Genomic DNA, 144,179 nt, shown 5'->3' on the forward strand with positions numbered 1-144,179 from the left:
TTCAAGATTGACCTGGCTGACCTTTAAGGGACTGTGGGAATTGGGTTGAGCTGGTGTATGTCTAGAAGGTGATAAATTGATCTCTACGTAGCTCTGCGTACATTCCGGAATCCCTGAATCTCAATGAAGTTTCCTATCCCCGCCAGAGCTGCTGATGGCTAAGGCACTGATGATGTAATGCTCCACTTCTCCATCCCGGCTGCAGCGAGGGTGCCCTATACTCCTACTCGTGTTTCCCTCTAGTAGTACGCAGGTGTAGCCAACCCAGTTATCTGCCTACCCAATAACCATTCCTCCCTTCTTGCTTGTGAATCAGCCCCTAATTTGCTCAGTGCCTATCCTCCTCCCTGAAGCCAGGTCTTTCAAACAGGACTAGCCTCAGCCCAGGGCATGAATCTTGGTTAGACTTTATACTCAACAGCTTCGGACACGTGAGCCAATCTGGACAACAAGGGGGGAGGGAAGGTTTGCCGGAACAGGGTACCTTCGAGGAAAGGTTCTTGGCTCCTCGAGAGACTTGAGGGAAACAGTGTCTCATTGCTACCAACAGAAAGTGGTGTATGAGGATGTATTAGTACCATAACTGCTACAGCCATTGTTTCAGCTCTATTGAGGTTTTCCAGCCATCTCTCAATCATGAGAGAAGGTATCCAACATGCCACGGTTGGCAAATTGAAAGATGGAAAGAACCCGGATCCTTGATAACAACATTGAGAAATAACCATCCCTGCAGCTTTCCTTATGTGGTAGATTCTCGTCAGAGGAGATGATGAACCCCTTATTGTTTAAATCCTTTTGAGTTAGATTTATCCTTCCTTGTAACCCAGACCGTCTTAACTAATACCACTGTCTTTGATGGGATCTTGGCTTCTCAGCATGTTGCAGGGATGTGGCGAAACCACTCTTTTAATCCGTGTGCTCTGGGCCAGAAGGCTGCATGAAAGACGGACAAGGGAAGTACTCAGAATCATCCTCTCCCCCTACTAGTTCTCTAGAGTGATCCCCACTCCTTACTCAGGCTTCCCTTGTGGTGTTATGCTCAGCTAACTCCTTAATCCCTTATGAAATTAGACCTCTTGTGGGTCCGCCTCACTCTTTCCACACTTGCCTGGCCTTTTCTGGGGTCTGAGGTGTGGTGGCTGGGCTCCGTTTGGGAATATTAAAGCCTAACCTGTCACTGTGGCAAGACGACTGCAGTCTCAGACAGTTGACCTGATGCTTGTCTTCTATTGCTTTGGAGTTGCCTCTGACTGACTGCCCCACAGGGCTGTGTGCCCGTATCAAAGGCCAGGCTTAAAACTGCTTTGCCTGGGTCAATAATTCTCGAGGCGTAGTCTCCGGACCAGCAGCGTCACCTGGAAAAGTTGCAGAAATGCAAGCTGTTGGGCCCCATCCCAGATCTGCTGAATTAGAAGTTCTGGGGATGGGGCCTGGCTATTTGTAGCGGATCGATTGCTCCGGGAGATACTGACGCACGCGTTGGAGAACCACCACCCTCGACCTCGGCCACTGCCAAGACTGCTCACGGGGGTGGAGGCATTTCCTAGGGCTCTGATGTGATTATATCACACTGCAAGGGTCCCATTTCACTCTGCAGTTATACTTCCTTTGCCGTGACTATTTGATCGTCTGTCTCCCTCTCTAGTGGCGAGCTCTGCCAGAATGGTCACCACGTCTATTTTGCTTCGCTATGGTATCCCCGGTGCCTGGAACGGTGCCCGGCATATAGTACGTACTCTGTCGACGTTTCTGGAATAGGAAGAAGGACCCCTGCGGGCCACATAAATGATCGGATGACATATATTGCTCCATACTAAATTCAGCAAAGGTCATATCTAGCGAAGACGTTCCAGTTGTGCAACGTTCTCTCTCTGAACTGGGTAAATTGACTTTCAGGTCTGCCCACCTTGAAGCAACGAGGACGCCTTCAAATGACTCCAGAACGTGACTTCTACTCAGCAAGCTGTCGTGCTGGAGAGCCGCGGATATCGGCTATTGCTCATTCCTTTGTTCACTTTTCCCTGCAGCCTTGACGCTGCAGAACACTGAGGACCCCAGGGCCAGGATAAAAGGAAACACGAAAAAGGCCTAAGAGGCCCGGCAGGGCGTTTTGTTGGTGCCAGCCCAACGCCACTCACTCCCCGCCCTTCCAAGACCACATCGGATCCTTCGGGAGAGGACAGATGGGACTTGGCTACCGGGAGCCACTTCTGCATGGCTTTCTCCCTTCTCCCTGTCCGCTCTGGAGCTTTGCTATGTGACCAGGAAGGGGGAGGCATAATCAGGGGGATCGAGGGGCGCTCACCTGAGCGTCCTCCTGCCTGCCTCCTAGGAAGGAGGCTCAGTGCGTGGAGTTTCTCCCCCCTGGCTTCACCGGTGGAGAGGAGAAAAGAGGTGTGTTTTCAGGGTGTGGAGGACGGCGGATGGGTAAGGTAAAGGGACCACTGGGCGTTTCTCTTGTTTTCAACCTTTAAATCAGAATCTGTCATTATTAGACACTTAGAATCTTCTCTTGTCGGGAAGAAGCAGGCTTCGCACTCCCATCTGCTCATCTTCTATAAAACCCCAGCCATACTTTGATCCAAATGCGGCCTTCCTGCTACCACTTGGCAACGGCACGGCGGGTGTACAGGCCCACTCCATTCTACATGTGTGCAGTGTGTGGCCTACAGAGTGGGCGCCGAGAGCGCGGAAGGGGCCGGGGTCCATCTCAGAGTTCCGCAGCTGGGGCTCCTTCCTGCCCAGGCTGCAACCTGTGCCCGCTGCCGGAGGTGAGCTCAGCGGCCAGGCCTCAGGAATGCGGTCATCCAAGTGGTCACGGAGCCCGGCGTGCAAGGCCTTGTCAGACTGCCCCTGCCCTGGGCAAGGCCTCGTGATGGGGCAGCTCCTGGGGCCCTGGTCCCCTAGAAGGCCACTTCTTACCTTGGAACTCCATCGTGTTTTCCGGCTCCCAAAGTCCCGGTGTGTGCGTCTTTCCAGCATTTCCTCATAACCACCCTGTGCCACCCACAGGGCACAGAGACACCTCATTTAAGAGGAAAGCCCAGAAAGAAGTGAAGCAGCTGTGTTGTAGTTTTCAGACTGTGATCTAGGTCACCCAAGGGGTAAGGTCACATAAGCTGCCTAGGATGGTTCTGCCCCTTTCACCCCCTCTTCAGAGGACTCCCTCCTTAACCTGATATATATTTGGCCCATTCATCCTGCAGGCTGGCTGCCTAATGCTTGAAGTTTCCCATCTCCCCTAAAATCCCAAGTCCCTGCAGGATGGCGTCTGGGGAACCAGACTCCGGGGATCCTTCCCCACGTTCCTCTCCAGAACCAAGAGGCCAGAGCAGAACAGAGTGGCCTAAGATGCCTGGCAACACTGGGATGTCTGCAGGGGTAGGGCTGTGCGGATGGGCTGGAAGCAACGCTTGAAGAAACGGAGAAGACACACCCACGTGGCTGGCCACAACCCAAGGATGTGACAGTGTGGGAGGCTTCGAGGACCGCTTCTAACGTATCTGAGTACACTGTTAGCCTGGACATCCAAAAAGTGCCCCTCGTGTGGAACTGGAGTGCCTTTACCAGAAAGCTCCCAATCAAGATGGTCTGGGGGATGTTAGGGCATAGGAGGTGTGAGAGGCGCTGAGCCCCTTCCGGATGCACAGTAGAGTGCTCGGCACGGCCAAGCCCAAGGATAACCCTGTAGGATCCGTGCCACATGCTTCTTAGTTCATATGTATACACCCGGGTCAGCATGTCAAGGCCTGTGCAAGAATTTCCATCAGATCATGCCCATTTGAATTTTAAATTACCTTGCCTAGCTTTTGAGGGTTTCATACTCTGATCCCATTCTTCTCTAGTCCTGTACTAACAAATATTCACCTCCATTCATTATTATGTTTTTAAAATTTTATTTATTGAAGTAATCTCTACACCCGATGTGGGGCTTGAACCCATGACCCTGAGATCAAGAATCTTATACTCTACCGACTGAGCCAACCAGGTGCCCCTTCACCTCCATTCTTTAGACACATTGCTTTTCCACCCCTCGATGACCCACATCTGTCCCGCACCTGTCCTTGGGCCAGTTAGTGCCACCTGTCAGCCCTTACTCCTTCAATTTCACAGCTGCCAGCATCTTACTGGGAGGCAACCCGTGGCACCCGAAGAGTACTAAGAACGGAGGATCGGTCCTGCCCACAAGTAGTTCACAGAATTCCCTGTCCTCCTTTTGAAGTCCAGCTAGAACCCTGCCCCTCCCAGGAAGCCACCCCTGCCACTGTGGTGTGCTGCTCCCGCTCGATCAGCAGGGCAGCTAAGAACTTCTGTAATTCACTGGCATGTTTCCCGAGTGACCTCTGTCTCCCCAGTGGAACTATGGGCTGAGAATGGGTCTCCCCTTTATACCCTCCTTCATCTTCCCATGCAGAGACCAAGGCCAGCCATGTCATAAATCATAATACTGCCAAGAGAACACTTATCATGACGAGCAGTGAGTAATGAATAGAATTGTTGAATTACTATTTGTACACCTGAAACTAACATAACACTGTATGTTACCCATACTGGAATTCAAACTAAAAAAATTTTTTTAGGGGCGCCTGGGTGGCTCAGTCGGTTAAGCGGCCGACTTCGGCTCAGGTCATGATCTCGCAGTTTGTGAGTTCAAGCCCTGCATCGGGCTCTGTGCTGATGACAGCTCAGAGCCTGGAGCCTGTTTCAGATTGTGTGTCTTCCTCTCACTCTCTCTCTCTCTCTCTCTCTCTCTCTCTCTTTCCCTCTCTCTCTCTCAAAAATAAACATTAATATTTTTTTAATAATTATAAATTTCGAAATAAATAAATAAATCATATGACTTCCTCAAATCCCATGTGGTTCTGGAAACCCACACACCCAGAGCCAAAGTGACTGTCATTAGCAATCTCTGCTAACCAAGGGCTGGCCTCTTCAGGTACTTCTTTGGAGTGTGTTTCAATATGACAGGGACCTGCAAATTTTTCAGATGTAAACTACTTCTCCAAAAGGGAGCTGAGTAGAAAAATTACGCAACGCGGGGCACACAAGGGTCCATCCAGCCCTGATTGTGTGTGGGCCAATGGCCCAAGGGGCAGGTTGAAGAGTAATACCAATGTCTGATGGCTACCTCAGAGGATGCCTCCCTTACCACACCGCCCTCACCCGCCCCTGGAGTCCAGGGATTTTGTTCATATCAGCTGGTCACCATCAGCCTACAGCATCCATGGTTTAACCAATTTCATAAGTCACTACTCGATTCCCCAGGTGTGTGTTACATGGTCAGACCAGTGAGGCATCCCTTGCCTTTCTTTCATTTGGAGGTAGAGTCCACAGCCCCTGCTGGTCTCACAGGTGTCTCTCTGGACCTTGGATCAAGGTTGGGGTCAAACACGAGTCTGAGTACCGGTAGAGCAGGACCTTCCCAATTGTTTTCAGTATATACCACCTGATGGGCATGTGTTCAGAGGAACAGTCAACAAAAGCTCCCAGGTTCCCTCTCTGGGTAGGAAATGGCAAGTCAAACTCTCCTGTCCCTCAAGCACACGTTTTGTCTTAGGATGTGGTCTTTTCTGATGTGCACGAAGACCAGTCCAAGAGAAAAAACCTGGTACTACACTCCTCTTCCACGGCAGTGCCTATGAACTTGGTTCTTTGTGTCCAACATCTGACCCATGTCTAATGTTTAAGGTGAAATCCTGTTGAGGGTTCTTGAAGATGCCCGGATTATAGTCACAGGGTTCTATTTATCCCAAGATGTATTTACCTCCTTGCAAAGTCTAGATGACTAGGCAGGTTATGAATTTTCCGTATGTAAACCATGGTGTTTTTCTTAACAGACTGTGTTCGTGTAAATGTTCAGCAAGTTTACCCTTTCCAACGATGCCGCTGCCAGGGCCACCCCAAAGCCCTTCCACACAGGGTCACAGGAGGCTGTCCTGGAGAGGGCGGACAGAATCACTTAATGCCTGTTCTTCCAAGACCAGCACAAAGGCCACAGGGTCCCTATGCACTATCAACTGAGCTCTTCCTGCTTCGAAGTTCACTGAGCAAGGAGCCACCACGTGAGGTTACAAAACCTTTTTATCAACGTGTGTTTCCGAAAAGAAGGGAAAAGAAGAGAAGAGAAGAGAAGAGAGGAGAAGAGAAGAGAAGAGAAGAGAAAAGAAAAGAAAAGAAAAGAAAAGAAAAGAAAAGAAAAGAAAAGAAAAGAAAAGAAAAGAAAAGAAAAAAGAAAAGAAAAGAAAAATACCATACTGGCCCTGCGGAAGGCCAGGTTAAAGGTCATGGCCAGTGCGGTTCTAATAGCGGCAAGCGTGACAAATGTGTCCCTTCCTGATGACTGACACGACAAAGTAAGGAGAAAGGAGTCACGGAGGGAAAACTAGCATTTGGGGAAAAAACAGAAACAAAAACAGAAACAAAACACCAGGCTCTGGTGGCCAACCAACCTCTGTTCCAAACCTGGTTCTTGCATCTCTTACTGTACGTCACCCTTGGAAAAGTAACCCGAGTCCTTACACGCAGGTGCAAAACGGAGCGACTTCTGCTTGTGGGACCTTGGCTGCGCCTTGGCCTTCGTGCCCCGCGCACAGGTTTGTCCTGGCTCCCTGCTCAGTCGGGATGTTTACGGGGGCCCAACCAGCCAGGAACTTTCTTTTCACAGTAAATACGTTCAAATAACTTTCGGCTGCTGCGGCCGGAGCTGGTTGCAAATTATTCCGCACCGAAACGAGCTTTTCATTGCATTTTACAAGCGAGGTGAGGGCGGGGGCACTCAAGACCTATAAAGGCACGTACAGTGAACGGGTTCAGATCCTGATGCCAGGCTTCAGAAAATGACTCACCGACCGGAGTTCCTTCTTTGTGGCTAACCCGGCACCAAGTGCCCAGCGTGGTGAGTCACCGAGAACAGTGGGCTGCAGTCAGTTCTAGGTTATCAATGTCGGCGCAGAAAAGCAAGTCCCGGGCTGTGGTAAACCTAAGCAATTCTATCTGGAATGCATTTTATATGTGCACGCGTGTATTTTTTTCTTGGCCGGAGACTTACCTTCCTAATGATGTTCCCCTTAGGCTATCATTAAAGTTAGCCCGCGCTCCCCAAGCACACACCGCCGACAGCAGGGGGAAGGCAGCCCCGTAAGCGACGGCGGGTAAGGTCGGCCTGGGACGAAGGGTTCGAAAACACACAAACGTGCGCGGCAGTACGTACGTGTCTGTGCGCGCGCACAGGATTTCCAGCTGTGCCGCGGGAAAAACACGGTCCACGGAGTGGCAAGGAAGGTGCTGCGAAACTTCCCCAGCCACCGGAGAACAAAAGCGTAAAACCCTTCAGAAAAGCATCTTGGCCTTGGGCCTACCGGTCGCCTTTCATCAGCGCTCGCCGGGTATGCCTGAGGCGCGGCGGCCTGTTCTTTCCAACAATCCGGTGCTTATTTTTTCGGGATGCCGCGCCGATGTTTAAGAAGCGTCCCAAGGAGAGTGAGATGTGCACTTACTGCCACGTGTGGACACTCCTGCTGCGAAACCGAGTCCTGTAGAGTCTACGGACCAATGCTCGAGTCTCTCCAAACGCTGATGGATAAAAGTGCAACTTTACACGAAGACTGAACCCTGACCCTCGTTTTGCGTATTCGAATGACTCCTTGGCAATCGGACAGACAACTTAAGGCTGACTGGGAAAACCCAGGTACGCGTTTCCAGAACGCTCTCCTCTCCATCTTTGCATGACGGCGGCCGCTGCTTCGAGGCCTCTGGGCTTGAGGAAACTTTTAAGAGCACGAAATGCTAGGGGCCCCTGGGTGGCTCAGCTGGTGAAGTGTCGGGACTCTTGGTTTCAGCTCAGGTCACGATCTCACGGTTCGTGGGTTCGAGCCCCACATCGGGCTCTGTGCTGGCAGTGCGGGAGCCTGCCTGAGATTCTGTCTCTCCCTCTGCCCTACGCCTGCTCTCTCAAAAATAAACTTAAAAACTAAATAAAAAGAATTTTAAAACGTATTCTAATAGAGTAGGAATCATTCCCAGGGTACATTTCCTTTGAACCATTCTCACACATTAACAGTGGTGTTCATGTGCGGTGTTCTAAGAGGATCTTCCCAATTGCTTTGGCCAGTCAGTACCTTCTTCACTGGTGACGATATGTTAACAAACTACCAGGAACGAACTTAACGTGAACAGACAGCATCCTAATGATGCACTCCAGGATTGTAGCACTATCATGACTGTTCCTCGTTCAATTCGACACTTGTTTCTTGAAAAAAAAAAAAAAATCACGTAGATCCATCTGGGCCAAAATAGTCAAAATCCCAAATGGGGTACCACTGAGAAGCCATGCCTTTAGAATAGGAATCTGTATCTTTAGGGATCCCTCCTCTCAAAGGTAATTAATTAAAAAAAAATTAGGACACTATATGCTACCTTCCATGTAAAAAAGAAAAAACAACAAGGAGGGAAAAACCTCTATTCATACTTGCTTGCACATCACGAAACTTTGGGAGATATATTTATAAGCCAACTAATAAGTTTAGAGTGTGGGGGTAACTGGACAGATCGGATGCAGGAACGGAAGGGAAACTTCCCCTGTATACCTTTATGTAGGTTTTGGTTTTTAAACCCTGTCAAGGTATTAATTACCTAATGAAAAGCTAAACTAGATAACTTAAGTATTACAGGGATTTGCCTGACGGATGGCCTGGAATTCCTAGATTACTGTAGGTTATCTCCCAGGGAGTTTTCACATCTGTAAGGACTTCCAGAAGAAAGTAACCGGAGGAGGTTAAATGTGGAAACTGAGCTTGTACAATAAAGTGTATCCCAGAATGCAGAGCTACGTTTCCCGCCCACCCCACCCCCCCACGAAGTGCTGAGTTGGAAAAAATGTTCCCAGTGCTTTTTTTTCCTGGTTTCGAAAAAGGCAGGAAAGTTGTACTTGGTAGTTTGGCATTTGCTCGAGGGTGAGAAAGCACACGCAGGCCTCCTGTAGCAGATCCGGTTCTGAACGTACTGCACCCTTCAGCTCTGCAAGTGGACACATTCTGCAGACGCAGAAGGCCAAGCCGGATTTTGTGTGGCATCACCTACATCTATTTTTATGCTGGTTCTAGAATCACAGGTGGCAAATTCTACTTCATGTGAACTGTTAGGTTTCTAACACTGAGGGAGGAAAGTTTTAACGTGCACATCAGTTCTCTGTCCTTTGCCTTTTATCAAATAATAGGTGCTGATTACAGACTCTTTTCTGAAATGAAATGTACATCTAAGAGTCGTTAAAATGTTTTTTTCTTAAGGTACAAGAGTGGTGAAGTACTGGGAAAGAAAAAGAACTTCCAAATGACTTTGTAAAACACAAAGTCACATGCTATTAACGGAGACTCTGGAAAAGTCAGGTCTACTAACAAAGCTTTTATTCTACCTCATACTCTGAACTCTTAAGATTTTAAAATATTCGACTTGCCTTTATTCTTTTTTGGTGGGGGGGGGGAGGAAGAGTGGGGTGCAAGGGTGAGCCTGCCAGCTGGTTAGAAGCCAAGCGTTATCCAGTCAGATCTGAATGGAAAAATCTATGATTTGTTTATTCCATAGTTCAAGTTCAAAAGCAAGAGACAATTTAAATAATAAAAGGGTAACAGGGAAAAATGCAAAGAAAGAAAACAAATCCGTAAGAGTCCAGAAGAACCTTCAAGAATATTTAATTCGGAAAATGTTATTGGTGTAGAGAACTTGACTGAAAGAAAACAGCTGGGCAGAGTTCAAGGTTTTAAATTAAAAACAATCTAACAAGGTCTACGGGGATAACTCTTTGAGCCACAGTTTGGAGACCAGATTCATTTCTAACCAAGTAAAAGTAATAGCAGTCTAAGCTAAAAAGGAAATTCCTCACAACTGAGGTAGTTACTAAGTATCAGCACACTTTCCAAGTTCTCACAAGGCGGCTGAGCTATTTACAATCCATTTTCCTCATACATAAATGGAGCACCTTTTCAATTTTGTCTTCTGTGATTTGTTTTAAAAAAAAAACAACACTTATACACACCAGCCAGAATATGCCTATTTTATTAACATCATGCTTTAATAAATAACTGGCTACTTCTAATAAAATTAAGCCTCTGTTTACAACAGCCCCCAATATTCCATTTGACCATTCTGCAGAATTTGGTGTAAAAAGTTGAATGAAATGTAGACCCTGAGCTATCAAGTAATTATGTTTCAATATAAAAATAGAGAATTACTCTTACAACTGAAGATTGAACAAGAACACAAACCACCTCTCTGTGGGTTTTAGCTTCTGTGGAATCGGTTGGGATCTTAATGGCTGTCTAGAGCAGGAAGAGACTTGCAGAATTTTCTTTCTGAAGACTTTCGGGAACTCCTTCTTAAAGTGATTTGTTACATTCTCATAGTTTTATGAGCCGTCATTTGTGAGGATACAAGCAACGGGTTCCTAAGGGTCACCGCTAAGATACCACCGTCTTCTCAGATCTATCTCCTCTCTCCCATCCTCCTCCAAAAACAACATCACATGAAAAGATTCCCGACACTCAGATCCCCCCCCACTCCCGCCCCCGGTGGACGTCTTGGCTGTTAGGGTGGCACAGCGCGGTGAACCACTGCCAGTCCTCTGTCTTTTTCATCAGAGAGGCCTGGGCAAGAAGACTCAAGCAGGACACCTTAGAAATCTTTTTTACACAAACTGGAATCCAAAACCAAATGCAAATGCACAGACACAGACTTTTTGAATGTTGACAGCTATCCCGTGAGCCCAGGCTGTACCCTGGTTCTGACTAGCCCCCAGACAGCTCCCTCCACTATATGGCTGGGTTTGAGATCCGGCACACCATAACGGGGGGGACCAAATGAGCTTATCGGTCACTTATTTCGGCCATCGGGGTACCAATTCAAAGCAGGTCAGCGTGGACGTGAAGACCAGCATACAGCGGCTTGCTAAACTCGCCCGGATAAAACACAAAAAGACAAAAACCCACCCCCGAACTAAGTGTGAACATGTGGTAACTGGGACACCCTGAATGCCTTCTATATTTCCAGGGAGAGTGTATTCAAAAGAAACCTTCTTCTAAATGGGCCACACTTTAAGTGTAAACGGGTTTAAGGAAAGGACCGATCTGTGATCTTAGTTTGTGTAACTCAGTTCAGCCAAGATGGGTATAGTCTGCAGTCTCTTCCGGTCCCTGGCCATAAACGAAGCACAGCCTTCTTCTTGTACTGATACTCGAACACACCGAACGAGTGTTTCAGAAGCCCCCTGTACGGCCTTCGCGATCTGCCCTAACTTAGTAAAAAACAAAATCACATCCACTCGTCTCCAGATAAGGCAACTAAAACAACAGGGATAAATGGAAATTTCACTGCTTGTTGGGCTTTTCCTTTTAATAAGATAACATGTACAGCTATTTAATATTTCAGAAATACGTACATGTTACATGCCAAGAAAGGACCCTGGTTTTCTTGTAAGAAACAAGGTGAGATCATAATTGAAGGAAAAAAAAAAAAACCCACAAACAAAAAGAAAAAAAAAAAAACAACAAACAAACAAGAGTGATAAAATCACAAATGCACAACTAACTACAGTTCTGTACCTACACTGTTAGCCACGTTTAACATGATTCCAGGGGAGCAGGAACTGACTTGACATCCAAGTCCCTTTTCCCCGCAAAACTGAATGAAAACACAAAGTCAGCCTTTTTGAAACCAGTGGCCACATAGTAAAAACTGTACATCGTTGTCCATTCATTTAAAAAGCAAAGTCACTAGGATGGTATAAAAGTGATAACCGGTGCCTCCTTAACTTTTTGACGGAAACCTTTTCTCGACAATTAAGAATTATCTCCACTCTCTCTGCATAACCAGGAACAAGATGCAGGAGACAGCGAGGAGGTAGGGCTGCGCCCCAACGCGGGCACCGGTGCCGCCGGTTTTATCACTGGCGCTCTTCCCCGAGTGGTCAGTCGCGTTGTACTCCAACTCCGAAGGGCACTGCTGATACTCACAACCACTGCCGCTTCCCTCTCCGCTGCTCTCATCGCCTAGTGGTTAAAAAAACGGAACAGAGGTTTCATTCTGTTTGTTCTCGTCACAAGGCGCCCAAGGACGAGGTGTGAATCTCAAACCGCGACAAACGCTTACTGATATCAAAGAAGTCCACGTCATTCCCGTTGTACGCGTTCTTCATTTTGCTGGTCATGACCCGAAGGGCCATGATCTGACGAAGGATCAACATGTCCGTTTTGCTGGTGTCGACCTGGACCTCTGGGTTATTGCCCTGGTTGGCTAACCCGTTCCCCGTCACTGCGAACAGGTATCTGAAATGAGAAACGACCCTGTGAAGATGATCGGTAAAACAGAAGGTCGCCAAAGATCACCAGAGAATCCTGCTTGGAGTCTAGTTATTTCCGCGGAGGGCGATGCCCCGGAAGTTCTTCTGCTTCTAAAGAGCTTGGATTTCTCCTTTTCCCAGGCAGGCATCTTGTTTCTCCAATTTGATGGGAACCTTTTGGGAAGCAATGGAGGTTGGTGGCTCAGAGTCAAGTGCCGATACGGAGGCTACGGAGCAAGGTTACTAAGTGTCTAGGGGGAGGGACGCAAGACGTCACCCGAGAAGAGCACGAGACCTTTGGAGAACTGGTGCTTTAGGAGGCGAAGCTGGTGGGCAAAGACCCACAGGGACCGAGTACCATAAAGACGAAACTACTGGAACGGCCTGAGCCCTGGCTGCAGCCCGCACGCGGGGTTGGAACCGCCGTCACAAACTTTGGGCCCAGTACTCTTTGTAAGTAGCCGGGTGCCTTCCCGATGCCTACGGGGTAAAGCCCATTCCTCAGAACGTCCAGAAGCCTTCCACGTCACTGCTACCTACTGTGAGATGCTCCAGGATGCCTCCCTCAACTGACAACAGACAGACCCCCTCTGGAGCGCTCCCGGGGCTGACCTGCTCTTGCCTCTCCCGTTCCAGCAGCCATCCTCGTTGCCATTCCCAGCGGCCATCCTCTCGTCGTTGCAAACGGTGCTGGGCAGAGAGGACCAGAACTTTTTGGCCTCTTTCAGCTTCTCCTTGACATCGGTAACCTAATGAGGTGGGGGGGGGGGGGGAGGGGAGAAGCAAGCGCTCTGTAAAAAACTCACGGCCACCTAAACGTGTGTCTTCTGATCATTTCTAAAGTAGCTCCAGAGTGCTATGTAATTCATTTTCAACTTGAGTCACAAGAGAGAAATGCTGATCAAATGTACACAGAAAAGAACAAGATCACGCCCATGAACTAAGAGTCGAAATGCAAGCTCTGAACGAGTTGCCCGGATCCGCTGCCCACTCGACCTCTTTATTACAACTACCAACTGCCGCCTGCCAGCCTCCGTGCCCTGTAGATACAAGGAGAAGACACCCTCTCTTCCCACCAGGCTTTTACACTCTGGCTCAAGCATCTAGAGCAACCCCTCTGTGAAAGCGAGTGCCTGTCATCACGCCCCCTCCTCCTACTGTATGCACAGCCTGCTGCCATGTGCTCCTACTTCCCGACCGTCCCAGCGCTTACTATACACCCTCTTTGTCACTTAAGCCTGGGATGTCGGCTTCTCCCTCTTTGCTGGGGCTGAGAACGAGGATGAGTCTTACCGCGTCCCTATAACACGCACAGCGATGGGCGCACGGTACACGCATCACGTTTCCTAACTACGTACCGACTTTATGAGCTAGAAATCAGAGGCAGATTTATTGACATCCACATGCAAGTTGCTTGAGAAGTTGCACCTGAAAGACCCGCACTTGAAAGCCTTCCAACTAAAAATGCATTCGGAGCAAATGTTTTCAGTTCTTTGCCATTAAACGCGGCCGTTCCTGCCAAACTGCTCACCAGTCGGTCCAAACTAGTGCCGGCTGCTGTGGTTGGGCGTTCCTCAGGGTGATATGGTCTGAAGCGAGCGCTGAAGGCACCTTCAGAGATGGAACGGGAAATCCGGCCGGCCGGGAGGGGCTTGGGAGGTCCACACCCCTGGAAAACCTGCATTGAGGCAAGCACGAGTCACATTAGGGGAGTCGTGTCCCAAGCTGGAGCAGGGGAGGGGCTCTGCCCGTCCTCTCCAGTGTCCTGCCTTCATTACCTTCTGGGACACTTGCACACTGTTCTCTTGCATATTCATAATAGCATCGGAAATCTTCACATCGATGGGGTCCATGACCGATTCGATGTTGAAAGGGCCCTCGAGCCTCTCCGCCACCATCAGCATCGCGTCTAACGTGACGTTGGGGAAGAACAATACAGCATAAACAGTAAATCGTCAGTCTGGCCTTGGGTCATCAGTGTGGTTATTTTATTGTCTCTCGTTTCGGGGGGTGGGGGTGGGAGGAGGCATGCATCATAATTCATGTTTTTGTTTCTTTTTAAAAAATGTTTTATTTATTTTTTGAGAGGCAGCATGAGCAGGGGAGGGGCAGAGAGGGGGACAGAGGATCTGAAGCGGGCTCTGTGCTGACAGGCTGACGCCAGTGAGCCCGACGTGGGGCCGGAATTCACAAACTGCAAGATCATGACCCGAGCCGAAGTCAGTCGCTCAACAGACTGAGCCGCCCAGGCGCCCTTTACAGCTTTTTCTATTACACCGAACTGCTTTTAGTCACTATGCATTGCTAGCTCTCTAAAGTGTGAAGTGGCCAGGTGAATGCTCTATTCCACAGCAAGGAAACCCAATCAGGAATGTTCTATTATACTGATTACTCGTTCCTTCGTGTGTCAGTGGCTGTCACTGTAAGGCTGTCCGACTCAAAAACGCAAATCTGTTAAAATCCCGGCGTATCACTTTCTTGCTTTCCTTTTTGAAATGAAACCCTTTCAGATCCCTGAGTACACACCTGCAAAGTACAAATGACAGTGTTCCTAGGAATTCTAATGACTTTTCAAATAATGACATTTTGAAAAATGCAATTTTGTGCGAAGATAAACTTCCCATTTCAAACACAAGGGCCTCGAGTTAAAGCAAAAAGATGTACCTCCTTTTTGTTCTGGTGAAAAGACAACACAAGGCCACAGTACACAGAAAGCCACGTGCTCACAGCGTGAGTCTTCACGGATCAGTCTGCGAGTTACTTTCACATTCTGGAGGAGTCTAGAAGGCGTCAGCACACACTCTCTTAAAATACGCTGTACTTGTTTGTCTGCCGTACGCGTTCGTTGGGATTATGAGGCTTGGTGTTTTCAGTGTCCTCTAATTTTCACCAAGAAATGTCAGGCAAACTGGATGTCCGAATGGGAAAAGGACACTCCTGACAAGCACTGAACTTTTCAACTTGTTCTCTCCCCTTTCCACTCTAGTGCCGAAAGCACGGCAGAAGGGTAGGTAGGCCCACGCTACCCACAGTCCTCAGGTAGGCCAAGGACAGCTCCTAGAAAGGAGGGCTAGTTTCCAGAAGATTATTATGTGCCCTTTTCAAAGAAGGCCGCAGGCCACCGCGTGGATCTCCTACCTAAACTTTCCAGTGCAAAGGAGTTTTAGCATCAGCATATCAATGAGACCAAATTTGGTCATCAACCTTTCACCTTGAACCTAGGACAAATACAACACACCGTTTTAAGGCACGGGGATCATTGCTCTCAACTGCAATGGCGATGTCACAAACCACAAACAGATTTCCGTGAAATGCACTTTTTTTTTTTTTAAGTAATAACAAATGAAGTTTCAGGTTGCATTGTGGTAAGCGCCAATAAAGTGACGCTTCCAACCTCTAAGCAAAGGCTGCCGGCATGAATATACCATTGTCCTAGAGGAGGAAAAATGCTTTTGATGTGCTAGCAAAAGGAGACTTTTGTAAACAAGTGGAGCACAACTTAAATGTGTTCATCATTGTCAAAGCATCAGGGCTGGCACGTACAGAAAGCACATTCTTCGCCGAAGAAGTCGCTTGCTCCAAATAAAAATATTATGAATAGACAGATAATAAACATCCAAAATGCAGAGCTTTAAACAAGAAAAAAAACCAGCGCGTTTTGAAACTACTTATTCCCCTAGTGGCGAGGAAAGGCCAGATCACTAATGTGTTTGTGAAAGACTGAAAGGAAACATAAACCCGATTCTTCTGGCTGTTTGGCGTCTTTGTAAACTCTGGGAATGGAGGGAAGCCGGGCCTTTGTTGGGGCCGGTGCCATGGCGCTGGGCGCTGCGCGGCTGAAGAATGCGCGAGCTGCCTCCCACCCCCGGGGGAGTCACGGTCGGCCGTCAATGAGGCTCTTCCGTAGGAGCCCTGATGTAGAAGCCCCAAGAGAGATCCAAAGATAGTTGGTTTGGTGTTTTTTCTTCCGGCTGGTCTAGGCTGCCGGGCCTCTGATTTGCGGGGTATCTGACTGGTTCCTGCCTCCTGCCAGCCACCCTAAGACCCCAATACAAAATTCATGCTGGCAGCAACGTGTGACATGAATAAGGCTGGCTAGGAGTCAGATGACTGTTAACGCAGCTACAGTAGGTGATGGAAAACGAGGCGCAACCAAGCATCACTTACGCTTTTCCAGAAACTGACTTTGTTTTGCGGGGGGGGGGGGGGGGGGCGGCGGTGGGGGGTAGTATTTGGCTGACCTCTTGAACCAACCTCTTCCAAAACCAAGTCCAGGGCACTTCAAGCTGCTTGGATCCATCTGGATAAAGGCTGACAACACTGTAGATGCAACTCAGGAGAAGGAAAAGGAGGACGTGGCGGCCAGAAAGCAGATGTGGAAAACCTATGCTTAGTGTCTCCAAGGGTCTAGACCAACTGCGGGATTTCAGTGCTCAGGTTATTTGGCACTGGGTCGGCCCCGCCCCATCAACAAAGTGTCCCCTTCGTGCTAGGCAAAGCGATTCCTTTCACGCTGTGCCGCCAATGATCAGAAACCCACACCTTCGGCCTCATGACTGACTGGGAGAACAAAAGGCAGTTTCCCCGACTTAACCCCAAGATCTGATTTAAAGAAGTGGGGGTGGGGGGAAGCCCTTGACCATTCATTAACTGCAGCCGTTTAAAGGGGAAAGCAAAATTCTTTGCAAAGAAAGGAAAAAAAAAGAACTTATAGCTGAGGCATGTAAATTGGGAGTGAATTCCACAACCACAGAGCAAATTAAACCCTGGTGAAAATTCATACAAAAAGCACAGGGGATGAACAAGGTCTATTATTCCCGGCCTTTTAGACAGAAAGAATAAAATACCCATTAAAAATTAAGTTTAGATACCATTATACACCTCATCCCTCCAAAAAAGGATCATTCCAAATAACTGAGGAAAATTGATTCAGAAATCCTATCGATTTCCACTTGGGTTTAATTTGGTTTCTTGAAAGGGAACAGATGTAATTTTTAAGACTCTCAACAAGAATAACAGCGGCACCTCAGCCTCACGGTACCTGGCTGAAAACATTAATTAAGCCAAGCCAGAGGACGGTTTTGATTTGATGTGGGCCCTTGGAAAAATATTTTGTTAAAAACGGGGGAATTTGTGTTTTAATGCCACGAGTTACAGTTTCTGCCAGACGTGTTCGAACAAAGGAATAGTGCAAGGGACACGCCCCCCTCTGCACCTTACTCCTAACGGATCCGGACACAAGTTGGCAAAACTAGGTGACCGTCACTGTACGTCGTTGGTACCGTATGGCGAATTCTACTCCTTTGCCCCGAGAACTAGTACGTGAGGTGTTATAAAAAGGCTAACCAACATTACAAAAATGAAGTCAGCAAAACTGAACTGCAAATGTGGCATTCGGGTGTGGGGGTGGGGGTGGGATTAAAAAAATTGAGAGGGAGCAAAAGCATCAACTTTAGATCTGGAAATGCCACGAGCTTTCCTTGCCATGGGAAACAGTCGAAAACAACCGTCTCCCCCCTGGCTTCATTCGGGGCATGATGCGCCATTTGTCCGCGTGTTGCCTTCGCTGGTCTTAGGCCTTCCCTTTCATGGGATTCGGCTTTTCTGCACGTAGATTTTTTTTTCCTCAGGTCTTCTAGCTTTGAGCTATTTAGGCTACAATTGTGCCGAAGTGCTTAATATTCACGTCTTTTTTTTCCCCCTGTGTCAGTGTGCTCAAGAATCTGCTGGGGCCAATTTATTGATGCATTTTCAAACAGACTTAATATGGTAATTAGCTCTCATGCAGACTAGAAAGCATTCTCTCCCACTCCAATCCCCCCCCCCCAAAAGTGCCAGCAAATTGTATGCACTTAAGTTCTGCAATTACACAAATGTGACTGGGGGTTGGGGGAAGAAACGAAGTTTGCTTTTGTGAGCTGTTAGTATGTGTATTCGGTGCCACTATCACAGGAACGTCCATACTGATGTTTTAGAACTAAGCTATGCATGAAAAGCACATCAAGGGAGTCGATGACTGGACATTGAAATTAGCCTTCACTTGTCCTTTCCCACAGATGTCGATTAACCCTCTCAGAAATTGGGTCCTTCGCTTACACGGCGGTCTGGATGCCGGGCTTCAGGTGCACGTTGAGACTGTTTACCTCTAAAATGACTAGACCAAGAGCCCCTCCGTCCCCACCAGAGCGGTCTGCTTCTATCAAATCCTCTACAGAAACAGAACTCCTAAATTCTTACAACTGGATTGCACTTCAAATACCCAAGGAGTATCCGTCCAGTATGCAGAAGATTTGGTCACAGTGTGACAGGTGTAATGATTCAAAAGCTCAGCCAGTGGGGTGCCTGGGTGGCTCAGGGGTGGATTTCGGCTCAGGACATGAGCTCATGGGTCGTGAGATCAAGCCTCGAGTTGGGCTCTATGCTGACGGCACCGAGCCTGCTTGGGATTCTCTTTCTCCCCCTTTCCCACTCAATTCTCTGTCTCTCTCTGTCTCTCAAAATAAATAAATAAGCATAAAAGAAAAAACAAAAAGCTCACTCAGTGATGGCTGTACTCCAGCATCTACATGGACACAAACCTATCGTGTTTAACGAAAACTGACCTTTAGGAGGAAAATGTCAAAAAATCCCATTCTCATTATTAAAACTTGCTACTCATCGTGTCTAATGTCTTCTACAAGTAAACGAACTTGTAGAACGGTATGAACTCTGAGCACAGTCAGAACCCTGGCAGACAATAAATACTGAACAGAACTTTCACAGATGACAATTACAACATTCCGTATGGCTGGCGTTGACACAAATACTTCCCTCGCTTACTCACCTATGAAATTGTTCCACTCAAAATCAAGATCCCCTTGGTGGGCCAAACAGCCTCTCATAATGTTTGAGCAGTAGTTGTAACATGGCTTCACGGTCACGAGCCCCTGGCAGTGGGAGCAGTAGACCATCCTCAACAAGGCGTGGGTACACTGGGCAGTGGGGTTCACCTGGTTTGGGAGAAGAGAAAGACAATGGTGGGGCCAAGATAGCACAGAAATTCCAAGTCCATCAAGCTGACCCTGAAGGTTGGGCCACAAATTCAACTTGAGAATGAGTTGTGACAGACCATGCTGAGCCGGCCTGGCCTGCTTCTTCTAGAGGAAGATTAGCTAAAAGGAAGGAGGGAGGCTGGGAACAAGGGTGGAGGGAGGGAGGAACAGGGCTTAACCTTAAGTCATCAAGGTGCATGGATTTCCCACCCTGTAGACTCCCATTCTTCCTCCCTCCCAGTCCTTCTCTCTCTTAAACACACTCACTCGCTCTCATTTTCCATGGCTCGACTGTTTCAAAGTCCTCTTACAAGTAAATCTCCGGGATCGGCCACGAGACACAGCAGAGGTGACCTCCTCCTGCCCGCCATGCCTGGCCTGGGGTGGCCTCTGCCTTGCCAGACTGGGACCCAAGCGTATCTTCTTCTCAAACACACAGACCACAAGACTGTCCTTTGAACCTTAATCCCCCAATCAAGGTTTAGAAGGGTACCCAGTCTGTACTCCATTCTGTGCCAGTAGCGATGCAGAAGGGGAAAAACAACAAATACTCTACAGACGTGAATCTGAGTAAATGTAAACGTGGGGTGAGGCGGAGGCCTCCCGAGGCCCAGGAGCAGTACAACACAGTGTTCAGGGAAAACCTGATGGAAGAGAGGAGGCTTCAGTTACATTTTGAAGAAAGGGTTGGATTTAACTGGCCAAATGAAGGGACACCATCCAAGCCGGGGAGGGGGAAATGAACACGGGCTGTAAGAGGGCGTACCGAGCGTGTGGGGCTGAGGAGGTGCGGGCACTAAGACTGAATGCCAAGGAAGGAGGGTGCGTGTGGCCAGGGCTCGAAGGCACATGAAGACCAGGCAGACACGGAGATTCCATGTGGCACGACACAGGAGGTGACTAAAGTTCATGACGAAGGGGAATAGCAAGGATGAAAACGGTACCCAAGTCAGACTGGACTGGCCGTCCACTTAGTGTCTGCTTTATACTTATTTTTTTGATTTATTTTCTTTAAAAAATTTTTAATGTTTATTTATTTTTGAGAGTGTGTGGGGGTGGGGCGCGGGGCAGAGGCAGAGAGAGAGGGAGACACAGAACTCGAACTCACCGACTGTGAGATCATGACCTGAGCCACTAAAGTCGGACGCTTAACCGACAACCACCCAGGCGCCCCAACTTCTTTTTTTTTTAATGTTTATTCATTTCTGAGAGAGACAGAGACAGAGAGACAGAGAGAGAGAGAGGGGGGGGGGAGGGGCAGAGAGAGGGAGACAGAGGATCTGAAGTGGGCTTTGTGCTGACAGCAGAGAACCGGATGTGGGGTTCGAACCCACAAACTGTGAGATCATGACGTGAGCCGAAGTCAGACGCTCAACTGACCGAGCCACCCGGGAGCCCCTCCTCTTTGTACTTCTATACGGTGATGCTGTCTGAGGCCCGCAAGAGTTGGTTCCACGGGCCATACGTTTTCATCGATGCTTAGAAAGCGTGGCTAGGCATCACTCCCTGGCAGCTGCCCAAAGGTTCCCGTCTTCCATTCTCTCTGCCCCAGCCTTGGCTTTTCGGGGTCACTAGGAGAGGATTAGCGCATCCTTCTCGATCTGCACACGTGAACTTTACACCAGCGCAGGGAGCACATGCTGGGACCCAGGGCAGTCTGGCCGTGCACTTCACCTCCTCCGCAGCGTGACTTCGGATGCCGCTTATCAACAGTACCCTTAGGAACAGGAACCGGGGCAGAGGTCGAGGAGCAGGGGGCCGGGGGGCTGGAACTAGCAGGAGAAAACCTTAACACCTTTGGGCTCCTACCTGATGTATACACACACACACACACCCTCTTATCTTCACCAGACCTCTAGCCTAAAAGGGGCAGGGCGGGAACATCCAAAAACAAGGTGGTACCCGTTTACCTTAAAGTCAACATTCCCGATAAAGAATTAGGACTTTTCCGAAGTCTTAACCAGGCCCATGTTAGTCCTTTTAATTATGTTTTAACGTCCAGCGTAATCTTGGCTCCCCAACCAGTCCGGATAACTAAAAGTTCATTCCTTTGAAAGTCACAGGCGGTTAAGACTTAAACGCCTGCCCTCCCCACCCCCTCATTTTGTGGATGGGCAAACAGGCCTGGAGACAGGAGGTGGCTGGACAAGCCTGGCGTCACAGAAGTCAGAGCTGGAAGGGGCCTTAGAGATCACATAGTCAGGCTCTCACATTTAAGAGATAAGAAAACCAAAGCCAAGCAGATTAACTGACTTGCTGATAGTCACCCTGTACGTCTGATTCTAGAACTGCACCTGACCAAACATTTCCCAGACGGCTCATGCTTCCCTGTTCTTCTTACTACACACCAGACACGAAACTCTCAGCTGGGGCATCAGTTGCTTTCCTCTTTAACGATACTGCTAAACGCCTGTATTTGAGAGACGTAAAGAGTCAGAATGTAAATCTCTACGAGAAATCACAGAATAGCCTATGGCGTTTGTTGGATATTATGCTTAAGGGTTAACAACGTTGGGGCGCCTGGGTGGCTCCATCATCGTGACCTCACAGTTCGTGGCATCGAGCCCTGAGTTGGGCTGCGCACTGAGCCTCGAGCCTGCTTAAGATTCTCTCTCTCTGCCCCTCCCCTGCTGGTGCCAGCGCTCTCCAAAAAAAAAAAAAAAAAAAAAAAAAAAAAAAAAAAAAAAAAGAAGAAACAATGCCTCAGTACAAAAACATGTAGAAAGCTAAAGTGCCAACAAATTGTTACTGAGCACTTATCTCAGCGGTGGGGGGATTACTCTGGAATGTATTTGTGATAAGGGTAGCGAGGCAGGTAGGAATCTGTGTTGGAATATGGAACTTGTTCTAGAAGGCACACAGACATTCCAAAATGGTATGGGCCTTTAGGAAATAAGCAAAATTGAAAAGCCCAAGAGTTATACTCGAGACACAGTTTTTTCCAGAGAGACCTTTTTCTCCTTCTTTTTTTTTTAAACTCTAGGACGTGGTCCGCTGTAGTCTTACTTCCACTGTAAGTCAAATCTGGGATGTAGCAGATCTTGTAGTACAGTTCCCTAACACAGGGACATGTTGGCTCGAGTTTGAAAAACAGAAACTGAAGGAAATGACACAGTAGAGTTTTATTAAAGGAAGATTATGAAGCTGGGTTTGGCCGACTTTTTCCATTTCATTCTCTGGCTAAGCACTGGCTCATGCTCTACACAGGACTGGCGGTCTAACCACTAAAAACGATCACAAGGAACTGAGCTATAACATGCTCTGGAAATGCTAAATACCAGGACTGAGGAGAGGTGGCAAAGTTCTAAGAAAACTGCGATGGGGAAGCACACGCACAACAGCCATGTTGGGGCAAATCGAATGGAATCTTTTGTCTCACAGCCATTAGCCAGACCACTGTGAGGAACTTCACATGAAGGGAATTCAGACCCTGGGAAAACAAAACCCTTGTGTGAGAATGAGGCCCCGGTATAGAGGAGGGTTGTAACACAGTCAGGAAACGGAAAGAAATAGGGGTCCCCTGTAATGCTCATCCCCACCCCCAGAGGTAATAGCAATAATGTGACCACTCCCCAGGCCTTGGGTCCCCCTCTCACCGACCCAGCCAAGCTCAGGATGGTGAACCCAGAGTGCCAAGGAGCAGCTCTCCCTTTGGACTCTGGAGTACCCAGGGGAGAAACAAAATGGAGTAGATTCCTTAACGCCCCTCACCCATTTAGCTCATCCCCCCCCTCCATAACCCCTCCAGTAACCCTCTGTTTGCTCTCCATATTTAAGAGTCTCTTATGTTTTGTCCCCCCCCCCCCCGATTTTATATTATTTTTGCCTCCCTTCCCTTGTGTTCATCTGTTCTGTGTCTTAAAGTCCTCATATGAGTGAAGCCATATGATATTTGTCTTTCTCTAATTTCGCTTAGCATAATACCCTCTAGTTCCATCCATATAGTTGCAAATGGCAAGATTTCATTCTTTTTGATTGCCGAGTAATACTCCATCATTGTTGCGCTATATGCTAACTACCTTGGATGTAATTTTTTTTTAAAAAAGAAACAAAATGGATACCTATCTTTTAGAATCCTCAAGAGCTTCATTCTGGGACTTTATTTATTTTCAACGGAAATTCAAGTTCATTCACATTCTACTCCCTTGTAACCCTCAAAATCAATGACTTCTTGAGTCCCCAAATAACTTACTAAAGTAAGTACTTAGTAAAGTACATTTACATTGAGACCCAAGTCCAAGTGGTAGATTGGGCCACATGCAGAGTGATAAAAGGGGTAAACTATACTCCAAGGGCTTCCTTTGATCCTTGTGTTCAGCACCAAGGGTCTGGGGAGCTCAGTCGGTTAAGTGTCCGACTTCAGCTCAGGTCATGATCTCACGTTTGTGGGCTTGAGCCCCACGTCGGGCTCTGTGCTGACAGCAAGGAGCCTAGAGCCTGCTTTGGATTTTGAGTCTCCCTCTCTCTCTGCCCCTCCCCTGCTTCTGCTGTCCCTGTCTCTCAAAAATGAATAAATGTTTAAAAATTAAAAAAAAATGTTCAACACCATGGTTCCTTTGGGTTACAACTCTTGACCAACATTTGAGGTTTTCCTTTGGTTTAGAAGGGTCTGTTGAACTCTGATGCCAGTAATTTCAGAATCCTAGGGGCTGGGGTAGGAGTGGGAGTAGGGGTTATGATTACTTTGATAAAAGGCACGTTTTCTCAGACCTCTCTTAGAGGAGTTTCTTCTCAAAATGGTATTTAGAAACAGAGAAGGGAAAATTATACATTCTTCCCCTTCCCCTTTGAACCACTAAGAGAATGGATCAATGGGCTCAGGAGAAAAAAGCTTATTTAGCATTTATGGTTTCATGATCATGAAGGTCCTGATGTCAAGGCTGAAGAGTAAAATATTCTGCTCTATGTCAGAATTACCTGTCTACTGATAGCTTTTATTGGATTTTATTAGTACGTAAGATACAGTTATAGAGTACTTACTAGGTGCCAGGCTCTGTTCCGAGTAGTTTACGTGTCTATTAACTCACTTATGCCTCAAAATAATCGTATGAGAGGAGTATTATCATTTCATTTCACAGATGAGAAAGCCGAGGTCCAAAGAGTTTAAGGGATTCACACATGATCGTCCAGTAAACGGCCAAGATTTGCATGGAGGCATTTTGGTTCTAGAATAGGTACTCTCGACTTCCTTGAGTATCGGAATGGCTTCTTTTGAGTAACAGAGAACAGTGAAGGAAACGTGAGGGCAGCACGTGGGGCTGGGCCTTCTCCACAGCTCCCCAGACCCAGCACAGGGTATCCACACACAGGGAGGGGGAGGGATGTTTATCCACATGGATCAGTACTTGACTAGATCCTTGGATGAGAGGACATACTACTTAATAAACAACAAGGACTTATTCAGCCAATGCTATAACGTCACAATGGTTTAAGATGCCACAGGGGCGAAGAAAAAAATATATATGCCACTCACCGGCCCCTGCTCACCAAGAGTTCAACAGCTCAAGCAAACACTGCTGCACATGGAGAAAAAAAGAGCTACTTCAACAACAACAACTCCAGAAAACAATACACATATTTTACCAAAGTTCCAACATTTTGAAAGAACTGTAGCTATGTGGCAGAGATGATCAATTTCTAGTAGGAAGTGGGGCATTACATACGAAAAAGGTTTGACATTATTTATGTAAGAATGAGGTGGTGTGGGTGCCTGGGTGGCTCAGTCGGTTAAGAGTCTGACTTCAGCTCGGGTCATGATCTCACAGTTTTTGAGTTCGAGCCCCGTGTCGGGCTCTCTGCTGTCAGCACAGAGCCCGCTTTGGATCCTCTGTGCCCCTCTGTCTCTGCCCCACCCCTGCTCCTTCTCACTCTCTCAAAAATAAATAAACTTGAAAAAAAAGAATGAGGTGCTTTGACTTGTTTACTTTGCGGGGGGAGGGGGCAGCATGGTAGAAAGGGGACATCAGCTGGACTCAACACTTCTATATGAACTCAAATCAAAATCTGAGTTAGTGACCCATAATGACAATATATTAATAGCCAATTTCCAAGTCTTAGAAAATCCTTCAAGACTGACCAAGGTCTTTCTAAAGGCTAAAGTGTCTTAGGATTTTAGGAGGCAGTCTGTGTTTCATGGTAAAAGTCAATGGGAGGGAGGAAGAACCCTCACTTCCCTTTCATAAGATACTCATTCCTGCCATCCTCAGGATATACACTTGACACTGATATCTGCACACCATTTCTGCTATAAAAAGGCTTTGCAGAAAAGTCCCCTTCTCTGCAAAGACTTTTCTAATATAGATTGCGACTTTCTACTAAATAACCTCCATTTTCCAAGCACCACATTAAAAACTACTGCAAGCAGCCTGAAGAAAAGAAAAATGCTGGGGAGGAACTCTTCACGCAGCCTGGATTTCGTTTCAGTAATTCAGAGCGAGCCTTAAGCCACATTACACAGTGATGGCAGTCAACAAGCTGCACTGAAGTTAAAAACACATTTCCTTTTAGTTTATTCCAGTCCCTGACATACATTTGCTGCAACGTTTTTTTGGGTCTGCAAAGCCAATAGTACTGAACAAACAAAAAAAGATCTAGATTTTATCTGTTGCTTGGTAACATAAGCACCCAATAAAAATAAGGGGAAAATCTTTCCCAAAATTATGGTTAAAAAAAAAAGACAGGGAACCCAAACATGCTGTGAGACGTGACGAGTTTATTCAACAACTTCCTTGAGAACAGGATTTTAATTTTTTTTTAACGTTTATTTATTTTTGAGACAGAGAGAGACAGAGCATGAACGGGGGAGGGGCAGAGAGAGAGGGAGACACAGAATCGGAAGCAGGCTCCAGGCTCTGAGCCAGCAGCCCAGAGCCCGATGCGGGGCTCGAACTCGCAGACCGTGAGATCGTGACCTGAGCTGAAGTTGGACGCTTAACCGACTGAGCCACCCAGGCGCCCCGAGAACAGGATTTTAAAGACGTAACAAAATACATGGAATTAACCAGGACCCACTCGGGAATATTTATAGACACACTGTAGGTAAGACTGAAGCATCAGTTGTATTGACCTCCTTACAGAGGGCTCTATTTTTGTCCTGAGAGTATGCCGCTCAGTTTCCTCAGTCCTTCACACTCCTCCCATCCCACTCCCTTCCCTATTAGCTAAAGTCCTACCTTCCTCTTTGCAATCCTACTGTTTATAAAGATTGTGAGTGAAAACAAATATTAAGTGTTGAAAAAATGTCTACACCCTGCTTCTTAAAAGCTTTTTGTATAGGGGCACCAGGGTGGCTTATGTGGTTAAGCGTTCGACTCTTGATTTCAACTCAGGTCATGATCTCACGGTTTGTGGAATGGAGCCCTCCGTCGGGCTCTGCGCGGATAGCACAGAGCCTGCTTGGGATTCTCTGCCTCCGTCTCTGCCCCGACCCCCCCCCCTCGTGCTCACCCCCTCGCGCGCTCTCTCTCTCTCGTGTGTATGCATGTGCGCTTTCAAAATAGATAAACTTTTTTTTAAAAAAGCTTTTTGTATAGATTTATAAAATTTACATTTATCGTGATTCGGGAAACGGCAGAATAATTTGGGCAGCACTCCTGTATGTGCTGGGGCACTGTGGACACACAAAACTGAAGGGGGAGCAACGGAAATTTGTTTTCAAGGCAGGACAATCATTTAGACATCACAATGTAAAGCACTGATTCCTAATTATAGCCCCTGTAGTTGGGGTGGGGGTGTAGACACAGTCCCATTATGTCAGTGTTAATTGAAACCATGAGAACGCAACTGTCTTTGGCATAGGAGCTATTAATTTGCATGGTGCATGCAACCACTTGTGCGTTCTGGAAAGACCACAACAGACTTCCCCCTTCCAGGCAAAACTGCTGTTATGGCAGGTAAGTACGAAATGCATCACGAACCATGACAAGTACGACGGAGTAAGGAATACGGAGCTGTGTAACGCCAGAGTACTCGGGAACCATTTGTTCCTAATTAAGGGGACTCTTCTGAAGCTGGGACTGTAAATCTCAGCGGAGTGAGCTGCAAGGCAAGTGTCCTTCAACTAAGAAGTGACTTTCTCTTGGAGTCAGTTAAGCCTGCTGGTGCTAATGGCCTTTAAAAAGGTTTCAGTGATCATCAAATCATTGCTACACGTGTACCTACAACGCTCGTGTTGCAAAAGTTAGCTGGAAAAACAGGGCATCCGCTCACACACAGAAAAAGTGGGAACATGTTTGAGTTAGGTATACAGTAACTAGTCCCCAGGACCACAGTGCTTTTCCATATTTGACTTTGAAAGACACCTTTGTAGAGCGGGTGGGTAAGGTGGCAGGCCGGAATTAGGAAATCTATCCTCCACTCTGAGAGGCCTTTCTTTTCCACGCCCAAGAATAATTAATTCTATCGGACACCAAAAGAAGGAATGTCTATTTCTTGGGTTGCTCTAGTTACACCTGCAGACTACCCTTTGACAGCAACCGGCAGTGGTGGGAGCCCATATGAAAAACCAGTGCTTGGGTCCCCAAACTGGTCAAGAAGCTTATCTTATTAACCAAATATAGGGGTCTTTTCCCAGCATGTTCAATTTGGAATAAGGTTTTGATAGATCATTTACTGTCTTCCCTATACCACTGTATATTACAATTTTCTATTTCATAGTCATACTCTAGAAATTAGTGTAATAAATATTTTCTCAAATACCTAAGTATTCCTTGCAGGCTTCTAAGCAACAACATTACAGAGATGAGAGATTTTTTTTTACATATATTGTGTTTTAACTCCTTTAGAAACTGATTTGATGCCCGAGTGTCTTATTATTGTGTAATTTAAATAACATAACCCAACGTAGCTGAAGGGTTTGCTTTTAAGTTAGTCCTTAGTCTACAAGAAGCTCAGCAGGGAAGCACAACATTATCTAAAAAGTTTACGGGGCTTCCGGGTGGCTTAGTCGGTTAACCATCCGACTTCGGCTCAGGTCACGATGTCGTGGTTCGTGGGTTCGAGCCCCGCATCGGGCTCTGTGCTGACAGCTCGGAGGCTGGAGCCTGCTTCGGGTTCTGTGTCTCCCTCCTTCTCTGCCCCTCCCCCACTTGTGCTCTGTCGCTCTCTCTCCCTCTCTCTCTCAAAAATAAACAAACATTAAAAAAAAAGATCTTAAAAAAAAGTTTCCAATTGCAAATACAAACTTTAAAGCAGACATGAAAGAGTATTTTCAACCAAACAAGTGGCAAGTGATGTTTACTCAAAGTAAATCAAGCCCTACAGCTTGTGTTCACTGTATTCTCACAAAACTACGCAAATATCTCTTAGGCAGATACGAGAATACAGTGACCGTAGAATACACATTAACTCTGAAACAAATTTAGGGTTATATTTAGAAAGGAACGTTCTCCAACAACTTAACAGTACTAAGGTACACAGGAAATCTCTTGCTTAAAAAAAAATTCGTACCAAAAGAAACATATCAGAAATGGATCGTGACTCTTACTTTGAGTCACATGCTCCTTACGGCATAGGCTAAGGGCGTTTGGATCTTACATACAAAAACTGATCTTGCTGATTTCCCACCATGAATTCTGAGAAGCAGGTCAAGAAGAATGTGACACCGGGAAACCACAACTGCTTCCTTGTCCCTACCCTGGGAAGTGGGCTGGTGTGGACAATGGCAAGGCTTCTGGCCCTCAACCTTCTCATCGGTGACGAAGGGTCTCGAAATCACTTCTTGTTTTATCTACAGCCTTCTACCCCAAGTGGGAGGTTCTGGAATCTCAGTTCTCTAGGGGGTCTCCAACTTAGCAAAGTTAGGCTAACCAGACTTGTGCTGGCCTGTCCCTTTACCCAAGAATCGAAAGGGGGATGGTTAATTTAAAAGCAACCACTTTTCAGACGCTTACAAAAAGGGCTTTCTCCTCCTTGTCTTTCTCTTCAGCGCGAGTCTGCACACGTGCACACACGTACACAAGCAGGCACACACACTCATTCAAGTCACATAGCAGCGCCTGTCTGCCTATCCAGATCAGGATGAAGCCAAGGACTTGCTGAAGAAAGGCAGATGTGTGAGGTGAGCTACAATGTAAATGACTTTGATCTGGAGTCACTGTGCCTTGTTTCGGGACTCTGACACGAGCACCTACAGGATTCATAATGGATGCTGGGGTTGGCAGAAGTTCAGCAATCAGATTATTCCTTTAATTATAACCACCATCCCCCCACGTGCACACATCCACCCTCCTATGCCTCAACAAATTGTTGCAATTTGTAAGGAAAATATCAGGAGAAAAAGGAGTGAACAGAAACATGCTGGAAATAATTGTTTCCTGCAAATGTATGGCCTGGAGATGAGAGAGAACAAACAAAACTGAAATAATGAATGCAACCAATCAACGAATCCTCGTATCACCCAATCCTAGTACCAAATATCCCATAAGCATCTAATCTTTTACGGCACACAATTCATCAGAATCTGCTCTTTGCTGGGTTAACGCAAGTTTCGTCTCTAACTAGGGTAACCATGAATCCCGGTCCGCTAGGGACAATCCTATTGCTTATTTCAAATTAGTGGCACATGTTGTCTGGGTAGGGCTGTGAATAAGCACCTCTCGGTTTCGACGATAAGCATCCTGGTTTGGACGATAAATTGAATGGTCACTTGAACTCTAGATGAACTGGTAGACAATCAGATTGATATTCCAGTCGTGTTGCTGTTCAGTTTTTATTCTGACCTCTCCTTCAGTCCCCCAAACAGCCAAATGGCCTAAGTAAAAGCTGCTGACCTTATGACTGCAATTTTTTTTAGCAAATGGACTACAATTTAGTTTTTTCCTTTGGAGGCCGGAATGTAATGGCACCAAGATCAGTCCTCCAGAAGGTAATGTGCCCCAGGTTATTCTGTTCCTTCACTGGTATTAAGTCATGGAAGGGTAGAGGTGGAGAGGCCTTCAAATTTCGTCTTTTTTTCTGGGGAAGGGGGAGTAAAGGAGCCATAGAACCATTTCCCCCTCAGAATCCGACTCAATACTCGACTTGGCAAAGGGGAAAGCAAAGCTTCTCCGGTGCAGCCAGGAGGTGAAGTCCCCGTGTCTCTCTTCCTCTCCTCAAGGAGGCCCCTGAGACACCTTCTTAAGGGGCTTCAAAGAACTCAGTCCAATTCCTTCAATTTACAAATGAGGAAACTGTAATATATTCATTCTGTCTATTGGTACGCCTATAAACAAAGCCATAAGTCAAGAGCAGGTGGCCCACACTGATTGTCATAAAAAGCTCTGCCTTCTCAAGAGCATGGAGTACACCTTAAAACATAGAACAAGGAAACACGCAGTAATGGATGCTAAATACTGTTCCAGACTGCAACCGGCAGGCCCAAACCCAGTCACTCAAAGCAACTAAATATGGAACCTGTCTGCTTCTTCCTCTGGAGGGGAAGTAGAATAGGAGGCAAAAAGAGTATGGCGATATTAAACTCAGTTTGAAAATGAAGGTTCCAAAGTGAACATACAATCTGCTTCTAAGAATAGCTACCAAGGAAACCACTGAAAAGAATGACGATGTTCCTCACAGCATTGGTTTCTAACTATACGGCGTACGTGTATCGGGCCAATGTGTGCGAGGGAAAAAGGCAAGAGAGAGTAGAGAGCAGAACAGAAGAAAACCGTTCTCGAGCCCACGTATTTGTCTACCTCCCAAACTTCCTCTTAAAATGCAACAACACAGGGGTGCCCAGGTGGCTCAGCCGGTTAAGCATCAGACTCTCGATTTCGGCTTAGGTCACGATCTCAAGTTCGTGAGATCGAGCCCCACACGGGGCGCTGAGCTGACCGCGTGCAGCCTACTTGGGATATTCTCTCTCTCTCTATATATATATATATAGATATATATAGATATATATATATCTGTGCCCCTCCTCTGCCCACGCTCTCTCAAAACAAATAAACATTAGATAGATAGATAGATAGATAGATAGATAGATAGATAGATAGAAAGAAAGAATGAAACAACACACACAAAAAAACACAGGATGCAGCCAGTGCTTACCACGGACACTTTGCTCACTACATCCCTCGCAACTGCCAAGCCCTGAGCAAAAGTACGGGCTGCTACAAACGCACGGGTGACCTGCAGCTTCAGCTTCCGAGGGACATCTCCAAAGGGCTTCAGCTGCTCGGTGTACTTGCTCACACATTCCAGGTACTCGTCCGTAAAGTGGTACTGGGAGTTCACCAGGCGGAACATCCGCTCCAGAAGGCGAGCCCAGAAGTCACTTAGCATCTCTTCCAGGTTGACGCTTCCCGCCACATAGTAGCGCTTCAGCTCTCCGAAGAGATCTTTAAATAGCTCGGAATTCTGCATGTATAAGCGGCCATATGTCTTCACGAACATGTCATTGAGGGATTTCTCTGCATTTTCCAGCAGTTCTTTGAAGAATTCTAAAAACCAAACAAAAAAAAAAAAGAAGAAGAAGAAAAAGAAAGGGTTTTCAGTAACTGAATAACGGAGGGCTCTTCGGGTCCATTTGAAGACTGAAAAAAAAATCAGAGAATTAAACTGGAAAACATGCTCACATAGGTGGATTTCTTTCAGGGGGATGTGGCATTGCTGGTCGTTTGTCAACGAAAGGAAACCTAGGTCACAAGTCACAAAGTCTCAGGGGGAAAAAAAGAATTTTTAGACCAAGAACTTCTCGGAAGTCAATATAAAACACACACACAGCCAGACATTTCTCTCATTCAGTCACAAGGTGAAGAAAGAACCAGATAAAAATGGGTACGTGAAGTCTAAAACATGAGATCTGCCAGAACTTTCTTACCATAAGACTCTAAACCAAAGCCAATGATGCCTCCGAGTTGAAACCTAACACCAGTGGACAGGTATTTTCAAAACATGTTGTTTTACTTGGACACATTTTTTTTTTCTTTTTCTCCTTACATCTACATGACATGTAAGAACGCTACCCAGGAAATGCTAGCGGACAAGAAACATATGAAACACCCTAAAAGCTAGCACTGAGATTTTCCGCAACTAAGGTCACAGGTATTCCCTGGGACATTAGTACAAATTGGGGTATCCAAGCTGACCTTGGGTTCTTAAAGGATTCATATGGTAACATCATGAGATTCTTGGCGGGAAGTGGGGAGGAGAGAGAGGGAAATGTCTAACAGACTCAACCACAGATCTGGTATATTTATAGGACAACAGGGAAAAACTAAAATAAATAAGAATTCCTGGTTATTTTGGATTTACTTTTTTGGCCTGAGTGTTAAAGATAGTAATCTCTTAAGTACACATGGCAAATTAGTTTCTCCTGAAGCTTTTCTTAGGCAGGTCAGAGAAGAGCTAATGGTGCATCTGTATCAATAATTCTTCAAGAATCTATGGTTGGTATAAAAATAAACACTTCATGACATCAAGTTTATAAGCAGGAAATGTAATAAATACCGAAGCAAAATATAAGGACATCAATTAAGAAAGTGCCTCCAGGGGTGCCTGGGTGGCTCAGTTGGTTAAGCATCTGACTCTTGGTTTTGGTTCCGGTCATGCTCTCGCCGTTTGTGAGTTCAGGCCCCACATTGGGCTCTGCTTGCTTGGGATATTGATTCATTCATTCATATTCTGTCTGTCTGTCTGTCTGTCTGTCTGTCTCTCTCTCTCTCTCTCTCCACCCCCGCCCCGTGCTCCTCCCCGCCTCCCTCCTTCCTTCCTTCTCTCTCTCTCTCTCTCTCTCTCTCTCTCTCTCTCTCTCTCTCTGTCAAAAATAAATAAATAAACTTAACCAAAAAAAGTGCCTCCGACCAAACATGGAGCAGCAAAGAAAATATGGTGCCTCTTTCAAAGCCAGAAGAACATTAACAATCTTATCAAAATGCAATAGGGTGACAAAGCCATTATCTTCTCATAATGGGAAAGCATAATGGCAGGCAAATCAGAGGCTGAAAGCTGCTTTCAAATAGTTTCTCAAAACCTGCACTGGAAACACAGAAGCCTTTTGGAGGGGATGTGTGCCTTTGCTTACTTCCAAGAGATTCCATACCTATGTCCCTAACTCGTCACCACGCATAGCTGTTTGATGCTTGAGGCTGAAGTCCACAGTCTTCTGCATTCCAGCTTTACAAACTATGTGTGTTTTGTTTGTGGGGGTAGTTTTGCACAGAGAACGGCTCTTTCCTTTTCCTTTGGTTGAGCTTTTCTTTCTACTACCATGTATCTTGCATTTCCTGGGCTTTCTTCAAGGAGAGAAAGGAAAATGGATTCTCTCCGAAGAGGTTAAAAAAAAAAAAAAGGTTGGGGGGCCAGGTCAACTCCTCACCTCCATTACAACTGCACAGTCTGGCATTTTTACCAACGTTCTCTCCCTGGAATTAGACCAGAAAGAACACAAGGAGATAGGGGAACTATATGAAAAGCATTATTCAAATCAGGTACCTGAGAGGCCTCTGATTCTCTCCAAAATCCTAAGTGATTCTCAAGTGTGGCCCCAAGACAGGCAAGCATCACCACATCACCAGGATACTTGTTGGAAATGCCAAGTTCTTGGGCCCCACCCTAAACCCACTGGATCCGAGGCCCTGGGGATGGAGCCCAACCATCTACAACCCTGCTTCCCCTAACATGTGAGAACCACTCACCTCTCAATAGGGATCAACACCAGCTCAGGGCTGTGCTAATATGAAGCATGTGGGTTAAGCGTTTTAATTAGAGGAAAATGTCTTCCCAATGAATCGGGTTTTTAAAATTTCTTTTCTTGCATCTTGGGTATGATTTATGATGTTTTTGGGGGGACAAATGTTCCTGTGTGGAAGTCTCTACTAAGTGTGCAGATGCAGGTAGCACTTTTCTAGAATTCAAAGCTGGGGAGTCTTGCGGTAAGAAGAGACCTTAGTACATGTCCAATGAGTTGCACACATAGCTCCCACATACTGGAAAAACAAAGCCTGGTCATTGAGATCAAAATGCAAGCCTTCTGTCAATCCAGTGCTATTAATATTTCACGATCCAAAAGAGAAGATTCCAAAGGTAACCACAGGCCCTTCCTTAATATTGGATTTTTATTATAGTGCTCATAAAATTGGCACACGTCATTTAGCGTAGAAGTAGGATGTTGAAAATTATTTGACTTGTGCTTTGATGACTCACTTAATAAGTAACTCTGAATACTCGCATTTCTAGTGAATGGCATCCACAGGTTTTAAGGGTAGGGGCAGAGTGGCATTTCAAAGGTATTTTAATTTAAAACATCTATAAAATGTCAGAGTTCGTTGTTCAGGCTTCAAAGTGCTCCAGGTCAATGAAATGCTCAGACACTAAACATTTTATGGACAAAAATAAAAGTCTTAGAGTTCGTCATTCAGATCAAAAATCTATGGGTTGGTGGGGCGCCTGGGTGGCGCAGTCGGTTAAGCGTCCGACTTCAGCCAGGTCACGATCTCGCGGTCCGTGAGTTCGAGCCCCGCGTCAGGCTCTGGGCTGACGGCTCAGAGCCTGGAGCCTGTTTCCAATTCTGTGTCTCCCTCTCTCTCTGCCCCTCCCCTGTTCATGCTCTGTCTCTCTCTGTCCCAAAAATAAATAAACGTTGAAAAAAAAATTTTTTTTTTAAAATCTATGGGTTGGTGTAGCTCTGTATAACATAGCTTTGGACTATAAGAGAAATGATCTAATTAAGAGGAGAACCGATTTCAAACCGGCATGCCCTCTGTCTAACACCATCATGGACCTTACTTTGTTTCTCATGACTCAAATCCGGTCTAGAAAGGGTGTGTGTGTGTGTGTGTGTGTGTGTGTGTGTGTGTGAGAAGTACATGCGCTGTGTGTTATGTTAATTTAAACTTTAAGAGATTAGTTTGGCGCTACATACATATTAAATTCTAATTCCTTTGATTGTTCAGAAAATTCATTTCCTTTCCTTCACACTTTAAAGACTCTTTAGTGTGGCTATATAAGTTGCAAATATAAAGATCGTTGGAGTGGGCTATATATAGAAATTCTATAAAACTGATATAACAAGTTAAAATCTGATAATTTAATCCCTCCTAATGGCTATGCAATTTGACAAGTATTTACTGAGTGGCTATTAGGGGCTCAAATCAAAGCACACTGTTTTACCATGCATTTTAACCTTCTTGCCGAATCAGACTCCGATCAGCATTTCCAGAAAGACAAATTTCCTTCATCCAATTCACCTTCACTATACCGCCAACCCTCCACACGTGGTTTTACGTGCCCCAGAGATTTTTAAAGCATCTATAAAATCCTTAATCCTTCGTTTCATATAGCAAGTTTTAAAATATTCGTCTCTTTCACCTATGGAAGTTAACAGAACGAAAGTGAAGGGATCCCAAGAACCCAAACTAATTTCTCTTTGGACTTCTTATGGTCCTGTTCGGTTGGACTATGTGGCCTATGCCATTTGCCTCGGACACCTTGCAAGGATGGCAGGCATAGTTTTAATTCTAAAATCCATACTAAGGGGCACCTGGGTGGCTCAGGCAGTTAAGTACCCAACTTTGGCTCAGGTCACGATCTCACGGTTCATGAGTTCAAGCCCCACATCAGGCTCTCTGCTCTCAGAGCCTGCTTCAGATCCTCTGCTCGCTCTCTCTGCCCCTCCCCCCAAAAACAAACAAACAAAAAAAAACATTAAAAAATAAATAAAATAAGATCCATACCAATTACTAGGCACCTGGGTGGGTCAGTCGGTTAGCATCTGACTCTTGATTTCAGGTCAGGTCACGATCTCACCGTTCGTGAATTTGAGCCCCAGGTTGGGCTCTGTACTGACAGTGTGGAGCCTGATTGGGATTTTCTCTCTCCCTCCCTCTCTCCCCCTTTCTGCCCCTCCCCCCCTCAAATAAATAAGCATTAAAATCCATACCAATCAGGTACAATATCAAAGCATAATAATTTGCTCTAAGGAGAAAAAAAGAGAAAACGGGAGAAAAAGCTTTTACATCTGCTACTCCTATCAAACTAGCAGCTTTCGTAGATTGTTACAGACTTCTTTCACATCCCCTCTCCCCCTTTCCTTCCCAGGACACTTCCTTCTACAATGAGGACTAGAACGTGGATTAGACATTCAGGTCCCGGTCCATTAGCCATCAACGGCAACCTCATAAATGGTTGTAACGTTCATCTCCACTTTTCCCCCATTATTCAGAAATCGGGATCAGGGTCAGAGCTTAACTGCTAACGAAGAACCGCGTAGGCGTGAAGACACCTCGCAGTCATTCCTTCTTAATCATTGTGTCTGAAGCCAAGTGTAAGACACTTCGTGGCTCAGAGAGAACCAGCTAGAGCAGCGTAAACCAGAATTCCACAACGACCAGAAGCTTAGTTAACTGGCATTAGGTCTCCCCTGTGGCAACTGCTTGTATTCATGAAAAATGCCGGGCAGGGAGTGTGTTTCAACTGATGCTACCAGTGGCTGAGAGACAGTCAGAGAGAAGAAGACTGTGTACAAGCGTTGAAAATATGGTATCTGTGACCAGGGTTTATTTCTCCTTCAGCTTCCAGTTTGGAGGCTTAAGTGTTTACGTTCTAAGGACCAAGCTACTCCCAGGTCTCATGAAGGTGCACCTGACATGGGGGTGGAAATAAACACTGCAACGTGCTATACATATCCAACCCGGCGTGACACAGGGGGGAAAGCATGGGACCTCTCATTGATGAGCTGTGTGACCTGGAATGGACAGAGGAGCTAACCTCTCTGATCTTCTGTTGCCTCGTCCATAACATGAGGCGGTCACTACTCATCTCACATGGATGATGGCCAGCACGTAGGAGATGCTCAAGAAATGGACACTTTCTGTCAACTGTGCAGGGCTATTTCGTCACCTTTAGAGTGTCTTCCTGTCTACGATCACTTAAATCTTTCTTTTGAAGCTGGTTTTCATCTTTCCTGGCAGAGTCAAATAGTATCCAGCTCCGGGTACGTAAATGAAGCCAAAGCGGCTGGAGATGGATTAGGAAGACCCAAGGCCTTACACAACTGGGAGCAATTTAGTCAAGGGAAATGCTTAACGGCTCTGGCTTCCAATGCTGTGAAACATCTCAGACATCTACGACGGTGGCAGCTGCCACTGAAACACAGCAAAGAGAGAAACCTCAACCCATCGAACAGGTTTTGTATTATATTAGGAGGGAGTATCACACACACCGCACGTAGATAAACACAGATCAGGGCATTAGAGTAAGCCAAGAACTGGGGAAAGGAAAATTAAGAAATAAGCGGCAGGTCGGTCCCCAAGCCTCCCCACATATGTCATTTGCACACCGCCTTCTTTTCCTGGAGTCTGCTCGGTACATTGAGCTGGGGGACTCTAAGTATTTTCCAGCTCTAAAATGCGATTATCCTCATGTCAGGAGTATCACTTTAACACGGGAAAAACTAGAATGAGAAGGCAGCTTTTCCATACACGAGTTTCCTCCATAAATATCCTGTCTTTTAAAAGAACGAAAAAGAACATCATGTACAGCCACTCGTCTTGCATCAAATAAACATTCAAAATTCTCGAAACAGGTCAAAAGGCCCCCGGTTCTGCTGTTAAATGCCATTAGTTACCCCATTATAAACAATCGACTGGCCATTGATTAATGAGCTAGAAAACATTCTAGAACTAACCCATGACCTACAGAGGCTGGAAGCCCTTTCTATTCAATCCGTTTGGCGTGGTGCTATAAATTACCACCTTGTATTTATATTATTATGAAGCTGCTTTTTACACAGATGGATTAATTTCCTCTTTACTGTAAAGACTGTATTTCACAGCCCTGGTATGGTGTGCAAACAGTAAGTTACCACCTCGACGAAGTTCCTGAGAAAAGAAGCCTGTGAGTGCTACAAATCATACCTCTCGCACTGTTAAGAAAACTCCGAGAGTTCTATTCACCCCCTCACCCAAGATCACGCGTTAATAAAGAATGGTTGACATAAGCATCTATAAACGTCAGAGCCAACGGAAATTAAAAAAGCATCTTACGGACTGAAACCAAACTGAAACTCTGGTCTTTGACCATCTCCTCCTGTCTTGCTTTTTCAGTAGTCTCTGTATTTTAAGTTTTCGGCCGGGACTTTCCTCTATCCTGGCATAATCTTGCACTCCAAAAGTGCCTGGGAGGGCATGGTGTACGAAAAGGACATACACATGGGGCACCTGGGTGGCTCACATCCAACTCTTGATTTGGGCTCAGGTCATGATCTCATGGTTTGTGAGTTCAAGCCCTGCATCAGGCTCTGCACTGACAGTGCAAGGGCCTGCTTGGGATTCTCCCTCCCTCCCTCCCTCCCTCCCTCTCTCTCTCTCTCCCCCCCCTCTGTCTCTGCTCCTCCCTTGCATGTCCTATCTCAAAATAAATAAACTTTAACCAAAGCTTTTTTAAATAAAAGGACATGTATTTGACTAACACTCATCAACCGGTGGCATCTCGATAGACCTCTCCTAGGTTGATGACAAGACAATTGCCAAGTGCAGGCCTTACTAGGGGCTGCGAACATATGAAAAGGTGCTAGGGATCCTGCCAAAGTAGGTTGATCTTCTTAATTAATGCATTTTGAAGGCTACAGCTCCTTATGTTGATCTCTCATGGCCCCTGTCTCATGCTACTGTAGCCAGAGACATGGGACAAATACTGTAAGGCCCCTTGTACTGGACCTCGTCCCATCCATACTAAGGGTCTACCCAACACCAGCCAGTTTCCTTTAACACCCATGTTTCTGCTCATTCAAGTGCCCACAGAAGGCAGAGGGGATGCTGAAGCTACCCCAGGAGGGTAACTTCCATATACTAACCTCTATGTGGATCTACTGTATGGCCTCATATACAAACCTCATCATACAGTCTAGGTGCTCATGACCTAATATCAAGAGAAAAGTCAGGACAAAACGCAGCATAATCAGTTATGATGCTAATTTGCATCTACCTGCACAAAACACGATGAGGTAGGGCCAACGTTGACACAGACACAAAGGGACCTGGGGTAATTTTTTTCAATAGACACTGCTCAATTTTGAGCACCCAAATCATTCAGTGATATTTTATAGCCAGAAAAATACTATACCTTCATGTATCCAAACATTACTTTATTTCCCTTTATTCTATTCATTTAACTTAATTGCTGGAAGTTTCCATGCATTTTTCTGCGGTCTACAAATGGCCTACAGTGAGCACTGATACTTCAGGAGAAAAAAAAAAAAACATTTTCTTCAAACACCACCAAAGCACTTCTTGTATTTTTCATAAAAATGATTTTTTTTTCCTATCAAGTATCCCTTTCAAATTATTGCAATTTGAAAGGTACGGAGAGGTATGAAAAAAATATAAATAAATTGCCCACAATCCCACCACTAAAAGAGAGCAACAATGGTTTATCAAATTACCTCTTTTTCCCCATGAAGATATGCATCACCTGCTTGAGATCATACCGTATTTGTACCCTGTTCTCAGGTAACACCGTATGGTTAACGTTTCCTATGTGATTAAAGATTCTTCAGAAACATCACCTGTGGGGCACCTGGGTGGCTCAGTCGGTTAAGCGTCCACCTTTGGCTCCGGTAATGATCGTGCAGTTCATGAGTTCAAGCCCCACATCCGGCTCTGTGCTCACGGCTCAGAGCCTGGAGCCTGCTTTGCATTTGGTTGTCACTGTCTCTCTCTGCCCCTCCCCCACTCACGCTGGCACGTGCTTTCTCTCAAAAATAAATATTAAAAAAAATTTTTTTTAAAAAGAAACATCGCTTTGTAACAACTGCGTATACATGACACCGTACGGACAGGTCACAATCGTTATGGGACCCTTAGACCGATTTCCTGTTTTTCATTATTATAGGTAATGCTGTGATGAACGCCCTTGTACATCAATCTGCACGCAGACCTTTCTGTCCCTGAGATAGATACCTACACGTGGAATTAGTAAATCAAAGGCTGGGAATGCATTCGAAACTTCTGACAGACTGGCCTCCAGAAAAGGTGTGCCCACGTGGCACTCCACCTGAGTCACATGTCTGAGTCATATTTATTCCGAGAGTTTCGATGGCTTTGCTAGTTCTTTCAAGCGAAGGGGGGGGGGGGGGGGGACGGAGACGGGAAGGGACAATAAACAAGAAAGGCCTGACCGGCTTGAGAATTCTCCCAGTCAATCAGTCGGGAGTCAGTGCTAGATCAAATACGCCCCTTTCTTTGCCTGGACAGACAGCCGCCCGCAAGAGGGTGGGCAGAGAGGAACAACAGCGTTCTAAACTCCCAGGCTCAGAGTGCAATGAACCAACAAAGTAGATAAAAGCAGTTCAGCTGAAGCTCTTCCATTTATTTACTTGCCTCCAAACAGATCAGCTGCTTCTTGCTGCTGCCGTGACTTCTAAAGAAGTCAAAGCTAACAGCAGAGGCCCGCGGCGAAAGCGCCCCGGGCGGAGGGATCCTTGGAAGCTGCACAAGTATTTGCAACCCGCCCAGAGCGCCAATGCTACGGCCACGATTGGTCACACTTCAGATAACGACTCAAAAGGCAGAAAACCTTTGTCAATACAGAAATGTGTGTGTTTTGTCTGAGCTCTTGATTTGATTACAGTAAAGCTGGCAGTGGCTCTTTTTCATCAAGTTTCACAGAGAGATTATAAAAGAGTTAGCAAAAATGCCGGGCATTTTAGTCTCCTCCGCATGGAAGGAAAAGAAAATAGAATCGTAAAGGAAAGGGGAGTGGGGCTTCCCAACGAAATCAAAGACCATTACTATTATGATCTGGAAAAGAGCGCTACATTTGCAGGATGGCCAGAAGGCCTCGGGTCTCTCTCTGTAGTTTTGTGGCTGTGAAATGTTGTCCACTGCACTGTGGCAGAAGTTTGAAAAGGCAACACATTTCTTAAAAAGGCCTTAACGGATGAAATCTGAGGTGAGGATGAAAAAGCGACCCTAGGTTGTATGTACGTTAGACATTTCTTTGACACATTTATTTTGAGGATATTTAAGACTTTAAACAAATGTTACTATTTATTTGAGAGGGAGAGAGAGACAGACAACGTGGGGGAGGGGCCCAGAGAGAGGGAGACACAGCATCCGAACCAGGCCCCAGGCTCTGAGCTGTCAGCACAGAACCCGATGCGGGGCTTGAACCCACGGACAGCGAGACCGTGACCTGAGCTGAAGTCGGAGGCTCAACCAACTGAGCCACCCAGGTGCCCAAGACTTTTTTTTTTTTTTAACGTAAAAACCTCCCAGGGGGCCTTTGGTTAAAGTCAATATGGATGTGCAAAGGAAAATAATAAAACCATGCAGCTGAAAAAATAAAGTCAGAGGTCAGGGCAATTCCGGAAATTTCAGTTTGGCTAATGGCCATGAAGCTGGGTTGGACGTATCTGCCTTTTAAGGTAAGCGGCCAGCTTCCTCCCACCGAGGTCACCGCTTTCGTGGGCATGTGAATTCTAATGCCATCAACTCCCTGCACCTCCACGCTGGTTATCCGACTGGCCTAATGAAGTGGATGGCCAGTATGAAGTCTGGGAAATTTCCAGTCAGTGATTAAAACACAGATTTGGCTAAATCTGCAGAGTGCGACATGTCCTGCCTTTGTGAAATGATAGAAAACAAGGGGGCGTGAGGGCTTAAGGAAAGGGTGGCCACTCTGATTTGCACTTGGCCCATGCAGATAGATGGGACAGACAATTATTTCTTTTATGTGCGTTTTAAGCTAATTCAGAAAATTTCTACTATTATTCGAGTTAACAAGCTTCAGGCTCAAGGGAGGGTTTTCAAAGACCTGCGGAGAGTAGTGGAGTTAAGAAATCATAGCGGGGAAAATAGAGGGTACCAGACAGGCGGCTAATTAACATCTTGTAAGACCTTTCACTAAAGCAGCTGGTCTAGTCACATGTTTAGAAGATACACAGAATTTTTAGAATTGAAAGGGTCTTTAGAGAGCATCCAGCTCAACCCCCTCATTTTATGGATGGGAAAACTGAGACCCAGCAAATGTCAGAACCAGGCTGACAATTCAGTGTGCTGTCTCCCAAAGTTACTCCATTTGCTCCCTAAAATGATGAATCGACAGAGTTTTCGCGATGGGCTAGCATCAGACAACCTATCTCCTTAAGATTTCTTCAACATGCAAACCAAACCGTTTGATTCGGGAAGTCAGGCAAAAATATACTCGCATACTTGTTAACATCAGTTTTACTACGTGATTCAGAGATATGCTGAACACGGCAGCTCTAATCTTCTTAATCTATTTGGGTTGTTTGAACCATGCTTCTTTTAAAAACAACTAGTCTCTCACAAAACACGACATTTTGGGGTGGGCCTTTATGTTGTGGTCCCAAAACACGGATTACGCCCCACTTCTATTATTTCTATTCCTCTGCCTGGCAATTCTTTCAAAGCCCCCTGAACTGCGCATGTGATTAGCATATTCATGAGACAACCGATTCAGCTATGTTAATTAGCAGTTCTCCTTAAAAAAAAAAAAAAAAAAAAAAAAAAAAAATCCCAGAACTCGCCAAGAGGGGGAGCAGCCAGCTCTGTCACTATCGCTTTCCGGCTCTAGGTGTCTAGCCTAGGATGGATTTCTGGCACCGAACATCGTAAGTTAAAGAGTGGACAGAGAAGATTACAGTGTGGAAAAATAAAGAGGTGAGACCTTAGACTCAGATGTGCAGGTTTAAAATGTGAGAAACCCGAGAATTCTGTGGGGGAGATGCGCTGCCTGAACGTGTACCTCCGTACTTCACTCGAGCCTGAGAACACACACCTGCACACAGTTGACAACTTAAAATAGGACTTACAGGGGCGCCTGGGTGGCTCGGTCTGTTAAGCGACCGACTCTTGATTTTGGCTCAGGTCATGTCACGGTCCTTGGGATCGAGCCCCATGTTGGGCTGTGCACTGACAGCGTGGTGCCTGCTTCAGATTTTCTCTCTCTCTCTCTCTCTCTCTCTCTCTCTCTCTCTCTCTCTCTCTCTCTCTCACACACACACACACACACACACACACACACACACAAATTCTCTAAACTCTAAAAAATGAATTTACAGACTGTATAATCTCTTCAGATGGGCAAACAACAGAAAACTAAACATGTAAAACAAAAAAAAAGCCTTTAGGGATGAGGGAACTGGCTTCGAAACACCACATTTGGCACCTGAACTCCAGAGCTTCTCAAGGCAGAATGATGGAAACTTGGGGTAATGGGATGGTCTCTGATTAACGAAGGCTAATCCCATAAAAGGCTCCAAATCTTGTTTTTGTTGAAAAGTTTATAACAAGCAATTGTTCCTGTCTTAGAAAGAAGTGGGTATCTCATAAACAAGACTAAAGGTTTTAAGTTGCCTGTGCTCGGGGTCACCACTTTAATTTTTTTTATGTTTGTTTATTTTTCAGAGACAGAGAGGGAGAGAGAGAGCGGGGCAGGGGCAGAGAGAGAGAGAGAGAGAGAGAGAGAGAGAGAGAGAGAGAGAGAGAGAGAGAGAGAGAGGCACAGAATCCGAAGCAGGCTCCAGGCTCTGAGCGGTCAGCACAGGGCCCGATGCGGGGCTCGAACTCCTGACCACGAGACCATGGCCTGAGCCGAAGTCGGACACTTAACCGACTGAGCCACCCAGGCGCCCCTAAATTTATACCATAAGCTTGGAAATAGCAAAAGATGCTCCTTTGAAGTTGCTTGACCTTGTACGTTCCCATGTGTCCCTTTCCTATTTCCTCAGGACTCACCCTCAGCCTTCTTTATACCACCTTGCAGCCCCATCATGGTTCTCCAGCTGCCATCCTGCTGCTCGGTCCAACCTTCTCTCTTCCATTCACCCCAAGAACCTCGGGCTTGTCCTTTACAACGGCTTGGACAATTCTTTGAGCAAAGCACCCTGCCCTTGGATTTCTGAGCATCAAGACAACCTCTATACGATTTTACTCACCATCATCTTTAGGCCTGAAGAGTGTTAGCAGTTCCTAACGGCCATCCTTAAAAATCAGTCAACAAACACAGCACACCCACGTGAGGCTTATGGTTTGTTGGATAGCAGTCACGTTTTACCATACAAAAGCATTTCATTATCTCAGAAAACCCAAATTGGACGAAATAGGCAACATATCCCAGACCTGTTCTGATCACCAGACCAAACACATTTCAACTACTATTCCCTCAAAAGAAATTTAATCTATTCTCACTACCTTTATTGTCTATGCCACAGTTGAAGTTAGAAGAAACAAACTAGAGTTTCATAATCATTTTCATGACCAGTTTTGAAACTGATACAGTATTATTAAAACATTTATTGAATGTGAAACCTGGTAGGGAAGGGCAAGAGAAACTTTTCTCTGTAATTTTTTTTAATGTTTTTATTTATTTTTGAGACAGAGAGAGACAGAGCATGAGCAGCAGAGGGGCAGAGCGAGAGGGAGACACAGACTCTGAAGCAGGCTCCAGTCTCTGAGCTGTCGGCACAGAGCCCGACGCGGGGCTCTCGAACTCACAGACTGTGAGATCATGACCTGAGCCGAAGTCGGACGCTTAACCGACTGAGCCACCCAGGCGCCCCTGTTTTCTCTGTAATTTTTGAAAAAACTTCTATTAACACTTACCGGTGGTGTTTCTCTGTGTGGCTTCTTAAAAACTACACGTTGGAATCATATGAGTAATGCCACAAAACCATGGGGAGCGAGAAGGGGAAAGAATAGCTAAACCAGCAGGCCTGGAGGCGAGAGAGGTCACTAACGTCTGTGGCCTCATACCAGGAAGAGACAGGTCTAACAGGAAATGGGGCAACTTGGGGGTGGCGGAACTTGAAAACTGCTTTATCTCCAACTCCATCATGCTGCCAACAGGTTAGTCGTTTGTAAAGAGCACGACTTTTTCCTTCTAAATCACATGATAAAACCCCAAGGGGTCATTTTTTTTGGTATCAGCAGCTCAAGTTTTCAAAGATGGCTATCTGATTATCTTTCTAGGAATTGTCCTCAACGTTAAAGAAAATGCTTGGGTTGGTGTTGAATGAGAAATGCCATAGTCAAGCAAATACCAGTCTTTCTAATAATTATAATAATAATTTATATAAAAATAAATATAATAATTATAATTAATATAACATAAGCAATTTGTATAATAATAATAATAATAATAATAATAATAATTAGACCACCAATACAGACAGAGGTGGTCTAATGATGTCTTTTGATATCAACACCCATCTCTGCGTGGTATTAGCATGTTGTTAAGTACTCTTTATAGTTACAACACGTGCGGTGAGTGGGGTATTGACCAATAAACAGGAAAGAGATATAAAAACATTTGTATCCAGGGGCACCTGGGTGGCTCAGTCAGTTAAGCGTCCGACTTCGGCTCCGGTCATGATCTCACGGTTTGTGAGTTCGAGCCCCGCGTCGGGCTCTGTGCTGACAGCTCGGAGCCTGGAGCCTGCTTTGGATCCTGTGTCTCCTTCTCTCTCTGCCCCTCCCTAACTTGTGCTCTGTCTCTCAAAAAATAAACAAATGTAAAAAAAAAAATTAAAAAAAAAAAACATTTCTATCCATCCAGGAAAAAGGAGGACATAAAATTAAGACTGAACCCAATTTTGCACAGCAACTGTTGATAAAATGGGCACGAAAAATGGTATGCTACGTAGGGAAAACTTCAGTTCAACTACATTACAAATTAAATATGCTCTCATGGTCTAGCCTGAGAACCCAACACTTATTAAATCGGTTATAAGTTTCAAATAACAAATCTCGAAGCCAACATTTGAAATACAACCTGTTCTTTAGCTGGGGACTGCCTTATCAACTATATAAATCTAATTTCATCCAACTTCTCACCATGGTAACAAGCCCTTTGCAGAAATACTCAAAGACATTTCACATCTCGAAAATTTGCCTTGTACTTCTTCACCACACATAATGTCAAGAAAAGCACGCTTCAAAGGTACTATGTAATTAGAATGGCCTTTAAAACAGGCACAAAGAAAACCATTCCTATGAAACTTAAACCTACTTCATAATAATCTTCAGACTGAGTACAGAGCACCAGAGAAAAGAATCCTGAGGGGTTTGGGATCCCACACTCCCTGGGTTTTAAAGTCTGTTACCGGTAGCGTTGCCTCCCATATGATTGAAGCGTCTCTCATTTGGACCCTATTGGCTAGTTGTTCACTATTAAAAGAAAGTGCGCCTGCGAGCTTATGTTTGGCACAGGGGACCGAAATGGGTTTGGTCATGGCTTTACGTGGACAGACCACACCAAAGTGCCAGCTGAGAGACGAGGCCCAGCTTAACAGCAATTATAAATATAGTAGCTACTTCTGGGTCATCGCTGCATGGAAACCCAAGAGCTGAGTTTTAATCCTATCTGTGTACCACAGGGCTTCTAGGAACTCTAGTGGTCTCTGAGGAATCCAGTTTGAAATCTAATTGGAAATCCAGCATCTGCAGAATCTCTCTGGTTATGGTAAGTTTTCAGACGCCTGCTTTTTATTAGGGAGGTTTTTTTTTGTTTTGTTTTTTTTTTAAAGTAACTTGCGTCAACAACACTATTTTGCGTTCACCCAAGAAAATAAATGAAAGCCTTTCAATTAAACTACGCTAATCTCTTTTTTTGTCTCCTTGTGACCATATTTCCATAATGCCTCCCATACAGATTCTAGAGCATCCAGAAGGGCGCTAGCAATGACACTGGAGGACTAACTCGCCCCTAGGATCCAACAAGGAGAGTGTCTTCGGAGAAGGCAGGGGAGCTCTGAAAAAGCAATTGGACAAACTGAACTGTCACCTCCAAAATGTGACTCGAATAAAAGGTAAAGACCAATCCAAGAGCAAAGCACGTCGATGCTTACTTGGACCAGACTTCCAAAACCTACCATCAAACTTCTTGTAACGGGAAGCAAAGATGGCTTGCAAACGATTGCACTGTTCGCTGACCACACTTTTGAAATCATCTTTACTTTGCAGGCTGTATTTCTCCTCCATCTCCTGAGAGCAGCAGGTATAACCCTGAGGACAGATCTTCAAATGATCACCTGGAAGATAAAACGTAAGACAATCAAGCTCCATTATCATTCATCAAGGCCAAGAGGGAAGAGTTTGGCTCAAGTGCACACTCTCTGCTTCATTTCCACCCCTGAGGTTCCTGCAAAGGCCTAGGCATCATGTGTATCTGAAAAGTTTTACTAAACTGAAAACATAGAGGGGGAGGGGGGCGGTGGCTGGCTGGCTCAATGGGTAGAGCATGCGACTCGATCTCAGGGTTGAGTTCAAGCCCCACGTTGGGGGTAGAGTTTACTTAAAGGAAAAAAAAAAAAACTAAAAACATCCGTTCTGTTATGGGAAGGTGAAAATAATAAAGCCACCTACAAAAGACAAAAACTTTTGATTCAGGAACATTGCTACACTACAGGAAAATCGGTGCTGCCAATAAACATTATCGTTCAATATCAACCAAAGTCTTTTTTTTTTTTTATATATAAACTATTCAAGATTCTATGAAGCATAAGTTTCTCTAGCTTTTCTGAGTTTACATTCCAAGAGGGGGTACCTTAAGGAAGAATGATTTCTAAAATACATGACGGCCGAAAACTGAGCAAATACACCAGCGGTAGTTATACTGAGGAGAAGCAAAGGGATAAGTGGATTTCAAGGGGTTGTCGACCAAGAGGAAATCATGCGAGTTCACAGTGGACAATTTCAGGCTATGATAAGTCACAAAGGGTAATGGCAGGTGATCTTCAAGCTTCAGGTTTTCTTGTCTGGCACCCTCTATGCAGTTGTTAGACACCGTGTGACCTTATGATACTGGGATGTGTAGCCACTCATCCCAATATAGACTAATGGCATCCGATAAATATAATCTTTATGTAGTGATGTACCCCTGAGAGTCAAGAGAAATGTCAAAGATGCCATCACTCCACAGCAGCTCAGACACACAGAGGATCTCCCTCCCCTATACCAACTAGGTTCTGCCTGTGGTTCGGACTGGACGGTGTGGAGGGCTTTTTTTTTTTTATGTTTATTTATTTTATGAGAGAGGGAGAGAGCATACGCACAGGCGAGGAGCAGAGAGAGATGGGGAGAGAGAGAATCCCAAGCAGGCTCTGCATCATCAGTGTGGAGCCCGATGTAGGGACCGTTTGTAACTCTGAGATCATGACCTCAGTCAAAAATCAAGAGTTGGACGCTTAACTGAATGAGCCACCCAGATACCCCTGGAGGGCTTTTTTTTTTTTTAAATAGACCCCAAAGTTCACCCACACCTTGTTCCTTCGGCCACAGAACAAAAATGTGCTTTGCAGAGACCATAGCTCTTCCTCCTAATGACCAAGAGGTGCGGTGTCATTGAAAACTAAACCCAAACAGGTACCACCCCTTGAGTTGCTCCACAAATCGGTGTGATCGAATTTTTACAGAGGTTTACAAGGATTCACTGCCACTGTTCCTTCTGCTATTGCTGTCCATGTTCCATGTAAGATGAGGGGTCTGGAAAAAAAATCAAGATCTCAGGAACTCAGGAACTGAGTATATTGAAGACATATGCACTTGTCAATGGTTAAGTGTGTACAATAAATAAAGGGCCGTAGAATGATGAGCAGATCAAACAAGTAACGGGAAATGAACCGGACCGTGCGCTGGCCATTGCTGCTTCTTGGCTGCGTGTGCTTAGAAGTTAAGTCTTCACCTAAGACAGATGCCAATGTGGCCTCAGGGAGGTGGGGGATTTCAGATAAAATGGAGTTAAGGAACTTAATTTGACTAAACTAGGACTGTCAACTGCACGTATGCAAACAATTACATGATCATATATATTCTTGATCATTCTTCCTTCCTGGCAATTAACAAGCAGGGAGAATGTTACTGCCACACAAAAAGGGGTGTGCGGTATTAAAAGACTATTTAATAGAGAAGGCGGAAGGGAAACAATCTTCAAACAGCTTCCTCATCCAGAAACTGCTAAAAGTTCCTTTTGGCATTTTTGAAACCCTTGGTCAACAGATAAATCTAACAAAAAAATGTGTGTGTTGCGGGGGTGGGGGGGGGGGGTGTATAAGAGTTTAGAAGCTTAAATCTCATTAGTCGAAGAAGAAGGTTGCTAAGGCTCAGTTTTCTGCAAACACCTTTGTTACAACCAAAAACAAAACTCCCTCTTTGCTGGCTTAACAAGTTCACAGCAGGCCTTTGGTGCTGAGACACATAATTAACAGAGAGATACCCAGTGGTCTCCAGGTTTCAGGGTTGAGGATTTCCCCCCAATATAGTCCCAACGTGTGAAATAATATGAAGAACCCCAACTAGTACAGTACTTGCTGTGGTCGCATTAAATAATCCATCACACTTACACCCCACATAGAAAATTAATTGGAATGCTCAGAATGAGAACTTAAGACACGCAGGGCTATATAAATGAATTATAATAAGGGAGCAGCTACCCTTTAAGACTGTCACAGGCTAAAATTCATCACACGCTGGTTTTCAAATGCATGCAAAGAGTCCATTGGGGTATGCACTGCATTTCCGAGGCAAAACAACTCATGAGTTTGGAAAACAATCTATGTTCACCGAATCTTAACAGGGTTCACATATATAATAAACAAAGGGGCCACTTATTGGAGGCCATCAAAATAAGCTGCTAAGTCCAAGGAAAACTACTCCTTTTTCCCAGCCCCAATGCAAGCAGGCAGGCAAACACACACACACACACACACACACACACACACACACACACAGCCGAAGCCAGAAAATTCAAAGAGACAGCAGGAAAGAATAATTTTCTACATTTAGGAAGGTGCTAGACATTGAGGGGCTTAAACTGACCCACAGGAATTTTGCATTGAGGAGACACCTTTCAAAAATGGGTAACAGCAATGAAAGTTACCAGCAACCTGCTGAATGCACGCAGCACCGTTTCCACAGATACATGTATACACTGGCACATCTAAAAGGCCCAGAGTGGCCCATGTACTCTGCCCATTTCACAGCCACCAGGGGCCCTCAGCAGGACTTTACGGAGACCTGTCTACAACAGAACACTGCAATACATATTTGTTCTGGCAATACCTAATAAGGAGTCCACTTTCATTTTAGAAAGGTCTTTCCAGGAAGACTTGGTCTAACAGTAAAAGGCTTGCCTTGTGTCAAGGATGACAACAGGATGGATACTTGGCTAATGCTCCTGCTGGCAAAGTGGTCTTGCCCTCTGTTGCAAAGCAGCCCCTCCAACAGGCCACTTATTCTGTCGGCATTTCTAAACAGCATTGCTTGAAAACGTAACGTGACGTTCTCGCCTGAAGCCCTGCCTGAGACACACGCAGTCCAACCCATACCTGGTGAATTAAATCCCAAGCTCAGTGCCATGACCAGTTCCTGCTGATGAGAAGTACGAGGAGGAAAAGGTGGGGGCAGTCTGGGTGCATTTCAAAACGGAATCAGAGCTCGACATTCTGGTCAGAACTTGACCGATGCATTTGATTTTTAAAACCTGCATACTTCTGGGGGCGCCTGGTCAGCTTAGTCGGAAGAGCATGCGACTCTTGATCTCTGGGTCCTCAGTCTGGGCCCCATGTTGGGCGGGGAGATTGCTTAAATAAATACTTTAAAAAAAAAAGTGCATATTTCTACTTTAAGTGCCCAAAATGGTTCCTATTAAAAACCAGAGCACACGTATTATTTCAGAGACGTTGTTTGTCTGAGACATTCCTAAAATGCTGTGTCTGGATGAGAAACGCCTTTTCTTTCTGGAGATCTCCTTTCTAAACCTGGTGATCCCTTTCTCATTTAAGAAAGACGGAGCAACGCTCTCCTTGGGCTGAGAGAGCCGAGCCCAGGGACAACAGGATCCAGTATGGGGCAGGCAGACAGCCACTGCAGGGAGGGGGGAGTGCTGAGCACGTGCCTTTTTTTCAAAGGGCCCTGGGTATTTCTGATACATACAATTCCATAAGAATTTTTACTTGAGGGGCTCCTGAGTGGCCCAGTCAGTTCAACATCTGATTTCGGCTCAGGTCATGATCTTGCAGTTTGTGAGTTCGAGTCCTGTCAGTGCAGAGCCTGCTTTGGATCCTCTGTCTCCCTCCTCTCTGCCCCTCCCCAGCTCATGCTCTCTCTCGCGCGCTCTCTCTCTCTCTCTCTCTCTCTCTCTCTCTAAAAAAGGGATAAACATCTTAAAAAAAGAATACATTAAAAAAAGAATTATTACGTGAAAGGCTCAAGCAGTAGAACTACAGATGAGCTATGAATAGCTGTGAACCAGTTAATTGTAGTTTCCTCTCTTTCCCTAACTCGGCTTCCTCCGTCCATGACCCTTGGCTGCAGGTAGGGTTTTCTCCACGTATCTCTTCTGGTCCCTTAAAACTCCCCTGGCTGCTTTCGCTCCTTTCCTCTCCCCGTACTGTTCTTTGTTGCTCTACCCCGTATCTTCTGACTGCGCAGAATATGAACCTGAAGAGGGTTTTTGTTATATTTGTTGTACTTGTTTCGAGTTCCCTGTTCTTCATTTAAAAAGCAGGTAAGTTGAATGCTTTATGCTTTTCTAAGGAAGCACCTAAATTAAGTTGCTTTTTGTACACGGCCCTTGATTAGTTTTTTTCTTTGTGGGTCAGTGGCCTTCTAAAGAAAACAGGTCCCCTAGCCCTGTCCTTGGAGGCTCGGATGAGATTCAACGAAGCGTGCTTTTTAAAGCTTAACTCTATGTCATTAAAAACAAAACAGAACAAAAAAAAATCACTCAAAAGAGCCAAACGTTTTTCAATCACACCAGCTCTATGTAATTTCTCTTTAGTCTTGATATCAATGCCTTAGTTTTCAAAGCTGAACAAAGACAATCACAATAAATTACTGCTCAGTCCTGCCGAGCATGTATTGGCTCCTTTTTGGAAGCGCTTCAAATCAATGGTTAAAGAAGTAGGCACTGCACATGAGGCATCTAGCCCGTGCTTTAACGGGACTCTGTGGCGAACAATCTGTGGAAGTGTGCTTTCTCGTTTTCCCTCATCGACCTTCCCCTCGCCAAAGGCTGGCTCTGATGTACAGACGGGGTGCAGCTCACGTCGGTGGATTTCGGCTGCTCCTACCCACCTTCCCGGAGAAAATGTTACACGTGGCGGTTAGTTCTCAGGCCAGCTCTCTGCTTATTTACTATCAACTTGACTATTCTTAGCTATATCTTACAACCACTTTCTAGGTCTTTCTCGGAAAATGCCTTTTGAAGTCCAACTAGATGCCAAGAAAACATCTCTCCAGTGCTCACATATCCGGGCGGAACGGTGATAAAAAATACCTGTAGTCACCACTAAGGTGTTAGCTTTCTGCACCTGCAGGAGATAACGTAAGTCTCTCGTAATTAGTCCCCCAGAGTTCGAAAAGGAGGGAACAGCAGCCAGAAACCTTTAAGGGACACAGTGGCAGAGAACCCAGGCTTGCCTACACCAGCATGATTTGGAGGGCAGACATCCTCTGCACCCCAACGGATTTTTACCAATAAAACAACCAAACGCTCTCGGTAAATAATAGACACACAAATTGCACCCTAAGGGGAAGGGCTGGCCGCCTTGAGAAGAACAGACTGGAAGGCCCTTTGCAAACTGCAAATGTAAGAGACTAGATAATCTTACATTGGTCTTTCCTACAGGAACCGAGTGCCTCGCTTGGGTTTTGATGAAAACTTAGCGCTTTACAAGGAGGGGTTTTTAGGAAGTGAATGTAAAAGGTTCCAAATATTTAACACTATTTGCACCTTTCATTCTGCGAGGCTAATGGTAGTCTAGGGATAAGAAGACTGATGTGGGGATTTCAGGAACTGGGTTTGAGTCTCAGCTGACATGATCCACTGTAGGCTCTTGGGAAGGCTCTTGAGCCTTAAAAAGCCCTTTGTAAACAAGGAAGCATTATGTCAATGTAAAAAGTGCCATGATCGGGGGACCTGGGTGGCTCAGTCGGTTGAGCATCTGACTTCTGCTCAGGTCATGATCTCGCAGTTCTTGAGTTTGAGCCCCACACTGGGCTCTCTGCTGTCAGCGTGGAGCCCACTTCAGAGCCTCCGTCCCCCTCTCTTTCTGCCCCTCCCCTGCTTGCGTTCTCTTTCAAAACTAAACTTTTTTTTTTAAGTGCAACAATGAAACAGAAAGGAAGAACATCAATTATGCCCTGATAAGCCACCGAAGTTCTCCACGAAGAGACTTTTCTGACCACTGGTACTAGCTGAGGGACAGGGGCCAGGAGGGCAAGCACCCTGTCTCCTCTGGCTAGATCAGGAAAACTTCTTATTCCAGCCTGGATTTTAGGGGAGTAAAGATGGCCAGAAAGGAGGTATTGAATGGCATGCATAAGTGACGGTTTAGTGATGACAACGAAGCACAGACCTCCTAAGGGCCATCAAAAGCAAAGTCCTGGGAGCTAAAGGAGGCCTGATGGTGAAATAAAATGTATCCCGGATGGGATCCCGGAAGAAAAGAAAACGATACTGGGCGAGAACTAAGGAAATAACACAAAAACTTGCAGGTAAAGGTTTAGAGCAGTAGTGATTTTATTTTGTTTTATTTTATTTTTATTTATTAATTTTTAACATTTATTCATTTTTGAGAGAAAAAGAGCATGAGCCGGGAAGGGGCAGAGAGAGGGAGACACAGAATCTGAAACAGGCTCCAGGCTCTGAGCTGTCAGCACAGAGCCCGACGTCGGCCTCGAACTCACAAATTGTGAGATCCTGACCTGAGCCAAAGTCGGATGTTCAACCCACTGAGCCACCCAGGCGCCCCTATTTTATTATTTTTTTAACATTTATTTATTATTATTTATTATTATTAAATATTATTATTAATTATTTATTATTTTTGAGAGACAGACAGAGACAGAGCACAAGTGGGGGTGGGGCAGAGAGAGCAGACACAGACTCCGAAGCAGGCTCCAGGCTCTGAGCTGTCAGAGCCCGATGCAGGGCTCGAACTCACGAACCGTGAGATCATGACCTGAGCCGAAGTCGGTCGCCCAACTGACTGAGCCACCCAGGCGCCCCAGGCTTATAGCAGTATTATTCATAGTAGCAAATATCCATTGACGGGTGGACAAACAAAATGTGGTATATCCATATGATGGATCATTCAGCCGTAAGAAGGAAAGGTATGTGTTACTGCATGGCTGAATCTAAAGAAAATAAAATAAAAAAATGAAATGAAATGAAATGAAATGAAATGAAATGATGAAATGAAATGAAATGAAATGAAATAAATAAAATAAAATAAAATAAAATAAAACAAAATAAAATAAAATAAAATAAAACAAAACAAAAGCTAAGGGAAAGAGCCAGTCACCAACATCCACATACCGTAGGATCCCATTTATGTGAAATGTCCAGCATAGGCCAATTTACAGAGGCAGAAAGTGGATTCGTGGTTGTCTAGAGGAATGGGGAAGTAAGGGGAGGTTACAGCTAAAAGGCAGGGGATTTCTTTCTGGGATGATGAAAGTGTTCTAAAATTGATTTTGGTGATGAACCCACAATTTTGTGAGGGTATGAAAAGCCGTTGTACACTTTAAATGGGTGAATCATTTAGGATATGAACTATATCTCAATAAAAGGGTTAGTTAAAAAAAACTAAGGAAATCAGAAATCAGATAGGGACTACAGATAATAATACATCAACATTGGCTTATCAATTGTGACAATTTACCACCCTAATGTGAGATGTAAATTTCCTGTGCTATCACTATCCTCCCATCTTGTGTGAATCTGAAACTCTTCTAGGATAAACAAGTATGTTGCTTCTTTTAAAAGCAAGCTTCAGTTCTCAAAGGGTGTGTATACGTATGGAGGGGCTTTCATCAGGTTTTTAAAAAATATATAAATACTTGGTATAACTTTACTAATGGGAGCTACATTAAGCTGTTATTTGCTGTAAGTAATTTTCCTAATCCCTCAATTGCTACTTTACTCTTTTTCTAATTTTGATTTGTCCCAAAAGTAAAAACAATTCCTTGCCATTGGTCTTAAGAGTTACCAAAACAGTTTCCATCTACTTTCTAGAGCTAAATTCACGTAGCCACAAAGTGAGCTAAAAAGCAGGTTGCTGGATAACCCCGGGGCCTCCACGCTACCTGAGAACCCCAGGAGGAATATGCAACGTTCTGCTTCTTGGGAACAAAGAAAGAAAATCTCTAAAGGTTTTTAATAATCCCAGGAGGGAGAGGGAACATATACATTAATCCAACCTCCCTTTGCGAGAAGGAATGGAACCGCGGCATAGGATATGCAGTGCACATGGAAAGCCTTAAGTCACTTGACCTAAGCCTTAATAATAAAGCACATCAATTATAGTCATTATGCAGATGTGGGATTTGAGATCACCTACCAATCAGTAGGAGAAATGCAGCTAGTTAGTATTTTGCACACCCGTGCCGAAACACTGCTCTGGAGGGCTTAAGACTGCCAATTATTTTTAGGTCCACTAATCCTGCAAGGTAGGCCAGAGAAGGCCAATCAGAAACACAGACATGTTGAAAATCAGTTGTATTAGGTTTTTCTAAGAATACCTTCCTGTGAGTGTAGTGGGAAGAGTTAGGGTTGCTGCTTTAAAGCTCCAGGCTTCATTCCCATGAGCTTGCAACAGCTTTCAAATCCACTCCAGAGAGAAATCAACAGAGTTTTTATTGCTCTTTAAATGATAAGCGAATTATGAACCAAAGTTTATGCCTGGCAACCTCAGAACCCGCTTTTCACTGCACCAAAGGTTTACTAAAGGCAGGCATATCAGCCAAAATGAGCGAGCGGCGTGAAACGCACACTCCGACCCGTGTCACCGTCACGTTAGAGCAGCCAGGGCACCTGCCTCTATTTTGCACATTTACAACCACTTTGTCCAAGGTCTAGGACCCAGCAGGAATACTACTGCTGGTGGGTATAACCCAAAACCCTTCAACAATTCGGAGGATCCAACGAAGAGTACCTAAGCAATCGGTGCAGATAAAGGCTCACAGGACTGTGGTGGAGACCTTTTGGGGGGTCGGCGAGGGGCAGGCTTCCCGGGCGTGTACCTGGGCAGCATCATTTCAGAGTTTCTCTCGAATCCCAATTTCTAATCTTCACTGGGCTCATAATTTAACCGAATGCCTGGAGATACGGGATTCCAAATGCCTACGTTACATATTCAGCTACAAGCAACAAAATAGCCTAGAGAGGAATACCATCTATTGGCTGGGACACTTTTGTCTCTGGTGCCCAACAGTTACTTCTGGCACCTGTGAACTCAAACCACGCATCGCAAGCCCTGGTAGAGGAAGACCCTGGTGGGGTCATCTCTAAGACAGCTCATCGGGCCAGGCTTGGAGGGCCACAGGGATTCTCAGGGTGGGGAGACGCTGGCCGCCAGCACCTTGCTTTTTCTCTGCACACACCTAGCGTGCACCAAGTCTTAAGGGTTGCCCCTGTGAGCAGCCTCCGGCGGGCAGTCGCTTAAAACTAGAGAACAAGTGAATGAAGGAAAGTATCCTCAGGAAAATAGGGCGTGACTTTATTATTTCTAAATAATCTCTGAAGAAACCCCCAGGGACCTCGTTTTCAGATAACCTGCCAAAGCCACTTAGGTTTCACAGCAAGATCAGAAAGGGTGAGCGGTGAAGTCCCGAGTTTATCACAGGCGTGGAAGAAAATGCAGTTGGTGGGTGGGGAAGCTCACAGACACTTGCTCTAAGACAAACATCAATGCCTTTCACTTCAGATACATTTCATGGGTCGAGAAGGTCGTGAACGTTTTAAAAATTATCTTCGCTGTTTTCCTAATTGCTTTCAGCTGCGGTACCTAGGAACCCAAAACTCCTTAACTTCTTTTTACTCTGTCTCGCAGGATACACCTAAAATTCCTCTCCAAAATACCGTGTGAGACTAGGTTTTCAGTAAACCTGCTTTCTAGGAAAAGCATACCCCAAGAACAACATACTCATTAATCATGAGTCCTCCCAAAGATATTTTTTCCAAATGGCTATCTCGAAAGCATTTGCACTAAGTGATAGCAAAGTCGGCTGCTTCACATAAAGCAAATGATACTCTCACATCAGATTTCAAGCCACCCGAACCATTCTTTAAAACTCTAGCCAGGCATCAACGAAACGGCAAAGAGGAAAGAAACGTTTGCACTTTCAATGCTTGTACTTCATTATGTCCCTTAAAATCCACTTCCACACGACTCTTGTTCAAGGTCTCAGTGAGTTACAGCTTACTCTAATACAGATCTGCGTTGAAGGCCTCTTAACTAGAGTCCATTCCACGGAGACTAAGGTCCATGGACAGGAGCCACAGCTGAACAGGGGTTCGTTGCTCTAACACGAGAGGAAAACTCCTGCACCTTAGCACAGGCATATGGAGAAGGGGCAGGGTCCCCCTGTGGCAAGGCTGAGTCTCTCCGACCCTCAAAACCAGCTCTTCTCCTCACCGTTATCAAGCCCCCTAACACCCGGGCCTGCCACCTTTGGGGCATACACCCTAGAACGGATTCCTTTTTAGGGGGCTCTCTGCTATTTAGAAAACTTTTGTTAACGGTAAGGTTTTCAACGTATACTTCCAGTTCTAGGTCACGTAATGGAGCTTGAAGTGGAATCTGTCTCGGTCCTAATTTTGCACAGAATGCCACTGTTCATGTCGCTATCCAGAGGATTATCTATCTGTACCCTTTGCTTCCTTCCTCGAAGTCAACTGGAACGAACAGTCCCACAACTCTGTGGTGAAGCCAATTACTCCAAGGTTCCGGGGCTCGGTGAGCAAACTCACAAACAGCTTTTGGGAAGCAGATCACTTGCACTGGTTTCCCTTTGTCCACATAGATCTTTAGTTGCTTGAAGAGCACAAGGTCAGTCACTCTCCAAGCACAGAATTACTCTTAGAGAAATGATGTTGCCTTTCCCAGAAGATGGAGTTTGCTGAAGTTTTCAGCGTTCCCACTCTTCATTACAGGTCCTCTCGGCTTACCTTTATAGGTGACGCACCCCCCCGCGTCTGATTGGGATTTATCCCAATGGCAATCTATTAGCTCCTTGGCACCACTTGATCCCCCAATCTCACCTTTCAGAATCTTTCCTTTACGATCAGACCGGTTGATTAATTACATTTGATTTCTTCATTAGGATTAGAAAATCCAGTGTATTTATCACTTGAACTAGTTACTTCCATCGGTCCACCTCAAGAGATCATCTGGGAAGAGAACGCTGCCCCCAAATTTTCCCCAAGCCTAAATCAAAGAACCGTTCACGTTACCTAAACCAACCTTGGACCTGATTCAGCAACACACAAACACTAATGCAGTATTTACCAAGCGCCTCTTATGTGCCAGATGTCATCCATCAGTGCAGAAAATACAAAAGGCTTGGTCTCTACTCTCGAAAATTACAAGAGGCCCAGACACGGATTTTATTGTTGCTCTACATGCTTTTTCTTTCTCCCTCTTACTCTGTAATCTGAATTCCTCCAGCCTCTATCCCCTCAAATCTCCGAGGTCCTCTGATCTTCTCCTGGAACAACTTGAGTTCCAAAGACAGGAGAGCTTCTCACATTGGGGCTTCAAGAGATATGCTTTTGGAGGTGCCTCTGGACAAACTGGGGGAAAGAGTCACACCCTCAAATATCATTTATGTGCTGCCAGATACACTGGGTTCATTTTTTGAGTCATCCAAAACTACGGAAGATATGAGCTTGGACTCAAAGCAGAATCTCATAACGAAGGAGATAAGCAAACTCCTTGGGGACCTACTTCTGCTGCCTGTCTTGGTCAACAAAGCAAAATCCACAGAGCAAAAACGTCTCGCACAGATGCTTCTGAGTTAATTTGGCTTGACACATCGGGTCACTAAACATTCCCATTTATTTGAAAAACCTGCACCTCTCACACGATGTCAGGGTTTTGGTTTTTTAAAGTGTTGAACTCTGGGGGCACCTGGGTGGCTCAGTCGGTTGGGCGTCCGACTTCAGCTCAGGTCGCGATCTCACCGTTCGGGAGTTCGAGCCCCGCGTCGGTCTCTGTGCTGACAGAGCCCGGAGCCTGCTTCAGAGTCTGTGTCTCCCTCTCTCTCTGCCCCTCCCCTGCTCATGATCTCCCTCAAAAATAAACAAACACTGAAAAAAACTAAATAAATAGAGTATTAAACTCCGGTCACTTGAGGATGAGCTGCCCTAAACTTATGTTGCAACAGACAATCACTCCCTGGCATGGCTCCATACCATTTTTTGCAACTGAGGTCCCAGGAGAGGAGTTTTTGTGCCTTCGAGTGACCGTAACGACAAACCGCCAGGGAGTTGAGGTACTACAGAGCTCCTCTCTGCCCCACTAGGAATAATCCCTGTTTGTTCTGGGCTCAGAAACTCTGATAAAAAGGTGCCTGAAGCGAAACGTAAGGTGCCATGCCGACTGCGTTCCACTTTACTCTCATTCCTTAAGGATCACACGGAGGGAAAAGTAAAGGCAGATCCTGGGCACTGCACTGAAGTATTAATGGGACTATTTATTTACGACACGAAAAGATTTACTTCCTTGCGGAAGAAGATGGAAGAGTGACCGCTGCTTTGCCGGCAGGTGACGAGGAAAAGAAAGAAACCAGTCATTTGCTTTGCATTCAAGTCTCCACAGGCCCTATTCAATTTTCAATTCCTGACCATCCTCAGATACAGGCCTGCCAGATAAGAGGCCTCACTCATAGTTACCCCGGGGCCACGTAGATGTGAATGTTCCAGAAAAAAAAACTAGCGCACTGGAGGCGGCCTGGACCTCATTACTGCAGAACTATCAGATAACCAAGAATGAAGGGCTGCCCGTTACCATTTTTTGCTTTGGGTGGGGATGAAAGGAAAGAGGCCATTCTAGTTTGAGCCTCTAAGAAATGCAAGTTGCTGTCACAGGGCTGACACTGGAGTCACCGAAGAAGGGTGCTGTCCCAGGACCTAAGTAAGGGACGCAGCAGGGCTCTGGAAGCCTGGCCGAGAGTCAAGCTTGAGACGTATGTGTCAGCTTGCTCTGGGCCAGAGCAACTCGCCAAGTGGGTGCCTGTTTCCTCATTTCAATATCCGACTTGCCTTCCACACATCTTTCGGACCATGGGTCGGTCAACTGCTCGCTTGTAAAGCAATTACTGTAGTCAAATCTCAGCTCCCAAGGAAGTTCCAATCACTCCTTCGGTCCCAGGATGTGACCCACCATCACGGCCACAGGAGTGAGAGAGAAAAACCGGAAGAGCATTGGGTGAGGAAGACAGAGCAGGAAGATAGCGCGGAACCCAAGGCTGAGTAGAGGCGATCTGGCGCGAGGGCCTCAGGCCCCGTGGTAACTCTCCTCGGGCAGAGGGACGCGTTTTCCTCTCTCGCTTCCGTTACACAGAGCCTGCAGATGGCACACCATTACCACGGCAATTACTGGCTGTCATTATGAAAAGTCTTTGATGTGATCGCAAAAATTATTAAAATGGCCCTTCTTAGAAAAAGAAGGGCGATAAACATAGCCTCCTTTGTAAAATCCAGGGACCAGTTTCATACCAGGACTTTGCGCCAGAAAAGAGGTTGTCAGTGTAATATACCTGTTTCCAGCTTCTCCCCTTCAAGATGTCTTCTCCCACGTGGAGAACAAATAATGGTATGTGGTTCATGATCTTTTTTTTTTAATTTTTTTTTTAACGCTTATTTATTTCTGAGACAGAGACAGAGCATGAACGGGGGAGGGTCAGAGATAGAAGGAGACACAGAATCGGAAGCAGGCTCCAGGCTCTGAGCCATCAGCCCAGAGCCCGACGCGGGGCTCGAACTCACGGACCGCGAGATCGTGACCCGAGCTGAAGTCGGCCGCTTAACCGACTGAGCCACCCAGGCGCCCCATTCATGATCTATCTTAAGAGTATACTGACAGGTACCTCAAAGGAAAATACAAAAGTAAACTTCTCCTTGTGGACACATATGTATTTGCACAAGCTCCCAGTTTTTCCTCACCCCACAGTAACCAACAAGAGATCATTATCAGGGGCGCCTGGGTGGCTCAGTCGGTCGAGCGTCCAACTCTCGATTTCAGCTCACGTCATGAGCTCACAGTCATGGGATCAAGCCCTGGATGGGGCTCTGTGCTGAGTGTGGAGCCTGCTTGGGATTCTCTTTCCCTCTGCCCCTCTCCCCCATCATGCTCGCTCGCTCTCTCTCTCTAACAAATAAACTTAAAGAAAAGATCATTTTGAAAACGGCCACGTGGTGCCTGGCTGGCTCAGGGAAGCATACGATTCTCGATCTCAGAGTTGTGGGTTTGAGCCCCACGATGGGTGTAGAGATTACTTAAGAAAATAAAACAAATAAAACTAAAAACGGGAGATGCCTGGGGGGCTCAGTCGGTTAAGCTTCTGACTTCAGCTCGGGTCATGATCTCACAGTTCGCGAGTTCAAGCCCCGCGTCGGGCTCTGTGCTGACAGCTCGGAGCCTGGAGCTGCTTCGGATTCTGTGTCTCCCTCTCTCAAAAATAAATAATAAACATTAAAATAAAAATAAATAGATAGATAGATAAATAAATAAACGGTCTTCGAGGATGAGAACAAATGATAACTCACATTAAATGTCAGTCTTGGTTTAAACAGAACATGTGGCAGTGCTGTACTTATCTGCTGGAATTAGTAAATACTGTAATGTACTTAAATGGGTATCGGTAACCAGAAACATGAAAGAAAAGAGAAGAGCTCACTTTGTTCTCTGTCTCTCATAGGATCACAAACCGTGCAAGGTCACATTTTCTTTTCTTAATCTACCTAATCTTAGGTTTAAACTGAGTCGAGACAGCATAATCCCAAGTATATCCAATGTTACAGGGGCACATCCATGACCACAGCGCACGATTTTAAATCATATTCTGGAAATGAGCTTCAATGTGGGGGGAACGGGGCCATTTCAAAAGCTTAAGTGAGTAAATGTCCAGCATCATAAGCCCGTCTTTTTTTTATAATTTTTTTTAATGTTTATTTATTTCTGAGACAGAGACAGAGCATGAGCGGGGGAGGAACAAAGAGAGAGAGAGAGAGAGAGAGACAGACAGACAGACAGAACCCGAAGCAGGCTCCAGGCTCCGAGCTGTCAGCACAGAGCCCGACGCGGGGCTCAAACTCACAGACCGTGAGATCATGACCTGAGCCGAAGTCGGTCGCTCAACCGACTGAGCCACCCAGGCGCCCCATAAGCCCTTCTTTTTGCAAATGAGAGGCCTAAATTATAATGCCTCCGACCAGGCTAACAGGGAAAAACACTCTTGCTTTTGTTCATGGGTATTTCTAACATATGATCCCAGCCCAATATAAAGACACCAACTAACCTAACTCAAGTGTTTCCACTGTGACAAATTCAATCCTATAACAATGATACTACCACAATGAAATAAACTTGGAGAAGAACCACAGTTCAATCTCAAGTTTCACACACACGTTTGAGGAGGTGTTTGGCGGCACAAGCCTGGGCGTTCATTTGGCCTAATGACCAGGTAGGTATGGGTTAAGTGCGGGGCATATTCACAAAAAGGCATGGTTTCATTATCGCGAGATGAGCTTTCATGATTTCATGATCTGAGCAAACAGAAACACAAATTATGCCAGAGATTATGAAACGTGCCTGTATTTAAAAAAAAAAAAGTCACGACGCATTTTGCTTATTGGTGAAAACTTTTATGATAGCATTAACAAATCTGGTAGCCCTGGGAGGGCAGACAGAAGCCAAGCTTCTTTTTCACTACAAACCAAATGAAGAAAGTCACAACAAGGAGGCCACTCAACAAACAAAGGGAAAAGAAAAGCTTACCACACACATTACTTGCTCTGAGTCTCTGAGGCAGGCAGGCAGGCTCCATGTGACGAGGAAAGCGTAAGGACTTTCGAGTTCAACGGGCCTGAATTTGAACTCAAGTCTGTGCAACTTTGGGTCAGTCTCTTCACTTCAGAAACGACTTCACCTTCTCGAAATTCGGGGCAAAACCAGAACCTACCTAACAGAATCATGAAATGTATATGGTGCTTCACAGAAGAGTAGCTACCATGATAAATACTGGCATCGGAAGATACTACACAGGGGGCACCTGGGTGGCTCCGCTGGTTGAGCGTCCGACTTTGGCTCAGGTCATGATCTCAGTGTTCGTGAGTTCAAGCCTCACATGGGGCTCACTGCTGTCAGCACAGAGCCTGCTTCAGATCCTCTGTCCCCCTCTCTTCCTGCCCCTCCCCCACTCATCTCTCTGTCTCTCCCTCTCTCTCAATAATAAATAAAACATTAAAAAATAAAAAGAAGATACTATATATTCCTCAGAAGGGGATCAGCTGGAAGCTTCCTTTAATGGATGGAAGGGTGTTGTTTGTTGGTTACTGTTACTACTACTGCTCCTCATCTCAGGTAGCAAAATAAAGGTTGAGTCGTACGAAGCTGCCATTGTTCCAGGTCAAAAGGATCAAATACCAGCAACGTTTATATAGCCCGTCCTAATTATTTTGAGGCATCAACTTTCTATCAACATCCAAATATTTCTACATACAAACAAAGATCGTTCGCGTTCTAGAATTGCTGCACTCGTGAATACAATTCGGAAGAGTGACATAAGACACTCCTATTTACTTACTTAAATATGCCTCTTACTTTTTTAAAAAAATGTATGTGCCTGGAGTGTGCAGTATGTCGCTGCACTGCCCTGACAAAACGATCATTTCCTCCCTCGTGGCCAATCATTTTGCTGAGACAACACTGTGCTCTACCACAGAAAGGTGGATGATTCAGAAATTTAGAATGTCGAAGGATAAACAGATGTCAAAGAAAAACCAAAAAAGAGAAGAAAAAAGGAGAGAAAAAAAAAAACCCAGCGAACCCACCCTGAGATGAAGGGAGTTTGTTCCCTGTCACATCAAAGGAAGGGAGAACAAAGATACAAATGACAGCTCCCCGCGCAATTGTGATGCATTCAAGTGCTGATTTTTTTGATGTTTCTGATGAGAGTATATTGACCTCAGATCGTCTGTCACTTGAGCACCTGATCACCTCCTTATGAGCTATTTCTTAAATATTTCTGTCAAATACATCTTCCCCTACTAGGTTTTAGACGGGTACCATAGATTTCCCTCCATTATCCCCTTACAATTATGCAGAAGATTCACAGACATGAATAAGGAAAAGAAAATTCATCAACATAACGCTTAACCTGCCAAGATGTGTAGGCAAGGTTTGGAGATGAAAAATGAGGGCTTCCTGAACAAGTGTTTCTAGAAGAGTGTGTGGGAGGAGTGTGCAGGGAGGGAGGGAGGAACAGGTGCTCCCTGGCCTTGGTCCTGAGTAGTATATAGGACTCAGGGCACCAAGTAACTGGTTAAACACGTAACGGTGATCACAGCACTATTAAATTCCACAGCGTGATAAGAGAGGAAAAGAAAAGTTCCAAACCCATTAAATGTGTTTTTCCTATTTTTGGCTAAGAAGCTATGGCAAAACCAGGCATTTTGAGGGAGAAAGAAAGAGTTTGAAAAGTAAACAACATGCAAGACGCCTGGAGACTGGTTTAAAAATAGACAGAAAAAACAAACCTCACCTATTGTTACTTCAGAGCAAGTGCTCCCAAGTACTTATGATTTCGAGAGGGCTGCAGAGAGAAGAGAAGCTTTAGTGTGGATAAAAAGCAGAGTGAAAAGAAGTGAAGGTATCTTTGATGAGATAAAGAGCTAGTCGAGACACAGAATAGAGAAAAGCCCATAAGGCACTGCAGGCCGGACACAAAATAACCACCAGGCAGGAGCAACTTGCGAGAGACTGCAAAGCCAACCGAGTAAGAGGCTCTTTTCGTTCTATCACAGGGAGGAAGCCATGTAGAGCATCCACGGGCCCACTTAATCACAGTCACAGGACTGAAAAAGGAGACGGTTGATGGACTGAATGAACTCTTTGTCTTCTAAAGAGATTCGCATTCCCGAACCCGAATGCTGAACTGGGCAGGTCAGAGGTACTAGATCAAATAGCGGTAAACATGGTGGTCTGCGTGCCATCAACAAACCAGGAATAGATAAACCATGGTGACCAGATGGTACCCACCAGCCAGTTGTGAAACTGTTTTGGCCAACATGTGTAGGCCATCTTTACAAACAGCGACTGGGCCCGAGAGACTGGTGCTTGTCAATGTGATTCCTATTCAGAGGAAGGGCTCCAGAAGGGACCCTGTGAAGTAGAAACCTGTAAGACTCATTTCCATATCAAGTGGGCTGGCAAACTTTACAATAAAGGTGAAATCGTGGCACGTTTACAAAAAGAAAGCCTATGAGGGAAGAGAAAGTCAAATATTTTGGCAAAGGAGACAGATCATGTTCATCTAATAAACCAGAGCTCAGGGAAAAATATGCGGTTCAATGAAGGGGACCCTGAAGATCAAATGTATAGGCGTGCTAAAAACACAACAGAAAACATTACCCTGTATCTATGCGGCTATGTACTGGCATTGACTCTTCAAAGATACAAAGGAGATAAGCAAAATTCAGAAGTTAGATAAAAAGATTGGGGCAATTATTTAAGGGATGTGGGAGAGACAACAGAAAATAAAGGTTCAATGTGGAAAGATGGGAATGCTATTTCTTTCAATCAAGCATATGGAGAGGCTTTAAAAGTGTTCTTTTTATAGTCTCCTGATATACTGAATTTATTCGATAAGCAATCCTAGAAGTATAGCAATGGATCGCTTACACATTGCTTCAACTTTTGGAACAACCCAATAAGCAAGGGAAGCCTTGGTCTAACAAAAAGAAAAAGAAGGTGGGGGGGGGGGGGGGAATAAGAAAAAAAAACATTCAAAGTAAGTGAAATTTACTGTAAAATATTGGAGCCATCCTCTGAGACACATTTTGCACACAAATATCCCAGTTGCCTATTTAACCAACTCTGCTGTCTAATTTCTAGACAGTCAGTTCTGGCCTGGGTTAAAAAGGGCCCTGAGGACCACATTAGCCCACCATTTCTTAAACGATTTTCACAATGATGACCCTGGGTCTGCCTTAATTGATTACGGTTTTTAATCTTCTGTTTCATAAGGCAAGGGAATAAATATTCCAGAAATATTTTCACCGAAATGTTTAGAACATTTTTCTAAGAACGTTGATATGTGAAAGGGTAATTATCTGGAAAAATCTCTTACTCAAAATATTTCCTTTTCAGATGAAGCAAGATAGCGAAGCTATTATTTTAAAGCCACAAGCGGTAAGGTCAACAGTCGGTACAGGACCCAACTCAAGAGCTTCACAAAAGTTCTACGTGTATTCAGAGAGCAGATCAACAGGGTGACTTATTAAGGAAAATTCGCTTGTTTTTGTATATATTTAGATACTTTGAATTTGTGTTCCAAAAAAGAACATTCATTTCCTTTCCACCTGACTGTGGTGTCCTTGCCAGAGACACAACTTGACCAGAGAACTGACCCATGGCGGCAAGGCTATTTTTCTGTTCAAAAGACATCCAGCAACAGATTCGTGTTACCAAAAACGTTAATCCCAGGAGACTCAGAAGAGAGGACTTAAGTCAATATGAAAATAAGGTTGATTTCTTCGAATGGGCTTATTTAATTCTTCAAACATGTCCGTTCCCATTTGGGAAGAGAGCCTCTACTCATTGCACTCCACACCATTCTTTATTCCTCTCAAGACAACTTGGGCTTAGTGAAGGAAAAAGATCCAAAATATCCAAGGAGCAAACAAACAAAAATAAGATGCTTACGTAAAGCCGACTCTCAAACCACGTGCCTTGGGACAAGTCACTGTGCACACCAGAAAAGCACCATTTCTGGTCTTTGTTAAGAGAATGTATTAAGTGTGGGGCGCCTGGGCGGCTCACGGGGTCGAGCGTGCGACTTCAGCTCAGGTCATGATCTCGCAGTGAGTCTGAGCCCCGCACTGGGCTCTGCGCTGACATTTGGGATTCTTTCTCCCCCTCTCTCTGCCTGTCCCTGACTCGCGTGCGGGCACTCTCTCTTTCTCTGTCTCTCTCTCTCTCAAAAGTAAATAAACATTTAACTTAAAAAAAAAAACAAAACAGAATGTATTAAGTGCTCCAGGGAAATGAAGCGTAACAAACCCTGTGTAACAACATGGAAGGCCAACCTAAGAATGCTTTCTGGAAAACAAAATTGTAGAAGCGCTCTCGTTCCTTCTCCTTTCTATCAGAGTACCCAAATGCAAAAGTTACTCATCTCTCATGGCAAAGAAAAAGGGACAAGGCAGGATTCTGAGTAAGGAAAAGACTCCCACACAAATCAAATGCAATAATGGAAACAAAGACACTGGGGGAAAAAAATCGGACAGAGAAAGGGCGGGGGCAAACGGTGGCTGGCTCTTTGTCATCCTGAAAATGCCAGTGTACCAAATATCACATGCCGGATCTGTACCCTACATAGAACACAGTACAAATGTTCTACGTTCGAAGGAACAAAACGAAGAATGGTTCTACAATTTTAAATAGCCCTGGTCCGGAGACTGAACTTTGCTATAAACCCCTCGTTGCTCCCAGTCTCTCGCAGGGCATTTTATAAATGAACATGTGTGTGGTCATAGATGGCACTCAGCACTGATATTTGGAGATCATTTCTTTAGAACAATGGCCTCTTAACATTTCCTACTTCTTAGCAGGAACAGACGCTAAAAGCGCCAGAGTCCTGCCTTGCTAAAGAAGGGATGAAAAGCTTACAATATTGCCAGCATTTCTGAGAGAAACAAACCTCCTCTGTGAGGGCTGTCCTGAAAACAGCCCTCTGTGATGGCTCACACAATCTTTATTTCATGAAAACCTACACAATGATGACTTTTCAGCAAAAGCTTGTCAACTCCTTCTTTCCTCTCGGGAGAGCCGAGTGGGTGCTGCTGTGGTCCCCAGACCCCCTCAAGCTCCTGCCACCGCCCAGCTGTCTCCCACTACAAAAAACAGGTAAGTCAAGTCAGGATAGCCTGGGCGAAGGGCAGGAAGGGGGAGGCGATGATGTTCCTTTTGCTAAGACAAATGGTGATGATGGTTTGCTTTTCTGACGGACAGCTGGGAAGGCCATGGCCGAGAGGTCAAGACGTGCCTGGGTGAGTGTGGTCAACACTACTGGTTCAGTAATAGGAATCAACCATAGGAGCGCGCCCTCCTCCGGCGAGCAGAGAAATGATGTTTCTTTCTAAACGCACAGCACCGCTAGACTGAATGTTTCTGTCACTCCCACTTTGAGATGCTGAAACCTAACAAGGGATGGTATTTGGAGGTGGTATAATTAGGTCACGAGGGTGGAGCCCCCATGAATGAGATCAGTGCCCTTATAAAAGGAGCCCCAGGGGCCCTCACAGCGGACAATCAACGGGCACCTTAATCTTGGACTTCACAGCCGCTGGGACCGTGAGAAGTAACACTTCCGTTGTTTAAGCCACACGGTCTCTGGAATTTTGTTATAGCGGCACAAATGGACTAGGACAAGCTAGCTTTTACTCTCCCACTTCCCCAAATATCCTCAAGCCTTTTATTACAAACATATGCCACTTACCCACTCCTCACCTCCCAACATTGCCCGCACTCTCTGGAGGATGGAAAACAGTGAAATAAGGCCACATGTTAAGCAAAGGCTATCAGAGTTTCCAACCACTGAGAACTGGAAGGAACCCATGACCTTGAGATCTGATTCCCTCAGTCTACGGAGGAGGAGATGAAGTTCCCTGCAAATGTGGGTGGAATTGTCCAAGGCGGCACAGTACTAAATTATTTGGGCTCCTGCCATCCAGTTTGGGATTTTTGTGTCCCTTATCAGTCAGGTGAACCCAGATATTAGCAGTTAGGGAAAAGCAAATGGGAAATTCACGAGTCCAACATGGTGCTAGCTAGACACATCGCTTGCGCCCACCCCCCGCCGCCAACTGGTTTTTAGTATCTTCCCCCAACTATTCTTTAATCAAGATGTAATTCACATACCATGCAATTCACGCTTTTAAAGTGTACAGTTCATTCGGTTTTAGTTTATTTGCAGAGTTGTGCAATCACTACCATCTAACTCCAGAACTTTCTCCATTTATCAGTTGACGAACACCTTTTGCCAACTGTGAATAATACCACTACCAACGTACTTAAATTATATTATTTGCCTTTTATTTTGATATTGGATATAGACATTGACAGGAAACCCTCCTGGCAACACTAAAATCTTCGTAATCTCCAAACTTACAGTTTTGTCTGTCTTTTTTTCTTTTTTCGTCTTTTTTTTCCCTTTTTTTGTTTTGTTTTGTTTTGTTTTGTTTTGTTTTGTTTTGCTCAAAGGGTTTCAAATTCTCTTAGGCATGTACATACCTAGAGGTGGAAATGCTGGGTCACGTAGGCCAAAAAGTCTACACTGCACTTTTCGAGAATCTGCCACCCATAGACATTTTGGAGTTAAGTATTCCATCTGGACTGGCCTCAGATAGAAGCTTAACACAAGTTATTGGTCTCCACAAGCTGGCTGCTCTGGCCACCAGAAACAACAATGACATTTAAATTGGGAGTGATGACCAAAACAAAACAGACTCCAAAACATGGGTTTTAATCCCTCAAATAAGAAAACACACTTAAATTTAGTCACTACTTCCTGTTTTCATCCAAAAACTTAGACAAGGCATTCTGAACTTCAAATACACACGCACAATTGTAAAAGTAGCACGAAACAGTAAGAATCATATACACCACTTTTCTTTAATAACTCCCATATGAGTTACATCTTTCAGAAATTGTGAAAGGAATACCTCACTGTCTGGATCAGAACACAACAAATGATCTCAAAGAGATCTAGAGATGAACGCTGTTGAAAATCTAAGAATATCCACTGTTCCTAATGCAGCTAAAAACTGTGCTTTCTAGAGTAACTAAGATGTTTCAGACAGTCTCATTCTCCACTGATTAAGAGACCCTAGGGGCGCCTGGGTGGCTCAGTCAGTTAAGTGTCCGACTTCAGCTCACGTCATGATCTCACGGTTCCTGGGTTCGAGCCCCACGTCAGGCTCTGTGCTGACAGCTCAGAACCTGGAGCTGCTTCGGATTCTGTGTCTCCCTCTCTCTGTCGCGCTCTCTCTCTCTCTCTCTCAAAAATAAACATTAGGGCGCCTGGGTGGCTCAGTCAGTTAAGCTTCTGACTTCGGCTCAGGTCATGATCTCACAGTGCATGAGTTCGAGCCCCACATAAGGCTCTCTACTGACAGCCCAGAGCCTGGAGCCTGCATCAGATTCTATGTCTCCCTCTCTGCCCCTCCCCTGCTCGCACGTGCTCTCGCTCTCTCTTAAAAATAAATTAAAAACACTTAAAAATAAAAAAAAACATTAAAAAAAATTTTTTTTTTAAAAGAGACCCTACTAATGCAAATGTTATCAACTCATTTTAGGAAGACAGCTTGGGCAGGTAAAAGGTCATTCTTGTCAAAGATGGGGGTGGGCTGCGATGGATTGTTTATGGAGACTCACAGAGCTTGTTGATTTCTTTTCATTCTGAAAATTCTTCTTATTCATTACTCACGCTGCTGGGCAGAGCATTTTCCCTGATCACAGCTGCAGAATTGTAGCCCTGAAGCCAAATAAGTAATTTTTTTTTTTTTTACAACTTCCCCAGTGTCTTGTCTCTTAATGTTTTATTCTATTTCAACTCTGGTTTTGGTGCCTGCCTGTGAGGCACACCCCCCAAGCTTTCCAGCTAATTTTTTAAACTTCACCTTTTCATCCCAATACTTCATTAACCTTTCGCCACTCTCATGCGTGCTTGCTCTACCTATATTCCCATGAACCATCCTTTCTTTCTCTAGTCAATGAACATTTACTGGCTACCTTGTATGTGTCAGGCATGATGCCAAATGCGGAGGGTAAGAAATGAGCCTGGTCTCCGCCCTAAAGGAGCTCAGAGTCTAATACAGATGATTCCAGCAGCCCATTCCCTTCCCATTTCTTTCCACCGCAGTTAGGACAACATCTTACCAAAAGTATCTATTTGAGAGCCTATCTTGACTTTCTTGACTTTCCCTGTTCCCAGGAGACCCTCTGCCACTCGATGGATACCAGCACTGATAGGGCCATCTCTTCAGAACACGAGAATCTCAAGAATCTCCAACCTTATTTAATAAACCAAAGTTAGAATGACTTTACTTTCAAAGATCTTTAAAAAATCAGTCTGTAGGGTTTTTTTTTTTTTTTGGTAGAAAAAGGAAACAAGCCTGTTAAAACCTGCAAATATGCACTGTTTTCTGCATTACTCATCTTTCCTAAATAGTTGCAGCTGTTTTGCATGCTTTTTTCTGCAAAAAGATGAAGCAACATCCTATACTGGATGTTAGGTTAGAGGGCACACGTTTTAGATAGTAAGATCAGAAATGGCAAATGGCTGGAGAGTGAAATGTTCATAAGCAATCCCTTGAGAGCTGTACAGAAAGGAGAGAACGCTGTAGCAAGACATTCATCAGTTCTCCAAGTGTTTACATGCTATCAGAGCAGCCTTCTCAAGTCCTTATCAGCTTCATGGATTTCAGGTCAAATACAATGAAGGCACGAATCAGGTATGCACAGAGAGATGATTATCATTACATAAAAGCTACACATATGTTTTCAATGGTTCCGTTCAGTGGTTCCCATCCTGTGGGTCTTTGAGGTATTTTCAAAATATCTATAGGTCTGCCAAGTACGGTCTGCACACTGAATACTATCTCACTTATAGAACACACTATGGTTTTCTCAGACTACACAAGGTTGAGATCCAGTGCAGCCGGCACTCAGCGCTCCCGTGCAGGGAATGAAATCAGGGGAAGAGAACATAGCCAGTTCATGAGACCGTGGGCAGAAAAAGTGGCAGGTAAACCTCAATGAGCTGGTGCACGTAAGACAAATGATCAAAGTGATTTAGAAAAGGATGATGAACGCTTCATATGTGCAGCAAATGGGATCGCCACAGATGACACCAAACCATATTCTGTTGGAGCCCAAAAGAGAGAGTAAGACCCTGCATGGTATCATTTAAGGGGCAATGAGGAAGAAGTCAGACACCGTGGTCCTCAAACTGACTGCCGCAGAGTGGCTGGGTGACGTGGGGGCAAGTATGCCCTCGTCTGGATCTCAAAGACTTCATTCTGTAAGATGACTTCGGTACTCCCATCTGGCTCCAACATTCATAGGACCTCTAAGATCTTATGTTCCCCATGATTCTGTTTCCAGGGGCTCCCAGGGCCTCCTGTGGGGGGCAGAGCTGACGAACATCAGCCCCCCAGTGAGCTCCTACACGGAGTGCCTCTCCAGTAACCAAGGGCTTATTTTATTCACTTGAACATCCTGAGCCACAGTACCTGGTTGAGTTTCTCTCAATAAATACTTGTTTTGGATGGATGTGAGGGCTGGAAAGGGCTTAAGAGCCAACAGATACAGACCAAACCTCTCATTTCTTAGTCACCAGAGGTCCTTAGAGATCCTTAGGGAGATCTTCTGATAATTTCTGACCCCTTCCGTAGTGAGTGTACTTTCTCTTCCCTAACCCTGCCTCTCCAAGTTCAATGGCGATTTCTACCTTCTGCATTTAGTAGCAGGCCAAATAGGGTAGCTGTATTTTAATAAATTATGAGGCGAAAGCTGTGTATACCTCTGCGGGGTGGTTCAGTTTATACATTCCAATCTATGAATGCCAAAAGCTGGGAACGGACAGAGTTTTCAGTCCATTACGTCTGCAGGGCTGGAGGCTTGCCAAGGCTAATGGGGGGGCATTTCTAGAGATAATAAATGGGCCCCTTTGCAGACTTTTGCTTTGGAAGCCAATTTAAACTTAACACCACTGACAAACGGAATATGATTCCCATTCTATCAAAGGGTGGAGGACTGAAAAGCAGTAACGAACTAAAGCAAAACATTCTTCCCATGGCCACTGGCAGACTAACCTACCCTCAGTACAAACCTGGCAGGATGGACATAAGGCTATAGGACCAATTTCATAAATTGTATCCGAGCACAGCATTTATTGTTTTGGGTCTCAGTTTCCCCTTTCAAACTGGATGCCCTACAGGCTACTTTGAATCTCTAGGATACTCTGGTCTTTCTTGATTTCATTTTCAATTAAAAAAATCCAGGAAAAAATAAAGTAGTGGGATTACATCAAGCGAAGAAGCTTTTTGCACAGCCAAGGGAAACCATCAACAAAAGGAAAACCCAACCCACTGAACAGGAGAACAGATTTGCAAATGATCTATCCAATATAGGGGGTTAAAATCCAAAATACAGAAGGACCTCATAAAAATGAGCACCCAAAGAAAACATAATAATCGATTAAAATAGTCAGGGGACCTGAACAGACATATTTTCAAAGAAGACATGCAGATTGCCAACAGACATGAAAAGATGCAAAACATCACTAATCATCGGTGAAATGCAAATCAAGACCACAATGAAGTATCACCTCACACCTGTCAGGATGGCTAGTATAAAAAAGACAAGAAATAACAGGTGTTGGCAAGGATGTAAAGAGTAGGGAACCATTGTGTACTGTTGGAATTTAAATCGGTACAGCTACTGTGGCAAAAGTATGGAGGTTCCTTTAAAAATTAAAAAAAAAAAAAATAGAAATACCGTGTAATCCAGTAATTCCAATACTGGGTTATTTGGCCAAAGAAACTGAAAACAATGAATTGGAAAAGATATACGCACCCCAATGTTTACTGCAGCATTATTTACAATAGCCAAGATGTGGAAGCAACCTAAGTGCCCATCACTAGATGAATGGATTAAGAAGCTGTGGTGTATACACACACACAATGGGGTATTATTCACCCATAAAAAAAAAAAAAAAAAAAAAAAAGGAATGGAATCGTGCCGATTCACAATAATACGGATGGACCTAGAAGACACTGTACTAACTGAAATAAGTTAGACAGAGAAAGACAAATACCAAAGGATGTCTCTTAAATGTGGAACCTCAAGAACAAAGCAAACAAAGACAGGGGTCAGAAGTCCAGAAGACAAACTGGTGGTTGTGGGAGGCATGGTGCAGCAGGGATGGGCAAAATAGGTGAAGGGGACTAAGAGGCACAAAGTTCCAGTTACAAAATAAATAAATGAGTCACTGGGATGAAAAGTCGAGGGAACATAGTCAATAATATTGTAATAATGTTGTCTGATGACAGATGGTAACTACACCTACTACGATGAGCACTGTGTAATGTATACATACGGTTGTCGATTCGCTACGCCGCACGCTTGATACTAACACAGCACTGCATGTCAATTACATGTCAATAGAAACGAATGCAGGGGCAATCACTTGCAATTGATCGAGATAAAATCCTAAGGAATAAGTGTGCTAAAATTTTTTTAATGTTTATTTTTTTATTTTGAGAGAAAGTGTGCAAGCAGGAGAAGGGCAGAGAGAGGGGGAGAGACAGAATCCCAAGCAGGCTCCATGCCATCAGCACAGAGCCTGATGCAGGGCTCAAACTCACGAACCGGGAGATCGTGACCTGAGCCAAAATCAAGAGTCGAATGCTTAACCGACTGAGCCATCCAGGCGCCCCAGGAATAAGCGTTCTAAGAGCCACTGAAACCGAAAGTCAACAAGACTAATAATATAACCTGTTCACACTACCATAAAGGTCCACATTTTAAGTCCTCTACGTGAACCTCAAGGACACAGGGCCCCATGGACATCATGCTGAGGTGGTCTCGAAACCTTCAGGTAACGAACCTGGACTTGAGGAGCTAAGGTGCCTTCAAAACCTGGAGATTCGCATTTCCATCCTCGCTGCTTGTCCCTACTCTCCTCTCAATCATGGTCTCTCTGAACCAGGTTGCTTAAGAGGCACTTACCAACTGCCACAAGGTAATCCAGGTGTCTTCATGTGACATTCGCTGGTTAAGGACCTTAACTGTCTTAGCCCGCTGCTGCCCGATTAACTAAGTTTTCCTATAACTGGCGAGGGCTAGACTGGGACCCTATCCTGGCCCGACTTACAGCTTCACCACAGGGGCCTGCCATTCAAGGCTCCAGCTTAAAACACTGCCCTGTTGGGGCGCCTGGGTGGCTCAGTCGGTTAAGCGTCCGACTTCGGCTCAGGTCATGATCTCGCAGTTCGTGAGTTCAAGCCCCGCGTCGGGCTCTGTGCTGACAGCTCAGAGCCTGGAGCCTGTTTCAGATTCTGTGTCTCCCTCTCTCTCTCTGACCCTCCCCCATTCATGCTCTGTCTCTGTCTCAAAAATAAATAAACGTTAAAAAAAAAAATTTAAAACACTGCCCTGCTGCCCTTGCCGACACCTGTTATTGCCCTGGGAAGGGAGCTGACCCACCCCAGTGCCCCCAGAGCTAGAAATAATCCTGCGGGCCTTCCCACCTCCCACTACACTTAGGGTGCACATTCTTGTCCAGGGACCCTCCACATCCTAACGCGCGTTCTGCCTGCTTGGGGCAAGGGCTAAAGCTGAAGACACTCAGAAAGTCCTCCACGACCTCCCCCATTTTAGCAAGAGAGACACAAGGTGAGCGAGGGACTTCATCTCTCAGAAGGAAGCAATTCACTTCTTTAACCCCAGAAGAGGATTTCTGTATCCCTGTTAAGCTTCAGAAAGTAGAAAAGGGACCAAAGGCACGGCGGGATTAAGTGACTTATCCAAGGTCATCTAACACAGCACAGGAATCCGTCTCCTAGCTCCAAGCCCACTAAACCACACGCCACAATAATAAACACATAAATCTGATTCCAAAACACCTATTCCACACTATTTGGACATTTCTGTACAACTTGGGTATTATGGTGTTCCCTAGGCTGATGATATTTGATCACTGGGCACAAAACCATAATTCATACTTTGGCCTACAGCGCTGTAACCAGTTTAAAAAAAAAACAAAAAACAAAATACACAAATAAAACAGTAAAGAGCGCTTGTCTGCTACTCTTTCTTACTCCCTGGGAGGAGGTTCGTAGAGAATAAAAGATTCGCTTTATCGGTCAAAAACAAAGACATTGGCAGGCCCTGGAGGAACACAGTTGTGTACCCCACATTCAAGTTTCACACACAAGCTATATGGAGGGAGGCAGATATTTGCGAGCTGGTCCCCAAAACCCTCCCCGACTCTTACTGCATCCAGACATGTAGCCAAGGTTATGAGAAGCGATCTTCATAATGATGGCCCACAGGTGCTATCAGTCAGGCTCAATTCTACTCTGTAAGATTCTTTCTATGCCATCGGTATATATGGCTTTCCTGCCTCCTTGAAAAGCACTCCCAATGAATCCAGAACCCGCTTGGCCAGGAGACTGACCTGGTGGAGCTTCATTCCGCAACCTTAGGCTAACTCACCCCTAGCGAAGAACTGGAAAGTTCGCTTAGCCTTTTTTTGAAGCCAAACGTTTTGAAATCAGGTTTAATTACCAAGTTCTCTTCACGAATATACCATTTCCTGTCCTGAGGCTGACCATAAATTATAGCCCACCAGGACACATTTGACAGGGAAAGAAGACCCTATTAACAATCATGCAAGGGGGTGCCTGGGTGGCTCAGTCAGTTGAGCGAGCGACTTCGGCTCAGGTCGTGATCTCACGGTTTGTGAGTTCGAGCCCCACGTCGGGCTCCGTGCTGACGGCTCAGAGCCTGGAGCCTGCTTCCGATTCTGGGTCTCCCTCTCTCTCTCTCTGCCCCTCCCCCACTCATGCTCTGTCTCTGTCTCAGAAATAAACATTAAAAAAATTTAAATAAAAAAACAAACAATCATGCAGGGACAACACGTGTGAACCTGAACTGTACCGGGCAAATCAGAACAAGAAGCCCTTCTCTCACCTACAATCTTTCAAGTAAAGTATCCTTTGCTTCTTTCAAATAAACGGGGTCAAAAAAAAAAATACACAACTGTTCCACTCCACGCCATCTCTCTTCCAACTGTGAACCATCTCAAAAACAGTGCCGGAAACTAATTGGACTTGCTTGGTTTTTTCTTGCCGGGGTATGAAGTCTTAATGTAATCACAATGATCTGGATGGCCAATGGAGGCCCTTCAACGAGGACACAGGTCTCCCTGAATGAGACACTCGGGAGACAGCAACGTGGCACGTTTTCCAGTACTCCGAACGTCCACGCGGACTACAGACTTCATTCCTTCTGTCCACACCAAATTCTAAAAGGAGGTTTTCAATTCATAAAAGGACTGCTAATAAAATCTGCCATCTTTCAACATGTTTTATACTCCTTATCATCTGTAAGATTTTGTTCATTTACAGTTTCTCTAAGATTTTGAAGAGCACAGTAATTTTATCATCTAAGGAAATACTGAGAAAATTACTTCAGTATAAAGGAATAGGATATTGGGTGAGCGACACATTTGTTTAGTACTTTGATGTGGCTTCTTGACTTTATCCGTGTATGCACATGAAGATCCCACCTTATACCATAGATGTAGTATACATGGGCGATGCCAAGTTATAGTGCGTTATGATATGCAAAACCAGGGAATTAATTTTATTCTGCTTGCAACCAAATGATTTCATAGAAAACCACATCCTTAATTCTCCCAAGAAGTAGGATGTACAATTAATTTAATCCTTATTATGTGCTCTTTGTTTGCTTTCCATCCTGTTACTGCCTCCCTTCGTGCAATCAAGAGCTCCCAAAAAACTATTACGTCAGTTACGTTTGCCTCCTCTGAGAAAGGTTATGACCCTTTTATATATACCCTGTGGGGCTTCTGACCCCAGTTCCTGGTTTTGTTATATTCCTGTTAGGTTGTAGTCCTCACAGAACCACTGTCATTTACATGAGATAATTCAAGTCTGTCTTAAGTGATATTGAACTTGTGACCGTTAGATAGTGTGAGCTAAGCGACGAAACCTAATATAATATCTAGGATGCGGTTGATTAAAAATGACATGAAACCCTAGTCAAGGCTGTCAAAATATTTTTCAAATGCTTCACTGGCACAGTGACTCAGTCTCACCCGATTCCCTGGTTTGGCATACGGTAAGGTGCTGTAATTTAGGACATCTTCCACGTATACACCTATGTATAAGGTAGGATCTGCACTTGGATATACAAACAAAATCAAGAAGCCACATCAAAGTATTAAAAAAAAAAATGTGTCGCTCACCCAATATCCTATTACTTTATACTGAAGCAATTTTCTCAATATTTTCTTAGATGATAAAAGTACCACACTCAATCCACAGTACTATTCTCTTCAAAATGAATTTGAATTGAATTAAACACCCTAGTATTTACAAAGCTTTCTTCCCAGGATAAATCATTCTTTCTGCACAGGATATGAACATGTAAATGAGGATTCTCAAACAGCAAGTAACTAGTGAGACGTACAGTGCCGGGCATTTAATTATCCTAAGGGATTGGGGAAAGACAGAGGTTGAGAATTAGGGCTTAAATAAATCATTTTCATCAGAAAATTGTTTAGTGACCTATAAAACATTCAACCAAGGACTCTGGACTCAAGGTCTCGCAGCCCAGCTGCGACTAATATTACTATTAACAACCCACCATTCAAGAGGGAGACCAAATAATTAACACTCAACTTGATAAAAAAAAAAAAAAGGCCAAATTACTCCCATATGATTGCTTTTAAAATAAGCAAGGTATGTCAACTAGTTGATTACTTAGTTAAAAATGAAAGCTGACAAGGTAGATTGAGTGGAGGTGGGAGATCAGGTCTCTCAAGCCAGTACATATGAAAATCAAATTTCAAAGTCAAGTGTCTTCTTACCAAATGCTTTAAAACAAAAACAGAAGAGCTCCTCAAAACCCACCCACATCGCTCCAGAAATAAGCTTTTGCCCTGAGAATAGAGGCTATGCAATCTGAGGTTTTTGTTCACCTCCCCAGCCACAGCAGCAAAATCTGTCCCCCAAATTTTCTGGTAAAGTCATTCTGTTTTGTCTTTTACCGTTAACCCAAAACAAAACATGGTTGGAAGGGAGGGAGGAGTGAGCTGTTTTGCAAGAGGTGGTTAAGACTTCCGGGGTTGTTTTTATTTGTCGGAAAACGCAATTTTCTGGAGAACCACTTGAAATAAAGCAGCAAACAGCTAGACGTGGGGCACTGGGAAGTTCATTATCTTAGCTAACCTGCATCCATTGATAGCTCCTGGAAAGTTCCTCAGTTTTGTTGTCAGTTGGCGCTTATTTCTTCATACCTTCATTGTTCCAGGGGGACAGTTCCATCATCTCTGCTTTCTATCCTGGACCATGTTTCCGGGCTTATCCAAGAGATGCTCTCAAATGCTCCGGTTGTAATAAGCCCCCTTTCTCCTTGGATGTTCTTTGGCCTCCAGAAGCCACTTACAGATTTAACTAATTTCCCTTCCAAGGACTGAATGACCACTAGCTCAATAACTATTTGAGGACCTAGGTCTACATTCAGAGAAATTCCACAGAACTGCTAACCAAAAGAGATGTTCTTTTAAGACCGTAGCTCTTGGGGGGGGGGGGGGGGGGAGTGGGGAGGAGAGACTCGAAGCAAAAAGGAAGTTTCAATTACTTTGTGAAGCGGAGCAGAAAAATTAAGTGAGATCCAAGCAAACTTTATTAGCTATGACACGCAATCCTTAATGCTTTTGTTTCATGAGTTCTCTGAAACCTTTGCTGGAATATTTGAAAAATTCATCACGCTCCGGCATCCCAATGTAGTTGCCGTGTCTGGATGTGTGTGGAAATCGGTCTTTAAAAGCAAGTTCCCATTCAGCGTTTCATGAGCACGTTAGGAAATGAAGAGAAGTCCTAAGCTGCCTTCCTGTTCAAATACAAACGTAATTGGAAACTATGGCAAATTTAAAAACTGTTAATTAAAAGCCTACTTTAATTCTTGATTTTTAGGCCTAGACTAGCCTCACTGGCTCTTCTTCTCAGGGTCTCGACATAAGTGCAAATTGCCAAGATGCCCCCCCGCCCACCCACCCCCACATCCCTGCCAATTTTTTTACTTTACCCAAATCACGGTTCTCTCTGGGGAAAAGTCTGCAGCCTGCCCTGTCCCAATGCTGAGATACGCTCAGATTTTATAATCTCAAACTTATCAAATAAAAGCCTGCGGCCATGACTTCTAAATATAAATAAAGCCATCTTTATACACAAAGCTTGTACTTAATGGGTGTATCAATTCTTGGAGAGAAAAAAAAAATATGCTTGAGTTGATTTCTCTTTTTCCAAATTGGTTAACATAAGGCACCTTTGGCCACTAGACCAGTTGCAATGTTTCTCACAGAGGGAGGCAATTAGCTTAGCCAACAGAAACTGAGGCCCCAAGACAAACAATTTGCTTTCCTGGACAGTCTGAAAGTCATTCTAAAATTGAGCCGAGGGGGCTGCAGATGATTTCATAGAAATGACTGCTGCTCCTACCCTAAATGAGCACATTCAGTCCTTCATCGCTGAGCCCAAACACCAAACTTCCCCGCCCAGACCCAGGCTCCACAGCTTGAAAGAGGTTACATGGAACCCGAATTTTGCTTTTAAATATCAGAAATCAATAGCTAAATTGATTCAGAAATCATAGCTAAATTTTGTGTTGTAATATATACCCAAGGGTATATATGTTAAGGGTAGTCATAAAATGCTGGTGTTCATTTTCTAGAAAGACCTCTCCTTTCCAGTCTAAAGTGTAACACTTACAGTCCTCTCTCCAATCATCTACAACTACTTGTGACCAAGCCCACCCCATCCCCCCCCCCCACCCCCTGCAGACAATCAGCTTCAGGGCAGCTCCTGGCAAGCACAAGTCTGACACGTTCACAGAGAAAACACCAGAAAAATGCAGTTTCTGGCTCAGTAAGAACATCTCCTTACTCGCTAGATCAGAATTCTCCCCGTTTCTAACATTTTCTGAAAATTAGAAATCAAGACACAGGACGTAATAGGGAATGTATTTCTCTGACCCTCTCTTTTACAATCTACTTATAAAGCTCTCCCCTGAAGAAACCCAGAGCCTAATTCCAGGCCAATGAGGTTATGATTACTTAAAGGTCACCGACCCCAAGATATGTGTCACTTGTTTTCCTAACACGCAGCTTTGTCTTCTGGACTGTCAAAAATGCTTTGCTAGGAAGTAACAGTGAAAGCCACTTTTAGAAAGGCTCGCTTCCTAGTCGTATCATAGCTAAAATGGGGCCGGAGGGTGGGAGCGGTGAAACTCCAAAGCTTAACATGAAGTAGTCTGCACGGATGGGGTTTTAACACTTCTGTTCGGCGTTTTCATGTCTACGGCGCACGGTAGGGACAGTGTTCTCGAAGGAAAGCAGTGCCGAGTTCTAAAAGAGAACGTGCTCAAATTCCTTCGCTTTTCTCATCAAATCCCTTTCCGCTAGGCCACTGTCTACTCTTAGAAAGGTCCACCTGCCTTGAGAGCTGAAAAGTAGAATAAAATGATAATTCCCTCCTCCCCACCCCATGACTCAGAGGTTAAGCTCAACTAATACTCGTAATTGCTGAACTGGAAGTTTTGCAAAGCCCTTCGATAAGGTCTCTGGTACAAATTAGGAACATTTTAGGCGTTTGCTTAAGAGCAAGCACATGTCTTCGGGAGCGCTGCACTGCCTGCTTGTGGCTTTTTGAGAGTTGCCGGGATATTTTGGATAGCAAGCTTTGAAAGTTCAAAGCTAATTTCCAACATTCTGCTCCTCAGTGTGTGGCTTTTAACATCCTATTGGTGGACAGCCTTAAACCCAAATGACCCTACAGGTTTCACTTTTGAATTTTTGCCGATGCCTGAGGGCTGCGTGTGCCGTGCTCCCTGGGGCAGCCCCATTAACGTTTCACCGACACTCACTTTCTCAACTTCGCCACCAGGTCCATGGTTCCGGCAATCCGAGGAATCTGCGATAGGATCTCGTCACTCCCACTTCTTTTCTGACTGCTCCACGGGCATGTAGTGGATTGCAAGCAAAAGCATTCCTTACCAGATGCTCATCCTCAGATAAAGAAGAGCTACAAAGAATCCAGGCAGCTACCTGGATTTCTACAGCATTAGTAGGAAAGAGCAGACATAACTGGTCCCCTACACCTTCTACTTTTTTTTTTTTTTCCCTTAACACTTCATGGAGCATCACGTTGTTTGCTCCTGGATAGGAACCAGACTCACCAGGAACAAGCGGTGCTGAGAAAAGAGCACGCGTCTGATCAGTACCCCAAAGGGGACAGCACCAGAATGTACTGATATCCGTTTTATATGCTATTTTATTTTTTTGATGTTTATTTATTTTTGAGAGAGAGAGAGAGAGAGAAAGCCTGTGAGCGGGGGAGTGGCAGAGAGAGAGACACAGAATCCGAAGCAGGCTCCAGGCTCTGAGCTGTCAGCACGGAGCCCAACGTGGGGCTCGAACTCACGAACTGTGAGATCATGACTGAGCTGACGTCAGATGCTTAACCGACTGAGCCACCCAGGCGCCCTACATGCTTTTTTTTCTTTAATGATTTTACAGGTGGGTCAGTAAAAGAAAAGCACAACAGCACAAATGGGCTCAATTAGCTAACAGTGACATGTAGGTGTCAAAAAGCTAGGGTAATTTACTCTTTGTTAATATCAGTGCGTAAGCTCCCTCATTCAGAGAACAAGGAGTGTCTATTATGTGGCAGGCAGGCATTAGACTCGGGTTACAAAGTCCCTGCCTTGAGGAAGCTTCCACTCTTAGGGTTTGCCATCACCAGGGCTTAGGGGCAAAGAGTAAGCAGTCATCTGACAAAAACGAAGTCAGGAAGGAAGTCAGACATCAGAGACAAAGTTCACATAAAGGTTCTCCAAGGCCCCATTCTGGAGGCTCTTGCATGGGAATGGCAGTGCAGAATACACTCATCTTCAAGTTGACCTGCCTCTAAAGTACTCAGTGATAGGTCCAGCTAATGAGGGAGAATGGACAAAAATCAGGAAGGCCGCCGTCAGGGTGGGTGGGTGGGTGGGCAACCCGACGATGCCTCTTATCACAGGGACACGACTGTAGACGGGGCCCTCAAGACAGGAGTCTGTGCACAGAAAGCAGGTTAGTGGCTGCCTAGGCCTGAGACAGGTGGTATGAAAGGAGACTGATCGCTAAAAAGGTACAGGGTTTCTTCCGGGGGTGACAAAAATGTTGTGAACAGACGGTGGTGGTGGCCACGTGACTCTGGGACCATACTAACACCACTGAACCGTACGCTTCGAATGAGTTTTACAGTAGAGGACTTCTACTTCAATAAAGCTGGAGGGAAGGAAGACACCAACCCAGCACACTTTTGTGCCTGGAGGTGCCCGGCACCATGGGAAAGGGCTGAAACCAAAGCCCTCCGCAGCCATCTAGGGCGAAAAGCCTTACTCTTTGTACAAAATAGTAATTCGGTTGTGCCTCGAGTACCATGCTATTGTAAAACTCGGGAACACTAGGGAATAGACTTTCTGGAGTAGGGCGGCGGTTGGGGGCGGGGGGAGAAAGACAACTAAAAGAAAAAGGAGAAGAACGTCACAGGAAGGGAGACGCTCGGTGGGAGAAACAAGCCTAAAGGTGGGAAGGTAGCTGGGAAAAGAAAAAGGAAATAAAATGTGCAAAGTCACGTGGAATATGGCCAGGGTGAACCGAGCTTCTTTGATCACAGAAACCTTTAAAAGCTTAAAAGTCTCCAAAATTGGGGGGGGGGGGGGAGGGGGAACGAAAGCAACCTACAGTTGGTTACACATGTTGAGAGGAAACAAGGCCCAGTGAGTCAATCTGCTTCTAGAACCTTGAGAACAAATCAGTGACCCTTCTTGGGCTTCCACTTCCAGTCTTCAAAAGCACTGTGATTCCTAATTATGCTCAAATCCTCTCTCATTAATCAAGCAGAGCCCTTAAAGAACCAGGAGCTCTTCAGAACAGGACTATCGTATTGCACTCTGAGTTCACAATACAGAAATTTACTAAGCAAGTCATTCAAGAGGTATATGGACGGCATCTAAACGGACTAGCTTTCACATGAGAGATCAAAACCTTCCGAGTATCCATAGGGTTTAAAGACCTTGGCAAAACCTTTGACAAACCTTGTTGGTTTAGGCTGTCAAAACTCCCCAGGAGCCTGCAGGTTTGTTAGGAAGCTGTGGCAGCCTATTAGGACACTGTATATTTTTTGCTGCCTGGTTGGCCAATATAGTCTAAAACAAGTAATATAAACACTTGCACATACTGCATAATAAAGTATCTTCAAAGCGTCTGACCGTTTCAGACCTCAATTTGTAAATATCATCTATCATGCATGACAAAGTATCTCACAGGATTAATACGATCATTGAAATCCTGCCAACATTTGCGTATTGTGGGATTACAGAAACTGAACTACCCACCCCTGGCATGTGTATGTAGTAGTCCACAGCTTTCTGATTTGTTAATGTGTCCTCAAGGAAATAATTCTAATGGAAGCAATTCACAGTAAAGTTCTCCCCAAGTACTGAAAGAAACATGCTAATAAGATGGATAGAGGCATTTTTGCAGATCTACAACAAAGGGCAGCTTCTGGAAAATGCAAAAATCTGTCCACCTATTGTGGTAACCAGATTCTCAAAAACAATTTCTTCATAATCATAGAATAAATAGCATTCTTTAAAGGTAAAAGCCACTGACACTAAAAAAAGAAAGCTTAATAGGAAACCACTTTACAGCTGAGGCAATTTCCATTTCTTAAGAATATTAACTGGAGAAACTACAAGTAGTTACACATTCTTGAAAATGGCCCACTTGTACTTGGGAATATCACAGCCCTTGGCCATTTAGCAATCCAATTCTCGCTGTTAGGGAGAGCAAAGCCTCCCTTCTTTCTTTTCCTTTCCAGTCACTGAAAAGCACACTTCCTCCCCCCACACACTCCAAAAGGATGAGAAATGCTAACCCAGGGAAAGCAAGTAGTGGCTCTAACCGCTGCGACTATTAAACACAAGTGCCTGGATGTGAACTTTGCTTCATATTGTCCACCGCGATGGTCCTTAAAATATTTTACCGGTCCAGATACTGGTCTAATCCGCTCCATAGCTGCAGGGGATTACACCGTAGGGTTTGCAACAGTAAAAACTCGTTTAGGAAGGGAGAGAAGAATGTAACTTGGAATAAGACAGACAGAAATGGCCCCTCTTCAAATTTCCCAGTACAGCTTTGAGAGCTGTCCTATAGCCAAGTCTCCCCGGGGTTCTCCTAATCCTCGGCAGCCACTGAAGAGAGCCAGGATGAAACTTTTTTCTGAACAAAGAGAACTGAAAAGGGCCAAGTCTCAAAGTCACAGGCTCCCAGCTCGCCACTGGCTCAAAGCCAAGGAGCAGCCCGCGTGCTCAGGGCCAGCGGCCCTGCAGCTGATGGACAGACAGCAGGCCGGGGAGGGCCGGGCAGACAGGGAGAAGCCACCCATCTGACCCCGGGGGCCCCCTCCTGCCGCCCAGAAAAACCTCCCCAGGGTAACAGGGCTGCCCCCCGCCCCGGGCCTTGCCAATGGCATTTCACACTCGCCGACTTCTGGCAACGAAATCCCCGTATCTGACATGACGGCCCAGGCATGTGTCTGGGCACGGTGTGCGCGTGTGCGGCCTCAGCTGACAGAGCATTCCTGCCTCCATGATGGAATCCAACACAGATACCCTCGCAGGAGCAGCCAGCCGTGCTGACCGCTCGCTCGGTGACGGATTCCCGAACACGCTGGGAGCTCGGGGCTCTCCCGGCGGTAACAGAATCGGTCTGCAGGCCGCCCTGGGCTGTAGAAAGGAGACCCAGAGACGGCCGAAATGCCCTCGGTGAAAGGAAGCCGCGACCCACGCTGCCCACACCCGGGGGGGGGGGGGGGGGGGGCGGCTGTCGGCTTGCACTTGCAGCCTGTTCTCTGCAAGTGCTCCCCAGGCCCTCCGCGTGTTTGCTCTGGGCTGTCTCCTCAAGGGGCTGGGGGAGGGAGGCTGACTATCTCTCTGCCTTTGTCTGCCCCTCACAGGGGACCCTGCCTGGGAGGCGCCGGGCAGAGGCTCAATGCCTGGAGCCTGCAACCGTGAGCACAGACAACGGTGGGCACGCTTTTTCTGGAGGGCCTTCAACCTGAGAGCGACTGGGCAAGCGGCAGCTTTGTTCTGCTTCCCTTTCACTCACAGATCCGTGTGGCTTCGACTCCTGCTGTGCGTCCCATCCCGGATTTTTCCTCTGCTTCCCTTGAGAGGCCGCTGGTTTCTTTACTAGCAGGAGCTCCTACCTCCAAGTTCCTCAAAAGCCTGGGGAAGGGAGGCATCAGGGAAAGAGAGAGGAAAACATACCGAAGGAAGCTAATCTACACCAGGACTCCTCCAACTGGGGGATCATGACCTCCAAAGGAACCGGAGAGAATTTCAAGGAGGTCAGAGGCCCTGGAGCCCAGGGCCCAAGACCTCCCAACATCTGTTGCCAGTGAGGGCAGAGCAGCCTTTTTAATACAATTTCCTCTCCCACATCACCACCAATGTTTTTTTCTAGCCCCTAGGTCTACCCAGCAGCCCCTGCCACATGACCTCATCTCTCATTACTATCCGAATTATTGCCTCATTCCGTTGTCCTGTACTGTTCATTTCCCTGGGCAGCAGGGTTGAACGAAGAACTTAAATTCTGAGTGGAATTCTACCTATTTCCTGTCTTTGTTGCCGTCTCATGAACAACATCCATCAGTTGGATCTTCAAAAAATGCTTTATGATGCTAATACCAATAGTTAGCAACATACATTGAGCACTTGTTATGTGTCAGGCACCATGCCAGGCACTATATCATCCATGGTAGCTCCTTTGATCATCACAATTCTAGGAGGTAGGTACATAACTATTATTTTACCTCCTTCTACACGTATGAACACTGGAGCAGAGTCACTAACGAGCTCCAGAGCCTATGCTGTTTTTTAATGTTTGCGTGAGATATAACTCACATGCCATAAAATTCACCACTTTAACTGTGCTACACAATGGCTCTTAGTGTATTCAGGCTCATGCGACCATCACCACAGTCAATACGAGAACGTTTTCATTCCCCCCCAAAAAGAAATCCCATACCATAGTCCTCACATCAGTTCCCAAGCCCTAAGCAGCCAGCAGCCACCGATCCTATACTCTACGGATTTGCCCACCGTGGACGTTTCTTAGAATTGGAATCATACGATACGTGGTCCCAGGACGTACACTCTTAACCATTACCTGACACTGAGGAAGAGGAGGATGTCCACTGACCAATCTCAAACCCTTGTTCCTTCCCCCAAGCCAAATCCACATTACCAACAACTTCCTCTGACAACATGAAACCCCACGCAAGGTGCTTCTGTTGTTGGCTGGAGGTGAGATTCGGTCGGGGGCCGGCGGGGGGGGGGGGGGGGGGGGGCGGGTTGGATCCCTTGGGGAGTTATTAGGAGACAGCATGGCCCAAGAAAATGGGCACAGCCCCTGGAGTCAGAAAGACCTGTGTTCGCGTCACATGCTGCTGACAGTCATGTAAAACGGAGCACAGCCACCATGGAAAATGGTTGGGCAGTCCCTCAAAAAGTTAAACGTAGGATTACCATATGACCTGGCAACTCCAGCACAGTCAAAAATCTGCTTAAAACTGCTTACCCTGAAAATTTAATTACCAAATAGCCTACTACTGACCGGAAACCTCGCTAATGGCATAAACAGTCGTTTGCCTGTATTTTGCATGTCGTGTGTATTATATACCGTATTCTTACAATAAAGTCGGCTAGAGAAAAGAAAGTGTTATTAAGAAAATCATAAGGAAGACGGGGCACCTGGCTGGCTCAGCCAGAAGGGCATGTGACTCTTGATCTCGGGATCGTGAGTTCAAGCCCCACACTGGGTGTAGAGTGTACTTAAAAAATAAAAGAAAATCTTTAAAAAGAAAAGAAAATCATAAGGAAGAGCAGACACATTTGCAGTAATGTACTTAAAAAAATCTACATAAAAGTGGGCCCCCACAGTTCAAACCGGTGTTGTAAAGGAATCAACTGTATTCAAGAAAATTGAAAACAGGGGTTCAGACAAAAACTTGGGCATGAATGTCCATAGCAGCACTATTCACAATAGTCAAAAAGTGGAAACCCAATGTCCACCAAGTACATAAAAAAATGAGGTACACCAATGGAATATTATACACCCATAAAAATAAAGCAAGTGCCAAAAGATGCAACTGGGGATAAACCCTGAAAACATGATGCTAAGTGAAAGAAGCCAGGTACAAAAGGTCAGATATTATAGGATTCCATTTACGTGAAATGTCCACAATAGGCAAAAATCCATACAGACAGAAAAGAGTTTAATAACTGCCAGTGGGGGGGGGGGGGGCGCGGTAAGGAGTGGTGACTTCATTGGGTGCAGGATTTTACTTTTTTTAAATGCTTGTTTTTTGTGCGTGAGAGAGCACGCAAGCCCGGGAGGGGCAGAGAGAGGAGGGGACAGAGGATCGGAAGCGGGCTCTGCACTGACAGCAGCGAGCCCGACGCGGGGCTCAAACTCACGAACCACAAGATCATGACCTGAGCCGAAGTTGGACACTCAACCAACTGAGCCACCCAGGAGCCCCCAGAATATTACTTCTGAGAGGATGAAAATGTTCTACAATGAGTGATGGTTGATGGTTGCACAATAATGTGAATATACTGAATGCCATTGGATTGTACACTTTAAAATAGTTGCAATGGCGAATTTTCTGTTATGTGAAACTTACTTAAATAGAAAAAAAATAAGAGTTAAGAAAGGAAATCCTGGGGTGCCTGGCTGGCTCAGTCAGAAGAGCGTGCAACTCCATCCCGGGGTTGGAAGTTCACACCCCGTGTTGGATATGGACATTACATTAAAAAAAATCTTTTTTTTAATCCTGTATTCAGATACTTTGCAAATGGAAGAAGTCACAGTTCCCTGTAGGGCAAAATACATTTTACAATGTTTCTAAAGGAGGGAACACATGGAAATTAGTGCTGATATACACGAAGGTCTCGAGTAAAAGAATCAACTGGTGAGCCAAGGATCAAAACCACTGCCCTCACTCTCTGGGCAAAGATACCGATTTCCATTCTCCACCTGAAACACTGACGTTTCTATCAACATTTCTGGAGACAACAGAGTGGTCCTCAATAGCAAATAATAACAGAGAAATCAGAGGCTCCATGGAAACCGGACTGCTTTGACCTGACGATCGGAGAATCCAGAATTCTCTTTACAAAACCTTCTTAAAATGTCACTTCTCGACTCCCAGGGACCCATTCCCAACCAAGCAGAGCAGCCTTACAAATTTGATGTAGCTCCTGGATGGCAAGAAGTTTTAAGGCTAAGAATCTATCTCAGCCAATCTACAGAGAAACCCAAAGCTTTTCAAAAATAATAGAGACACTCTGAGTCCAAAGCATCTCGAGTGAGGGGGATTATAGGAGATGATACACACAGAGTAGAGCATTTGTATTTTGTGAAGAATCCTTCCCTGCAAAGAGAAAATAAAGTATTTCTTTCCTAGAACAGAAGGGCAGCGTTTTGTTGTTGTTGTTGTCGCTGGAGCACTTGTCTGTGTATTTATATGCGATGTGAATGTCTATTTTTGAAAACAAATTCCTCTCTAAGGCGTTGTTTTCCCTTTGAAAATGAGTCTTTAACATGATCGAGAGCTTCCCTAGGAAGAAATGGTTTCTATAACCCATAAGGGGAAAACTGCACAGAAAAGAGACGCAGACGCCACTCAATACGGTCCTGTTACGATCCATGCCAGACTCTGGAAAGACCTGGTTCTGATATGCTTTCAATGACTCTATGAAGACAGTTCATCAGAGGGCTCAAATATGCAGCCAGCCCTAGTTAAAGCCTCCTCGCCATGGAGCGCTGACCAGTGCTTCATCGACACCAGCGATTCTGAGTAAGCAGGAGGTCAAACAACATAGCGTCCCCCTCTACATAAAACCAGAGGTCAGCTCTCTGCATGCTACCTGGCCCTCCCAAGCAGCACAAGAGGCCCCCTGGGGAAAGAACAGACTGGTGATGAGTCCTGACTAGCGGGCCCTCAATGGCAGCACTTCTGGGCAGCACATACAAAGGAGGTCCTATGTGAGCAGCTATTAAGAGAAGGAAAGGAACTTTCTACGCTTAGGAATACAACAAAGAGGGCTGCCGGGGTGGCTCAGTCGGTTCAGTGTGGATAAACGACCGACTCTTGATTCCGGTTCAGGTCGTGATCTGTTTGTGAGTTTGAGCCCCACTTTGGGCTCTGTGCTGACAGTGTGGAGCCTGCTTGGGATTCTCTCCCCCTCTCTCTGCCCCTCCCCGCTTGAGCACACACACACACATATATATGCTCGCTCGCTCTCTAATAGGTAAACTTTAAAAAAAAGAATGCAACGAAGGGTATCCACTAGAATCTGCTATGCTAGAACACTGATTTCGAACATGAGAATTTGTTCCAATGTGATATCCGAGGCAACCATTTGAGCACGTGAATTTCACAGTGGCTTTCTCGTGCCATATTTGCCGTAGTAGTTATGCACTTCTTAATCATTCAGCATGTGCAAAACTATACTATTGTTTTTATTAGGTTATTACTTTTTAAATGTGCCGCTAGTTAAGTTTTTTAGTGCCGTGCCCTAACCCCAATCTTCCCATAAGGCCTGTGGTTTTACTGCACGATTTTGCAGAGCACAGTCATCTTTAGGGATGAACATGTTGTGCGACCGCAGGACAAGACTGCCAAGTTTGTAGCGTCAACAGGTTAAGCGGAAGCTACACACTTAGTGGGTCGCTAACTTTTTACCTGCCCTTTCGCGGGAAGCACGTTAATTACAGTGACTCCTTCGGCAAGCCCAGGGATCTCTGTACCAGGCACGGTCTGCCTGAGACCCCACATATCTAAGTGGGAGACATAACCCAAGTCAAACTTTCCAGCTGCCAGTGAGAAGGGACCAAATTAACATCTGTCACAGGATGGAACGATATTAAGAGTGAGAAGAACACAAACAACCCGATTTAGAAAATGGGGAACGACCTGAGCAGATATCTTACCAAAGATCTACAGATGGCAAATAATCATATGAGAAAATGCTCCACATATCATACGTCATTGTGGAATTGCAAATTAAAGAGATACCTATTAGATAGCTATTCTAATGCACACCTATTAGGATGGCCAGAATCCAAAACACTGACAACACCAAATGCTGCTGAGGACGTGGGGCAACAGGAACTCGTTCATCCCTTGGGGGGTGGGGGTGGAAAATGCCACAGCCACCCTGGAAGACGGTGTGGAAGTTTCCCACAAAACTGAAGACACCCGTGCGCCTTGGTTCTTATCCAAATGAGCTGAAAACTTACGTCCGCGCAAAAACCTGCACACAGATGTTTACAGAAGCTGTGAACATAATTACCAAAACCCAGAAGCAGCCAACATAGCCTTCGGTAGGTAAACGGAGAAATAAACTGTGACAATCCTGACAATGAAATCTTATTCAGTGCTAAACAGAAGTGAGCTATCAAGCCATGAAAAGACACGGAGGAAGCTTACATGCATATTGCTAAATGAAACAAGCCAAGCTGAAAAGGTTACCTACTGGATGATTCCCATGATATGGCACTCTGGAGAAGGCAAAACCACAAAGACAGTAAAAAAGATGAGTGGTTACCAGAGGTTGTAGAGAGGGAGAAATGAACAGGCCGAGCACAGGTGATGGTTAGGGCAGTGAAACTCCTCCGGATGACACTATAATGATACATACATGTCATTATACATCTGTCCAAACCCACAGAACATACATCGCCAAGAGTGGTCCCTAATGTAAAAAAATGGACTTTGGGTGATGATGACAGCTTCCCGTAGGTTCATCAATTTGTAACAAATGTACCACTCTGGAGCATGATGTTGGTAAGGGGGAGGCTGTGCGTGGGGGGAGGCAGGAGGTCCAGGGGGAGGGAGACTCTGTACTTTCTGCTCAAATTTGCTGTGAACCTAAGATTGCTCTAAAAAATAAAGTCCATTAAAAATATTAAGAGTAGCTCTTAAAGTTTAAAGCCCTTTCAAAAACATGTACGTTTATTATTGTGACAATGCACTGTAATGTGTCCAAATGAACCCACTCTCCAGAAAAAGGGCCATGCACACAATACAATGTAAAAGGCCTAACAAATTGTGACAATTTTGACTCCCGTATAAAAAGGAGCCAGGCAATCTTTTTTTTTTTTTTTTTTTTTCTTTTTCGTGGAAAGAACAGTGCTATCCAGTTTTTAAAAGTTAGTTCGGGGGCGCCTGGGTGGCTCAGTCGGTTAAGCATCCGACTTCGGCTCAGGTCACGATCTCACGGTCCGTGAGTTCGAGCCCCGCGTCGGGCTCTGGGCTGATGGCTCAGAGCCTGGAGCCTGCTTCCGATTCTGTGTCTCCCTCTCTCTCTGACCCTCCCCCGTTCATGCTCTGTCTCTCTCTGTCTCAAAAATAAATAAAAAACGTTAAAAAAAATTTTTAAAAATAAAATAAAATAAAATAAAATAAAATAAAATAAAATAAAATAAAATAAAAGTTAGTTCGGTCTCAGGGATCCCCGTCACACAAAGTCATGTCCTTCAGCTGAAGACAGGAGAAGGGCCATACCCTGTTGTTAAATCCGCAGTGAATTAAAGTCACTTCTTTTCAAAGAAAAGTTGTTTTTTTCCTGAGTATCTCAAAGTCCAAACTTTGAAAGAGGAAAGAGAGATGAGAAGAACTTTAGGGTTGCTATAAATGTCTCCGTCTTCGGTTTGAAAGGTTATGTAAGGATGCACAATTACCTAAGTAGGAGGGAGAGCCCAAGCCAAAAGCAGACCCTGGGCATTATCTTTGGCACATGTAAAACGTTTCTGGAAGCCTTCAGAAGGCTTCAGACCTTGGGCTGTTGAACTACGTGTACAAGCAGGGACCCTGAAACATCCCAGGTCATCAAAGACCTTGAGAGGAACCAAGGGCCTTAAGAATCTACCAGCACAGATGTCAGATCTCAAGCACCCCCATCCCCAGTCCCTCCTGCAAACCTGTCACTGGCCAGCACTCCCCTGTCCAACCACCACCCACTACAGTCCCTAATCCCACTGGGAAGCACTGACCTTCAGACTCCCCCCAAAGCCCTTTTGAAGACAGAGGCCTCACCTCAGGACCTGGAACCCTATGCCAGGACTCATAATGAATGTGCATGTGCTTGCATAAAAAGATTAAAACATATCTTGATGCAGGTAATCGATGCCTCCAAAAGCCTAGTATTACTTCCCCTACCAATTTCCTGCACCCTTCCAACTTGTGGGTGAATAAAGTAAATGGATTTTTGGGCAACACAGCCTCTATCCCACAGGAACGTGTCCTTTTTGACTTTGTAGTACAGCATCTAGTTCAAGGACTCAGTACTGCTTGCAAACTGGGGGGCCTGCAGTAATGTTTGCAAATCAATTTTTATGGGGTGGCAGGTGGCAGGGGAAAGAGCATAAAAATGTAACTGCGATGGTCTTAGGAAACACTACAGAATTCAGTTGTTAAACATCAGGGACATTCCAAATCAGTGGGCTTATTTGGTTCTGAATTTTACTTAAAAGTATTTATAATCAGAACAGAAGTAACTAGTTTTGTGTTGTTTTTTAAGTAGGCTCTACCCCCAATGTGAGGCTTGAACTCAGGAACCTGAGATCCAAGAGTCGCATGCTCTACCAACTGAGCCAGCCAGGTGCCCCCAGAAGTAACTGTTTTAAATAATGGCAATGCCTCGCACTCACATGGTGCTGAAATCATCTTCACATATATGTTATTTCGTCCTCACCATCAGCTCTGAAGCTGTGATCCTATTTTACAGTTACAGAAACTGAGGCTCAGCTTCCGAGCAGAAAAAGAAAGATACAAATCCTCTTCTGAGAGGCCCGTGAAATTGAGAGAAGATGCACTGACCTAAATGCTGGGAAGTGCCTGGCCCCCAGCTTAACCAAGACAGGCACTCGAGGACTAGCTAAAATGCAAGCGCTCTTGCCCTACACGTCTACATCCCAGCCAAAACTAACGTTTGATTTGTGGATGGATTATAGATGTGTATGTATAATTAAGCTAATGCTAAAATTAAAGAACATTCCTAAAATAATACCAGTTTGGCAGAGGGTTAGGACTGGGATTTCGACTTCTTTGAGGGCTCGGATACGACTTCTTTGTACAGCAGCTCTCCTATGGGAGGGAGGGCCTTGCAGGGGGAGGGGACGCTGTTAAATAGCAGTGAGGACGCTGGAGTCCATTTTACTTGGGGTTTTTTGTTGTTTTCTTTCTTTCTTTCTTTCTTTTTTTTAATCTAAGCAGTTCTTTCAGAGGATTCTAGCAGGGACACAAATGGAATTGAAAAATGTTTAAACAAAGAATACATATTTGCTTGTTCAAATTAAAATTACTTCTAGGCACATTATCGAGAAACTTTATCTGGAAAGTAATTGGGCAAAGCACAAGGGCTCTTAATTTTAACACGTAGTGTTTCAGAGAGAATGAAAGGGACATGATTTTATTCCCTTTCAAAGAGCAGCAATAAAGACCCTGATGATCCTGTATTACACACGATATGCAGCTCTTAATGCCATTAATGGAAATGGGAGGCAGGTGCATATACTCAGAGACTAAAGAACAACCTGAGAAGTGGCTATTAAGTCAGAGATCTGTCTATTCAGATCCCCCCCCCCTTGCCTCCCTTGTTTTAAGGACCAGCTCAATAACTAGCAGAGTTGTTAAAGCATTAATAGTCCTAATTCGCTCTGACACACTTGAAGGAAAAGTACCTATTCTGTGAGTACAAAGGACTCCCCCCCTCCTCCCGTTTCTAGTCTGTTTAGTTTGTTTTTGAGACCAGAGCTAATTTTATGCAGAATTAGATTTTAGAAAAAAAAAAAATAATAACTCCCATGTTAATCCACCCAGCGCTTCGGGACCCCAAGCTAATTCTCATGGCTATTAGAGACCAGATTCTATCTTAATACTTGAGGTGGGTTGGGGGGGGGCGGGGGGCAGCAGCCAGAAGCCCCCAGTCCCTTTAATCAGGGAATCCTCGTGCAATCCGGCATGGTAGTGGTGGCAGAAGTTGGAATCTGCAGTACATAAAGGGGTCCCCGCACCTCTGGTGAACAGGCCCCTTAACTCCGCACGCGCTTCTGATTGGCCGGATCCTGACCTGACCCTGGTTTCACATGGGTCTGCTGAATCTTACTTGGCCATAACGCATCAGCCTCAGTTCACAAGAGCAAAGTGGCTTCATGGACGAAGGCCTACAGTTTTCCCGGGGGTGCGCCGAAAGTCTCTCCTTTGGTCTCCCAGTACTTCCTGTTATTGTAGTAATGCTGCATGAAGGACAGCAGTAGGTTTCAATTATATGCGGCAAATAATTTCCCTGAAGCATTCTGTAGTGATATTAATTCCTTGTTGTTTATCGCTGCCAGAGTGGAAAGAGCAGAGCATTGGAAGCAATTCTGGTGAATAAAGGTTAATATCTGAACATCAAGCAAATAGATAGATAGATAAATGAATAAATAAATAAATAAATAAATAAATAAATAAATAAATAAAAGTGCACAGAAGACTAAATGAGATTTCCACCTTGTTAGTGAATTAGGGCTCACGAATTTAATATGTTATTCTCAAATTCTTTCCCGAAGCATTTAGGAATAATTATACACCACTTAAAGGACAGGCATGGCCAGATAAACCTATTAAGTCTATAATTTGTACTAGAAGCAGGGTTTCCTGTACAGGCGAGCTGGATTTAATTTTATCATTTGTACTTTAAAATGTTTGTTGGTTATTAATCACATGGTATGTCGGACTTCTGAGGCTGCAGCCCTTCATTTTCCTGATACGTGAGGGCTCAAATGCGTGAACTCGGCTTCCCCCCTCCCCGCCCCATAAGCTCGCCAGTTTGCAACTCTGAACATCCATTTACACTCAGTATAAATGATCCCCGATCCTGTCTTCGCGTTAGCCTCAAAAGCTCAAAAACCAGATGATCAGAAGCTCCCCCCCCCCCAACACCCGTGTGTGGTCTACAAGCCATTTTCTTCCCGGGACAATCCTACTGCTGGGCCCTCCTCTAGCTGAGGAGGTGGCATCAAATCCTTTCAACAAGATACACAGGTTTGCAGCTAAAGGCACTGTAGCAACTCTGGACCTAACAAGTCAGGTGGCAGGCGGGAACGTGTACTCATCCAGGAGCACATATGGGCAGAAGTCCTTATTTTCGAGGCTTCACACTGGAAAGAAGACCTTGCCTGTACCCGGCAGGGACCCGTCTTAACCCTTGGTGGTTTTGGTCCACTTGAGGTCGAGGGAAGAAATGGGCCTCAAAACCTAACATCGCCACTGTTAGATCGAAGCGCTCAGCCAAAGATGCTGCCTTGGAAAGGGCTTCTGGGAATGTATGCCCCTTTCTTCATGGGAAAGGAGTGGGGTATTCTTCCAATCAAGCTAATATACATTTACTGAGCCCCTCTGTATGGCACGCAAGGCACGATGGGATTACAAAACTGAGCAAAACACTGTGCCGGGCTTCGGGAGGGCTTACGACCCCATAGCGGCAATAAGACCAATAGTCGATTTTAATGTGAAGTATTATTTCCTTGAGGACCGAGACTGTGTCTTATTCATTTTTATATCCCTAGTACCCGACGCTTGGTTGGGCACACAGGAGAGGTTTAATAAATGTTTACAGAATAAATGAACAACTCACCATCCTGGTGTCCATTCATTTCTCCACTCGTTCATTCATACCAAAATGCTATGGGGAAGAAAGGGGGATGCCCAACCATGAGTAGCAGAGAAAATGGATACAAAGATCTAGGCGAGATGAGCAGAATGCTTCACTGACAGAAGCAGGAAGACGCGACAGTCGCAGCTATTCCTGGGGAACGAGGACTCCGATTGGGCCGTGTGTAGACAGAGTACAGGGTGTGGGCAGGGGAACATAAAACTGGGGAGGTAGAAAGATGGGGCGGCGTAAAGGGCCTCTACCCCCAGATTAACTGTTCTGACCACAAAACACACATGTGGCCAGCACCACAGATCGTGGGTTCGTACCACTCTTGGTCTGACGGCCAGAGAGACTATTCTGAACATAATGACTGACCATTTGACTTCTGTTTCATGCAGGAGCACTTTAAAGAAAATCTGGAATAAGGATGCATATCTGGATGTTAACGCCTCGCTGTTTATAACCTGCTGAAGGAAGAGGAGCTTGGTTCAAATTCCCACTCTGGACCGTGCCCCGAGACAAGGAGTGGGGTCTCCGTGGCCTTTCAGAAGTTTGGGTACAACGTTGTACCGCCCAGCACCCTACTTTAAGCAGACAGGCACACCCAAGCCAGCTCTCTCTTTAGAATCCAAGCTTCAAAAGCGTGCCTCCGGCTTTCTCAAACGGCCCCTCAGCCTAGCTCTTTACCTCAAACTTTTTTACCTGTAAGGAGGTCTCCTCTGATGCACGTCTAGCCATGTGGCTAGACCTGGGGAGGGGGGGGCGGGGGGGCTGGGGAGGAGCCTAAATACAAGCCCCTCCCAAAGGCTCCGATCAGCCCAAGTCCAAGGACTGGAGTCACAGGAGAGGCCCTTCTTCCCAACTTCTGTGCACTTACTTGGCATAGAGCTCTGATGAGCTTAATGCTACGGTTTCTAAGACCACAAGGGAAGCAGCCAAGAAGGAGGGACAGAAGTGGCTAAAAGCAGGCATGCTGACAGCAGTACAGAATGACAGCTGACGGCAAGGAAGGAGACAAAAACCATTCAGAAAGCTCAGTTACCCAGAACTGCTCATTTCAAGGTTTTATTGTATTCGAGAATACATATGCAATGAGGAAAGGGCTTCCCTCCTATTCCTCTTAGCTTTCCAGATCATCTCATCAGCTCTCAGCGCATTTGCAGTGAAACACAGAATATCAGAGCCGGCCAGGATCTTAGTGACCAGCTAAGTTCAAAGCCCTCATTTTCTGAACTCCTGGAATGAGGCCCTGACAGGCTCACTTCCTGAACGTCCATCACCCAGCCGGTCAGTGGCAGAGCAGGGCACAGCACCCAGGTCTCTGGCTCCCCGCCCGAGGCTTTCTCCTGCCTGGCAGGAGTACACTTTGGGATACACTTACGTGCTTACGTTATAGCAAAACAAAACAAAACTCAACTTGCTTACAATGTACTGAATACTGAAATGTAACATCAAACTGGAAAGAACAGTAGCTTAGAACTTCTGAAAAGGTCAGTAAAAGAAATTCAAAGATATAGAGATAGAGATATGAAATTCCTAGAAATTCCTTTCTAATTACATTTTTATCGTTGTTATTGCTATCAGCAGCCTTCACTTATGAGACATCTGCAGCATCAGGGCTCTAGAAGTTACAGTGAGTTCCTAAAACACCATGCAGCAAGCCTCCCTTCAAGGACAGAAAGCTTTCTCGGCCTCAGCAGATGGCCCCCTTTCCACTCATTGTTACAACAGAGTTCTAGCACAAAAAGGCAACATGGACTGCTTTCGGTCCCGCATTCACCCTCCTGATCATTCAGCTTCTTCCCAAGAGGCCACTTGTAAGCCAGGCTTGGGAGAGAGCAAGAAAAGGGGGCCTGGAAAAGAACTGTCCGGATCCCAGATCCTTTTAGCTATTACACACCAGCACAGCTTCGGTGGTTGCTACTGGTTAGCTCTTTACATCGGTTCAAACCTTACATCTTGTTCTGAATTATTAGCAGGCTTTAATCGGTTAAATGTACTGTAGTCAACAATACCAAGAAAAAAAAATTGTTCATGTACAGAGAGGGAGGACATGGGAATCAGAAAAATGCTACCTTCCATCAAACCACCTGGAATATTATTGTATCATTCTGCGCTGTGCACATGAAACAAGACATAAAGGCTGGGGGGGGGGGCGGTAGTCTGGCACAGGAGAAAAGATTTAAAGGGATACCTACACAGATCTAATTCCTACATCGTCAAGTCCCATGAACCCTAGAAGTGACGATCTCAGGAGGCTATCAACAACCAAAGGTTACAAGAGGTGTGGAGTTCTTTCACTCACAACAGAGAAGCAGTAACTCACCCAGGAGCCATTCACCAGTCAACCTGCTGGTATGAACTAAAGAAAGAATGGCTAAAGCACTTCAGGGCTACTGGGAGACAGCCATGAACACCAGGATCCCTGGGGACCATGTGGGACACCACGCTGGCCTGGACTCTCAAAGGGACAGCTTCTCCTGCTAAGGATACCTAGCTTGTGAATGATTTATCACTCCTGTTCATTATAAGAAATTAATCTACCCAGTTGCGTTTTCTGGATCCTCATTCTGTTCCCATAGAGGGTGCCCCAGTAAAAGGCAAAAAAAAGGCAGAAATGGTCCTAAAGAGGGTACATCTGTCTTCCAACTTCAGGCCTTATGGGCAAACTCCTCTTTCAAGGCTCCATTGAGGAAAAAAGAGCATAATAATCACCAGCCATTTGTCAGACAGCCCCCAAAGCAGCAGCTAACCTCTCTCCTCTCCCCCTGCATCCTCCCCCCACCCCGCCCTTTAAAAGCACCTCTTTCACCAGCCACCTGTCAAAATAAAGCAAGCCACGGATCTTTCAAAAACTGACACTGGAAAGAAGCCGTTGGACGATTTCTTTCCAGGACCTGTTGAAAGATAAAAGATGAAGCAGACAATTTAAAAGGCGAGACTGTACCCTCCCGATCACAAAGCTGAAAGCAGACAAACCGTGGAAGCCAATGACACAGGAAACGCCCTTTGACCAGAGACAGACATTAGGCATAGCAAAGTTATTTTCCATAAAGAATAAGAAGCTGAATTAAGCCATTTCACAACTAATAGTCATAAAATCTCTTCATTGTAAAAAAGTGGGAGAGGAGGGAGAATGGAGGGTTATTACGACCTCCTCCTTTTAGAAACAATGACACCGCTTTCTAGGAAGTCCTGTTTAGATGACAAATGTTTTAGGAAGGGTTTTGTTTGGGTTTTTTTTCTCCCTTTGTTTTGTTTTGTTTTTTGAAGTGAGACACACAGACATGTGGGAAACTGCTCCAATCAAAGGGCAGAAGAAGCACAGAAAAAGGCCCTGCCCTTCAAGCAACTAACTTGTACTCACCTTTGCGTTTAATCCCCTCCCACAGGACAACATTCTAGCTGTTTCTGGGAATACTGCTGAACTAAGCTTTTAGGAACCAAAGGTGATGCAGGTTCCTTGCAAGTGCTGCGAGAGGGTGCATCCGGGACGCGCTGGGGAAAAAGTGAACACTTAGAGCTGACCAACCACCTGAGTTTAACCTCAGATTTCCTCGCCTAGGCCTCCCCTGCACACCTGGAGCAGAGAAGCGTGGCCTGCGGTTCCGCTAGGCCTTAGACACGAGTGGAAGTTTCAGGCTTTTACACCTTCTAAAAGTTAAAAAAAAAAAAAAAAAGCCCAAGAACTCCTCATGAAATTGAACTTAAGGCAGTCATTCAACAGAAGCCAAACACGTAGGAATGGAGAGATGATCACCGTTGTGCTCAATATAAAACCAAACACACACAAACATGCACACCTGCAAACCACCAGAAATCATCTCAATGTCCATACGGGGTACCAGAAATCCATTATGGTCGCATTTACCCTGGGGAATATTATACAGCCATTTCAACTGTAACTGTACAGAATTGTGTGTACCTACAGAAGCATTTTCAGCATTATCTTAAAAATAAGACAAACTGGGGCGCCTGAGTGGCTCCGTCAGTGAAGCGTCTGACTTTTTGGCTCAGGTCATGATCTCATGGTTTGTGAGTTCGAGCCCCACATCGGGCTCTCTGCTGTCAGCACAGAGCCTGCTTTGGATCCTCGGTCGGCCTCTCACTCTTGATTCTTCCCCGCTCGCGCTCTCTTGCAAAAACAAATAAACATTTTAAAAAAAGAAAGGGGGGGCGCCTGGGTGGCTCAGTCGGTTGAGCATCTGACTTCGGCTCAGGTCACGATCTCACGGTTCGTGAGTTTGAGCCCAGTGTCGGGCTCCGTGCTGACAGCTCAGAGCCTGGAGCCCGTTTCAGATTCTGTGTCTCCCTCTCTCTCTGCCCCTCCCCCATTTGTGCTCTCTCGCTCACGCTCTCTCTCAAGAATATTAAAAAAAAAATTTTTTTAATAAATAAAAAATAAAAAGAAAGGTAATGGATTTAAAAAAATTAGAGACATACCAAGTAGTATGTACAATTTAAATGAAGTACAATTGTATAAACGTGAGTAGGGAGGGGACCGCGGTATGCGAAGGATATAGAAGTTCCTCCTTACAATTGTTGTCATACCATCTTTTCAATTGGAAAAAATTTAACCTACCATAAACGATAATCTCTGGAGGCCAAGTGACACTGTGACAAGTCAGTGCCAGGTACAAAGTCCTGAGAGCAGAGTGAGGGCAGGGAGAAGAAAAATGGCTGAAAAAGCAGAGAAGGTGCTTTCCAGAGCCCCAAGACCGTGTGAATTCCTAGATCTGAAGTGGCTTCAGCCCACAGGTTCCCATTTCCCCTGGTGTGCAACCGTCTGGTGTTCTGGCCATCGCAGGCGGCTGTCTGTGTTCGCTGTTATCGTGGTGGTGTTAGCAGGCAGCTCAGACTCCGAGACCAAGAGATATGAATTCAGGCACAAAAAAGGAAGCAGTTACCAATAAAGATAAGAAGAGTTTGATTCTAAGAAAAAGAAAGAAAAGAAAAGAAAAGAAAAGAAAAGAAAAGAAAAGAAAAGAAAAGAAAAGAGAAGAAGTCTGATTCGTTAGACTGAACACAACACCACGGACCCAAAAGTCTGACCGGATTTCTCAAGTGTGGTTTCTTCGGATTTTATGGCAGATCAGTACAAGAAATGAAATCCCTGACAACACTGATTATTACACTGTTTACTGTTTCACCTAAGAATCTATGTAACAAATACTTTCCAGATTTAGCAAAAAGAAGACAACGTCTCACCTAAGGAAATGTTAGGTTTCTTTTGATCAGATAAGCAAAAAATGCATATAACCAGTTTGGCGTCCGGTTTAACCCCAGCCAACTGCAAAGCCTACTACTGGTCAAGTGTGGAGGGCTCATTCACTATAATAAATAGCTTTGCTTTCTTCCATCCTTTCCATGCGTGTCTTTTTATTTTCTGTTTACATAAAATAGGTTCATCTACATAATGCATTCAGAAAAGGCCCATAGTGAGTGCTCCGGCAAACGCTATCTACTGTTAACTAGGATAATAATTAACAACAATTACCACCATGATTGTAGGAATCTTGGTGAATATGGATTAAATAATTTTAAGTAGGTAGGGTTTATATTACAATTCAAATTTTAAAACCTTGGAAGAAGATGATATGACTTCTTAAAGTTTCAGGCCCTGCCAGATTTTTAAAAATTAAAGACATATGGTTGAAGGATGGGTCACTAGTTCCTTTTAAAACTGCACCCTTGATGTTTAAGGACCAACAGATTTCCATTAGTAAAGCAATTAGAAGGGCTGATGAAATCATGTCAATCTCTTCCTGGTTGTTTTTGTTAAGTGGGGGAAAAAATGACCAATATTGACTGATTAAACAAAACAAATATGAGGAAAAGGAAGAGGAGAGGCAGAGGAGAAAGGCCCGGTCGAGGTTACAATAAATTGTTTAAAAAGGAACATGAGCACAAAGTCAAACGATTCAGTGGACAAAATTCAATACAACTGAAAAACACACTTATGTGACGTGGTACTTGAAGAAATTTCCAACATTTTACATTTACCTGGAGTAAAATGCCTTGCTCTGCTTCCTTATTTAAATTGATCAAAATCTGCCTTCATTTCAAAGAATTATAATCACAATTGAAATACTTGAAGTACATTTTAATGGTCCCTTGGAAACTGTCTGCAGTTGGGGGCTGGGCTTTCTTCCACAAGAGCATAACACTACTAAATACACAGTATTATACAAATTTAAGGTCTGACACAACTCTCTGATCACACATCAAGTAACTGTTGCAAAAGGTGAAAAATCCCTTTACGGCCAATTTTCATTAGGAAAAATACTTCATACTCAAGGCAATTTATCTTTGGCAAAATGTAGGATCTGAATCTACATTTCTGAAATGTCACCCCAGGAAGCCACAAAGCATTGGCATACCACTCAAGCTTATAGTGCAGATTCAAAGACAGTTCTGAAATTAAAACTGCGCCAAATGCAATCATTTCCCCTTATTGTTGGTGTCCAGCCTGCATCCCTCTCACATGAAAAACACTTCTCAATTCTGGGGGCTGTTTTTCCTTTCTGCAAAATATGGGGATGGAACAGCTGCTGGAGCTTTGAGAAAGAAAACAAATACTCTGTCCTAACAGCGGAGGCGCCACGAGTCTCTCATGTTAATATGGTCAATTACAGCAATGCCTTCTATAAATGTGACTAATTAAAGGGAATATGGGCTGAATTATACCATATTTTACAATCTCTGTACAAAGAAATACACCCTTGTCACTTTCAAGCACAAGTGACCCCTCCCCAGAAGTACAGGCAACCAAAGCAACTTAGAGACTACTTTAATAGACAGTTATAAATAACACAATGGTTTCAATTGGAAACCTGCTCTTCCCCTCTATAGGTGTTAAACATCTCCTAATACCGTATTTAGGCCATTCATTTGCTTCTAGCCAACCCTTTTATTACAGACCCAGCTGAGATAAACAAGAATCCCAGAACCTCATGGTGTGTTTACTTCATTCTTGAGCTTAGAAGCAACCGAGAAAATCTCAGGGCTCCAAGAGAAATGCTAAGAGGTTATTGGTGAAAACAGTACATGTTGTGTCTGCTTTCAAAATAAAAGCAGAGACGATCACTCCTCCCTAAATTTAAAGCTACGGTTTAGACAGCTAAGGATTGGTTTGCCCTATCATAAACTCTTAGCCCATACCAGGTACTTCATAGCATATAGACGATTTGATCACTTTCACAAGAAAGGAACTGCTTATTTCTATTCTTTTTTTTAATTTTTTTAATGTTTATTTTTGACAGAGAGAGAGAGAGAGAGAGAGAGAGAGAGAATGAGTGGGGGAGGGGCAGAGAGAGAGAGAGACAGACAGACACAGAATCGGAAGCAGACTCCAGGCTCCAAGCTGTCAGCACAGAGCCCGACACGAGGCTCGAACCCACGAACCCTGAGATCATGACCTGAGCCGAAGTCGGACACTCAACTGACTGAATCACCCAGGCGCCCCTGTTTATTTCTATTGTTAATCAGGCAACTTATCCTTATAATAATAGCAAGCCACAGTATTCAAACTAGGGCACTTGCATAATTGTTATATTTAAATTCACATTTAAAATAGGGCAACTTAATTTATTTTTTTACTTTTTTTTTTTAAACTCTACACCCAACATGGGGCTCGAACTCACAACCCTATCCTCATTTTAAAAATTCTTTTCTCTCTTCACTGTTCAGCTTGTATGCTTTCCAGTAATTAATTACTTTTAAAAGTAAAACCTTTCAGGGGCACCAGGCTGGCTCAGGAGAGCCAGTCAGGACAGCATGAGACTCTCTCAGGAGAGCATCTCAGACTCATGAGTTCAAGCCCCACGTTGGGCATAGAGATGACTTAAAAAATACAATTCTCGGGACACCTGGGTGGCTCGGTTGGTTAAGCATCCGACTTCGGCTCAGGTCATGATCTCACGGTTCGTGGGTTCCAGCCCCTCGTCGGGCTCTGTGCTGACAGCTCTGAGCCTGGAACCCACTTCAGATTCTGGGTCTCCCTCTCTCTGCCCCTCCCCCGCTTGCACTCTGTCTCAAAAATAAACATGAAAAAAAATTTTTTTGATATAGAATCCTCAAAGATATCAATTATATTTCGACTTTAAAAATAAGTAATCTGGGACGCCTGGGTGGCTCAGTCGGTTAAGCATGTGACTCTTGCTTTCGGCTCAGGTCACGATCTCATGGTTTGTGAGCTCGAGCCCCGCATCAGGCTCCGCGGACAGTGTGGGGCCTGCTTGGGATCCTCTCCCTGCCCCTCCCTGTCTATCTCTAAATGACAAACTTTAAGTAAGTAATCTGAAAAACAATCCCTGTTCTCAGAGCCGGGGCACATGGCAGGGAAGCTCCTTCCCAAATTTGCCTCCTATCTCCAGGGACACTCGCGCCACAGGCCAGCCCCTTCCTCTCTCCTGGGTTACCTCCGCATACTCCGTCACCATTAATACAGTCTTGGGGAGGACAGGCATTTTGCTACCCAGTGACAAGTGCATCTGGTCCATCTTTTGCGGAAGCCGAGTTCTACTGTAACAATCACTGCTGGGCCAGAGGGTTTTGTTTTGAGCCACTCATCATGCAAAAACAATGAGTTATTTCTGTGGTCTCTATGGGCATAAAAGTGGACACCAAACTTTCCCAGAAACCTGACGGCTTTAGTATTCCCAGCACTGGGTGGTTCCTCTGCAGACACAAGAGTTCACTCTGCATTCTGGGGTCCCACGTGATCCCAATCCCCAACATGACGGCTAAAGTCTATTACCAGAGAAGGGCACTCTATGTAAAAGCCTCACTGACTTAGCCCGTGTCGCCCGCGCTGCTCCACCAAGTACTCCAGAATTCACCTCAGGACCCAATGACAGAAACGGACCCTGGCCATTCAAGTATCTAGGGGGGACCCCGTGATGGTGTGAAAAAGCACTCCTCAGGGAGAATGGGAAGAGCCCTCACGGGCCTAAGTGCAGCGTCTACACGCTGAAGAAAACTCTGCTTTGCCCTGATCATCATTCACCCAAGACCAAGGGCTTCTCCTTGGAAACAGTTACCATAACTGTCATGGCAGAAGAATAAAGCAGAGAGGGAGAGGGACAAAGCGTGGCTTCTCGTGAAGGGACTAGGTAAGCGACGCCTCAAAACATTTGAGGGAGCTAGCAGTGTTCTAGGTGCTGAGGATAAGGGCAAAGGGACCCGCCCTTGACTGTGCCCTGAGGAACAGAGAGACCGACGGCGTGGGGTAGACTGGGGGTGGGGGGAGGAGAGGAATAACAGAGAAGGTGTGCGCTGGCATGGGAGAGGGCAACGGGCAGACCCCATAAGGCCTCATAAGCTTTGGCTTTCACTCTGAGTGGCGGGGGGGGGGGGGGGGGGACAAGGGGGGCGGGACTGGAGCATTCTGAGCAGAGAAATGATATAGTCTGAGAGTTCACAGAAAAGGATCGCATTGGCCGATGTGCGGAGACAGCCCGGGCGGCGGGGGCTGGTGAGAAGGATGATAGCCAGAGCCAAGTGACCAGTTAGGGGAAAGTACAATGATCCAGAGTAAGAGGGGATGGGAGAGGACACCAGCACAGGAGCTGCCCAGGTGGGAAGAAGTCGACAGATTCTGGATACACCTTGAAAGCAGAGCCCAAAGGCCGAGCTTACGAAAGAGCATCTCCACAGAAGCCACCTGCCACCCGGTGTCCGGAATCTTTGTTCCGATCACAAGAAAACTGACAGTCCCTTATTTTGGAAGGCCGTGATTTCCTCATGTGCCCTCCCCCTCGCGAGATACCAGGCCCTCCTGTAAGACTGCCACACTGCTTAATGATCGATCAGCCTCCCGCCCACAGAGCCTTCTTCCCAGAGTGTCTAGGCCCATCAGACCCGAAGGGGCAGGAAAAAGAACACGTGAGTTCCAAACTGGGGGAAAACGAGGCAGAACATTAACCAAGCAGCCAGCCAGGGGCATTCAGTTCAAATCCAGGCTAAAGCGGACCCACTGCACGCCCCCCCCCCTTAAAAAAATTCTCCCCGCGAACACAAAACACGATTCCTCCGCAGAGCCTCCAACATCGTGGTCGGGGAGGGATTGTTCAAGGACTGCCTCTAAAAGCACACCAGTGAAAAGTTGTCTTGTTTTGCAATTTCGAATCTTAGCATGGGGAAATATTCCATAATTAAGGCAATTTTAACAATAGCAGATAATAATTTGACTATAAATTGGAAGGAATGTAATGACTGCTTATTCTGGCACCAAAGAAACAGGACTTTCTGTGAAGTGACTGCCAAGAAAAAGGATACTCCCACTCAGACCGGACCATTGCAAGTAGTAACTGTTAACCACATGCTGTTTGCAAAGACACAGTGCTTTGTTTTCATCTCGAACCAAACGCCAGGCTGAAAACGCAAATGGAGACAAACTCCGTGGAGGAAGAGAAACAATAACTGAAGGGAAGAAAAAGTTCTGTGGCTTAATGCTTGCTGGGACACCGACGTCAGGGCTTTGCAGAATGAAGGAAAGCTTGGCGGTCCAAAAGAAACCACTTTCCAGGGCGCCTGGGTGGCTCAGTCGCTTAGGCGTCCGACTTCGGCTCAGGCCATGATCTCACTCACGGTTTGTCAGTTCGAGCCCCGCGATAGGCTCTGTGCTGACAGCTTGGAGCCTGGAGCCTGCTTGGGATTCTGTCTCCCCTTCTGTCTGCCCCTCCCCTCCCCTCGCTCTCTCTCAAATAAAAACATAAAAAAAAAAAATTTCTTTTTTAAAAAGAAACCACTTTCCAGTCCGCTCCTGTAGACCAGAAGCCCGGCCTATAGGAGAGGAGCCAGGCTTAAAGAGGCTTGTGAAAGCCAACTGACAAAGTAGCTGTGAGAAGAAAGGACTAGAATGAAAGGAATGGCTGGGATGAAGCAGGACCAGGTGACCTTGAAGTAGACCAGACAAAGGCAGCAATCCTGCCTGGGGCCTGCCCCCAGCCTCCTGGGGAAGAAGAGGGAAGTGATCACCTGGTAGAAAGGGGGAAGCAAGGAACAGGGGCAAAGGCGGCCTGGCCTCTCTCTTGAAAAGCACCTCTGCAGGTACAGCTGACTTCCTGTGTCTGGAATGGACAACGTAAGAAGCAACCATTTGTCCACCAAGCTTCAAACAAACCATGTGAAACACTCAGCTCCCAAGCAAGTCGATAAATAACACTACGATCTAGGTTTGAAAAGAGGATTCTGGGGCACCTGGGTGGTGGACTCTTTCCCTCTCCTGCTGCCCCTTCACCCCACTCGCCATCGCTCTAAAATTAAAAAAAAAAAAAAAAGAGGATTCTCTTGCCCTTTCTTATTTAGGCATCTAGGACTGAATGCAGAAATGTTTAAAGCTTTTTTTTTTATAATTTTTTAATGTTTATTTCTGAGAGACAGAGAGAGAGAAAGACAGAGTGTGAGCTGAGAACGGGCAGAGAGAGAGGGAGACAAAGAATCTGAAGCAGGCTCCAGGCTCTGAGCTGTCAGCACAGAGCCCAACGTGGGGTTCGAACCCATGAACCGTGAGATCATGCCCCGAGCCGAAGTTGGACGCTTAACCGACTAAGCCACCCAGGTGCCGCTGAATGCAGAAATTTAAAATAAATAGTTTCACATGGGGGGCGCCTGGGTGGCTCAGTCGGTTAAGTATCTGACTCTTGATTTCGGCTCAGGTCATGATCTCACAGTTCATGAGTTCCAGCCCTGAATCGGGTCCTGCGCTGACAGTGTGGAACCTGCTTGGGATTCTCTCTCTGCCCCTTGGCTATGTGCCCTCTCGTGCGTGTTCTCTTTCTCTCTCTAAACAAATAAACTTTAAGGGGATCCTGAGTGGCTCAGTTGGTTAAGCATGGACTTCAGCTCAGGTCATGATCTCATAGCTCATGAGTTCGAGTCACACACCAGGCTCTGTGCTGACAGCTCAGAGCCTGGAGTCTGCTTCAGATTCTGTGTCTCCCTCTCTCTCTGCCCCTCCCCTGATCACACTGTCTCTCCCTCTCTCTCTCAAAAATAAATAAATATTTGAAAAAAAATGTTTTCATTAACTTTAAAAAATAAATAGCTTCAGGGGCTCCTGGGGGGCTCAGTCGGTTAAGCGTCTGACTTCAGCTCAGGTCATGATCCCGCGGTCCATGAGTTCGAGCCCGCATCAGGCTTCTGTGCTGACAACTTAGAGCCTCAGAAATGAATAAATGTTAAAAATTTTTATACATAGCTTCATATGAATTCATTTAAAAGGGATAAATAGAAATATCCATTCCTACAATGAATACAAAACTCAAAAATCATGCTTGAACTTATTTTTGAACCATAAACATTGCTCAAACACCAGCCATGTGCCATGCAATGTGACAGAAACTGGAGATACATGGTCTCAGATCAGACATGACTGGGCAAAGAAGGGCTTTCTCTTCTGTAAGGTTCAAATGAAGCACATGGTCAAAGACAAGGACCATCAAATGTGTGTACTCCTATCCTTAACTTCTAGCGCTTCTTTAATTATGATTATACATTTACTCAGTTTGGTAAATGTTTAAAAAGGAAATCAATATTCAAATATTTAAACCTGTCCCCTCTAACTAAAAACCAACTCTTGCCTCTTGTTACTTCAGGTCAGAATGTCAGTTCCCCAAGCAGAGCATAGTAGGCGGTAACATTAGTAAGGAACTAAATGAACTTGAATGTTCTAGAGAGCTTAAAGAAGGTGTGGAAGGACAAAATCACCAACCAAAAGCTCTGAAGTGACTAAACCACTGAATTAATAATATACAGCCTTTAACTCATTTTTTTAAGTTTTGTTTTTGGTTTTTTTTGAGAGAGCAAGCGAGCGAGCATGTGCGCATGAGTGAGGGAGGGGCAGAGAGAGTAGAAGGAGACCCGGAGTCCGAAGCAGGCTCCAGGTTCCAAGGTGTCAGCACAGAGCCCAACGTGGGAGTCGGACTCACGAACCGTGAGATCATGACCTGAGCTGAAGTCTAACGTTTCATCACTGGGAAACCAGGTGCCATAAAGAGGGGAATGTGTGAGTGAAATAACTTTCCTTTCTTTCAAGAGCAATTCTGAAGTTCAAATAGGTCCTATTCTTTCTAAAGTATACTCTCTATATATTTGAATTATACCAAACACCATTACTCAATACCGCCCTGAAACATCATAGCGCCCTCAAGGGTTAGGGAGCCACCTCTGAGCTTCCGGCCCATCATAAAGGGGCTCAAGGAACTAAACGGATCTGCCAAGATCAGCCAAGTTCTGGGTCTGCTGCTTAGCTTCTGGCCTCCCCACCCTGTTTCTCTCGCACTTCTCCCAGATGTCAAGTTTTGCCCGCCTCTAAAACCATCCCTCCTCTAACCTCTCCACCCCCCACCGGCCAGCACTACTTGACTTCTATTCAGCCATGGACTAGGAAGCCAGACGACCCAAGCCTTCTGTTTACCCAATTTGAATCCAAGCACCTCAAAAGCTTGAACTCCTGTCTGAAACCTCTTTGAATCCCCAGCACCTCGCATTTTGCTCTTGATAGAAGAGCCATTCAATCAGTGATGGCTGATGATAAATTTCCGAAGGCCTCGTCTCCAAGTAGAATGCATGGGCTTTATGACAGCTGTTTCCATCATGTAGCTTTTCTGCTTACTTCCACATTCCCAGCTGTGTTCTGGATGGCTGTGCCGGCCAGAAGCCTAGGGATTTACTGTACTTCTATTTCTTGATAAGATACTTGAAGAGAATAAACACATGGCAAAGAGGACATTAAAGTAAGGGATAAAGAGATCTTTTTTATTTTACCAATAAAGAGAAAGGGAAGAAATATCACCTAGCACGCGGACACTTAATAAATGACAAGACTGGATTCCTTTCTAATTCTCTCCAAAGTACTCTCAATGGCCTAGGCTTACTTCTCTCCCCTCAGCAAAGCATCGCAGGCGATGCAGCAATTGCCTCTTGACGAAACAAAAATGTTTTTTTTTTTTCCCGCGTTCAGCACACCTTCCTCTTAAATCCGAGTTAGCCAAAATTAAAATGAGCATGCACGGAGTCGAAATTAAAGCTCTCTTCTGAGACAATACCTCGTGAGGAATTTCATTAGAAAACTTAGAATCAGGGAGTCTCAGAGATGAAAGGGACTCGGAGATCATCCAGGGCCGTGGTTGTCAACCGTGGCTGCTCACTGGGACCACTGGGGAGCCTTTAAAAAATGATCATGACCTAGCCCCACTGCCCGAAAGTGTGATTTAACTGGTCTGGGGTGGTGCCCAGGCATTAGTCGGTTTTAAAGGCTCTCCAGGTGATTCTAATGTGTGGCCAGGCTTGACAATTCCTGATTTCATTCGGCATTCTAACGTCCCCACTCCCGTTCTTCAGACAGAAGAGAAAGAAGCTGACCCAAGGTACCAGACAACTAATCGGTCAGAGCTCAGCTGGAACTGCTCCTTCCAAGAAACCACGTCCTCCCCGTGGAAAAACTACCCCATCTAGGACAGCGGGGTCGGTCCCCTTTTCCCTCCTCAGTAAACCAACATCCCCCCACCTATCCCACAGCAAATGCATTTTCTGAATATTCTTTGCCTTGGAATCCCATTGCATAATTCTTAAAAACCCAAACTATGTGCGTCTGTTTTCCTCCATCCACTTGCTTCATTTTAACTTGTGATGAACTCTGGGAGGTTAATCAGGCATGGTTTCCCCTTAAAGAAGCCAGACTGCTTTTGCTCTGATAGGCTGGACTCACTTGGCCCAGCCTTCTCCCCATTATCCTCACGCGGGCCTTGTGTTTGGAATCCTTTAGCAAGGTGCACCTCCGAGTCTCTGAGCTCACTCCCTTTCTAGTTTGTACCTGCCCTGCCGCACCTCGCGGCCTTCCCTCTTCTCCTGGCCTAAGCTCTTTCCATTTTGTGAAAGATTCCTTTTCCCCTGAAGCAGCCTCTTTTACTCTGCCAGTTAGTCATGCCGGGTTCTTTTTTTCTTCCCCCAAGCAGCTGGTCTTTTTGATGTCTGGCACACATTTATCTGGGCTTCCAATAAGATGTTTTTACATAGTTTCCAGGCTTCCTGGAGGTTATTGACTTTTTTGGGGGGGGGTAACTCTTCCATTCAATTTTTTTCCTAATTTCTAACATTTGTTAGAGTTTCTTTTTCAAAAGTTGAATACCTGGCTGATGGATCTCTTTGATTTTTCTCTCCCACCAGATTGCTGAATTAAATGCATCAGAACTTAAATATAACATTTCAAATTACCTCCAGGATGGAAATGCTTCATGAATTTTCTGCACTTTCATGTTCTCTGTAGTAAGCAACAGATGCTTGGCCAAGTGGAATTGAAAATGCTAATTCTTACCTGTGCGTGTTTTAGCGGGTCTGCTTATATAAATATCCTAATATCTTTAAGAAGCCTGTGTTCTTCTGCTTGGTAAAGACAATAAACTTGAGATTTTACTTTTTAAAAGGTAACCAATGTGCCCTGAACAGCTTTACATACTGAATCTGATGTGCTAAATTACTCATCTAAATTTACTCCAAATTGCCTAACACGAAAGCCTCCATTATTTATCCCTTAAAGAAGATCTCAGAGCGAAAAGAAAAATAATTTTGAATCTTTCTGGAAAATCCTATGCCACTCAGTTATTAATAAAGTGGTTAGGTACTCCCCCCCCAAAAAAAATAATAAAAACATTTATTATATGTTATACCAACATATGGAGATTTACTCTAAATTTATTTTACTTCAGAATGTTTAGCTCCAAAAGATTCCGAGGAGAGTAAGAGACCATGGGATGACAATCTATCATCAAAGCAGTATAAACCCCATGAGACAGTTATGTGCAAAGACCATCGATCTGACTCAAGCAAAGAATTAGGAGGAAGACGGCATGCACCCCTGGGGAGTTCATAAATGACTTAATGAAAGTATCATTTGTGATACTTGATGCCACGGAAGCTCAAAGTGGAGGAAGGACTCCATTCAAAGCACTGCAGCAAGGAAACGAAGCTGGTGATGTTCAGCATGGAATGAGAAGGTAACAGACAAGAGGAAGGCAGACTGGTTCAAAGAACTGCATGTATGTGGAGTCACTGTCTCATGCGCCTGAAACTCACGTAACACTCAACATACTAACACTCATGTACGTGAGCTATACTGGAATGAATTTTTGTTTTTGTTTTTCTCTTTTTTTTTAGTGTTTTTATTTTTGAAAGTGTGCTCCCAAGAGGGAGAGAGAATCCCAAGCAGCTATGCGCCGACAGCGGAGAGCCCGACGTGGGGCTCAAACTCATGAACTGCAAGATCATGACCTGAGCCGAAGTTGAACGCTTAACCGGGCCACCCAGGTGCCCTGAAAATAAAAAAAAAAAATTTCAAGAGAACTGCATACTTAAAACAGCCTCCTGACAGCTCTCACTGCTGTTATTTCCCTTGCCTCACCGACCCTTAACTCCCAGGGGCACTAGTTAGCTTCCTAAAACCGTCGACTAATAACATTCCCCAACTCAGTAACCATCACCAGCTCCCCATGGCCCAAGGAATACAATTTATATTCCTTCAGCTGTTAACACTAGGTTGTCTGTGTCCGGGTATGAACACTTGGCCCACAAGGGACATGACTGGATCCTCTACCTACTATAGCATCAAAACAGTGCTGTGATGGTCTTTTGCTAGTTGATGGTCGTCTTATAGGTTCCATTTCTGAAACCAGCCCTCCATGGGAGCCGGGAAGGTACTTTGTCTTTCGATCTGTCCCACACAGCACAGACTGTTATTTTGGGCCGGGGAAGACCTGGGTTCAGATTCCACCTCTACCATTCACTAGCTGTGAGACTGTGGATCTATTTCCAGACCGCTTTGAATCTGTTTTCTTGTCTTATAAAACGGGGAGGATGATGAAGATAATACTACCTCTGCCTTCATACGGTTGTTGTGGATTTCAAATGAGATACTACGTAAAGCCCTTAGCTGGGGACCAGGTCCAGAGAAAGCAGTCAATAGCTTCAAGCTCTTTTCATGAGGCCAAAATGCATTTTTTGTGAACACATGTGGGAACCACCCCAGTACTAAAACAGTCAGTGTTACTGGGGAGCCAGATTCCCTTCCAACTGATTCAGATTTAACACTGATGTTGTTTCCCTGGTAGAGACAACAAGAAACTTCCTTTTCATTCCTCAGTCTAGTCTCCAGCTAATCCTGAAATTGCATGGAACCCAGTGTGAGTCCAATCAAAAAGGAAAATAGTAATTATACTGAATCAAACATCTTATATTTGTATGTTCTAACTAGAGATTGAGCTGCATAAGCCAGAACTTTTATTGTTTTGTTTTTTTGAGCACGTCCAGGAAATAGTTCCTGTACTACCTGGGACAATCTCTATACTGACAGGCCCTGTGGCTCAATTAGACCCTTTTTCTTAAGGGAAACGCAGGGAGCCAAACTGAGGATTCCAACAGAATAGAAGATCACAAGTTCTCTGCAAAATCCAACCCACCTACTTAAGTGGGAAAGAGGAAATGTAAATCTTGAGGACATATGCTGTCTTACATACGATAATCACCTCAGTATCAGAAAATATGCCTCCCAACCAGGGTGCCTGAGTGGCTCAGCTGGTTGAGCATCTGACTCGAGTCATGATCCCAGGATCATGAGGTCGAGCCCTTGCGCTGAGCATGGAGGCTGCTTGGAATTCTCTCTCTCTCTCTCTCTCTCTCTCTCTCTCTGTCCCTCTCCCCCACTCATGCATGCTCTAAAATAAAAATTTTTTTTAAAAAGTATGCCTACCTCTCCAATGCACATGTACAGCTTTTGCCACGTAATCCTAACCTAGCTTATGTCGTTCCCAGAATCCTTTGAGGCATACATGTGCATATGCGTGTGTATGTGCCTGCAAGTGCATTGCTCATAAACATAAATGGGAACTGGAAACAAAAACTCCAAAATCACAACGATGACACGCTTCTTTATCCTTCAATGTCCCTATGAAAGAGACCTATGGCAAGCTTAAGAATATCTCTAGGAGCACCTGGGTGGCTCAGGCTCAGTCAAACATCTGACTTCAGCTCAGGTGGTGATACCACGGCTTGTGAGTTCGAGCCCCACATAGGGCTCTGTGCTGACACTGTGGAGCCCGTTTCCAATCCTCTCTCTCTGCCCCAACCCCACTCGTGCTCTCTCTCTCTCTCTCTCAAAAATAAACGAAGAGTAAAAATAAAGATCTCTAACCAACTGCCTCACTGTTAAAGGCAATTTCAGCAAAAATTAGATTAGGGAATAAAGTGCCAAATGTTGAGGCACCTGGCTGGCTCAGTGGGTGGACGTGTGACTCTTGATCTCATGGTCATGAGTTCGAGCCCCATGTCAGGTGCAGAAATTCCTGAAAATAAAAACTTTAAAGAAATAAAAAAATAAAATCAAATGCCGATCGCTGCATCTCTGTAACCCTGTCTCTTGGAGGGGAGGCACAATGAAAACAGATTGTTAAACTTCCTATTATCATTTTTTACTAGCAAACTAGCATTACCTAGTTAATAATCTGGTCCCAAATCCCTTCTCCCTTGGAACTCTGGGGGCACCCCTTGCTCATCTGCACCACTGAGATGGCACTTCTGTCACACCACACTGCATTCCGATTACGTGTGTGCGCGGCCCATCTCCCTGCTACCTGGGAAGGTCCTGGTGACAGAGGACCCTCTGACCCTTCTCGCTGCCTCGATGACCGAGCACAGAATACCGCACATAGTAGGGTGCTCCAAAAAGATATGCCCATTGAAAGCTGAACAAAAACCTATCCTTTCTGTTAAAGATCCCTTTTGATCTACCCATTATTTGATAAGAACGGGGGTCAAGAGGATAGACAATGCAGGAGGAAGCCCTGTCAGCATGATGTACTCCCTGATACCCTTGAGAGCACATCAAATTATCTTAATTATGATCTAAAAAGACTGAGACTCCTTAAGAACACAGTATTCTAAAGCTTCTTCACACCTCTAGAAAGCAAGTACAAGGCCATCAGGAATAAAACCTTAAACTTGGGCTAAGCCTGGAGCTAGGCACCCAGACATTGCGACCCTTTGCCTGGAAAACAATCCTGGGCTTTTTGCACCTAAAAAAAATAGATCATCTCCACCCCTACCCCTCCCCCCCCACACACACACACCTCTGGCCAGAGAAAGTGCCGGGCCATTCATTCAGACATGGGCTGAATCTGAATACAAGTCACTATATTGACTATGCTCCCCAAAATGACCAAAACTGTCTGAGTGTAGCCCAGGGGAAGACAAGGCTAATGTATGCATCTGGACAGGCCAGGGGGATGGTAAAGATTACCCCCTGTTTCTATACTGGCCGTCTAAAGGTATTTACTTGGGTCTGTCTGTGTTGTGACAGTGTCCTAGGCTCAAATGAATGCCTCTAACACTCCACATTTTTGAGCCATTCAGTCATGCATTTTTGTTATTGTTGAAAGTGGTGCGAAATTGCACTGCATGAGCTAAAGTCCTTGGTGGTCTTCCAAGGATTCCAGCTAAAAAGGCACTTCCTTTGTTCCTCAGGAGAATGCAGTCCAGTAGGTCATTCAAAAGGGGAAATAAAAGCAGCAGCCCTGGGAGGGAGATGAAGGACAAGACAAAAAGAATAAAATGTTTTGGGTGTGAGCACATTAGCTTCCATTTCCTGCTGCTGGTCGCTAATAACTCTCCTATGTTTGGGGGGGGGGGTGTCCAGATAGACATTTATGCAAAAATATCACTCAGGTGTTTGCCCGGGACCAGGACAATCAAAGGGAACACCTAGCACAGTCCTTGAGGACCCTTCAAACTTCCGTCTTCCTGAGATGCTGGCTGGGGAAGATGTCCTGCCATTAGGCGCCTACACCGAGCCAAGTGGGAGAAAGTGGGGAGGGCAATTTCACAACCCACTCCCTGAATGCCTCCGGTCCGTCTCAAAGGCACATATTGTTTGCAGGAGCAGAAGATGAAAACTTGTCACATTCCCATTAAGTGCATCGCCGCATCTATCCCTTCAAAATGTGGGAATGACAACTGTAACCTTCACGCCAATCATCTCTGCTGGGCCCAGGCCCAAACCGAGCAGGGCACAAAGACCCCAGGTCTGACCTGTGGAGCCCCCAAGCTTCAGTGGCTGCTGGTTCACTTCACTTTTTCTGGCGGCGCGGGAGGGAGAGGGGAAAGAAAGAGGGCTTTTCAGGGCTCTACAACCAATAAAATCGTGCCGCTCTGAGGACATACTTGAGTTCCCAAAAAGACAGGCAGCTCAAGGGCAAACAGTCTCTAATCAGTGGCGTGCGAATTATTTGGTAACTGCCAAGGTGCAGTGAGCTCCTAGGCTGCTCCAACAATTTCTTGAGTTCTATTTCTAGACAGATGCCGAATACACTCGGAAAGTGCCCGGCGACTTCCCTCAATTACCTTTGTAATTTATATGTAATTGATGACTGCACTTAATCTCCAAGGTTATTAATAGCCCTTCCAAAAAATGACCCCCACGTCTTCCTAAGCCTCTAGAAGCGCCTGGTTGAAATTACAGTATTTCCTTTGCTGGCTGCCGGCCCCCTGCCCGCCCCACCCGGGTGACCAGCACCGCGAGGCAAAGGCGCGCTCCGCTCACTTCCATGAAAGGTTCGGAATGGAGGCTTGGCCCCCGGGGGGCTCGAATCGCTCCCTTCCCCGTTAGGTGACGCTGGCCAGCAGCCAGCTAGATTCGTGGTTCTTTCTGAAGCCTCAGGGCGAACCGGCTACCTGCGCCGCCGCTGGCCCCGGCGCGGCCCGCGGGGCTGCGCGCAACAGTTGCCCTCCGCGAATGAGACTGCGACCCGGAGGGCACCGGCCGGCCGCCGCCAGCCTCGCGAGGAGGGGCGAAGGGCACCCGCCGAAAAGCTGCCTCCCCGGCGCCCCGAGAAGGGCTTCCACCAACACCCCACGCACCCCCCAGCGCCGAAATCCGGTGAACTCTTTCACAGGCTAAGGCTTCTCCATTTGCATAACCATCTCCAAACTGAGATTCAGGTTTCCCGTAGTCAGTCCTTTCAAAGGTTTGTAATTGAATGTGCAATTAACCCTGAAAATGAGGTGAGAAAAAAGAAAGGGGGTGGGGGAAGTACCCTTCCCGTCCAATACCTTCCGGAAAGCAGGAGAGTTTCCAAAAGTCAGGGTTTGGTGGGTTGGAAAGTCGTTTGCTTTTTAAAGGCGACTTCTAAAGCCGCTGGACCTACTAAAACTCCTAATCCGCGTCAGCCGTGGAAGAGAGGCGGGGAGAGGGTTTTTAAAGAACATCAATGAAACCTCCAGTCAAGTTCCACGTTTGGCGTCCCCCGGAATCTGGCAAGCTCTAGGTTGCCCCCACGCACCCCACTAGCGACCCTCACCCCACGCCCCGCCTCTCGTCACCCACACAACAAAGCGGGGAGCCCAGCAAGGAGTTCAACCCGGAAAAGGCGAGGGAGCCGGTGACACGCACTCTGCGGGCCAGAGTCCTCGGGGCTCCCTGGGACCGGGAAGACGCGGCGGGGCGGGAAGAGACGCCGGGTGGCACCGGCCGGTCCGCGGCGCCCCTCCACTCGCAGTCCCGGGGGGGGGGGGGGCCGCGCTGCGCGGCGACTCGCTCTCACGCCCTCTCCCGCCTGCCCGTTGCTCGCCCCGGGCTACCTGCGGCCGCGCGGGGGCGGGGGGCACTCCGCGGCCCCTTCCCCTGGGTGCCTGCCGCCACGCTCGCCTCCCGGGGGCTCCCACCTACCGTTGATCTCGTGCGTGGGGGCATCGTTCTTGTTGAAGCCTTTGGACACGTAGAGCCGTCGCACTTCCGAGCAACTTTTCGGCTTGGGCTCGGCAGCCAGCAGCGCGGCGCAGAGCACCGCCAGGGTGCAGAGAAGCGCGGGCAAGCCGAACCGGGCCATGGCGCGGGCCGGGGCCGACGCGCTCCCACCTCTGGGACCGGGGTAGAGTGGCGGGCGCGGGGCCGGGGGCTCGCGAGTGGAGCGAGAGGGCGAGGGAGTTGGAGGAGAGCAGCGGGAGGAGGAGACGCGGGGCGAAAAGTGGAGCTGGGCCTCGCGCGTCAGGCAACGGTCCCCGGTGCCAGGCGCCCGGCCGCGGGAGGAGGAGGAGGCGGAGGGCGTGGAGGAGAGGAGGCGCGGCGCTTGGGAGAGGAGGCGCGGGCCGGTGGGCTCCGGGCTCCGCGGGGCGGCGGACGGGGTTGCGCTGGCCGGCGGCGGGACAGGGGCGCGGGGAAGGAGGAGAAGGTGGCAGGCGCCGCGGGGGCCGCGGAGGGCGTGGGCGGCGGCGGGCGCTCGCTGCGCGCTGCTCGGGCTGCCCGGCGCCGGTCCGCTCTCCCGGCTCGGCTCGGCTCGGCTCACTCTGCCCTCGGCCGCGCGGCTGTGCCCTCCTCAGCTCCGCCGCTGATTGACTGGCCGGCGTGCGCGGCGACGCTCGGCAAACTTGGCCCAGCGGGCGGCACTCAGGGGGAGGGGGCGGGCGGCGGGGCGGGGGGGGGGGGCCGGAGACGGGCGGGAGCACGCAGGGCCGGGACGGGAGAAAACCTGGAAGCGGGCTGGGATCCGGAGCGGCCAAATCCACTTCCTAGGGGGCCGCACCGGGCGTGCGGCGCTCCCTCGCGCGACACGCCCCGCGGGGCTCCTCCCTCCTGCCCTCCTCCCCTCCTCCCCCTCCTCCGGGGAGGCGGGGAGATGCCGGCCGCCCCCCACCCAAAGAGGGAGGGCTAACTTCTGGGGGGTACAGGACCCGAGTCCTAGGGGACCGCGCCCCTGGGCACTCGTCAAGAAGCCCCCGTCCGACTCACAGGCCTTCTGCGCTCGGCCACCTGACTCGCTGACCGTGGGCCAAAGTCGGGCGGAGCCCTCCCACCTCGATACCTGCCCCCGCCCCCCCGCCAGCCGCCCCGTAGCCCCGAGGACGCCCCTAACCGCCCTGCTCCTGGGCCTGGAGGGGAAGGCGCCGGCATCACTCGAATTGTTTCGCTGAAGGCACCAGGGGACTTCGGACTCAGAGCTGGCCCTGGACCCTCACCTGGCCCTCTCAGACCTGCTTCCCATTCAACGGTGCTCCGGGAGCCGAACCCAGCAGGCATTCTCCTCCCCCGCCTTCCCCCAGACGCGCCTGGTTCTGCTACCCCCTGAAGTGGGAGAAACCACCCCCCCTCAATCCGCCAGCGTGAGACGATGGGACAGTCAGGGATGACCTCGGAGACTTTGGAAACCCGGCCCAAACCCTCCTTGTGCAAGTAGGGAAACTGAGGCCCAGAGAAGGGAAGCGACTTGCTAATAGCATGCAGCCAGGTTGTGAGTTCAAAACCCTGGGCTACGGTCTCAGGTCACGTGGAATAAAGGTAGCCCGAGACCCCCAATTCCCCTCTGCCCTCAAGCCTCTTGAGACAGACTCACACCTCTCTGGGACCCAGTCTCCACTTAGCCACCAGAAAACTGGAAATGGGTGAGTCTCCCACCTTCCCAGCTTTGTCAGATTCCATTAATGAGTGTTTTTGAAGCTCCCAGGGCTCCTTTAATGAAGGGAACTGTGCAGATTGGGAACTTGTCATTACCCTTGTTATTGTTACAATCTGCTTTAAGAGGTTAGGGTGAGAAGTGCCTCAGACACCTCGGGAGTGTGCTGGGAACTGGGCAGATAAAAGGGGCTGGAACTTATTATTTGGCTAGACTCTCAATTCCCATAAAATTACATAGGGTGAAGATATGAACCGTCATTACAATTATCACCCTCATAGGGTTTGTTGAGACTCCGTCCACTGCTGTTTGTAAACCACGTTGACATGTTGGCTCTGTGGAGTTGTGGCAACTTAGGTTAGCTGTTGTCTTGAATGCCCACTGCAGACGCTGACATTTTATTCTTGGAGATCATCAAGGTAAACAGATTGTGACCGGTGTATTGGTGGAACTTAACAAAATTTCTGTGGGTTGGCAGAACACTTAACCCTGCAACTAGCAGAGAAGTTTTTCTAAATACGCAAACTCTACTCCAAGTGAATTTCCTGCCATTTTCAACAGCCTGTCAAATAGTCCAGGTTTTTCTCAAACTGATACCATCAGGTCTTCAAGTTATCGCTAGGGCTTAGCCAAGCACTTGTAACTTTCATTGATCGATGCATTTACTTAAAGAGGTTCTTTACCAAAGACAATACGATGTGAGATGCAACCAACATTAATACTAAAATAAAATCCAGTGACCGTTAGTGAAAAGAAGATACTCCCAAACCATGGAGCCCAAATCCGAAAGCTTCGTTTCACAAGCCAGGGGGAACTCATTCCTTGCCCCCCCTGTTTACTCCTGCTTTTCCACTTCATGTATTATTAACCAAAACTTGAGCCTTTTCCACCAGAAATAGTAACCTCTGGCTAGAAACGGATCTGGACAAGTCTGAACTTTTACCACACAAGACAGGAACCCCAAGCCCTGCTCAGAGGCGGTTCCCACTTCAAAGCCTCCTTTCATTTAAATACAAACAGGGTGAACAACTGGCAATCTACGCAACAAATACCATCCAGCTTCCCTTTTCAGATGCCCCTTCGCTCCTCCTTTCCTCCCCTACCCCCACTCGCGCTCTTCTCTTAGAAAGACACTCCTTAGTGGAGATGCACGTACTCTGTAAGTTCTCCGAAGGCCAAAAGGTGGATTGGGTACTGCATGTAGAACGTAAGAATCAACAGCTTCTCAAGACGATTAACCCTGTAGCGCTTTGGGGGAGAGCTTTTTTTTTTTTTTTTTATTGTGGTAAGATACACCAACATAAAATGTACCGTTTTCACCGTGTTAAAGTATACGACCCAGTGGCATTTCAGTACATCCACAAAGGTGTGCAACCATCACACATCTAGTTCCAGAATATTTTCATCATCCCAAAAGGAAACCCCATACCCATTAAGCAAAGTCTATTGCCTTCTCCCCGCCTAGCCCCCTGGAAACCACTAATCTGCTCTATGTATCTATAGATTTGCCTATTATGGACTCTTGGTATGGAGGGAATCCTGCCACATGTGACCCGCGTCTGGCCTCTTTCACATCAGGTCTTCAAGATTCATCCATATGGGAGCACATATTAGGACTTCTTAATATGGCTGAATACCATTTCATTTTATGGAAATGCCACGTTGGGTCATATAGTACTTTACAGTTTGCAAATTTCTTCCAGGTGCGCTCATCTACTCCTGGAAAATTTCAGTGTTTTTGTTTTTTTTTTTAAATAGGTGAGCAGACTGGGTCTCAGCGAGGTTATGTGGCTTGTTCCCAGACACAGAGCTCCTGAGTAGCTGAACCAAGACTGAAAATTGTAAGGCCTCTGACCAAATCCCATGTGATTTTTTGGTTAGAAAACCCAGTACTTGGGGTGCCTGGGTGGCTCAGTCGGTTAAGCATCCGACTTCAGCTCAGGTCATGATCTTGAGGTTCATGGCATCGGGCCCTGTGCTGACAGCTCAGAGCCTGGAGCCTGCTTCGGATTTTGTGTCTCCCTCTCTCTCTGCCCCTCCCCCGTTCCCTCTCTCTCTCAATCTCTCAATATAAGAGAGTAAACATTTTTAAAATGTTTTAAAAAAAGGAAACACAGTGCTCTGGGTCCCATGTAGGATCAGCTGTGAATGTGCCACTGCCCAGATTCTGTAGAAGCATCCCTGATTCAGATCACTAAATGCTCACTGAGCACCTACTGTGCGTCAGATGCTGCTCGTCCCTAGAGGGAGGGAAGACAGAAGCCAAAAGGAGTTTAGAGTTGAATGCTCTGGGTACGACACACATGCAAAGGCTTGCTTAGATTGAACGTGCGGTGGACTGGCTTTCGATGGTGGGCAGAGAGAACAAGGTATGCGCTCACTGCTGCTGTCCTCCAAGCCAAGAACTAGTTGAGTCACGTCCACTCTCTCAGCCCTGGGGGGCACTTGTCCTGGCCTGCCGGGGAGCTAGCTTGGTTGCCAGAGGCGGGGATGGCTGGCGAGTAGAATGTGACTTCCCTTCCTGGGGTAGGTGTTGTCCTACAGCCCTCCAGCCTCTCCCCTTGCCCAGCCCATTCTTCCCACAGCCACCAGAGTGAGCCTCCGACAACACCACCCGAACACTGTCCCTCCCCTGCTTAACCCTGCTCCTCCCCACTACGCGACTCCATCCCTTTCTAGATCAATTCCCAAGTAGTGCGGCAGATCTGGATCGTGCGGCAGATCTGGATCGTTGCTACCGGGCCACTGTCGATATTACCAGCTTTTTCACTGGCCCTTTCCCACCCTGTATCCTGGGCTTGGCCCCACAAGAGCATGTCTTCATTCTCCATCCTGCCGTGGACTTTCTTGCACCCATCCCCCGCCCCTGCTGGGAATACCTTTTCATTCCCCTCCACTCCTTGGACAACTCCTTCACACTCATCCATTGAGACTCAGCTGAGATATCACTTGGTCTGGAAAACCTTTCTGGATTTCCCCAAGCAGAACTGACGGCTCCCGCTCTGGGACCTCCAAAGCACCGTCTGCACAAAATAACTACTCCGCCTGCCCCTGCGTTGGCATGACCACGCACTAGTCATGTTTTCTCTGAGGGGTCCTCCACCCCCAGCCTCCGAGAGCTCTTTCAGGCTTTATTTTTATTTGAATGCCTGTTGCCTGCCAGAGTACAGGTTCACCTGCTGGGGCAGTTTCCCGCTGGAATAAAAGACCTAGAATTATATCTGAAATCTCCTGATTTGTAAACGTTTGTGACTACTTAAGAACTCCTAAGAGCTTACCAGCCAAACTCGGCCTGGCCTTCAGCAGACGTTTTCACCAAGTGACGGTTCTCTCTCACCCCGTGCCTCTCCTGTTCAAGCACCCAAGCAAGTAACATCTTCTGACCAACGGTTGGCTCTGTGGGGGGCTCTAGAAACTTGGAAGACCAGAGGCATCTGGAGAGCTGACAATCTGCTTGGGGGAGGTGGGGTCCATATCTGCATGGAGAAAGACACCGGTGAGGATGCCATAAGGCAACACCTGTCCCCTGAGACAGTCGTCCCAATTTGCTCTTTGTTTCATGGCCGCCGGTCTCCTCTTGGTCCCTTTGGAGATTTACAGAAGTGCCAGTAACTGAAGGGTCAGTCGGCCGGCAGGAGCCGGCGTGTGTAGTCTGCTCCTGTCTCCCAATTTCCTACTCCCTTTCAGTACTCTTCCTGTAACGCCCGAAGTTCGCCTCACTTTTCCTTGTCCCTCGGCGAGCTCATCTGTGTTTCCAACCTTAACCACCAGCAGCAGATGCCTGGCTGCCGTACTTTCCTGTTTGCACCGGTGTTGCCCCACTGGCCCCCCTTTCCCTTCCGTAATCACCTGGACTGTTTGGGTCTTGCTTTTGACGCTGTGGCCATCAACTGTTCCTTGTCTACGTTCCATTTCCTCTTGTCTAAACCGTAGAGCCAGCCTCCTAACAGGCCTTCCGGCCTCCAAACTCTTCCTCTCCATCCAGCCACCCGGGGACTGTCACGGAGTCAGTCTTCGGGTAGCATCATTTACAAGCTTCCCACTCCTTGCTTGAAAATTCTTCCGTGGGAAGGCAATCTCACAATAATAACTGATATTTGTTCAGTACTGCAGAGTTTAGGAATTGCTTCCACATGTACTATCTGTGAAGTATGTATTATTTTCCATAATTTATGGGTGAGGAAGCTGGTTCAGAGTCTTAAATTGAGGCCCTCTGAGTCCAAGTTCAATTACAGTCACTTCTCACTATGCTCCAAGCCCAAAACATCCCCGGGAAAACTTCGAACACCGTGCAAGGCTAATAGGGAAGAGACTGGAGAAGGTAGGACTTCCTTTGGACCGTGAAGGACAGGGAGGAATTGCCAGGCACAGAGGGCTGGGGGGCTGTGAGACCAGTGGAGGCCAGTGAAGACACTATTTTGACTGAGTCCAGGCTCATCTGGGGGACTGTCATGAAATCAGGTACCGGATAATGGGGACAACGTACAAGCAGAGAGTGAAAAGACAAGTGGTGCCTTAGAATGATCTGGTGGGGAGAGGGACCAGGAGGCATGGGATGGACTGAAAGAGGCAAGTGAGGCCATGGCCATCTCCTCAACAAAGTAGTGAGGGCCCAGCATTTCTTCATCCAGGGATTCTGTATGAAGAGTAGAAAACAAATACATAAATGACAGAAAGGGAGGGACACCTGGGTGGCTCAGTCGGGTAAGGGTCCGGCTCTGGATTTCGGCTCAGGTCATGATCTCATGATCCAGCCCCTCTTTGGGCTCTGTGCAGACAGCACCCGGACCTGCTTGGGAATCTCTCTCTCCTTCTCTCTCTGCCCCTCCCCTGCTCACATGCTTACGCTGTCTCTCTCTCAAAATAAATAAATGAACATTTTTTTTAAATGATTTTTAAAAAGAAAGGGAAAGGCTAAGCTGTGGGGCCAGGCAGACTGAGAGTTGAGTCCTGGCTCTCCCACTAACTGTGTGTCCTTAGATAAGTAACTTACCCTCCCAGAGCTGCATTTCTTTTTGTTTGTTTTTTTTGTTTGTTTGTTTTGGTTTTGGTTTTCTCAGGTGTCACACCTGCCCCTAGAGGTTTACAAGAGAAAACCTATGAAAAGCAGTCCTCTTGGCCCAGAGCACATAGAATTCCTTTTTGTACCCTCAGCCCAAGTCATAGAGTAGAAAATACATATACGTGGAAGTAATCAGAAAGCACTCAGCACACTGCCTCGTACAAAGGACTCATTTGCTATCCATTCACTCATTCCTTCATTCAGCAAGCATTTATTGGGAGCAACACTTTGTAAGGCTTTGGGAACATAGCTCTGTATAAAACAATATCCCTTCTCTCATGGGGCTAAAAGTTGGGACTCGATATAGTAAATATTAGCTAAGACTCTTGTTATGGTTATTATACATTCCATGTACTTCATAATTTGCTCAAACTCTGCCAGCATTGAAATGCTATTTAATATGATAGAATATTGGTCTAGTAATTTTGTTTTTTTTATGTTCATTCATTTATTTATTTAAGGAGAGGGTTGGGGAGAGCAGTGCAGAGAGAGAGAGAGGGAGAGAGAGAATCTCAAGCAGGCTCCATGCTGTCAGCACAGAGCCCGATGCAGGGCTCAAACCCATGAACTGGGAGATCATGACCTGAGCCAAAACCAAGAGTCCAATGCCCAACCGACTGAGCCACTCAGGTGCCCCTGGTCTAATAATTTTGTATTGAAATACATGAATTATATATGTATTGGTCTCTAATTAGCACTGAATTATGCAAGTTGTAGAACACAGAGGCATCGGAGTTGTTTTTATCCAATATGGTTCTCTCACTATAGGAAAGGTGTTTCATATGCCCATTTTCCCAATAAGATAACTGAGGCTCAAAGAGTAACAACAGACATTCTTCTGTAATAATCACATGTCACTGGTTTTGGTGTTTTCTCATACTTTACTACTGGGGCAAAGGTTTCACGATGTATGAAGATGTATCCCACATCTCATGCTCATCAGAGAACAAAGACCAATATCTATATGGAAAGCTGGTTAGTCTTCTCTATACCTAAGCTTTCATTTATAGTATGATAAAATAAGGGCATTTCTTTTTTCTTTTTTTCAAGCATTTGTAATTACTGGAAAAAAAAGAACCCACTTTTCAGTGGATGCATTTTCGTGTGATGGCAAAACAGTTGCCCTAGAAATTCATTCCCCCAGCTTGTGGCCTATGATTTGACCTACAGCTTTAAATGTAAAACACGCATTTCAAGATAATCGGGAGAGAGTTCCTTCTCTAATTTGCCCACTGGACAGAAATGGCACATTCATGGAAAGAAAATTATTTCTTCACATCCTTTTTTTAAAATTTTTGTTTATATTCATTTATTTTTGAGAGACAGAGTGAGACAAAGTGAGAGTGGGGGAGGGGCCGGGAGAGAGGGAGACACAGGATCCGAAGCAGGCTCCAGGCTCTGAGCTGTCAGCACAGGGCCCGACGCGGGGCTCGAACCCACAGACGGGGAGATCGTGACCTGAGCCGAAGTCAGACGCTCAACCAACTGAGCCACCCAGGCGCCCCTCTTCGTATCCTTTTGATTCAATAAAAACACTGATACTTTGTGTTTGGCAATTAGATTGCGAAGGTACTTCTGAAACGATCATTTTCCAAAGTTGTCTGTCTCTTCCACCACTCACCCAGCCTCTGAGAACACTGCACAGGCAAAAAGACAGGGTGGAGGCAGGCAGCCCAGCATTGTCTAAGCAGAGGCTACTAGACTGTGAGATCTGGAAGGGACCTTGGCATTTGTCTAGTCAATCCACCTCAAACTTGACCTTTCCTTTTGCGTTTGAAATTTCAAGCCTGTGAAAGACTGTCAGAGGCAACGCATAGGTTCTGACTAGGACGGTGGCAGTGGTAATGGTGTTTTCCCACCTCGCAGCTTCTATTCAGGATTTCAGAGGGAACAACGGTTCCTGGGTTTCAGGCACACCGTGGCTCAAGATTGCAAAGGACACCTAGTGACATGTTTGGAAAAATAGATAAGCTCTCTGGTGGCAGCCTCCGCCTCTCTCCCAGGGCTCCGAGGATCTGAAGGGCGCCCTCCCCAACTCCGGCCCTGAACATCATGAAACCTTGGACTCCCCGCACTGTGAGGATCAGGAAACCGAGCTACAAAGCCAAGGCCCAGTGAGAAAGCCACATAATGTCTTAAACGACATAAGAAAGTCCTTCGGGGGGGCGCCTCGGTGGCTTAGTCGGTTAAGCGTCCGACTTCGGCTCAGGTCATGATCTATCTCATAGTTCGTGAGTTCAAGCCCCGCATCGGGCTCTGTGCTGACAGCTCAGAGCCTGGAGCCTGCTTTGGATTCTGGGTCTCCCTCTCTCTGCACCCCTCCCTCGCTCACACACACACTCTCTCTCTCTCTCTCTCTAAAAAAATAAACATTTAAAAAAATTTAAAAAAGAAAGAAAGAAAGTCCTTCGTACGGTGCCAATTTAGCCCTACAGGTGGTGAGACTTGCACTTTAAACCTGAAAAGCCAGATTGAATTCCTTTTCTGTTTTCCCCTCCTCCTCCTCCTCTTCTCTTCTTTTTCTTCTTCTTTTTCCATAGCACCATCATCCCTGCCTTTATGTGAAGAGACAATGTGCATTTTTAAGAAGACCCAGCGGGGAGTAGGCATTTTTATTCCAAAGAGATACCACAGATAAAAAGAGTTGAAGAGAGTCAGGGTCAGACATCGTTTGACATTTGTCATTTTCTAACCACTGATGGGTGATGTCTACAGAGCTGTTGCTGTAACAACAACAAATTCAAATGAGCAAGGAAACTATAAACCTGCAGACATTCCGAGCATCTAGCTGAATCCAGGCTGTGCACACAGCACAGGGGGATGGCCTTTCCCATGTCCCTCCCTGCTCATGTAGACAAGCTTCTCTTACCCAGACTGACTGTGGATAATTCTAACCGACGTTTTCTTCACTCTCAGAGTACCCAGTGCCCTATTCCAGCATGCAGGAGGCTTGGGGGGAAGAGAGAGGATGCATAAAATTGGGCAGAACCCAGGAAGGGGCTTATGCCTTCTCACTTGCCACCACCTCCAAGAGAACCCTGCCTTTCTTCCCTTGACTTCTCAGGGTCAAGAGAAGGAGGTGGCTAACAAAAAAAGATGTATCAAGAAAAACTTGTAGGGGTGCCTGGCTGGATCAGTTGGTAGAGCATGAGACTCTTGATCTTGGGGTCGTTTTGAGTTCAAGCCCCATGTTGGGCACAGAGCTTACATTTTAGAAAAGTAAAAGAAAGAAGAAAGAAAGAAAGAAAGAAAGAAAGAAAGAAAGAAAGAAAGAAAGAAAGAAAGAAGAAAGAAAGAAAGAAAGAAAAACTTGTTTTCCAAAGACAATTTTCTGATTTTAAATAACTGAATGTGATTTTTTTTTTAAGTTTATTTTTGAGAGAGAGAGCGAGAGAGAGGGAGAGAGGGAGAGAGGATCCCAAGCAAACTCTGCACCACACCATCAGCACAGAGCCCAGTGCAGGGACAGAGGATCCGAAGCTGGCTCTGTGCTGACAGCAGAGAGCCCAATGAGGGGCTTTGAACTCACGAACCGTAAGATCATGACCTGAGCCAAAGTCAGACGCTTAACAGACTGAGCCACCCAGGTGCCCCAGCATATTAATTTTCATCACGGATTGTGGCTGGGTGTTGTAAGAGAAGGTTCTTTCCTGTTGCCCTCCGTGGGGCAGTGGTTGAGTAGTCGGTCTTTGGCAGAGCTTGGAGAATGGTGTGGTGAGAAGTCATTGGGTTGTGAATCAGAGGCCTCCAACTGAGTCCTAACTTTGCCACTATTCTCGACTCCAATTTTCTCATCTCTGCCCTAGACAAGATCCTGGTCCTCAGGAAACTTACCATTTAAAAAAAAAAAATTTTTTTTTATTAAGTAAACTCTACCTGCCAATGCGGGGTTTGAACTCACGACCCCGAGATCAAGAGTCACATGCTCTACTGCCTGAGCCAGCCAGGTGCCCTGAAACTTACAATTTTGGTGGGCAGACGAGACATGTCCCCCAAGAGACAACCGATGACCCACAACGGCAGGTGTGAAATACCAATAATTAGTCTCACAGGTGTTTGGAGAAAGTTTTTCTTTGAGTCTATTTTCTCTGTTCAACACGAGGAAGCCTTTTCAACGACGACGTTCCAATTTCTTGCCGCAACAGCTGCTGCCGCCGCCAGTAATTTCTAAGTCTTGGGTTCTGCGAGGCTGGGCTACTAGCCATAGGGACCGAGGGTGGCAGTGAAAACAGCGATATTATAAAGGTGGAAGCGCTGAACAGTCAGCAGTGCCCGATTCTCGCTGCACAGAGCTAGTCCTTCACTAGGAAATGAGGAGCAGCTGGCCGCGGGCCCCCCAACCCGGGGAGGGGCTGCTTCCCTAAGCGGAAGAAAAGGCGGCCAGAACTCCAACCCACCCCGGATCCAGGAAGGACCCCAGCTCTCCCACCTGCGTTGAAGCCCCCGCCACGCCTTCTGGGAAGAAACACAGCTACAAAGAGCCCCACGGCCTCTCCATTCATTGCCACATCGCTTTGTTGAATTCCATTTTAAATGTGACTTGACAATTGGACAAAATCATGTTTCAAAGAATGCACTGGACAGCATGCAGCAGGGACCCATTAAAATACTGCTTTGGTATATACAAAAATATACTCATTTTCACAGATTTAAATACTTCTCAGCTCTCTCCAAAGGACTGCATGACAGATGGTTTCAAAGCGAGTCACATTTACAAACAGCAGACAAAAATATTATTTAGCAGATTCTCTAAGAGTTCTTCTGAGCTTTCCAGAACCAATCTTTTCCCATGGGCTCTTTTATTTCTAATTTGTGGAGGCCAAAAGAAAAGTCTACTTCCTAGCAACCTCTGTCTGTGCATTTCTTTTTTCAAAAAAGGAATCGATTCTTTTTTTTAAGGTTTATTTATTTATTTATTTTTGAGAGAGAGAGACAGAGACAGAGACGGAGAATCTCAAGCAGGCTCCACACTGTCATCACAGACCCCGAAGCATGGCTCGAACTCATGAACCATGAGATCGTGACCCCAGCAGAAATCAAGAGTCGGACGCTCAATCGACAGAGCCACCCGGGCGCCCCGGCTTGTAAAGTTTTGGAAGAGGTCACGCGTCAAGCACACCAGGGGACTAGCCACAGACCTGCTCCTGTAATGCAGAAGCATCCACGGTCAGCAGGCACCGAGACGGACATTAACTCACAAGGCAGGCAGCGCGTGTTAGCGGCAGATAGCCAGTGGTCCTCACCATCAGAGGAGGGGTGAGGTCCCTGGGCCTTCTGGGGTTGGGTCCAGGCAAGGGGAGATATCCACACCAAAGACCTCCAAGGGCTAGGAGGGCATGTGAGATAAACAGGATGCCTTGAACAGAGGTCAAGGGGATGAGGAGCATTTGGAGATGGGCAGAGGGAGGAGAGTGGGGGACAGTCAGCTTGGGGAAGAGTGGAAGCGGAGGGGGGAAGGGCAAGTGAGCCAAGCCTAGGGGGCGGGTCATGTATTGACAGGGAATGGAGAAAGCCTGAGCAAAGCAACAATATATCTGGCCTGGGTTCTGCCTAATAGCACAATTGTGGGTTGTCTGAGTGAAGCCATCCTGCAAGAAGTTAGTGCATTTTCATCTTTTACAGTGAAATTTTCCTGTTTATTCCTCCCACTCATGTTCTAGAATTTTATTTATAACACTTTTTGGCCTGCTCTTTAAAGTGTGTGTGCGTGCCTCTGTGTGTGAGAGACTGACTGAGAAGCTAAAGTACTCTTATTGGGCTTTGAGCTTCTGGAAAGCAGGCCTCACGTACATTCCAAGTATTATAATTATGATCTATTATGCATAAGGAGAAGCAGTATAGACGGTGTCCCTCTGTTCTGGCTGCATCATCTTGTGTAGCTGCCTCCTGGGCTAATAGCCATCCAGCCTCGGCTTCCCATTTGGTCCCAGCAAGGCGGCCTGCCTGTGGCCCTGGGCCACGGGGCCTCCGGCAGTCTGACTCACTGTGCCAGCAGGGGCTTCAGAGAGTCACCGGGGCCAGTCCCCCGCCGTCAGGCAGGTCCGGGACCAGACCACCCAGACAGGTGGCTGAAGATGTCAAGAGAAAGGCCGCCAGCCCAGCTGGGCACCTGGCACACAGCTGAGCCCGCCTGGCAGGCAGCAAGGGCTTCCCCAGGTCTGACGGGGAGGAGTGGGCCTCCTTGCCCTGGTTGGTGGCCCGGCGGTGGCGGCAGCGGGCTGCGGAGGGACCGGAGAGAGCAGGCCCGGCCCACGCGAAGGCCGACGCGAGCCCGGGCATCTTTCCTGGCCCAGGGCCGCCTTGTCAGCCCCAGCTTGAAGCTGGACAGCCACTTGCCCTTTTACTGGGAAAGGGGCTCGGACAAGGGAAATCGTCCCTCTGCAGTCCGGGGCCCCGGGGGGGGGGGGGGGGACTCTTCCTCTGGCCCCCGGGGAGATAAAGACCAGCTCAGCACTCTGCCCAAAGTTAGATGGACACAACCGGCCTTTGTCTTCTATTGGCCCAAGGTGTGGCTTAACTCATTCATTGCTAGAGGGCAATACGATGAAGCGGCAAGAATCCTAGATTTTGGAATTGGGTAAACTTGTGTTTGAATCTTTTCTCTGCCCCTTGGCTCCTATGTGATCTTCAGTTTCCTCATCTGGAAAATGGGAATAAAAATAGTGTCTTCCTCAGAGGGTGGTTTTGCAGATTCAAAGTATCTGGAACACAAAATACAGATGACAGATATTAGCTCCCTTCAATTTTGGGGGGGATTTATTTACTTTTTTAAAGTAAACTCTACCCTCAATGTGGAGCTCGAACTCACAACCCCAGGGTGATCAAGAGTCGCATATTCTACCGACTGAGACAGCCAGGTGCCCCCAGCTCCCTTTCTTCTTTACCTTGATGTGCTATACTGACTTGAAAAAATGCATTTCAAAAAATATGAAGGATTGATCTCAATTTCTGTTGATCTAAATACTGCTTTCAATAAGCGTACCACTGCCTAGAATTTTAGCCAGTATTTTGCTATAGGGAGATGCGCCTGTGAAGCCATGATTTATATTAGGGTCTCATCTGTATATTCAGAACTTCTTGTTCCTATGGTGTTTTTTTTTGTTTTGTTTTGTTTTGTTTTGTTTTTTCTTCAGATTTGTTTTTCACTATTCCTGCAGAACTCCAAGCTGGATCCAGGCCTCTGGGTACGTTTTCATCACTGCCAAGTGGAGTGGAAGAATGCCTTCTTGTTTTTGCAGATTGAGGTTTCTGAACAAATAAAAGACCGATAGTACTGTCTTCATTTAACTTAATAATAATCCTTTCCAGGGTAGCCTGGGTGGCTCAGTCGGTTGGGCGGCTGACTTCAGCTCAGGTCATGATCTCCCAGTTTGTGGTTTGAGTCCTGCATTGGGCTCTGTGCTGACAGCTCAGAGCCTGGAGCCTGCTTCAGATTCTGGTCTCCCTCTCTCTCTGACCCTCCCTGGCTCACACTGTCTCTTTCTCTCTCAAAAATAAATAAACATTAAAAAATTTTTTCTAAATAATCCTTTCCATTGTATTAAATGAAATAACCTATGTAAAGTGTCCAGCATAGACTAGGTATTCAGTAACTAGCAGCTGCTATTATTATTATTACTTATTACTATTATTATTATAAAGCAGGAAGTGATAGGGGAAGACACTCAAGAGGAAAGCTTTATCATTCCTATCCTGGCCCGGAATGCGGAGTTCCCAATGGATATACATTACATCAAAGGCCCATTCAGCCATCTCAGCAAGATATTGAAATACCCCCATCGTAAGTCAATGAAGTCCCCATAGTTGTCAACTTGATCCTTGAGCCTGAGACCAGAGAGAAAGAAGAGGCTGGCCAGCCTAAAGTTCTTTTTAAATGCTCCAAACAAAAGGTTAATAAGGAAGTGGAGAGGCCCTTCCTGGAGGGACACAAAGGCAGGGCCCTCCCCTCAAGGAGCTTAGACTCTCCCCTTGGCTCACTTCTCTCCCTATTATACCCACTTGTATGTTGTTTTGTAAGTGTCCTTAAATCTTTTCTCAAGAGAGTCACTGGGAGATCACTAATTAGGCCTGTAAACCCATCGGGGACAAGGGCCCCTGGCTTTTATGTCTTGTTTCCTGTCCCTCTCACAGAGACTAGAACGGTACTCCACACGGGGCATAGCCTCAATAGAAGTTGCTGACTGTCTGACCTTGGGGACCTGGTCAACAGGCCAGTTAGAAGCCTCAGCTTAAGTTGTGTCAAGTGGCATTCACCGGTGACTGTGACTGGCTGGCTGGTTGGCTGGCTGGCTCAGACGGAGGAAAATGCGCCACAAAGTGCAAACATGCCAAGGGCAGTTCGGTCGAGAAAGCCAGGCTGTGAGCAGATGGGGGTGGGGGAGGTGGCAAAGGGGGTGGCTCCGTCATCTCCCGCAGTAGATTGGATATAATTACCTCTACAACGTGTGCCCAGATCACCTTCTGTGGAATTGAGTCTTTGACGGCAGACTGCCTGTTGAAAGTCTCAGAAGCCACAGGGAGCAGGAAGCAGGAGAGGGCGGGGTATGTGTGTGGGTACTTTAAAAGCCTGACCTTTTGAGATACGTTTAATACTGTAAACATCTGAGGTCTTTGGAGTGCCACTATCACCACCACAGCAAAGGCACTGGCTCTACGGGGCTTTGTGTGACATTTGCTTCACTGACCATATTAGCCAAAGCGCAACATTCTGGTTGATGATGGAAATTCAGGGCAGCCTTTTTTGTCTTGGGGTACAGGAAAGCCCACCAGGAGTCAGGAAGGATTCCTAGTGGAAGCACTGAGCTATCACTTAGTGACTTAGGGACTGTCCTGTCTTCTCTTCGGAGCCGGAGGACAATGTTCTGGAGGCCTGTTGGAGGGAGACAACAGATTTAATCCCTGTGGTTCCTGAAGGAGGGACAGGAACCAAGGGTAGATGTTACAAGGAAGCAGATTTCCACTCTATATAAGGAAGAGCTTTCTAACCCGCTAGAACTGTTAAAATCTAAATGGGTTGCCTGCGAAGGTAATGAGTTCTTCATGTGGGTGAGTGTTGAAGTTTCTGATTTCGTCTTCCTGACCACATATCCTGCTTCTTTGCTCAAATTTGCAAAACCGAAGCCCTAACCACCCATGATTCAAAGTGACTAAATATGAGACCCTGGCATCCTAACCTCAGCGGCTGTTGGGTCCACTGCCAACAGCCCTGGCGGATGAGATGGGGATTCCTTCCCCTGGAAATTGAAGTTGGGTCTCTCTCTGGGAGGAGGCGTGGCTCAGCCCCAGCACTTCCTGGGGTGAGTTAGGATGTTCCTGCTTTGACCCTGGGGGAGTTGGGCACTCCAGGTGTTGGGCCTTCCTTCCGTTGTTGGACTTTCCGGGTACCAGGCAGGCCCTCCGGGGCTGGGCCAGCTGGGCCAGGCACAGCCCTAGCATCCCACCTGTTTGGCCCCTCTCGGAGGCAAGTCCATTCTTCTGTCCCCAGGAAGAGCTGCCACCAAGCAAGCTTGGCAAGTAAATACAAGACATTTACAAACTCCAAACCATTTTTCACTAGCTTGCCAGTCCCCTAAAGGTACTCTGAGAGAAAAGGACATGAAATTAGCATTCTTGACCTTTGACCCTACACAAATCATCATTCCCTGAAAGGGTGGCTATTCACACAGCAGAATTCGGTCACTCGGGCCAGATAGACTCAACCTGGAGACTGTGTTTTGTGAGGCAGATTTAGGGCTACGTCCTGAGTCACGTCTCAGTTTTAAGTGTATTCAGCCCTTAAATGAATACTCATTTTAAAGAGAGCATTAGAGACTTTTGAGTGGTGCTTTCAGTAATAATACTTCACTCTTGGGAGGGGGGTGGGTATCCATCTGCAATTTACAGAGAATTTTCAAGAACCTGGACTTACCAGATTAAAGGAGCAAAGGCCCAGCACACCACTGAAACATATGTGCCCCATGAATGTGAAGATCTCAACCGAAAACTCACCAAGGCCCCTTGATTGTTTACATCCTCTCTTGCTGGCTCGGGACCAGCACTCCCATGAATGGGTACAAAGACCCTGTGGGTCCCCTCCCAGCCACCACCAACCTCCCCTTTGGCCCTTGAGGTCACCAAGAGCTTCCTCTCCATGAGATCGTCTGAGAGTAGTGGGGTGAAGCTGGCCAACCTGGGCCAAAGGCAACGGAGCCCTTTGCCAGAGAGCTGGGAGGGGCCGCAACCGCCCCTCCTCTGCCCCGGATATTCAAGGGCATTTGTTGGGATGAGGCCCGGGTGTTGGATGTAAGTGATGAATCACTGAATTCTGCCCCCGAAACCAATATGGCGCTGGATGTTAACTAACTAAAATTTAACTTAAAAAAGAAGTGGGACAAGAGTCTCAGAGCATACCTGGAGACAGAGTCAAAGATGAGAATCCGGGAAGAATCTAATGAGGAAATTCTTGCCAACGTGGGTGGCAGACAGGGTGTTTGAGCGTGAGGCACTCCCATTTGTGGAGGGCCTGTTAGGTGTTACTTGTTTCTAGGTGCTTTCTTCTGTTATCTTTAATCGTCCCAACAACTCCCTGAGATTGATGTTACTCTCCCCTATTATATGGGACAAGGACGAAACAGGCCAGGCCTGAGAGGTGCAGGCATCTGCCCAAGGTCACGCGGCAGGTTTCCGGATACTCCCATGCATCTAACTTGAGTGCATCTAACTCGAGTGCTCCTGTTCTCTGGGCTTGGCTGCAGCACGCCAGCTGCCCCAACACTACCTGACAGGGAGGAAGGAGGAGGCAGATGACAGGAGATGCTTCTCCCCGCTGAGTTTCTGCAGTTTCCAAACACAACACTGGGCCAGGGAGGGTCTGGAGCTGCTCTGCTCCTCTGGTGCCTGTCGGCCTCTTCCTGTGTTGACGCCCCCCCAGGTACCCCAGGAGCACACGGTCTGCAGTGGGCATGGCTCCCCCTCCCCTCCCCCACCTCGGACAAGCTGGAGCTCTTATCCTAGAATTCAACCCTCCCCGGAAGCAGGAATCTATGTGCTAATGTGTTAATCCTCCTATTCAAAAGGTCGCTACTTCCCTACTGTGGGGACCAGCAGCAGTCTATAACCCGCCCCATACAGTATTTCTGTCCCGGGGCGAGGCTTGTTCCAGCCTAATTATAGCACAAAGCGGAGTTTAGACCCACTCATGCAGTTGTTTAAATTTACCAGGAGCCAATAGGGCTAGGGGGTTTGGAAGGTGGCAATAGGGTCCCGACCGCTAAGTTACTGGAGGCCGCGAGATGGCCAAGGCTCTTAGGGAAACTAAGAGGACACAGAAGAGTATAGTGCATGTGTGGCCTAGCCAGAAAGATCCCCTTAAGGGGCAGGAGGGTGTGGGCAAATTACCCTACCCCTTAGCTGGGACCGGGACTGGCCTGGCCTCCTGGAGGAATGTGGTCCTCCCTCTGGTGTGCCATGGGAGCCTTTAAAAAGGTTGCCTCCGTTGTGGGAACCTTTCTTTCCTGTGTGGGAAAGAACTGGGCTCATGTTTCAACCAGACCATTCTGAGAAGGCCTAGAAAGAAGGGAATGGTGGGAACAGGCAACCAGGCCTTTCCTAGTGATGGCGGGCACTGAGAGGCAATGGCGACCTCCCTCACTATCTGGCTGGGGCTTCAGAGCAGGCATAGTTACGGGCACTTGCTCCTACTTTGCCGAACAGATGAAACAGAGGAGAGTCTTCAGGAGAGGAAAAGTGTATGGCATTCTGCCCCTCTCCTGCTTCTCCTCAGCTGCTGTCCTCTGGCAGTGGGGACCGGAGGAGGAGGAGGCAGCCCTGGTCACTGGACCTAGAAAGCTGCCGAAAGAACCAGGGATTGAGGGGAAGGAGCACTGGACTGGGAGTCAAGAGGCAGGGATCCCATCTCCTTCATTCCCTGGCCCTCTACTAGGGAACTCTGCAGCTCCAGTATTCCAGAATTTACCTCTCGAGGAGAGTTTTTAGAAGTTAAAAAAACAGGACAGGACATGAAACTAGAACCCACAGAGGACTCTTCCCCCAAGTAAGGCAAACCTGGGATGCCATGGTGGTTGCAGCCGCCACGGTGAGCAGCCCCACCCCCACCGAAGCACTCATGTTAGGTCGCACATAACCGACCCCTGGGCCCACTGAAGAACACGAGCCTATGGTGAGGACCTTCTGACCAGCAAAAGGGCCCAGGGCACCTGGCTGGCTCAGTGGGTAGAGCGCTGGACTCTTGATCTTGAGGTCGTGGGTTTGAGCCTGGGGTAGTGGGTTCAAGCCCCACGTTGAGTGTAGAGATTACTAAAAAGGTGGGGGCGGGGGCAGATCCTAACGAGCAAGGTGGGCAGAGTGGGGAAAAATGCACCAAATGCATCAGTGGTTGTGACAATCTTGAGATTGGGGATAATGAAGCTCTCCCCTTTTCCTTATTTTCCAACTTTTCAGGAAGGCAGCTCTATTAATTTTTCTAAAACTTGCTTTGCTAAAAGAAAGCTTGTCAGAGGCCATGATCTACGCGGCAAGGTGATTGGAGCCTTGACTGGGCTGACCATTTACTTTGGAATTGTACTGTCCAATAGGCTGACCACTAGCCACATTCAGCTATTTAAATGTCAATTAATTTAAATTAAGAGCAATTTAAAATTCAGCTCCTTCATTGCACTAGCCACATTTCAAGTGCTTAGCAGCCGTATGTGTTACTGGCTACCATATTGGACAGCACAAATATAGAATATTTTCAGCATCTCAGAAAGTTCTGCATAGTGCTGTTTTGGAACATCCATGGAAATGGGTTTGAAAGTCAAGGTAATATCAAATGTCTGCTAATGATGCACTGGCCTTACTATAGAGACCAAACATTAAAAAAAAAATTTTTTTTAATATTTATTTATTTTTAAGAGACAGAGTGTGAGTGGGGAAAAAGCAGAGAGAGAGAGAGAGAGAGAGAGGGAGATACAGAATCCGAAGCAGGCCCCAGGCTCTGAGCTGTCAGCACAGAGCCCGATGCGGGGCTCGAACTCACAGACCATGAGATCATAACCTGAGCCGAAGTCGGACGCTCAACCAACTGAGCCACCAAGGTGCCCCGAGACCAAACATCTTTAAAGCATCTACTTAAGGGGTGCCTGGCTGGCTCAGTTGGTGGAGTATGCGACTTGATCTCAGCATTGTGAGTCTGAGCCCCACGTTGGGTATAGAGATTACTTAAAAATAAAATCTTAAAAAAAATAAAGCACCTACTTGGAACCCTTTGCTTATGGTAATGGATTGTTCCACTTTATTTTCTTGTATTTATTCAAAGAGGTGAACTCAACCTCTTTGGGCAATACTTTGTTAGTTGCTACTGTTATTGCACGATTAAAAGTAATAGAACTATAATTCCTGAAAGCATGCTCTTACTGCTTTTAAGGTAGTAGCTGCCCTTGGCACATCCTTCTGGATCCCAGCTCTCATCCTCCTTCTGGATCCCAGCTTTGGTCCTCCTTCTAGAAGACAATCAGTCCATTTGAGAGGCTGCTATTTTGTGGGATGGGTGAGATCTCCTGAGAGATCTTGTAATGCCTGATAGGATTCCAAAGCTAATTGTTGCCCCCATATCTTACTCACAGAAAACTAGGCCTTATCATGGGTGTGGGAGTGGGGGGCAGAGGGGAGGTAGAGTGGAGGGGTGGGATGTGGGGAGAAGCCCAGGTAACAGTGGCCTTTAACTATTATCCTAATGTTTATAGAAAATGAAACAAATCCTCCTACAGAGTTCGGGAGCCCCCGGATAGCCTAGTCTTTCCCTCTGACTCCTCCCCCAACTAAGAAAAAACACCCTTACTGGATGGGCTCCTGCTGTGGTCTCACCCATAAAAACCCCTCGTGGTAGCTTAACTATCATTACCTGGGCAAGGCTATTCTGGCCAAGTGCTGTGCCGGGCACCAGGGACTCAGAAATGAGCAAAACCCAGTCCTTGACCTCATGGAGATCACGCTTGAGCAGGGGACACAGACATCTAAGCAGTGTATCTCAACCCAGGGTGCTAGGTGCTACCTACAGACACGTACAGGGTGCTGTAGGAGCAGAGAAAAGGGGATGTTGCACTCTGCGTGCAGACACAAGAGACGGATGAGTATAAATTCTCTAGGCCAGAAGGGATGAGAGGTGGGTTTTCAAGGCAAAAGCATGGAGCCATGGAACATCTGGCCTTGGGAGGCGGGGAGCAAAGACTGAAAAACCTAAGGCTCCGGCACAGGGAGAAGGTGGGTAGGAGCAGGGGGATGCCTGGGCGATGGGGTTGGCATGGCAGGCCACAGAGGACCCTATGTGGAGTCTGGACTTGACCTTGATGACAATGGGAAAGTCCTAGAAGGCATATTGGCAAGAATGGACTAGAGGGGATTAAGTCTGGACAGAAAAAGTCAGTGGAGTGTGTCAAGCCCTGCTTCTACTCCCAAGACACTGGAATCATTCACTCAAGGTCACTCAGCTTCCAACTCAGTTCTATCTGTCTCTACACTACATTCCATTGTCTCTGAGGACATACCACAGGTAACAGCCTGGGGATTAGCCAACAGACTAATTTCCATTGATTTAACTGGTTTATACAAAATGACACACAGTGCAAGGCACAGAAATATAAAGAAGAATAAGGCATGGCCACTGCCCTCAACTCCCCTGCTTTTTAAATAACCTAGATATGTATCAGAGGGGTTGACTGTAATTTAAACAGCAGTGAATGTAACAGTACTCTAAGACATCCAAACATGTTTAGAATTATAACGACTTCTAATAATAGCTTTGGTAATACAAACACCTTTAGCAGGAAATGATATGAGTTTAGGTAGAAATTTGTTCCACTGGGACTAAACTGTGGTATTTAGATCTTCTGACTGGCCCAGAGAAGTGAGCACATGACCAGAAATCCAAGTTAGCCAGTCCCTTCTATGGCCTTGGGAACATCTCATCTCTGCACATGAGCTTGTTCTTCTGAAATTGAGGACGGATCTAACAGCACTTCTCTATCTGGCAAGGCTATGCTAGAAAGTTTACTGTCAAGTCCCATTAACTATTTTCATATACACTCATATATGTAGAACATTTCCCTTTTATGCTCCTTTTTTTCTTTTCTTTAATTTTTTTTAATGTGTATTTATTTTCGAGAGATACAGAGACAGAATGCAAGTGGGTTAGGGGCAGAGAGAGAGGCAGACACAGAATCCAAAGCAGGCTCCGGGCTCTGAGCCATCAGCACAGAGCCCGATGCGGGGCTCAAACCCATGAGCTGTGAGATCAATACCTGAGCCCAAGTCGGAGGCTCAACCAACTGAGCCACCCAGGCGCCCCATAGGCTCCTTTTTTCTTAAAAAAAAAAAAAAAAATCCGCCTTACTCTATTTCTCAGGAGGATTTGGTTCTCTCTCCCCCTATGATTTCCATAACATTTCAAAACTCCTCAAATGAAAATATGCGAGTCATGACTTGTGGGTAGCAAGTTAGGACGTGTGGGACAGTTAGGGGGAGGGCAAACTCTGAGATTTGCCAGCAATTGTTTTCTCTCTCGATGCGAACGAACGAAAAGATCATGTTATTTATACAGCATAAGGTTCCAGATTTTCAGGAATGAAATCTGAGCCCCGCATGTCAACATATTGGTCTGGTCTGTCTTGGAATCTACAGTAGATGGATTTCTTTGTGCTGGGAAACATTAGGAAGGTCAATATTCTTTTCTGATTTTTTTTCTTTTAAGAAAAGAGTTCATTCTCACACTCTAAAGTGGTGGTATTAGATAGCATCCAGATAATACACTCAATGGTCGCGCCGACTTCAGTTTCAAACATAAAGCCCCGGGGCAAACAGCTTTTATGTATTCAGTTACATGTTCTTTACTTTACAGATAATGTTTTTCCACAAAGACTCCCAGCCTGGGAGGAAATACAGAAGTGAACAATCCAATGAAATAATAATAATAGTGATGCTAATAACGAGGAATCCCAAATTGCAAAGAACCCAGAGAGAGATCAAACCGGGCTTCCCAGTCAACCATGAATCGCCCCGGAAAAGGGAGCCTGAGAGAAGCAGGTGGGGCAGAGGCCTCCCCGCGAAGGCGGACGGATGGCCCTGGGGGAAGTGGAAAGAGAGCTGGGCCGGGGATCACGGGAAGGGACCAGACTTCAAGTCCCGGCCTCTTCCTGAGGAGCTAGCTCTGCAACAAGGTATAATCACTTACCCTCCAAGGCCTTCAGTTTTCTCATCTTCAAAAGAAAGGGGTTGGCCTGGACCTGGAGGAAAGGGCTCTGGAGCCCGACAGCTGGAGGCCTGCCCCCTGGCTCTACCACTGGCCTGTGTGGAGCCCTGGACGGTTGGTCTGTCTCCGGGCCTCAGTTCCCTCCCCTGTAAAATCAAGGACCATAGTACTTCCCTGACTGAGCTACGCTGGGAATTAAAGGGATAGGGTGTTTGAAGTATCTGGCACATAGTAGGCAGCGCTCTGGAAACTCGAGTTCCCTCCCCGCTTCCTCTGGAAGGCCCTCTCAGCGCTAAAACACTCTGGCCCCGATCCGGTTCCTTTGTCTCCAAAATCCAGTCCACGGTTTACCAAGAGCCCCAGTTCCCAGTCGCTACGGGGGCACGCACACCTGAATTGCTTCTTTCAGTTTTCCGAATTGCCACTGAAACTTGCTTCTCGCGAAGTATTTGCCCCGGTTCAGCATCTCTTAAAGCGCTTAGCCACACTTTCTGCTTCCTCGACTCGGCTTCAACTTCTCTTCCCCCAGGCGGTGGCGGAGCGCAGCTGAGGGCGACTGGGACAGCCCGGGGACAGAGCTCGGCCACCCGTTTCCGCCCCTCCAGGTGTTTCGTTGCAGGCCCAAGATTCAGCAAGTGTTTCCCACGAAGGAAGGGCCCCGACCCGGCCCATCTTCCGGGCCGCTGGCCTTGGGATTCGCAGATCCCAAAATAGGGTCCCTTGGGGGGTTGGTCTGTTGGTGGTTTGACTGACGTGGCCTGGGTAGAGGGCTGCTGCGTGGTGGTCCTTCTTTGGGAAGGGAACTCCTTGTTCGGAATTCCTTAATTCCAGCGAGGCTTCAGATACATATTTATAAAAGTAACATATATAATTTACATATATTTATAACAGTAATATAACCACATTAGAGAACCTTTGAAAAGCAGAGCAAAAGAAAAGCCCCTCCCCCTTTATAATTACAACTCCCAAACGCAGATATTTTGCTGTGCGTTAGTTTAGTCATGTTCTTTGAGTCCTTTCCCAAAGCTTTCATTTAGTTAGTTCTATATTTATTTACACACACACACACACACACACACACACACACACACTTTTCGTACCTCGCTTTTCGGGCTGCGAACTTTTCTAGGTAGATCCTTCGTAGTCATTATTTTAGTAGCTGCAGACTCCACGAGTGTATTTTACAACTTTCTTGTTGTTGGCCCTTTGGGTGGGATCCAATGCTCTTGTGTTGTGACTAACACTGCCTGGACTATATATTAGCATAATGCCTTGTCGCCCAAATGTCTTACCATTTCCTTCAAGTCATCTCCTAGAAATGAAAATATAAGGTTAACGAGTATGAACACGTTCATGGTTCCGTCAGTCTTGCCCAGATGCTGTTCCAGGCGGTTGAACCAACATACACCCTCACCTCTGTAAAATGGTGGTTGTTTGTTTGTTTGTTTGTTTGTTTCTCCCAGGGCAACTGTGCTGTGATTTCCCGTGAGAGGCGCACCTTTATCTCCCTTGAGTTTGATTACTTGTTTTTAAAGCAAGCCTTTTGAAGCGAGTGGGATTTGAATGAAGAAAGATGGCTTAGTGAGTAGAACCTGGGAAGTTGTCCCGGTCGTGATGTTCCGAGGTTTGGACAACAAACCGAAGAGAAACAGCATTTATCCAGATGGTGAAAGCTGAGGTCAGGCCTGGGTGGAGAAAGACCAATGGTGAGAGAACAATGGCCCGCATCCGCATCCCCAAATTGTTTTAGGAGTGGGGGCTGAGGGCTGCCAGAATCCCAGCCTGAATCCGAATAGGTTGTCCCTGAAGGCTGCTGGGTAAGACCTGGCAAGGATTCTGACTCCTAACTGCTCAGCTATCTGAAGACCCAGTGTCCCAGAGCTTTACCGCTGCCTCATTGAGGGTGTCATCTCCTCTCAGGCCCCGTGTGGTGACTGTGAGACGGCAAGGATCTCTGTTTACCCAAACATGCTTTACTCTCCCCTGGATCAATGAAAGAATGTGCCTCCTGCTCAGTTTCAAGTACCTCCTCTTTCTCTGCCGATGAAAGTAGAAACTATGTGGGCTTAGCGGGTTTGTGGTATACAAAGCCAGAGTTGAGTTTTCTTTTTTTTTCTTTTTAGAAATTGTATTTTCTTCTTCTTCTTCTTCTTCTTCTTCTTCTTCTTCTTCTTCTTCTTCTTCTTCTTCTTCTTCTTCTTCTTCTTCTGAGTAGGCTCTACACCCGTCGTGGGGCTTGAACTCACATTCCTGAGATCAAGAGTCACACGCTCTATTGGCTGGGCCAGGCAGGTGCCCCCCGAGTTAAATTTTCAAAGGCATTTGTCTCCTAGTCCCTTATTTCAACTCCTCGTTATTTCACTAAAAAACGTCGCCGGTTTGGAACATGGATTATGTTTGGTCACCAATACCGATGCGTTCTTATTCCACCACTTTTCTATTCGGCACAGTCTTCGAAAATGTGGTTAGGTAGCACACATCGTCTGGAGAGAGAGACAGAATCCCAATCAGACTCCAGGC

At 46.2% G+C, this 144,179-nt stretch overlaps 1 protein-coding gene, 1 long non-coding RNA gene and 1 other non-coding gene across 3 annotated transcripts; all 3 read right to left on the reverse strand.

Moving 5' to 3' along the window:
* Positions 1–3,917: 3,917 nt before the first annotated feature.
* TRNAK-CUU lies at positions 3,918–3,990 on the reverse strand. Its single transcript has one exon. It is a non-coding gene; the product is annotated as a tRNA-Lys (tRNA).
* A 6,044-nt stretch (positions 3,991–10,034) lies between these two features.
* Positions 10,035–119,285, reverse strand: GPC4 (glypican 4). Its single transcript, XM_004000909.6, has 9 exons — positions 118,656–119,285; positions 47,171–47,329; positions 31,387–31,778; positions 19,152–19,317; positions 14,107–14,237; positions 13,860–14,006; positions 12,941–13,077; positions 12,139–12,314; positions 10,035–12,038 (listed from the first exon to the last, which is right to left on the reverse strand). Exons 1-9 carry the CDS (start codon positions 118,813–118,815, stop codon positions 11,836–11,838), a joined length of 1,671 nt encoding a protein of 556 aa, XP_004000958.3. The 5' UTR covers positions 118,816–119,285; the 3' UTR covers positions 10,035–11,835.
* A 12,501-nt stretch (positions 119,286–131,786) lies between these two features.
* LOC123383450 lies at positions 131,787–142,948 on the reverse strand. The gene is made up of 4 exons (XR_006593189.1): positions 142,760–142,948; positions 141,642–142,495; positions 138,830–138,915; positions 131,787–132,138 (listed from the first exon to the last, which is right to left on the reverse strand). It is a non-coding gene; the product is annotated as an uncharacterized LOC123383450 (long non-coding RNA).
* Between the last annotated feature and the right edge of the window lie 1,231 nt (positions 142,949–144,179).

Source organism: Felis catus, chromosome X (assembly GCF_018350175.1).
Source record: "Felis catus isolate Fca126 chromosome X, F.catus_Fca126_mat1.0, whole genome shotgun sequence".
Taxonomy (NCBI): Eukaryota; Metazoa; Chordata; class Mammalia; order Carnivora; family Felidae; genus Felis; species Felis catus.

Coding starts and splice junctions, on each gene's coding strand:
- GPC4 (XM_004000909.6), bottom strand. CDS start 118,815: ATGGCCCGGTTCGGCTTGCCCGCGCTTCTCTGCACCCTGGCGGTGCTC. Junction 19,318..31,386: donor TAGTGAGCAAAGTGTCCGTG/GTAAGCACTGGC, acceptor CTCCCAAACCAG/GTGAACCCCACTGCCCAGTG. Junction 12,039..12,138: donor CGTGGACTTCTTTGATATCA/GTAAGCGTTTGT, acceptor TTTAACCACTAG/GCGATGAGAGCAGCGGAGAG.